Genomic DNA, 144,179 nt, shown 5'->3' with positions numbered 1-144,179 from the left:
CAACAAGGTTATTTAACACTTCCATCCCCTCGTGTAATTACCAGTTGTGTGTGTGTGGTGATAACTTTTAAGATCTACTCTCTTAACTTTCAAGTATGTAATACAATATTATTAATTATAATCACCATTCTGTACATTAAATCTCCAGAACTTATTCATCTTGTAGCTGGGCATTGTACCCTCTGACCAACATCTTCTGTTCCCCACCGCCACCTCCAACCAGCCCCTGGCAACCATCATTCTATTCTCTATTTCTGTGAGTTTGGCTTTTTTAGATTTTGTGTATAGGTAAGAAAATAGAGTATTTGTTTTTCTCTGTCTGACATTGCACTTAGCATAATGCCCTCCAAGTCCATCCATGTTGTCACAAGAGGTAGGATTTCCTTCCTTTTATGGCTGGATAATATTCCATTATATATATATATACACACATACATATGTATATATATACATATATATGTATATATAACACTTAGGTTGTTTCCATGTCTTGGCTATTGTCAACAATGCTGCAATGAACATGGAGGTGCAGATATTTCTTTAAGATAGTGATTTCATTTCCTTTGGATTAATACCCAGAAGTGAGATTTCTGGATCATATGGTAGTTCTATTTTTAATTTTTTGAGGAAGCTCTACACTGTTTTCCATAGTGGCTGCACCAGTTTTCATTCCCATCAAGAGTGCACAGGGGTTCCCTTTTCTCTGCATCTTTACCAACACTTGGTATTTCTTGTCTTTGTGATGATGGCCATCCTAACAGGTGTGAGGTGATATCTTATTGTGGTTTGATTTGCCGTTCCCTGGTGATTAGTGATGTTGAGCACATTTTCATGTGCCTGTTGGCCACCTGTATGTATTCTTTGAAAAAATGTCTGTTCAGGTCCTTTGCCCATCTTTAAAATGGATTGTTTGTGTTTCTGCTATTTAGTTGCATGAGTTCCTTATAAATTTTGGATATTAATCTTTTATCAGATAGATTGTTTGAAAATATTTTCTCCCATTCCATAGGTTGCCTTTTTATTTTGCCTATGGTTTCTCTTGCCGTGCAGAAGATTTTTAGTTTGATGTAGTCCCACTTGTTAGTTTTCCTTCTGTTGTTTGTGCTTTAGGTGTCACATCCAAAAAAACCTTTGCTCAGACCAATGCCGAGGAGCTTTTTCCCTATATTTTCTTCTAATAGTTTTACAGTTTTGGGTCTTACATTTAAGTTTTTAATCCATTTTCAGTTAATTTTTGTGAGTGGTGTAAGATAGGGGCTCAATTTCGTTCTTGTGCATGTGGTTATCCAGTTTTCCCTGCTTGCATGAACAGAGTATAAAAATTTTGCAGGCTTAAAAGTTTAGACCCTTCATGCTGGTCCACCAAGCCTAAGACTCCATCTGGTCCTGTTTGCCCCACTTAACAGATGAGGCTGTTGCCTGATTCTAGCTAGTAGCTCAGCTGAAATTCCTCCACAAGAATATTGTCTCATCACGCAGGGTGTGTGTCAGGCAGAGAGCAAAGATTTCATCAAACTTAGAATAAAAGATTATGCATTACTATAGTGCCTGCTTATTAGTACACATTTGTATGTATAGCAGAATTTGGTGTGGGTCTTGCTTTCAATGCCAGCTACCCATACCCCTTGTTGGGCAGTCATGGTACAGGAGAGCTATAATCCTTTTAACTATGGTAGTCTAGAGATATCCTGCACAAAGAACCTAACAATTATAAGCAGCCAAATTGGCCAGAGTCAGTTTTCCACAGCGTGATTCCTTTGTTTGTTTTTAACAGTGCTAGCCATCCTTTCCCACCACTCCAAGGTGGCTCAATTCAACTGAGCAGCAGGAAGGACAGAATCCAGTGGAAAGAAGCCCAAGTTCTACCAGGATGACCATACTAGTTCTGGCAAATCTGCAGGATGATGCAAGGACAAAAATAAGAAGACCACTTGGCGACTGGGGAGCTGAGAGCGGGATGGGAAGGGGTGTGAGGCACGGGTTAGGATGAGTGAGTCAGGCTGTGACCAGCAGGTGATTGCCAGAGCACACGTTTGTTGTGTGCCAGAACAGAGCATGTCAGCTTAAAGGAGCCATAGGCAGCTGGACACCAGTCGACTATCCATGGCCAAGCTTATTACCTATTGCTTCTCCACTCGTCTCCCCTGGGTCCACTCTGCCTCCTGTGTTTCCCATTTAGCCAATGGCATCACCAACCACTTGAGAATCATCCTGGGCACCTCCAATATCATCTCCCTGATTTTAACCAATCACCAGATCTAAAAACTTTTACCAACTAAATATCCCTTGACTGCATCCCCATCATCTTGGTTCTGGCCCTCATCATGTCTCCGTGGGACTGTTCCTGTAGCCCACACTACAAGAGGTTCCTCACTTCCTGCTTATAGTGCCTTCCTCTCCACTCCTGCCTCTCTCCCGTGCCACAGCTGCCTGTCTACAGTACACACTAAAACACTCTAGATGCTCCCCATTGTCCTTAGTAGACCAATTCCAGAGCATGGTATATTAGAACGGTTTAATCACAAGTGATAGATACTTAAGTAGGACTATTTTGGGTGAGAAGTGGAAATTTATTGGCTTTCATAACTGAATTGTAGAAAATACAAGGGCTGTGCACCAGGAATTTAAATCAGGGGCTCAAATGCCATTGGGACTTTTTTCTTTCTCTGTGTATGATCAGCATTATCTCTTTGCCCTTCTCCATAAGGCTGGACCATGACCCACGGCCACTTGGAGCTCACATCTACCTATTTGCACCACTGGAGTGGGAAAGGCCTCTCTTTTTAAATTCCAATTAAAAAGTTCCCAGGGAAGACCTCCTATTGGTCTGTCTGGGATAATGGGCCCATCCCTGATCTAATGAATATGGCTGGGAGGAAGAAGGAAAACCATGATTACTAGAATATGCTCCTGGTCAGGGGCCAAGAGCATGGCACACCATCAATATTGATGAAAAAGGATGTACTTAGATAATCTATCAAAGTTCTGGCTGTGAAAACATAGCCCAAATAATTCCCTCCCTGGCCAGCTAACCCCTAGTATTGTGTTACAGGATTCAAGCCCTTAGGCTCTGGAGTCAGCGAGATATAGGTTCAAATCCCAGATCTCCCAATTACATTATTTGTGTGGCCTTGGGCAATGTGCATAACCCCAACGAGCCTCAGTTTCCTGATCTGTAAAATGAAGAGGGAAGTATAATGATACCTACGGGAAAATTTAAGGAGACAGGCATTGAGAACACTTAGAACCTAGCCTGGCTCGCAGCGTGAGCTCAGTCAGCTCTTCCTGCCCCCCTAGTAGCCCTGGCATAATCGGGCAGCCTTTGGAAGGCAGCAGGGCCTCAGGCTACTGACTGCTGCCAAAAGAATGAGATCAGGGTTAATCAGAAGAACAGACTGACCTGATTCACAGCACTCCAGTGAAGTGACCCATCTGACGCCCCAGAGGAGACAGTGCCAGGAAGAAGAGAAGCTTGGCACATGATATTCTCCATAAAACAGGGATGAAGGGTCCTTTCAAAGCATGCTGTCTCCTTGCCAGAGGACAACATCTGGGAGGAGGCACTTCTCCAGCTCCCTCGTTATAATGCTGCCAGCCTTGTGGGTCACAACCTAGAATCATCTGCTTATTACATAATAATTAAGAGGCCCCTGTAAAGGGAATCTGGGTATAATTACCTGACTCATTAAGCTGCCCAGTCAAAACTGGGAGGCCATTTACTCTGTTGGCCACACTTTTAGGCAATTTTCACGTTTCTGGAAGCAGCAAGGGAAGCCGCACTTTCATGGGGGTTCAGACTCGAGGTTGCACATTAAAGTATACACATCCCTCCAGAGGGCTCCAGCCAAGCATCCAATTTGAAGGGCAAGTCCTCCCCTTTCCTGTACCACAAGATCTAAATTGGTCTTGGAACAGATAACACAAGGAAAGGCCGAGGGACCAGCTGGGCGAGGAGTCAGCTCATTAGGAGCCTCCATGGAGGTATTGAAATGAGGCAAGTTAAAAGCATACTAGTTTGAATGAGACTTTTCATCAGTGAGGGGAGGTGTTTAGGTAGGAAGCAAATGTAATCATCTTGTGACGGGGCATAATTTGATAATTAATGGGGAAGTTGTGAGTATAATCTTGAGGGAGTCCCAGGAAATAAAGAAATCTGTCTTTATTAAGGAGAACACAGGAGAAAAAGGTATTGGAACGAGGAGAGTTCACCAGCCAGGTCCTGAGAGCAAGTCCTTGTTAGATGCATGACTTTCTGCCCCATCTGTGTTTTGTCTTGCTTTGCGCAGACCCACTGCCTCTCCTAACGGAAACACAAAGAACAGAGAACTTTGCAGGGGGTTATGAAGCAAACACAAGTTTCTTTCTGTTTCTTAGAAGGGCTGACCAGTGCCTCTGCCAGGCTCCTTGGGAATGGCAGGGAAAGAGAAGCTAACCAGCTCCCAGGTGGGACAGCCAGGTTCCAGCTGCCCCAGGGCCTGCCAGGGCTCGGCCATTCCCAGGGCCCTCGGAAGCAAGCTCCTAGCATCTCCCAGGAAGAGGGCCTTGCAGACTCCCAGTTGGCCAGAAAAGGAGTCATAGGGAAAAGTCCTACAAAGACACCAGCAGCACAGTGACTAAGGCAGGGCTCTGGAGCCAGAAAGCTTTCTACTCCGGACACAACCGCGTGTGACCTCAGGCTAGCTACTCATGCTCTGCGCTTCAGTTTCCTCAGGGGTAATGGGGTCCTATCTCATGGGTCCAATATGAGGATTAAAAGAGTCATTCCATATGGGTGATTCACAGCAGTGTCTGACACTCAAAGTCTGCTCAACAAATGTTAGCTAATTATCTAGAACTTCACGGACCAATATGGTGACCACTAGCCGCATGTGGCTATTGAGCGCTAGAAAGGTGGCTAGTCTAGGTTGATAGGTACTGTAGGTATGAAATAGACACCAATTTCAAAGACTTTGTCCAAATATAAAATATCTCATTGATAGTTTTTATCTTGATTATATGTTGAAATGATAGCATTTTGGATATATTGGGTTAAATAAATACATATTATTAAAATTAATTTCACCTGCTCCCTTTAATTTTTTTTTTATTTTGGTAAAAAACATGTAACAAAATTTATCACCTTAACCATTTTTAAGTGTACAGTTTGGTAGTGTTGAGTATATTCACATTGTGTCATACAGATCTCCAGAACATTTTCATCTTGCAAATCTGAAACTGCCCATTAAATACCAACTCCCTTTTTCCTCCTCCCTTCAGCACTTGGCAACCACTATTCTACTTTATATTTCTAAGAATTTGACTACTTTAGATACCTCATATTAAGTGGAATCATACAGTATTGTCCTTTTGTGACTGGCTTATTTCACTTAGCACAATGTCCTCAAATTTCATCCATGTTGTAGCATGTGACAGGATTTTCTTCTTTTCAAGGCTGCATAATATTCCATCCTTTTAACTTTTTTTAAGATGGCTACTAGAAAACTTAAAATTTTATTTATGGCTAGTATTATATTTCTATTGGATGGTGCTAGTCTAGAACCAGCAGTTCTCAACCCCATTAGTCCCAATCTCTCCTTATAACAATTAATTTGCAACACCCTCTTCACTCTCCTGAAATGAAAGTTATAGATAATATAACTCATCTACATGCATAATTAAAAAAAAAATCAATACAGTGACGTAACTATAACGTGAAAGATGAAGGAAAGAAATGTAATCTATAGGAAAAAATGTATTTCAACTTTTGGTTAGACGTGAGTATTTAAAGACAAAATCATCAGATGCTTGAATGCAGGTGCAGAATCACCATTAATGAGACAGCTATTAATGCAGAGCAATAACTCAAATTCTAGGGATTATATTGCCATCAGAAATGTGATTTTATGAAATGGAACAACTCAGTCGAGTTCCAATAAAACAAAGTACAATTTTTTATTTATATGGGTACATTTCTGTGAAACTGAGAATAAATTGAAATGAAGCAAAATCTCTAGGTATATATGGAAACTGTAGTTAGATTCTAGGCTCCGAGACTTATAAATAGATTTTTCACTTAAATGAGTGTCCAAGGAGGTATTTAGAAATCAAGAGGACCCCAGAGTAACTCTTCATTGTGCAGAACTGTCCCTTGTGTTGTAGGACATCGTGTCTTCCTGTACACCCTGTATGCCCATTGAAGGCTGGTGGCATCCCCCACCTCTGGGATAACCGAGGGCATCCCTTCTATTTTCCAACTCTCCGCCATGGAGGCAGCAGAGCCCCCACTGAGAAGTAGTGACGTAGTATTACGGGAAACAGAGTATGGTGGTCCCAGAGGTTCAGTGTTTAGTGGGTTGCTCTGCTTCCTTGCCTGGTGGTCCCATCCACAATCTTCAGTAACTCAACATGAGGCCAGTCCTCCAGTCCAGCGCTGACCACTCTTCAGCACAGAACAGAAGCCTAGACTGCAGTTCTTCCAAAACCTCAAACACAACAGACTCAGCATCTTTCCCTTCAAACTTGCCCCCTTCCTTGACATCTAAGTTCAATGTCACCAATGTTTTCTCAGGACCAGAAACTTCTTTTCCTCCCCTTCCAGCCTCACTCCTGAGGGTGGCATATGGCAGTCACTAAAGCCTTTTCTTTCCTTTCCCATGGTCTTTCTCATATGCCATTTCTAGCTCACTGCCCTGCCCTTTTCTCTCCAGGTTTCTCAGCGGTTCCTCATTATTCTCCCTGACTCTAATCTTCACCCCATCCCCCCAGTCCATCCTAACACTGTATTGGGTTTCTATCCAAGCTTCACTCCTTATTAGCTGCCTATGGACAAGTGAGTTAGCCTCCATGTATCTCCTTCCTCATCTATTGAATGGGACCACAGCACCTGCCTTGTAGTACTGTTATAGGGAATAAACGAGAAGGTACTTGGAAAACATTGAGCACTAGCCCAGAACATAGCAGAAAATAAGCAAATGTTGGTTCCCTAGATCCTATTTTCTCTTCTTCAGCCTTGTTCCTTTTCTCTACGCACCAAGCCAAATATTTGCCCATATCTCATGTCACCCCAGCCAGGCAGTTGTCCCAGAATAGACCATAAGGGGAGCTAAAATGTCATCAGAAATGGAATGCAATGAGGAGATTTGTATTTACTAGAACACAGGAGACCACTTTTGGTGGGCCATAAGATTCCCGAGAGGCATGAGAAGATACAACTGATGGCCACTGGGCAGGCCAGGTAACTGAATGCATGGCTTTGCATTGCTGGGTGGGGTGGATGAGTTTGGGTGGAGTGGAACTGCACAGGTGATAGAGGCTGAGAGCCCTGCCATCCTTGGTCCTGCACATCTTCCACACTCAGTCCTCTGTCTGTATTCCAGATACACATCAAGCAAACATTTTCAACACACCAGTTTGAAGGGGTGTCCAGTTGATGTCAGCCCCACGTGCCTTGTGTTTTCATCCAGGTATGGCCGCATCAATACTCAGGCTGCTGTTCCCAGACCCCAGGGCCCACCTGCTCTGGGAAGCTTTTCCTGCTCTGCCCATCCTTGACCATCCTTCCCTTCTTAGAAGTCCTGGAAGACTCACCAAGCACATGCCTGATAAACTCCTCCCGTGGATTGCTTTGTCTCCCAATGAAGTGATAAACCTTTCAGAGGCAGCAGCAGAGTGTTCTACTCCTTTCCATCCAGCACAGCCCCAGGACACAGCTATGTGAAGAGATGCACAATAAAATGTGATGTGAATGAAGCACAGAGATAAACGTTAGCAAATTAAGAAAGAAATTTTGGAGTGTGGGGGATGAGAGAGGTTATGAGCTCACTCTGTGAGTGAGCATGCTCCCGATCAAAGGGGCAGGGAGCTGGCCCAGCCCTGTGGTTCAGGGGCATCTCTTTCATCAAGGAGTTTCGTTCTTTTCAACACACATGCTGGGAATTTCAGAAAGGTGCATCTTTCCCTGGGCAGATTTTGCCACAAATTATCAGATAAAGATCAAAATTAGGTGTGGTTGTCGCTAACTAAAAAGTTGAAGACCACCTCAGAATGCCTTAAGGAGATGGACTTTAGCTATCTAATAGTGCCTACCAACAGCTGAGGAGGAAATTGTTTTGGCATCAAAATCCAAGCATCCATTTGGAGGCCCCTCTTAAAAAAACTTTAAAAGAAAAAGAGCTCATTCCTCAAGTCGTTTCTTCCAAATATAGAACTTACTTGAAACAAAATGTAACCGTTCTGGGGTTCAGGTTCAGCATTCTTTGCACACACAACTACAGCAGCAGCTTCACTGCTCAGAACAGAGGCTCGTTGAAAAGAAACAGTCTCTAAAGTCTCCTTGCACATCAAATAGTTCTTCAGAGGAAACGCTTTGATGACTTAAGTGTAAATGAGTAAGAAACATACAGATTAGATTTCTCATATGATGCACACGGATTTAAGAATTAAGCAGTAAAACTTTTTGGAAAATATGGTTTGGATTTGGGTTCTGCCTACTCCACAAACACTGATTAAGTTAAGGAATACGGAGTTTCCTTGTGTCGGGGCCTCTGCCCCTTCAGCCTCGGCCCTAGCGATCATTCTCTAAAGAGTCATGTCAGATAGCGAAGGCGAGAGAGGGTTTTTAAATAGGGAATTCAGAGATTACTAATGTTTAAAAACCAAATCGTTTTTGTAACAAATTCTCTTCCCATCAGACTGGTTTTGAGGCATTTGTCAGGAGTATCTCTCTGTTGGCCAATGCGGCTCACTAACCAAAACTGAAAACACTGCTCTCTGGTAACCGGACTCTGTGCCTGGTAATCCCATCTCAAGGAGGCCTCTTCCTGACCTGGGGTAGACGATTTTACCAGTTGTGACCTTGATGTGACATTATGCGTACACCACACGCTGAACCCAGTTGAGAATGTTTTCTTTTAGTCAGCACGTGCTTTCATACAGTGTAGATAAGGGATTAAATGGGGTTAGGGATGTGAAAGCAGTTGACACTGTATGTGGCACATACAGAAGGTACTCATGCGTTGGTTCTGTCTGAAAAATCTGAAAATAGACTCCTATTACTTCCGTGGTCAGAACTACTCATCCCACACAGCCCTGCTAAGGGGTGGGCCTGGCTGTAAGGACGAGGCGGCCCTGCTTCCCTGGCACTGACCCATGCTGGGCAAGCGAGTCTCCATCCAGGGGATTTGCGATGGGGTGACAGAGATTTCTATTGTCAGGGCACCGGGACTGGAAGGAACATGGAGCGAGCCCTTCATTCCCCTTCCGGCCATAGAGAGGAAGGGGATGAAAGCAGAAGCGCAGAGAAAATGGAGAAGGAGGCTGTCTCCTCCTTCTCCAATCCAGCAGCAGGTCCTGTCAGTTCCACCTCCCAAGTATGGGTGTTTTTCTTTTTAACTGCTGTATTGAAGTATAATTTGCATACCATACAATTCACCCATTTAAAGTATACAATCCAGTGGTTTTTAGCACATTCACAAATAAGTGCAACCATCATCATAGTCAATATTAGAACACTTTCATCACCTCAAAAAGAACCCCCACTCCCCTTTGGCTATCATCTCTTTTCCCACTACTTCCTCCCCCTAGCCCTAGGCAATCACTAATCTACTCTCTGTCTCTATAGATTTTCCTATTCTGGACTTGCACATGAATGAGATCATATAATATGTGGCCTTTTGTGACTGGCTACTTTCATTTAGCATAATGTTTTTAAGGTTTATCCACATTGTAGCATGTATCAGTACCTCATTCCTTTTTGTGGCTGAATAATATTCCCCCGTATGGATATAGCACATTGTTTAGCTATTCATCAGTTGATGGGCATTTGGGTTGTTTTCACCTTTTGCCTATTATGAATAATGCTGCTAGGAACATGTATGTACACCAAGAATGCCTTGACTCTGGTCTTCTCTCCACCTCCCCTATCTCCACCTTGCCCTAAGCCACCGTCTGCAAGAATCCCATTCGTTCTCACTTCTCCACACTTCTCCCTCTCCAATCTACTCTCCACCTGACCTCCAGGAGGATCCTTTCTAACGGGAAATCAGATGTCACTCGCTAGTTTAAATTTGTGAACAGATTCCTATTGTATTAGAAAAGAAATCCATTCCATGATCAATAAGGCTCTGTGCAATCTGGTACCTGCCATTACACTCCTGTCCTTTCCATCTGCTATACTCCTCCTCACTCACCTCCCTCTCAGCTCATGACTCTCTTTCACTTCCTTAACACACTGTCCCCTCTGCCTCAAATGTCATGTGGCTATCATCTCAATGTAGCTTCAATGTGGCCTCCTCCAAGCAGCAATCAATGATCATCTGGGGCAAAGTCACATCCCATCCTCACCCCACCTCCATTATATTCTTTCTCACAGTATTTGCTTTTTCCTTCACATAATTCACAGCATTTGAACTTTCTTGTTTAGTTAACTGTTTATTATTCATTGTCCCCAGAGTGAAGTCTGTTTTTCTCACAGTTGTACCCTCACAGCCTACAAGAGCAGTGGCTGCTGTTGACAGAATGGATATGGGTTCTGTAAGGATGAAGAGAGGGACTTTGGTTCTTAACTCCAGTTTCTGGTTCCGGTCTTTCCTGAGGCCTCACCTTGGGTGCTCGGAGACACCCCTGTGTTCTTACAATAAGCTCCTCTCTTCTCTTGAGCTAGTTTGAGTGAGTTCTAGTCCTTGAACTCAATGATCCAGGACTAACAACTTTTTCTGTCAGCTGTTCATTGGTATCCTTTCACAACCATCATTGTAGGGCATGAATCTTCTCTTTTGAGTTGCTTCTTTGTTATTTCCCCAAATCCCCCTCTCTACTCTTCCAAACTCTTAACTTCTGTGCCGCTTTAAAAGCATCTTTGTATTTGCACATCCATTTTCATAGCAGCACTATTCACAATAGCCAAGAAATGGAAGCAGCCCAAGTACCCACAGATGGATGAATGGATAACAAAATGTGATATATGCATACAATGGAACATTATTGAGTCTTAAAAAGGAAAGAAGTCCTACACGCTACAACATAGATGAACCTTGAGGACATTATGGTGAGTGAAATGTCAGTCACAAAAAGACAAATAATGTAGATTTCACTTATATCAGGTATCTAAAGTAGTTAAATTCATAGAAACACAAAGTAGAATGGTGGTTGCCAGGGGCTTGGGGGGAGGGGGAAATGGGGAGTTGTTTTTTAGTGGGTGAAGAGTTTCAGATTTGCAAGATGAAAAAGTTCTAGAGATCTGTTTCAAAACACTGTGAATACACTTAACACTACTAAACTGCACACTTAAAAATGGTAAATGTGTTTTTTACCACAATTATAATTTTTTTTTTTTTAAAAAAAAGCATCTCCATTTCATTGTCCTTTCCTCCCTTCCAGTTTCCCTCCCTCCCTCCTTTCCTGGTCAAGCATCTCTAAGTCTAGGTCATGGCCCATGCTGGGCTAAGCACTAACCAAAGTGCAGGCCCCGTCCAGAGATGCTCACAGGGCCCCCCAGGGCATGCCCGTTGGACACTCCCTGTTCTGTAGAGTACAACAACAGGAGGCAGGGCCATTTCCCAAGTGGCCACAGCTGGAGGCTCACTTGGTGTCCAGCATGGACTGACTGCACACCAGGTTTTCCCCATGACGATGTTTCAGACCAGCTCTGGCCTTGTCATGGATGATTTTCTGGCCAAGGATAAATTGCCCCCACTTCAATGTCTCCATTTTTGCCTATTTCCAGTTGATTCCTCTTTGTTCCCATCATGAATGCTGCAAGAACTAGGGTGATAGACTTAAGTAGGCTTTGGGGCTTGGTAACTAAGAACACTGTTTAGAAGAAAATATTTTGAAATAAGTAGATGCAGGAAAAACCAATTCATTTTTAAGCCTCTTACTACATATTCAGAAAATCTCTATATAAGTATTAAGTAGATTTAAGTTTACTCTGACAGCAACTACAAAAACAATGATACCTGACATTCATTGTACACTTACTATTTTTCTAAGGATATAAAATATCCTATTCAATTTTATCTCATAAGACTATTATTACTATTTCCATTTTACAGATGAGGAAATGGAGGCCCAGAGAGTAATTGGCCAAGGTCATATGGCCAAAAAGTTGAACCAAGATTTGAACACATGACTGTATGAGTCCAAAGTGTGAGTGTGTAGTCATTTGACCACACGAACCTCTCTTAAGAGTCTATCAACATTTAAGTGCCCACTGAGGACAAATCCCTGAACTAGTGATTTGTAATGGAGCCCAAAATAGGAGAGAAAGAACCCATATGTAGGGAATGGCCAAAGAGTAATTTTAAATAAGTACACAAAAATATCTCTTCAATATATATGAGTGGGAGTTGAATATATAGGAGTTGACAACATATGGAAGAGAACAGAAAACAGTCTAGCTGAGTCTTTGAATCACGGGAAAGCAGAGAGCTCTTCTACGGACTCTGTGGAAGTTCCACTGTCAACTTAAAGGCAGCTGAGCCAGTTCCTCAGTTTTCCAGCTTTTGATTATTACAAAGTTTCTACTTTTCACCAGCCAAATCTAACTCCCTTAGGGGAATTCCCTCATTGGTCCAAGTCTTCCCCCTGGATCTACATCAAATAGATCACCTTTCTCATGGCTATGATTGCCCTTCTTCACGTGGAGAAAGGGAAGAGAAGCCTTTGTTGACCACCTACTCTGCTCCAGGACCATCACAATAACTCCACTAAATAGGGATGATGATTTCTTATCTAAGGGCTCTGAAGCTAAGAGATGTTAAGAAACTTATCCAAGGGCATACAACTTAGGAGTACTAGAGCAGAGATTTGAGGACAAACTCACCTCTTTTCTACTATAGGACACTGCCTCCCCAAGTCAGTTATCAACATGCGCCTTATCTACTCTTTTACAGACCCTCTAAATATCCGTGGTTTCTTCAGACTTTCCTCCTCAGAGCACACGTTCTCCAGAACTCTCCTGATGTTGGTCATTCTCTGAACATGCTCTACTTTGTTAATGTCCCTCTCAAAATGCAACATAAAACCAGAATACTGTCGCCATGTGGCCAGACCATCTTGCCAGCCTTGTTTGCCGTGTTGGCACTCTTACCTGCCCAGGATGGCTTCACTGACTTTAAGAAGCACGGCAGACTTATTATACATTCGGCCTGGGCTGAACTTGGTGTAGCTGCAACCCCAGGTCTTTTTCATATGAGCCACTTTCAAGTCAGAGTTCATCTATCCTTTATTTACACTGATTTATTTACACTGATTTATCCTTTATTTACATTGACTCTAACAAGTCTCAGTGGGATTGGATTCCTTTCTTGGTTTTGGGACAGTATTTCAACATGCTGTATAGCATATTGTCTGCCTCCCTAGCTTTAGGTTATCTGAAAATTTAACAGGAGGTCTTCAGTGTCATGATATAATGTTGAACATGCCAGGACCAAAGGCAGAGGTTTGGGACCACCCCATAGGGTGGCTATTAATTGATTGATTAATGCTCTTTAGGAATAGTTGTCTACCCAGCTGTGATTCCAATGAGCTATTTTTAACTCCACATTTCTCCATCTCCTTCACAGTTTACATAATAAAGGACTTTGCAAAACACTTTCTGAAATTTGTCAAAAATGTCCTTTCTCCAAGTGTGTTCTGTGGAACACTTGCTCAGTAGGATAATGTTGAATAGGTTTCTTTGGTGCAGGACTTCTCAGAACCTTTAATGTGTTAACGTGTACTGTGACTCTCCAAGAGGAGCCATAATAGTATATTAGGTTGCTCAAAGTTGAGGCAGGATTTTTTTTAGTTTTTTTTTTTTTTTTCTTAGGTTAGGTGGGATTCATACTCTGAGATTTGCTCATTTGTAGTATTCCCTTGATCTCCCAATCTGGTAATCCTGCAAAAAAAGGACACATTAGCCTAGCATGGCTTGCTCTTAGTGAACCTCTGCTAATGTTCATTGACTTTCTTCTGTAAGGATAGTCACAGACCACCTTTAATAACCTGCTCTCAAATTTCACTGTGGATTAATATCAAACTTGTTGATCTGTAGTTTTCAAAATCTACCTCTTTCCTGCTCTCTCTTGATGACACTTTCTTGTTTCTCAGAGTTTAACCCACAACAGCTCTGAAATTCAGCACCATGATATTTATCTAGCGATGACATTTTTAATACAGTTACGTGCTATCTTGGGCTTCAATTTCCTTCTACCAACACATGTTTTGCCTTTTTCTAGGTTGAATATCACTCTGTTGATGGAGAACATATAAATGAAATCTAAGTTACTCAGCCTCATGATGAAGGTAGATTCCTAACTGACTCTGCCTCAGACTTGCATGCTGTTCCCACTGCTTCCCATCGACTTCCTCACTTCTCTGCTAATTCATACTCATTTCCTTGTAAACTTAGCTGGAGGATCTCTCACTTCATTCAAGTCTTTCCTGACTAACCACATCTCTCTCTCTCTTTATTTCTTTGCCATGCATGTTTTGACTTGTCTTGTTTTCTTTATTATCTATTCATTGAAGAATTCATTCATCCAACAAATATTTTCTGAGTACCTACTGTGCTAGGTGTTGGGTATCTGAGAGTGAACAAGCCAAGAACAGTCTTGGAGTTAATAACTGCCAGGGAAGACAGACATTGAACAGGAACTAAGAGTTACAAAAGGAGATGGATGGGCTATGGAGGTGATAAGCTAGTCTGGGTGTCGATGAAGGTCTTCCTACAGAAGTGTAGGATGTTCTAATGGAGAATGAAAGGATTGGATGAGTTTACTAGGGGAAGAGTAGGGGCAGGAGGTGATGGGAAAGATCATGAGGAATATTCCAGTAATGAAAACTGGCCGGAATGGTTGGAGGACAGAGATGAGGGATAGGGTGGGAAGGAGGGCAAGAGCTTGACTTATGAGCCATGGAAAGAGCAAAGAGAAACCACAGAAGGATCTGCAGCAGGGAAAGACATAATCAGATTGAACTCCTTTTCCAAACAGTGGACAACATTCTTTCGTTTTTCCTTCTTGTCCTATACGTGACTTTCAAAAGCTCCCCCACCTCCTTTTTAAAAATTGTCACTAAGGGGCTGGCCCAGTGGCTCAAGTGGTTAAGTGTGTGCACTCCGCTTCGGCGGGCCTGGGTTCGCAGGCTCGGATCCTGGGCGTGCACCGATGCACGGCTTGACGCGCCATGCTGTGGTGGCTTCCCATATAAAGTAGAGGAAGATGGGCACAGACACTCAGGGCCAGTCTTCCTTGGCAAAAAAAGAGGAGGACCGGCATTGGATGTTAGCTCAGGGCTGATCTTCCTCACTCAAAAAAAAAAAAATTGTCACTAATTCGAAAAGATATAAGGACCCCTATGTTCATTGCAGCATTATTCACAATAGCCAAGAATTGTATGCATGCATATATATATACACACAGTGGAATACTACTCAGTCATACAAAAAAGATGAAATCTTGCCATTTGTGATGACGTGGATGGACATTTAGGGCATTATGCTAAATGAAATAAGTCAGACAGAGAAAGACAATTACCATATGACCTCACTCACCTGTGGTAGATAAACAAACAAACACATAGATACAGAGAACAGATTGGTTGTTACCGGAGGGGAAGGGGTGGGAGGACAGTGAAAAGGATAAAGGGGCACATGTGTATGGTGACGGGTGGCAATTAGACTTTTGGTGGTGAACACAATACAGTCTATACAGAAGTCGAAATATAATGACTTACACTTGAAATTTATATAATGTTATAAACCAATGTGACCTAAATTAAAAAAAAATTGTCCTTGGCACTTTCTGAACACCTCCGATCACCCCAGGCTTTGCTCCCTTCCAATACTCTACTTTTATAGGGGTTTTGCCACTCTTTTATAAGCATCCTTGGCTATGTGCAGTCTATTTTCGTAAATGCCCTTTAAAATTCTGAACTTGTTCATCAGCGATAGAAGGCTTCAGAAAGTGGAGCTGGGTTCTGAAGGGGAGAAGTGTGCAGTGGTGGGGAAGGGAAAAAGAGTTCAGTTGAAAGGACAGGTTCCCTACACGCATGAAGCCTCAGCAGCTGCACAGGCAACACATAGTTCACTGACCTCGGTAACTTGCGGAGGACGCGGCGCACCAGGGCAGGACGCTGGAGCGGGGGTCTGAAGGCAGCCCGAACCCTGGCTCTGGGACAGCCAGCTGACCAAGTTACTTCATTATTCTGGGGCTCAGTGTCTCTTTTTTTTTTTTCCAATTTTTTTATTGTGGTAAAATACACATAAGATAAAATTTGCCTTCTGAACCATTTTAAAATGTACAGTTCAGTGGTTTAAATACATTCATAATGTTGTGCACCATCACCACCATCTATCTGCATAATTCTTTTCATCTTGTAAAACTGAAACTCTGTACCCATTAAACAACAAGTCCCCATTACCCGTCTCCCTCCAGCCCCTGGCAACAACCATTCTGCTTTCTGTCTCTATGATTTTCACTACTCCAAGTACCTCACATAAGTGGAATCACGCAGTACGTGTACTTTGTCACTGGTGTATTTCCCTTAGCATAACGTCCTCAAGGTTCATCCATGTTGTAGCATATAACAGGGTCTCCTTTCTTTTTAAGGCTGAATAATATTCCGTGAGATGTCTAAACCACATTTTGCTTATCCTTTCATCTGTCCATGGACACTTGAGTTGTTTCCATGTTTTAGCTATTGTGCATAATGCTGCTATGAATACCGGTGTACAAATCTCTTTGAGACCTTGCTTTCATTTCTTTTGGGTATATACCTAGAAGTGGAATTGCTGGATCATAAGGCGGCTCTATTTTTAATTTTTTGAGGAATCACTGCACTGGTTTCCACAGCAGCTGCGCCATTTTACATTCTGACCAACGGTGCACAAGGGTTCCAATTTCACCACGTCTTCACCAACACTTATTATTTTGTTTTGGTTGTTTTTGGATAGTAGCCATCCTAATGGGTGTGAGAGGGACCTTGGTGTCCTGACCTCTGAACTGTAGGGGTTCAACCACAGGCTGACCCTGAGCCCCCTCCTCCAAATGTCTCCTTGTTTCCTCCGTCTGCATGTGTGTGTGCTACGATGAGAAGTTTATGTCCTCTGGGCTCTTTGCCATCCAGGCCACAACCTCCTTCTTGAAAGGTTTGCGAGTCAGAAGCTGGACTGCAGAAACAGCACCTGGGAGCAACTCTCTGACTGGAAAGGAGGTGAAAATATGCTATTCCATGTCATTTCCTCAGCCATCTTTTTTTTTCTCAGCTATCTTTTTTTTTTTTTTTTTCGTGAGGAAGATCAGCCCTGAGCTAACATCCACGGTAATCCTCCTCTTTTCTCCGAGGAAGACCGGTTCTGAGCTAACATCTATTGCCAATCCTCCTCCCTTTTTTCCCCCCAAAGCCCCAGTAGATAGTCGTATGTCATAGTCGCACATCCTTCAAGTTTCAGCTATCTTTTAATACAGCCCAGTCTTCTGGCTTCAATCAGCAGAAGGGATCGGTAGGCTGATTACGGGATTGTAATCTTGCAGAAAGGTAGGTCGGCCTCTCCCTGCAGCCAAGTGAGCGATTTCGTTTTTGGCTCAGTTAACCCCAGACAGAAGTCAGATTCACAAAGACACTCGCTCAGAGAAGGCGGATGTTTCACATGGGGGTGGCTTTCTTGAGGAAACACATTCTCACAAAACATGTAAGTGCTTTATTCAGGGGATAAAACATTTTACTCAGTGGTCTGTCATGGCCTGTTTGGAAAGCTTGTGGTGAGCAGATGCGAGAGGGAAGAACATTTGCGTTCAAAAGCAAAAATAGTTCCCCAAACTAAACTGGTCACAGCAGGATAAAGTTAGAAGGATGAAAGATAATTATTTCAGTTTGAGGAGAACCATCAATGGAAGCGCCTTTTCTTTTGGGCTCTTTTCTCATTAAAGCAGTAACCAGGTCTTGCAAGACACAGAAGGAAGAACATCTTCCCCAGACACACAGCAGACTCAGCCTCTGGCAGCCCAGACTGCATGGCTCCAGAAAGAACCCCCACGAACACTGCTGTCACCATCTGACAAGAAGAGGGGCTGTAGGTCTCGTCAGGAAGGAAGCAGCTTATATGGGAGCAGGAACTCCTCTGTAAACTGTCACATCCAATGAAGCAGATCCAGCCAGCTCCTTATGGGGAAAGAACCACAAAACTGGGAAACGGGGGCCACTGCACCAGGACTTTTTAGTTCTGTTTTTGTGACCTGGCAAGGCGTCCCTTGCAATACCCTTTATCAGCAAGCTGTTCCAGGCAGGAGGTGACAGAGCTGCAGAAGGGCCAAAGGTCAGGAAAGGGGATGAGGGCAACCCTCTTTCCTTCTCCGGCCGTGCGTATGGGAATCACCTGGATGGATTAGGTTGGCTTTGACAGTGATGGATGCCGAGGCCCCAAATGAAGACTCATCATGTGGGAGGGAATTGCCTGGCTGGTGAACTCCATGGGGGCAAAAGCTAGGTCTGGAGCAGACTGTGAGGCCTGTACATCCAATAGACCCCCCTCCCTGGCTCAGTCTTCTGCTTTGGGAATGACTTTCAGGCATGGTGCCACCTGGCTGCCCAAGCTGGGACACCACTACTGTGTGATGGGGACTGACAAAAAGTGTCACAGCAGAGTGGACAACTGTTCACTGCCCTGTGGGGCAGAACACCTGAATCATAGTGCTCTAAGTTTGATGCGGCTACTTCAATGCATGGAACAAATCCCAAATGTTCTTAGAGAATTTGGATGGGGTGGAAAAAAGCCTCGGGAGGCAGGGGTGGCTACACTTACGGCTGATAACGGCATCTCGAGGTTCAAGCAATTAATTGGAAGGATCCGAGATGTGGCTTATTTGAACCTTCAGCAGGTGAAGTGAGTTGCACCAGTTCTGGTAGAGGCAGATATACGTGAGGTTAACGAAGCTTACCCTTTCCAGTCCCCCTTCGCCAGCCCTGGCCTTCACCAAGCTTCCAGGAGGTGGCCTAGCAGTGGGGACACATGGCATTTGATTTTATAAAATTTCAAGAGTAAGAGCTTTCTATATTATTTTTCTTAAAAAGGACTTCTAGAATCGTGAACCCCAAATGGAGGGTCCTGCAAAGCTTGGAGTTTTGAGTTATACCCGTGAACCCGCATCCGAGGGAGAAAAACAGAGCTTCTTGGGGTTCTGGCGATATGAAAGCAGGTCCTGGGGTGGAGAGCGGGTACCTCTGGCACCGGTCCCAGCCCTAGTGCTGAGAGTCAAGAAGAGATTCTCAGTCATCACCTTCAAAGGGCAGATGTTCTAAGAAAATAAGGTATTTTCTGATTGACACTCCAAAGGGGCACTATCAATTTCCACTGTGGGTGGGAGTCTAACAGAAAAAAGTAAGCAAGGCAGCCCTCTGAAATGCCAGGCTGTGGGCCCGATGGACGGAGTTAAACGTGCCAGCTGAAGAAGTGAAGGCAGCTCCATCATATGTCATCAGCGAAGTGCAAATTAAAGCAACAATGAGATGCCACTATACACCTATGAGAATGGCCAACATCCAGAACACGGACAACAAATGCTGGTGAGGATATGGAGCAAGAGGAACTCTCATTCACTGCTGGTGGGGATGCAAGATGGTAACAGCCACTTTGGAAGACAATTTGATAATTTCTTACAAAACTAAACATAGTCCTATCATATGATCCAGCAATCAGGCTCCTTGGTATTTACCCAAAGGAATTGGAAACTTATGTCCACACAAAAACTTGCTCAAAAATGTTTATAGCAGCTTTATTCATATTGCCAAAACTTGGAAGCAACCAAAATATGCTTCGGTAGGTGAATGGATAGATAAACTGTGGTACATCCAGACAATGGAATATTATCCAGTGCTAAAAAGAAATGAACTATCAAGCCATGAAAAGACATGGAGGAACCTTAAATGCATATGACTAAGTGAAAGAAGTCAGTCAAAAAAGTCTATATACTGAATGATTCCAACCATATGACATTCCGGAAAAGGCAAAACTATGGAGACAGTAAAAATGTCAGTTGTTGCCTGAAATTCTTGGGGGAGGAATGAATAGGCAGAGCATGGAGAGTTTTCAGGGCAGTGAAATTACTCTGTGTGATACGATAATGGTGGAAACATGCCATTATACATTTGTCCACACCCATAGAATGTACAGCACCAAGAGTGAACCCTAAAGTAAACCATGGACTTTGAGTGATAATGATGTATCAATGCAGGTTCATCAACTGTACAAATCCTAACAAATGCGCCACTCTGGAGGGGATGTCGAAAATGAGGGAGGCTGTGCATGAGTAGGGGCAGAGGGTATAAGGGCACTCTCTGTATCTTCTGCTCAATTTTGCAGTGAACCTAAAACTGCTCTTAAAAAAAAAAAAAAAAGGTCTTTACAAAAAATGAGGGCGGCAGCAGGGCCTAACTGCAGACCCGGCTGCAGGCCAAGGTGCACTCGGGCCAGAGGACCCTGTACAGGATTTCTGTGGAATCAGAGGGAACTGGAACCCACGCACGAAGTGTCCCATCCTGGAAGGGTTAGTCTCCGGCCCCTGTCCTACAACCTCGCTCCTTCATGCGCTCGTTCAAAGAGCATTTACTGAGCACCTGCTGTGGGGTAGGTGTTGGGGATGAACACATCAAGGAGCCTGGGCCCAAAGAGACGCGAGACATAACTGCCATACAAGAGGTGAATCCGGCACACAGGGAAGGAGCACGTCCACGTGCAGCAGGGATCAGGGGAGTTTCACGGAGCACAGAGCATTTGAGTTGAGATTTGAAGGATGAGTGAAGCTTGCCAGGCAGAATGCCAGAGGGAGCCATTCCTGGCGTGTAAAATACACCAAGGAGCCTAGAAGTGTGGTGCACTTGGGGGGCTGTGGGGAACGGCCAGGGGTTCCACAGTGCTAAGGATAAGCAGGGGCGGGGGGATGCGGAGGTGCAGGGAATGAGCAGGGAATGCTGGACACATGGTTGATCGGACCACGCTGATCCCTGAGATGCCGAGGAGTGTGGGTGGATCCTGAACGCCTCTGTCTTCAGGCGTCCAGCCCCCTGCTTCTCTCTATGAGGCCTCTCCAGTCTGTCCCCTCCTCTCCATCCTAAGGCTGCCCTAGTTCAGGTCCTCACTAGCTCCTGCCTAGTTAATTGCAAATGTCCCCTTAATGGTCCCTTGCCTCTAAAGAGGCAGTCAGCATAATAATGACAATAGTGCATATTTATTGAGCACTCACCATAGGCTGAACACTGTTCTACGTGCTTTTAAAAAAATGAATTTATTAAATCTTAACAACCCTGAGGTAGGTATTAACATTCCCATGTTATGGAGGAAACTGAGGCACAGAGACAAAATAACTTGCCCAAAGTCATACAGCTTGTAGGAGGTGGGGGCAAGATTTAAACTCCAGAAGTCTGGTGCCTGAGCCAAAAGTTCTTATGCTCCCACCTCCCAGGCAGAGGGATCAAGATTTGCATTCTGGAATTAGATTATCTGAATCTTTAACTTTTTCAAACTTCTCATTCCCCATCTGTAAAATGGGGGCAACACCAATGAGGATCTTGTGAGGAATAAATCAGATAATCCATGGAAAGCACCAAACATGGTGCCCAGCACACAGCCTAAGTAAGGGCTAGTTTTTAAAATTAGTTATTTTGCCATGAAGGGCAAAAAATATCACTTGCTAGTCACATTAGCATCTTCACAGCAGAAGGGTGATGTCAACACACTAAATATAAAGAAATCTATTTGGAAAACCTAAATATTCTTTTTCCCTCTCTTAGTCTGAGCAGCTGCACATTAAAGAATTTTCTTAAACAAGATGCAACTAACTGTTAGCAACAATTTTGGAAAATCAAAAGCTGGAATATGACAAGTGGGACAGGTTGAGGCAGGGAGTCCAGCCCATGATGTAGACCATTGTTGTTGTCCTCAGGTCATCTCAATTATACCCATTTGGGGTAGATTTCATGACACCGGCCAGCTCTGCAGCAGCGTGCCAGAAGTTGTGCTTATGCCATTGTTCTAAACTGAAAAGGCAATTCTGCTGTTCATAACCATGTTATCTGAAAAACCAGTGATCACACAAGTTAATTTACACACTAACAATCACATTTTGGAGCATTCATTACTCAAGAACTTTGATTCTCTCATTTCCCTTTGTAAGTCTAACTTACAAACCTCAGTCCAAATACAAGGCTGGCTGTATTAGAGTTCTCCAGAGAAACAGAACCAGTTTGACATACGTATGTCTACATACATGAGATTCATTATAGGAATTGGCTCACGTGGCTATGGAGGCCGAGAGGTCCCACAACTTGCTGTCTGTAAGCTGGAGAACCAGGAAAGCGGGTAGTGTAATTCAGCTCAGATCAAAGGCCTGAGCATTGAGGGGTGGTAAGGTGGTGGTGGGGATGGTGGTGTAAGTCCTGGTCTGAGTTTGAAAGCCCAAGAATGGGGAGCAACAATGTCTGAGGGAAGGAGAAGATGGATGTCTCAGCTCAAGAAAAGAGAGAACAAATTTGCCCTTCCTTCATCTTTTTGTTCTGTTGAGGCCCTCAAACCATCAGATGGTACTCACTCTCATTGGTGAGGGCCATCAGCTTTACTCAGCCTACTGATTCAAATGCTCATCTCTTCTGGAGATACTCTCACAGACACATCCAGAAGTAATGTTTTACTAGCTCTCTGGGCATCCCTCAGCCCAGTCAAATTCACACATAAAATTAACCATCATGCTGACGTATACATTTTCTATGGCCATCACTGCTGGGCTTATCTTTGTTTTCTGTTGAAATTATTTAAATGTACATAAACAGAAACTTCTGGCAGAGACACAATATTGAGGAATGGATTTGCAGTTGAGGTCATCTGGGTGGCCAAAATGTACACATTCACTTGGACATTTTTGAGAACCTTCGCCCTCCCCTCCATGCCCTATGTGTGGTCTGGCTAGTCCCACACTCGAGCTGACCCTGACGTTTTGTGAATCAAATGTGATTCACAGAAAATGACAGGAAGACGTGAAGGGCAAGTGTGGGAATGAACAGGTGTTTGTGAGACTATACATGTCTGTGGGTGGACAAGTCTGTGATTTAAGCATCGTATTCTCATGCACACTGCCCCACTGTCCGCATACTTGCTGACACACAAAGGAAAACACAATCCTGTCGGCTAGAACAGATGCTCTGGCTGTCGGTCTGCTCTAACCAGTAGCTTGGGAACTTTGAGTCTCTGGGTGTTTTCTCAGCTTTCACCCATCATTTTGAACTGGGATAAGTTTGGATTTAAGGGGAAAAATGCTGAACCCCAGCACAGCAATCCCAGGCATTGGATTCTGTGGTCTGAGAACGGCAGCAGGAATTCACGTGGTGACCAGCGGCTCCATCCCGCCTCAACAGAGCTCTGAGCTGCTTCTGCCCAGCTGTGAAAACTAAGCCTGGAGCTGACCCGCTGCTGGAATGAAAATTCAAACCCACGCTGCCTTTTGGTCTTCAGGATGACTTTGTGGCTGTCCTTACTGCTTGTGGCGGCAGTAAGAAATCTGCTCCCAGTTAGTGAGCAGAACCTTGACTGATAAGAGAGACAGGAAGAGAATTTCAAAAATCTCACGAGAAAACCTCCTCCTAGAAAGTTAAAATTGGGGGGGCGTGCTAACTGAGAACAGTGGGAGTTGGTTTGGGGTGGAGTGACACCAGATCAGCAGGCTGATGAGTGTGGGGATGTCACAGTCACTGACCGTCCCATCCCTCTGTGAAGAGTGGCATTTCAAAGTATTTGGCCAGTGAGTCATGAGAAAAATGCTATTTTTCATTTTGAAAAAATACTGTATCTCAGTGGGACATTTCACTGTTATCTGTTCTCCCTAGAATTATGGTGGTGTTGGTGGAGGGAAACCCAGCCCCTTAGAAATTAAAGCCATATGCATACCGTATTAAAAAAAAAAGCCAGGCCATTACATTATTGCTGACCATAGGAATTCGGTATTTATAATTTACATTCTTTCCCATACTTCGCTGTTTTTCAGAAGTGAAGACCAGAGGTTTATGGCCCGCCAGATCGTAAATCAGATTCCTGAGGGCAGAGGGAGCTGCTACAGGCAGGAGGAATTGCCTTCTAATAGTTTGCAGAATGCGTCAAAACATAGAGAAAAGAACCTAAATGGAGAGATGGGATCCTGCTTCAAGGGAGCAGGAGACATACCAAAGGCCGACACCAGTTATTCCTTCCACCAAGCACGCAATCAGCCCAAATCACACCGGGGCCAACATCTGGAGAGTGGCTTGGAGGTTTGTCCATCCCTGACAAAGCGAGCACCTGAGAACTGAGTCACATGAGTCTCCTTCAATGGGGAGGGGAGACAAGCGGTGGGCGCCGCCAAGGACTCCTCATCATCTGTTTGCTGATGCTGGCTGGGAGCGAGGGGAGGGGATGCATGGAGGCTCTGGTGTGGTAACGGGGCATAAGATGTGTGCACGAGGTTCGTATCAAGGAGCCTGGAGCAGAAGAGCAAGCATTGGGATCTGGGTTGATCTGACGCCCCCTAATGGCTGTATGCTCTTGGGTCAAGTTCTTATCCTCCTGAAGCCTCAAGATTGGGGAAAATGGGGATTACACCACCAAACTCACAGGCTTCAAAAAGAACACTCCTACACATCGTGCTGGACACACGGGGGTGGGAGTGGGGTCTCAGGGACGTCCTTTCCCCCAGAACTGGAAATGCCGCTGCGGCACTTGGCTCACTAGCAAAGCCAGCTGAGTGCCATTGTGGCTGCTAGGAAGATTCAGGGGAGGGAGGGGGTTCCAAGATCCCCATCCGGAGGTCTTTCGAAGGTCCCCAGTCCTCAGAATGCCTTTGTCTGGAAGATTTGTTAGCAGTGGCCCTAGTGAACTAACTCTTCCCCCTGCCCTTGGTCTGGATTTCATCTACACCAAGAGGAGGTGGAGGATTCTAAACATTTTGAAAGCTGGAGATCTTTCTTAAGCCGTTCCCAGGTTGCACCCGTAAAATACCTAATCAGTCCACGATGCACGCAGTCGGATTGACCAGAACAAGCCAGAACCGCACTTTGTCAGGCGGGTGGGAATAGTAAGGTTTATAGTCCAGATTTTCCAGTATGCCTGCAATTTGACACCGTAATTAAGGCTAGTGTGTGGATACTTCAGACATGAAAATGCAATATTTTGGTTCTTTAGTCTAAAATTTTTCTATTTTTTTTTAAAGGCAAACAAACCTTATTTCCTGTAGTTTGTAAAACCACATGCGTCCCCTTTACTCAGCACGCAGACAGGGACACACCCCACGTAAACACACTGGTATCTGGGGCCCCAGGGAGACTACGTGGAGGGGCAGGAGGCCAGGCAGCTCGGAGAAAACCTTCCTGCCATTGTGGGGCATTATTGGCGCCCACAGTTTGCAGGTCCTTGGAGCATGGTGTTTTTGGAGCATTCTAATAACAAGCAAAAAATAATTAACACCCGGGGCACAAGAGGTTCAAGTGTGAGCCCAGAAAGACTAAGGAGGCTGGGTGGTCGCATCAGCTGTGAAAGCAAACCTCTGGGACAGATTCTACTTCCTGAAAGATGTTTCTGTCCTCACTGGGGTGATGGGAAAGGAATGGATTTGCCTACATCCTTCTCCTTGCTCCAAGAGGACAATAATGCAGGGGGCTTAGGAGTCCCTTTTGCCAGGACTGCAGGCAGGAAGCTTGCCCGTCACCCGCCCCTCCAGCCGGCCAGGTGTGCTGTACACAGAGGTCAGTTTCCGACCAGAGTATCAGGGTTTATAAACCAAGCTTAGCCATATGAGGCCTTGGAGCTACTCGGGCCTGTTGCAAAGCCCTGACAGTGCTAGACTGTGATAACAAATATCTTCTCATAGGACAGGCAGCTTCAAAATCCACCCAACAAATTGCAAGAAAGAGAATATCCAGGTAGACAAAGACGCACATAATTTCCGAAATGGATTAAAGGCAGTTTTTAGGAGACAAGAAAGATTTTTATAATTCAGCATTCCCACAGACTAAAATCACGTCTATTTTTTTCCCCTTCTTTGGTAGACATCAATAAATAATTCCTTTAAATTCACAGAAGATAGTAAAATATTGCATCAAAGATGACACTAAAGTTCAATTTAAAAATTTTGCAAACTTCATCTGTGATAGTTGTTGCATCAGGTTTAGAATAAAATGTGATAAAAGGGAAAGGTTGTAAAAATCTAATTATTATGGACTAGCAACAAGACTGTGCTGCCCATTGGTCTTAGCCATTACTAATGCTAAGGACCCTTGCAAAGAACCAAATCTCAAATACAACCCTTGCAAGGCACACACATACGAAGGAGAGAGATGCATTTGCAATGAAACACTGCTCACCAGAAGTCTTGGCTCTTTATGTCTCGACTTCAATCATATGAATGGGAACTACATTGAGGATTGCAATAGCCTACCTGTGGGATCCCTAGTTTCCGTGACAAAGGAATGCTATAAGTGAAGGCCTGGTTCAACGCTGGTGGGCCCAGGAACTCCACAGCAGTCACTGGGCATAATTCAAAGGGCATGCAAATTAAATCCCCTGTGTTCAGTCTGGTTTCCAATGGTTAAGTTTTTTCTTTTCCACCCTGTGTTTAGCATCCCCTTCAGTGTCCAACCTCCCCCTGTAAGGGCCTGACCAAATGCACTATTATAACAAAGAAAACAACCCAAGGGTCCAATTCTAAAGCGGGAGCCTGGACAAGAAGAGGTATCATGTGGAGATGCTGCAGTGTCTTTGGAGAGAAGACCAATAGGTCCGAACTTGATGTATTTGCTAAAGAATTTTATTCTATTTCTCCTGGGTGAGTTCTTTACTCACGAGCTCACTACAGAAGCAGTCCTAGAGAAAATAAAACTGGCATTTATAGGAGGTCTTTTACCATCAAAATGCTTAAGGGTCAATGACACGTCCTAGCATCGCTGTGGGAGCAGTTTGGGCAAGGCTTCTACAAATGGTGAAGACAGACACAAGAAAAGCAGGGGGAGGCCATGGAAAGACCAAGAATGACAAAGAGGGAAAAATATCGAACACAATGCAATATTACTTAGGAGAAAAACATATCAAACATTCTTCGCACATTACATCCAAACTAATGGTGTCTTTTAAGAGGGCAGTTTGTAAATGGCAAATGTGAGATAATTTGCATTCGAATCATTTCCGATATGAAATGATGATTCTGAAACGTGCATTCTATTTCCATCGATGTGAGGTCCATTTCCATAGAAACGAGTGGAAAAAGTAGGCCAAACCCAGCAGTATGGTTTCTAGGAGGAACAGCAGCTGTGGTTCTGGCCAGTCATGCAAAGCACTGGTTTGAAACCACGGTAGGCAAGAGCTCTTACTGCAAGGGAACAAAGAAAGTTTACACTCCAAGAAAGGCCGTGGAAAGTATCTGAGGCCTTTCCTGGTCGTTTCATACAAAGCCACGGAGGAAAAATTGTCTCATGTGCACTTTGCTTTCTGTGTATCCCACAGGAAAGTCAAAGTCACCACATGCAAAAAACAGGTGCCTCCCTCTCTGCAGCCTTGGAGAAAGGAAACGGGCTTCATCCGTCGGGCTGAGCTATCAATCAGAGGAACGTTAAGTGGCAGGCCCAACACTCCTGGAAAATGAACTTGGAAACACTCAGCGACGAGGCCCAGGCACAAGGATGGAGAGTCGGGGTAGACGATGTATATGTTACCCATGGGCCCTCAGTGCTCAGAAAAGCAAGATGCAGGGAAAAACAAAACAAAGTCACCTACTTTCAAAATAAAATAATCTTTACATTGCACCTATGTTTAAAAAGGCCTCTTTGACAGCCTAAAAAAGTGCAAGTGGGTTTATGAAACAAGCCTCTCTGCCTCTTTCATGGGAAGGATGGGGCTGCCATTGGGACAGCAGGTAAGAGCTCAGAGTGTGGCCATCACGGCCCACTCCCTCAGCCATCACCAGCCAGGCGACTGCTGATGTTCCTCCCCTAGCCACATGGCCGGCTGCCGGCTGCCGGAGCAGGTCTGCGTGAGGCTCTCAACCAAGTGGTCGCCAGAGGCCCAGGGCACAGGATGTGACCCAGCTTGCATGATTCATTTAACCCCTTCACCCCGGAATTCTTTTGCAGAAAAAGAAAAACATGAAACTTCTATGGTTTAAGATTTCCTTAAAGCAGGAAAAGATATTAAAATCTCTGTGCTCTGTGAAATGAGGGAACAAAAGGATTGCTTTCAGCAAGTTTATATCCATCTATAAGCCAATCAGCTGGCTATTGGCCACTTGCTAGAGAAAAAAATCCAACTTGGTTGATGTAACCATGAACATAATAAAAAAAAACAATGACTACCTTGTTCATTTCCTTTGATCACCTGGGAGGTCAGGAAACAGGACATATGTGTAGGTAAGCCCTCCAAAATACACATTTTTTCCTTTTTCTTCTCACGATATAAAACACATACACATTCATATTATCCTAAAGTCACCTGAAAAATACAGATTGCCTACAAGCCGTGGAAAATACCAATAAGATGCAAAGAAATGACCATTTTACAGAGACAGATCTTTGATGGGCTTTATGTGAATTGTTTTATTTAAAACAGGGATCCATCAGAGGTGAACTATCAGGGAAATGTTCTAGAGTATGGCACGATGACAGGTAATACTCACCAGCACCTCACACGGGACTAACAGACAAGGTCAGCAACACACCATGGAGGAACACAGACCCCAGGGAACAGGGACCCGGCAGGGGGAGCGGTGGGTTCTGCCCCTTGAGCAGGCTCACTCCTGTGCACTGTGGATAAGTCTGGACAAACGACATTCGTAATGGAACAAAAAAGGTTCTGGTCTGAAGCCCAGGTCCTATGTAGGGAGCTAACCTTCCCTCGGACTGGTTTATACTCGCCACGTGGCTTAAGGTCCTAAAGGGGGTGAGGGTGCTAAAGGGTAGCAAGAAAGCCCTCCCTTTTTGTCTCTAGAAGGGAGGCGAGCCCTCCCCCGGCTCAATGTCAGCAGTGGCTTGTGAAGGCTTTTACACATCCTAACTCAAAAACAAATGACAACAACAAAATAAAAGGTGGAAAAGGGGTCTGAACTTAAACCAATCACATGGAAAGGCAGATTCCTAAAAATGCGAACTGGAGACCAGTCCACTAACTGTGTGGTTAATGCCCCGCCTGAATGAAGATGTTTAACCTGCATCCACAGTACACACAAGCACAAAGCTGCTCTCAGCAACTGTGAGTACATAGCTACCCTTTCCTTGGAACTCACTGACCTGCTACCGGTGACGTCATGCCAAGTGCTAAAGTTAGAAGAGACCCCGGACTGGCGAAGGACCCCAGGCACTGATCTGCCTGACGTGGCCGGGTGTGTGGGAAACAAGACTTACACTCTCAAATAACAACCCCCAGAGTCTCCTCTCCTCTTCCCATCTGCACTGTGCCTTTTGACCTCCTAGCAGGGAGGTCCAAACGATTCAGTTTCCTTCTCAGTTCTAGGCACTCTCTGGAACATCTTTAATTAACCAGGGTCTTTCATTTCTTTCCAACTCCATTGGTGACTTTTGACTTGGAATGTCGATTCCTTCTTCTGGAAGAATGGCTTTCGTTGTTGCTTGGATGCTTGGGTGGGCTGTCTTCAGGACCTGGCCAAAGGAATCAGAACACGCGGTCACCTTGGGCTGCGGCGCTCCTGGGCTCACTCCTGGGACCCGCGGCTCTCCCTGTCTAGGCCGTCCGAGGCCTGCCCGCCAGGGATCTTCCTCCGATCCTTGCACTCCATCTAGTGGCCTTATTAATACATGAAGGCAAGGCACAGAGACCTCAGCACTGTGCTAGTACAGATGGTGCCTGGGTATGCAAGGGGACAGCCCCACAAAGTCTGGGGGGGTTCGTGAAGAATTTTTACACTCACACTGTGTAGGGTGGATCGTGGTCATGGTGACTGGGACCAGAAATCAGACAACAAGTGATATCAAAGCACAAAGGAGGGACAATTAAAACTTAAACCACATGGGTGTCCATCTGCCCTTCCAGCCAAAGGATGCATTACCTAGGTTTCCACACCATGACCTGTTACACATCAGAGTTTCTAATCTCTAAATTGGAAAGAATTCTTGACTTTATAAAATTAAAGATATTACATGCCCTCTATTATTTGATTTGGAGGCTACCTTTACAATCAAGCCCCTGCTGCTCGTGACAGATAGCCCCAGAACCACACACTTTAGTGTGCCACACGCCCTCAAGTCTCACATTCTACAGGGACAACATCGTTTGTCACACTATATGATTTATTTGGGAGCTCAGAGAAAGACTTCTACATTGGCTAAGTGCCCAGCAATTGGCAGGCATCAGCCAGGTGGAGGGTGGAGCTGGGGGTGGAGGCGGGGGTTGGGGTGGGCATTCCTGGTAGAGGTGTGCAAGGCTGGGGAGGTCAGCCGAACTTCCTGGTAGGGGGTTGGCTCTGTCCTCAGACTGAGCACGCGGCCAGTCCCTGGCCTAACAACTAAGCCAAAAGGTTCTCTGCCCCAGGGCTCAGATCCAGCCCCAGAGGAGATCTCCATCAAAGGCAGCCATTAAAAAAAAGTTCCCAGAGTTTTTGTCTCTGTGAAGTGGCATATGCCTTAGTCCAAGGGACTCTTACCACTCCAAAGATTTTTTTGCTTTTTTCTTTTTTTTTTTTACTATTCTGTCTACCTTTCATTTAAATATACGTCTACCACTGCTTACTTCTTTTAGTCTTTTCAATGGAGAAGTGCCCGAAAGTGCCAAAGATTGATCTATACGGGTATGGTTCTGAATAAGGAGTTCTGGGGAACTGCCCCGCCCACCTCTACCAGCATTCCAAAACAGGCTGCTGATCGACTCAATTCAGGAGAAATCATCTCAAAAAGGGTGACTGGCACCCAGTAGAGAGTATGCTAGCGTTTTCCCCAGGGAGGGCTCTAAAAAGCATGACCCCAAAAGAACTCAGGGGAGCAACTGTGTCAGTAGTGCTTCCCACTCCCTAAGCCCTGTTTGTCCGAGCAATCCTGTGAGCCAAAATCCACGGCCTCAGTGTTCATAACTCTCTCCCTTCAGTCAAGCCTTGCAGTCAGAGAGAACTGACAACGAGTAACTGTCCAGTGGAGCCTCCTAAGTGTCATTACTCCACAAGCCTAATTCTTTTTTTTTTTTTTGTGAGGAGATCAGCCCTGAGCTAACATCTGCCAATCCTCCTCTTGTTTTGCTGAGGAAGACTGGCCCTGGCCTAACATCCGTGCCCATCTTTCTCCACTTTATATGGGACGCCGCCATAGCATGGCTTGCCAAGCAGTACGTCAGTGCGCGCCCGGGATCCGAACCAGCGAACCCCGGGCCGCCGCAGTGGAGCACATGCACTTTACTGCTTGCGCCACTGGGCCGGCCCCCACAAGCCTAATTCTTTAAAATAACTAGCTGGCCCCAAATCTTTCCAAAATTCTCCTTGGAGAGGCCATTGGGAGTGACTACACTACTGAAATCCCTCTTATACTGGTCTGCCTCTCGAATAAAACAGGATTAAATCGATCCACCCTTTTGAAAGGCTTCTCCTCCTGGCACATAATTCTTCTCAACCCTTTTCACTCAAGACAAAAGCCAAGAGGAGGAACATTCCGGTCAGGGTGCTTAGACAGTACAGGGTCATTACATTTTCCTGCCTCAGAAATGGCAGCGCTACACGGAGCCTCTTAGGAAGAAACGTTCCTGGGCAGATCCTGAGAGCACTTTGCATGTTTCATTAATAATTAACAGGCGACATGTGATGAGTAGGTTTGAGACCAACCCTTCAAGGCATACATTTATCAACATTCAGAGGATAAATATTGATTCTTAATCTCCTTACTGGGCCTCAGGAGGGAGAGGACCCAGTCAAGTTTTAAACAATGAGCAAGAAAGAGATACCTTTGGTGCCTTTCCCGTGAGGCCAGGAGATATCTGGACTGTAGGTGCTGTCTTCACACTCTGAGTAGGTCTAGGGAGAGAGGCAGGCTTAGTGATGGGATTTCAAGGACTCTCCGGAGGGTTTGGGGGGGCGGGCAAAAATGTGAGGCTGCTCCATGCCTGCCTCTCTGGGCTTGGCGGTCACCACCAGCAAGTGATAGAACCTCCTCATGCTTATGTTTCTCAGCTATAAAACCAAGGCTATCTCCCAGATGACGCAGAATAAATCTTCTAGAAAGTGCCTTTAGTTTCTTAGACTAAAGGTATGAATAAAAGACAAAAGGTGTTATTTTACTTAAAAAATATTATAGTTGACAAGGCTGGGAATAAAACCCAGCCTTCCAAAAACCGGTCCAGGGCTCTCTCCACAATTTTATTTTAAAACAAACAAATAATTAAGTTTTAAACCCCTTACAAAAGGAGGATAAAAATACTGACCTATTGAACAGAGCAGTCACAAGCATGGAGAGAAACTGACAGGGAATGAATTCTGAACTGGCTCGGTGTCTACAGTGGGGAGACTGAAGCCCAGCTCTTGCGGGGCCGGCTGTGCCAAATGCTCACGTGACTGTGCTCTGGGCTAAAGCTCCAAGCAGGACGTGATTATTCTTAATAAAGACCATCTCTGCCTTTCTTGCAGTACCTTTTCTCGGTGACCATAGTGCTCTGCGTACCAAACCATGCCATACAGACACAGGAAGGTGGTGAAAGCCTGGAAGAGAAAAATGAGCATGAAACCATTTTATAAATGAGGTTGGACAAAAAAATTCCCTTTCCCAGAACTTCAGGGTGTCAATGGGATTCATACAAGACGGCTGGACGTGGCAGTGATGAAGCCCAGGAGATGAGTCTGGGGACCCCCCCTAAGCTTTTGACAAGAGGAGCTGTGATGAGACCACAGGACCACTTGTGACGCTACCATCAGAGCGCAGGACTGTTTTGAGATGAGGGATAAGGGGCACATTTCCTGAACGGCTTTGCAGGTTCTGCTTCAGAGGACACGTAGGATTCTGCCTTGTAGTTCTGATTTTCATGGCCCATCCTCTCCACCCCACCCCATCACTGGAGAGAGTTACAAGGACTCCGTTTGTCAGCTTCTGTGGGGAAGAGGATTTCTGAACGAAAGAGCAGTTTCACTCAGTCTGGGGTCACAGTGGTGCTGGAGGCATTTGGGACGAATGCCCGCTGAGTGGAGGCAGAGCCCAGCAGGACACTGCGCCCTGGGCTGTGCACTGCTCTGCAGCCCCAGTGGTCCCACCCCGACCCCGTCCTGGTCACTTTTGTTTTTCTTGTTTAAGTAGACAGGAAAATACAGAGAAAATAACAACACCTTGTAAGCCCTGGAGTGAAATGAGGAGGGCGTGGCCCACGGGGGACCCAGGGCAGGGATAACCCCTACTTCCACTTCAGCATTCCCCCTGCCCTGTGCCACACCCCAAATTCTACAGGAATTTAAGGGAAGAATACCATCTACAAGAATCCCAAGTCTAAAAATGTGTCAAAAAACTGAGAGTCGGGGTAAAGTTCCTGGCTGCCTAGATGAACACGAAAGGGGAGAGGAGCGTGTGTGTCAGGAGAGTGAGGACGGGAGACTCTGGGCCAGGCCCTTCAGCCAGGCCTTCCCTCCCGAATGTGAGTGAATCAACCAAAACAAAATGACTGCCTGCTCCACCATTAAATTCTTCAGAATTCCTTGCTTCAGGAACCCATTGACGCCAAACCTTCCTCGCTCTCTAACCTCCGTCTCTTCCACTGCATTTCCTGTTGGGGACCTGTCCTCTCGTCCCAACCACGGCAATAGTTGTGAAATCATGGTGGAACCTTCTCTTCTTGAGATCAGAGAGGTGAAGGGCCTTCTCAAAGACAAATAGCTAATGTGTGGCAAAACTGAAGCCAGAACACAGGTCTCCTGATATCCCTTGACGGGTATCGAGTAAATATGGATTTTATGTCTATATGTCTTTATATTTCTATCCACTTATCCCTCGAGAAAGAAATGCATCATGGGAACAGCAATACCAGCAGCATCCGCTCTGCAGGGCCCACAGTCTGGAGGTTGGAGCAAAGACTGCAGGGAAGGCAGGGGCTGTGACCTCTCATCACCGCAGCTTGTAGACTAGCTCTGGCCCAGTTCCTTTAAGTTAACAACATTTACTAAGTGTCTGCTGCATCATCAAGTGTCAAAAAAGAAAGGAGTCGGAGTGTTCCAGCTGGCCTTCTCCTTCACGTCACTCAAGTGGAAACAGCAGCATGGTGGAGAGATGACACGACACACAAGAAAACCCACTAGTTCATCTTATATTAAATCCATGTGCAGACTGGCATACAGATTAGGGATTTAAAGAAAAAGAAGCTCATACCCCCATAAAAAATTAGGCAATGAATGAATATATTAAAATCATAAAATGAAAAGTAATTCTAACCTTTAACATACTCTAGCACTTGCTCAGAGTTCTAACACATACCACCGTTAAATGTACCATTTTCACAGCATGGAAAAGACTAGAGGATTTGCAGTGTGTAAGCCTATGTATGCATTAGGTCCTTTACAAAGAGCAAAACAGGCCATCCTAGGTTTCATAGGGAGGGCAGGGAGGATAGGTCCCACCTCCCCAGACCAGTCAGTGCCTGTGAAGGGGGGTGGGGAGGCTGGCCATAGAGCCGTCACTCCACTAGACCAAGGGAGCAGTGACGGCTGGGCGGGCTGTCATTGCGAACTCTGCCCACCAGAGGGCAGGCACACGGGGCTCTTCCTCCTCCTCCTTCCCCAGCCCAGCGCTGGGATGGCAGCGGGGGGTGGGGGTGGGGGGCTGCTGGAGCTGCGCGGGGGGCTGCTGGAGCTGCTCGGTAGACAGCTGGGCAGACAGCTCTGCAGCCGTCGCGCAAACACTGGCAGGTGGTGAGCGACAGGTGCTTATCAACACAATCGCCACACAAAGGGCCGGCGTGGTTGCCAAATTCACCACTTCACCTGGGTACAAGAGGCCCACTTTACACTTGTCCCGGGAGACAAAGGCTTGTAATTTATGGGTTTGCAATTACACCTGTGGAAATCTAGGCACGTACCCACTTAAAATGTCAAGGCCTGGATTTAAACTAGCAATTGTACAGATTGTGTTTAAAGGAAGGAAAGAGAAAAAGAGAGAGTGGAAAAATACGTGGGATGAGAGCCAAGGCCGTACACAACCACGGGTGTGGCGGCAATGAGGGCGTAAACCCAGCTGGGCGCCACATTACAGTAATGAGCATTCGAATTGACCAGGACGGATCAGACAACTGCTGCTGCAGAAGCTGATGAACCAGCATACGAGATCCTCACTTTGCATTAATCTCGAGTTCTGTGTATGTCTCTTACCAGGCAAGGGGAGTAATTAGGGGTTTTGTTTCTCTGAGTAGTGTGGGAGGCATGGCAGAACTTAACACTCTCTTATTGAATAATGTTTGCCTCACTCCTGAGTTTGAGATCAATCTTGATCTCTAATAAAGGCCATGAATATGAAAAAGTGCCAGGACCTTGTTTCCATTCTTCTTCTCTAACTGGTAAATGTGCAAGGCAGTAGAGACCCCTAATCATGCCAGCCAAGGGCCTCTTGGGGGGCCTCTGGGGTGGCCAGGTCCCCCTCCACGGTGCTTATAACTGATAACACTAATTGGGGGATCCGCTTGTCTTCATAGGCCTGCTCTCCTGTGGCTGTTTCTCAGCCTGGCCTCTAAATGCGGCCGCTCCACAGAATTCCATTCTCAGCCCGCTTCTCTTCCCCACACTACGCCCCCCCGACTCTTACCTAATCCAAAGGCTCCAACCATGCCCTGCACATGGACGGCTCCCAACTCTTCCAACTCCACGTCCGACTAAGTCTTTCCAACGTTACTGCACAGACTAGAATCTCCAATGATACACGACACCTTCACCTCCAAGTTCTAAGGGTCCCTCAAACCCCAAAGCCCCCAACCAAATGCATATCCTTTCAGTGGGCTTCTCTGATGTCCCCCAATCTCTTACTAGCACCAACAGCCACCCCAGTGGCACAAATAAGGAGCCCGAGAGTTGCCCTTAAGTCCCTTCCCGGCTGTCACAAAGGGATGCCGTCCTGCTGAGCTGAGCTCTTATACAGCTCTCAAATCCAGCCCTTTCTCTGCATCTTCAATGCCGCTGCCTTGGTTCAGCCTCAGTCATTTCTCACCTAGGACCTGGGAACACCCTCAGCCTGCACCCCTCCTCCAAGCCCTCTTCCCCTCGCGACTCTCCCAGCCTCCACACTGTTTCTCTGTGAGACGTTGTCTACCCACTGAAAACTCTTCTTTGGGTCTCTAACCACAAACACACACAGTCCTTCCTGGGCAGACATCCTCTATTCTCTCCTCCTCCAACTGGCTCTCCTCACTCTCACTCCCAAAACAGGTCGCCATCCTCCCAAGACGCTGGGCACTGGCACGGCTTTACGTCACTGTACGCGCTTCTCTCTCAGCCCGCCTGTACGTCTCCTGCTCTCTGTCTCTTGAACTCATTCCTTTATTCTCCTTGTGTTTGCCCAGTGTTCCCTACGCATCAGGCACTGTGCTAGAGCCAGGCGGGGGACAAAAGGACAATGAAAACTTATTCTGAAGAAGTGCAAAGTTGAGGAGGCAGATACAAACACCACAGATGACATTACACTGGCGTTAGAACTCATAGAAATAGGTGGTACAAAGTGTGACTGTTCCCCTGAGGAAGGAGTTATCTAGTCTGCCCTGTGGATTGGGCATATTTCATGGAGGGCGTGAATTTAAGTTTGGTCTTGGCATAAGATTCACTAGGTAGAGAGAGCAGGGAAAAGAAAAGCTTTCAGATCAGGCAAAGGCAGCACATGGGTGCAGGCAAGAGAAGTCTGGAAGGGGGACTGGTTGAGGTAACTAAGAGTAGTCTGTGCAGCCCGAGTGTAGAGCACACAGGGTGAGTGTGATGAATGGTCCAGACAATGAAGGTCCCAACACATAAGCAGGATTTCATATTTCAGCTGGTAGGTGTTGTCGGGGGGATCCTTCTTCTTTCTTGATGTTTCTTTCCATGCAGAGGGAGCTTTCCTGGTATAACACTGCTGCTTCTCCTCACCCCTCACTCCTACCCGGGGAGGAGCTGCATCTTAACTGACTGGTGAACCCGAGACAAGGTAGCTGGGCATTTCCTGTCTTTCCTCCCGGACATGGGGAGGCCTGCTTCCTGCGTCTGGAGAGCAAGCATGTCTGATTCTGGGGTTCACTACTCAGAAGCCCCTTGTTGCCATGCATCTAAAGCTGATACTGAAAAATGTAGATTCTTGGTAATAAAGATGCTATTCTGATCTCCATATCCTTCTTCCACCCTGCCTCTCTCTTAATTATTCTGAACTTGGGTGGGGAAAAATGTGTTATTAGGCCCTCTTAAGCCCCCAACAATAAGGAATGATTCTAAGCTGGGGAAAGAGATTCAGATGTGAATTCTGGAAGGTCACATTGGCAGCAGTATAGAGAATGGATCTGAAGGGCAGCCTGCAGAGAAAATGGGCATCTGGACAGCTGCAGAGGCAGTGGGAATGGAGAGGAGGATGGAGTTGGGCTACAAGGTTGAACGAATAGAGCCTGGTGACCTGCTGATTTGAAGAGCGACAGAGGGTAGGAAGCAGCCTCCTGGGTTTTTAGCTGGGGCACCTGAGGGATGGGAGAGCCATTCACTGCAATCCTTCAAAATCCTGCTCACACGTCACCTCCAGGGAGCCTTCACCCCAGCTCGCCTGGTCTCGCTCAAGTGCTCCTTTAGCTCTATGCACACACATCTTTTATAAGATTTATCACATATTAACATCAGGAGTTTGCATTTGTAATTCCCATGTGGACTTAGAGATCCTTGGAGGGGACACCCTTGGAGGAGGAGCAGGAACTCCTTAGCCAGACTATTTGGGTCTGAGCCCTGGCTCTGCCACTTACTACCTGTGTGACCTTGGGCAAGTTAGTGAACCTCCCTGTGCCTTTATTTCTTTATCCATAAAAAAGGGATAATAAAGCACCTCACCTCAAAGTGTCAAGATAAATATGTGATTCATGAGAAGTGCTTAGAACAGTGTCTGGCACATGGTAAGCATCAATAAATCTTATCACCATCTACCTGTGTGGGTCCAGCATCAGACGCAGCTTTGATGAGTGCTCAGCAAATGTTTTGTGAATGAATGACGGACTTAGAAGGGACCATGCTAAGTGAAGGAGAGCTTGATGGGAGCACAAGAAGTGGTTCAGACCTTCAATAAAGTTAATCACACAGACACAAAGGCAAATGCAAAATCCCAACATGAGGCGGCATGTGCTAAGTGTCAAAGCAGTAAAACACAGAGAAAGTCTCTAAAACTTAAAGAGAGACTGGAGGGGTCCTTGTAGACTGGATGACCAGAGAGGGCTTCTTGGACGCAGCCTTGGGAAGACCTTTCTGGCCGCTGATGCCCCAGGGGGAGCTGTGCGCAGGCGGCTGGGGGGCCTGTGGGGGACTGTCGTGAGAAGGGCATCCAGCCAGGTTCCCGGAGTCCTGCCTGCCTCAACCTCTCCGTGGTCACTGTGGCTCTCTGGTACCAGTTGAGGGCTGCACCCACCTCTGCCCACCACAGGAGGTCACACTACAATTCACAGACCCACGGTGCACACACCAGAGAGAAATCTGAGAAGCACATGGATAAAATCTCCAGGCGCATCTGACACACTCCTCTAACAGATCCTCACATCTCATCTCACTGGGACAGAAAAAATACATTCGAGCATTAATTCTGGAGTTTAAGTACGAAGGAGATCATTATTTCCTTTTATTGTTCAAGATGAAACAGCACAGAACAGGCTCGAGGTGCCCTGGCACAGTTAGGAATCCTAAAAAGTAACCCTAAAAATAGACACCGTGAAAGGCAATAAGAAACACTTTAAAAATACAAAGTTTAGTCTTGCCAAAAGAAAAAAAATATTAGATCTGAATCTGATTAAGCCTTTAGATCCACCCACCAATTTACAGAAAATACAGAGGACAAAGAAATCGGTTAAATCCCAGCACAGGATGAGATCAGTAAAATCCAGACTGTGGGAAAATCTACAGGACAAAAGAGCTGGTTTCTTCAATAAATAAATCGCAAAGGAGAGAGAGCTGGAGATAGAGGGAAAACTACAGATTAAAAGAGACTTAAAAGGCAAGCCACAATAGCAATGAGTAGATGTTAATTCAAATAAACTGTCAAAAAGTACAAAATTTAAGAAAAGTATTAACAATTTGACACTGATTAGAGATTTGATAGTATGAAGGAATTATCGTTCATTCTTTTTCAGATGTGATAATGGTTCGGTGGTTGCATTAAATAAAAAACCATTCTTATCTTCTTTTACAGGTACATCCTGAAATATTAAAGGTGGCTGCTTCAAAATAGTTCAAGGTGGAGATAGTGAGCGGGGAATACAGGGAAACAAGACTGGCCGTGGGTTGATAATGGTTGAAACTGGATAATGGATACATGAGGGGTCATCTATTCTTACTTCCAAATATGTTTGAAATTTCCTGTGATTATAAAGAAAGCCGAAGTTAATTTTGTGGACTCAGTAACTGAAAGTGAACAATCTTGAGCTTAAATGTAAAATATGACTTTTCTCCAAAGGAATAATACAATTAAAGAAAGCAGGGCAGTCATAGAATGTTCAAGCTAGGTAAGATCTTACTTCATTTTAGAGATGAGGGAAAAGCCCCAGGACCTGGAGCTGGAGGCCCCGGGCTCTGCCCTTCAGAGAGGAAGCTCGTCCTCCACAGGCCTGCCCTATAAAGTCGGGCCTGGGGGGCAGAAGCTGCATGGTCTACTACCTTCAAAAACACCTCGCATGGCCTACAAACCATAGTCCGTCATTTTGTACGTAAACCCACGTACAGGAATTTGTATGTTACAGGGCACTGTAATTGTCCTTGTCCCTTCGTGGCAGGCCTGAAATTCTTAGCACATGCGGACAAATTCCCATAAGTGAAATAAACGCAGGCCTGGTGCACGTGCTGAAGGCATTTGTCCAGAACCTGCCAGGGTGACCCGCTCTGGACACCGTGTGGTCCTGTGTCTATTCTTGGACTTCGCACAGGTGGCCGAGCTCTGGTCATTACAAGCAGAACATCCTTCTATGAATTCTAAGGAACTGTGTGCACGAGAGAGGTTTTTTTTTTCCTTAAGAGATACCATGGGAGCTTAGCTAATATTTTTGGGTTATAAAGCAATGACTTACCACACAAAGAAGCCAAAGCACAACATAGAGTATTTGGGTCTTAGAGAAGAGATCTTGTCCAAATTTTATGCAGACAATAGCTTCCAGGAAACCAATGACCCTAGTTAGACAGAACAAGAGGTTAATACTAATTCATCTTTTCAGAGCATACATTACCAGAAATATGCATTATTCCATCAAAAAGTTCAACTGGTCACAATACTTCTGCCCCAAACACTGGTAGCAGGTCCCCTAGCAAATGACATTGTTCTAGCCCACTGCACTTTCTTCAGAAATACTATATATATTTTTTAGATTTAATAAAAAGTTTATTGTTACTCCTCTTCTTTTTTTAAGACTTTATTTTTTAAGGTAGTTTTAGGTTCACTGCAAAATTGCGGGGAAGGTACAAAGTTCCCATATGCCCCTGCCCACACATATGCACAGCCTCCCCCACTGTCAACATCCCCGCCAGATGGTACATTTGTTACAACTGATGCACCTACATTGACACATCATTATCAAAGTCCATAGTTTACCTTAGGGTTCACTCTTGGTGATGTACACGCTATGGGTTTGGACAAAGGTATGATGACATGTATCCACCATTACAGCATCATACAGAGTAGTTTCACTGCCCTAAAAACCCTCCGTGTTCCACCCTTTCATCCCTCTACCCCTCCCCAGAAATAATAAAATATTTTTTATTTCTTCTTTCCTCCCAGACCAAAATCTCAACTCACACATTTTAATAGCTGGAGGTACCTGGCATCATCTAACTCAGAGACCATTACCATCGGGGGGGGGACAGTCACCACCTCTGTTGGAACCTCTCAGGGACAGGGAACCTACTACCTTTGGAGGTGGCTTGTTCCGCTGTTCAATCTCTTCAGCTGCTGGGAAGTGTTTCCTTGTCTCAGGCTAGTATCTGCCTCCTTCTCCCCATGGGTCCTAAGTGCCCTCCGCAGTCCTACCGGGTGAGCTTGAGCCTTCCAAGTGAGTCTTTTAATAACTTGAAGGCAGTAGTTAATTCCCTCCCAGCCTTCTAAGAATTTCCAGATTCAATATCCTCCGTTTTGGCTGACAATATAAACCCTTTATCCTTTCTTGATCTGTAAGCAATTTTGCTAAATACAAAATGTTAAAAAAAAAAAAAAAACTTCACGTTTTACTCTTTAGTTAAAACGTCAAAGAACAAAAGCCACGCCTGTGCTCTACATCCTCATTTATGAAGGTAAACTCAGGCCTTTACTACAGTGCAGAGCTGGGAGGTAAGAACAGACGAGGCGACAGTGAAACAGCTGGTCATGTGATCCCAAAGACGGCCTAAGAATACTGATTTCAGACAACTCCACTTCAGCTGTTCCTTGCTCGAGATGGAATCTGGACAATCAGGGATTGGTATAGTTGCACAGACATTCTCTGAAAAGGGGAAAATGGGCCCAGAAGGCCCTGGGTCCCCCTACCCACTGGCAGACACAAAGGACACTGCCATCATCAAATGTATGGGTGGCTCTAAACAACCGAATGCCTGGAATCAGACCCACTCCATCAAAGTAGAAAATCTCCTTAATGTATCTTTAGAGAGTTTGGGGCTATCTTTTCCCCTAGCCCCAACCAAACAAGGTTTAGGAGTGGTTGGCCTCAATCTTTAAAGACCATCTCCACCCCAAAACAAAGTATGGCAGGTGTGAGAAAGCATCATTTTAGCTGAGGTACACAGGGGGCTTTTGAGTGTAAGGCTGAGTTTCATTGTAAGCCTGAAGTTGACTCTGAGCTGACGCTAGATAGCGGCTAAGCTTTGGTTATTTCCAGGCTGCACAGTGAGGGGGAGAGTGCTTGCAAGTGGACATAAAAAGGTATTTGACCTTTGGCTGGGCCTTCTTGAGGAACTACAATGGAAAGCATTAAGCCCAGGAAGTAAGTGTGCCGATCTGCCCTTATGCCACACACAACACTTGGAGTTTACCACGAGAGACTTCTGGATATTCAACTCGATTGAGTCACCTTTCAAAGCATAGTGACCAGCAGGGCTGGCCCCGTGGCTTAGTGGTTGGGTGTGCGCGCTCCACTACTGGCGGCCCGGGTTCAGATCCTGGGCGCACACCGACACACCGCTTGTCCTGCCATGCTGAGGCCACGTCCCACATACAGCAACTAGAAGGATGTGCAACTATGCCATACAACTATCTACTGGGGCTTTGGGGGGGAAAAAAAAAGGAGGAGGATTGGCAATAGATGTTAGCTCAGAGCCGGTCTTCCTCAACAAAAAGAGGAGGATTAGCATGGATGTTAGCTCAGGGCTGATCTTCCTCACACAAAAAAAAAAAAATTAAAAAAAAAAAAAAAAAAAAAAAGGCATAGTGACCAGCAGACTAAAGCTGTGTTTTTCAAACTTTTGTGATCTGAGACCCTTGGCAAGACACACACACACACACACACACACACACACACCACTGAAACAGAAGTTTCACAAAACAACTTGTCTCCTTACTCTGACATTTTTCTATTCTATTTCATTTTAAGAAAATGCTGGTCAGGACCCACTCAATTGACTTCATAATGGCCTGAAGTTTGTTCTCAAGACCAGAGCTTTTCAGTCAGCAACTTTAGGATATGATTCGTTCCTACGTGCTGAGGAACCTTAGCTAAGCCGTTGTCCATGTATGTGGCCTTCCCAGCGAGAAGGCGACCTTGGAGCAAAGATTAGGGGCGGGGGGGGGGAAGAGAGGGGAAGGGACAGAGTTGAGTCACAGAGTAACATGAGTCTGGAGGGCCACCCTAGGGCTTGGCTTTTAGTCTGAGGGAGATGGAAGCCCCTGGAGAGTTTGGAGCAAAGGGTTTCACATGAGTCAATTTACATTTTAATATGATCATTCTGGCGGCTGAAGGTTGAACTGAGAACTGATATAAGGAGGCAAGAGCAGAAGCAGGGAGGCTTCTAAGGCAGGGAGAGGACCAGGGTGGTAGCTGTGGATGTGGGAAGTGGTGGGAACTGGGAGGCAGTAAATCCAACAATCACATGGACTGTTGAGCCACCAGCCACTGCCCCCACCATTATCCTGGGCCCCCTAAGCTGAGGGAGGCCTAATAATAACATCCTTCTGGAAGGTTAACATTACTTTTGGACAAGCTCAAACGGTTGCTCATCTGGTGCTGAGGCAGGGCTTGGCACCGTGGAGCCACTGTATTGAGCCTGTCAGCTGAGACAGCACCGCCTCCTCACCCCGGGGGCTGCCTCTGCAACACCTTCCTGAACTCAGGGCAAACCGAGCTCCCTGATCTTCACCAGGCTGAGCTGGCGGCCCAGCTGCGGTGTGATGAGATTCGCCTGTGGCCACCCTTATCTCGAATTCGCAAGGCTAGAAGGCAAATAAACATTTGGGCGGCCTGACGTGCTTCTGCCTGAGGTGAGGCTGCTCTGCCGACTCAGGCCTTCTCAGCCCCCTTTCTTCAGAGCCTGCTCTTTCCAGACAGGGTAGAAATAAAGATGATGCTAATGTGGAGCCCAGGGTAAGGAGTTCCTCAGTGAATGGAACAAGAAAGTTAGCAGGGTTATTACAGAAACGTGGGGCACGGAAACTCTAGGCTCAGTGTGTCTAAGCTGGGCGTACAAGCCAACCCTGAGAAGCAGAGGAAGTTGTCAGTTTGCCAACAAAACCTGCTTGTGGAGTCTAAGGATGCCACAGCCTGACTGCATCCCACCAATACTGCCCTGTAGCTGCACAAGAATGCACTACTGCACAAGAATGTACTACTGGACACAAATGCACTACTGCACGAGAATGCACTACTGGACGAGAATGCACCACTGCACGAGAATGCACCACTGGACGAGAATCCACCACTGCACGAGAATGCACCACTGCACGAGAATGCAGTACTGGACACGAATGCACTACTGGACAAGAATACACTACTGCATAAGAATGCACTACTGGATGAGAATACACTACTGCAGAAGAATGCACTACTGGACAAGAATGTACCGCTGCACGAGAATGCACCACTGGACAAGAATGCACCACTGCACGAGAATGCACTACTAGACATGTATGCACTACTGCACAAGAATGCACTACTGGACACGAATGCACTACTGCACGAGAATGCACTGCTGGATGAGAATACACCACTGCACGAGAATGCACCACTGCATGAGAATGCACTACTGGACATGAATGCACTACTGGACACGAATGCACTACTGCACAAGAATGCACTACTGGACACGAATGCACTACTGCACAAGAATGCACTACTGGACACGAATGCACTACTGCACAAGAATGCACTACTGCACAAGAATGCTCAGGAGTCGGTGAGCCACTCTTCTGCCAGCCAGGAAGCTGATCCTCCAACAGTGGGAAAGAGATATGCATAATATGACACAACTACTATACAATCACACAGGTAGCCAGGAAGTGTTCTGGAAGTTCAGGAGTGAGGTTCCAGTTCTGATTAGGGTGAGCAAAGGTACCTTTTTGGAGGCAGTGACAGCTGAGCTGGGTCTTACCAGATAGAAAAAAATGTCAACTATGCTCCATGGAACTTTCTGACTTCCCACGAACCCCAGGGGCAGGGTGGGGACATGAGAAGAGGGACAAGAGAGTCCTGGGTGGCACACCCAGAACAGTTCTGCTCACTTGTTTTGCTGTATATTAGGGTTTAGGGCAAGATGCCATTTGAGGAAAGGGATTCAGCTGCTAAAAAAATTTTGTTAGGGCCGGCTCCGTGGCTTAGCGGTTAAGTGCGCGCGCTCTGATGCTGGCGGCCCGGGTTCGGATCCCAGGCACGCCCCAAGGCACCACTTCTCCGACCAACCCGAGGCCAAGTCCCACGTACAGCAACTAGAAGCATGTGAACCTATGACATACAACTATCTACTGGGGCTTTGGGGGGAAAAAAAATGAATAAATAAAATTTAAAAAAAAAAAAAAATTTTGTTAACTCCTGCCAGAGGTTCTAAGCAAAGGAGCAGGGAGTGGCAGAGTAAAGGATGAACGATCCTTAGGAGGATGGGATGAAAGGGAAGATTCTAGAAAAGGGAAACTGGCTTGTAAAGCTACTCTAGTAGTGTGAGCACGGAGGGTAACAGAGACGTGTGAGGAGCGGGAGGGAAGGCGAGGACAGGTGAGAGAGGCTGTGGTCAGAGGTGAACAGGAAGATGGTGGTGAGCCGGGAGCGTGGGAAGGGTCAAAGAGTCGGAGGAGACTGTCCACAGTTATCCTTTCCCCTCAGCACACCCCCTCCTCCTGGAAGGATGCTGTGCTTCACAGCTGTATCCATCCTTAAAAAAAAAAAGAGCCTGGAAGAACAATAGCACGATGACAAGAAGTGGTGGAGGGGAGAGGGAGACAGACTGGGAAGCCAGCAGAGGAAACTGAGGAGAAACAGAAAAGTAGGAGGAAAACCAGGACAGCTGGCGGAGAAGGAAGAGAAGTTTCAAGATGACAGATACCGCGGCGAAGATAGGAGAGATGAGGACAGAGAAAAGACCTGCTGGTTTGGCACTGACCCTGCAGAGAACAATTTAGCGGAGCAGCAGAGGCGGAAGCTCGTAACAGGGGCACTAGTAGGGCTGAGACAACATGTGTCGAGGAAACTAGTGGGACAAGGCCGGTGCTGACAGCCAGGCGGGATCCAGCCCTGGGCACAGTGCACTTACCCAACCCCTGAAGGACCAACCCAAGAACTTTCAGGAAGAGGAAAGTTGGCTCCCGTTAAAGCCAAAGCTTAAATGCCTTCCCTCCCCGGCCAAGTGATCAAACACCTTTTCCTTATAAACCAGGCTAATTCTCTCTGGTTGAGGCACAGAGCTCAATTATCACAAGGCTAGAGTAGGAGAAAGATGAAGATAAAGATGATAGAGAGCACACACCTGGGGAATTGTTCCCCTGGGTCTGGCCCAAATACTCCCACAGACCTGAAGTAACATAAGGTGACTTTCTAAACAGAGAAGCCAACTTTTTCACACACACTGCGTTCTCCCTGGTGGGGTTCCCATTCCCTAGCTGGATGGAGTCCTATCTCTCTCTGCTGGGCACAGCTCGTTTAAGTAGAAAAGGCCTAAAAGCTGAGATCTATGGTACAGCCGTAGGAGACCATACTGTAAGTCGGTATTCAGTTACATCAGCGAGTAATTAACACCAACTCTGTGAGGGTACAGCATTTAGACAGGACAACAGCGCCCTCTCCCGGAGAAGATGTGGAATGGTGGGAAAGAAGCCTAGGGTGGTCCTGTCTGACCTTTCCCCTCCGCCCTCCCTCTTTCCCACAGGCGAAATGCAAACGTCACTACATCGGGCGCTCCTACTCTGTTCCCTGACATCGCCACACCTTGCTAAAGTCAGAAATCCTTCCAAAATTAGTGAAAAGAAAGCTATAAAGCAGCTACTAGTTGTTAGCGGAAAATCAGACATTTAAGCGTTTGCTGTTTTGATAGGAGATGAAAAAAAGACAAAATGAGGGCAAGAGGGAGGCAGTGGGAGAGAAGGGGCAGGAGAAGGGAGGCGGTGGCCTCGGTGGGGCAGCCATCCAGAGGGAAGAGACGGGGGGGGGGGGGGGGGGGGCTCGGGCCTCCTGCTCCCCCTCCGCCCCTGCCGCGCACGCGCGCCGCGGTCTGCCGCCTGTGGTTCAGGAAGACGGACTGGGTATTGCTCAGCATGGCCCAATAGTTCTCAAGATTCATTAATCTTGATATCGCCATTCTGGGAGTTCTCAGTTCTCCACAAAGCATACTCAATAAGCCAAATGATCTCTCCTCTGCATTTTTACCTTATTTTATCACTTTTCAACAAGGTGCCACTTTCGGTAGCAGTGTTTTCTACCACTCTCTGGCCTCGTTTATCTTTGCCATTTCTCCCACCACGGGGATTATATTTTTTGGCTGCCTGATTAGAAAGAAACTTTGCTGTAACACTACCTCTTTCTGGTCCGCATCTCCTTTTCCTCAACAGGTAAACAGATACAGTTCTGTGGAAAATACATCCACCTGTAGTAGAATAGGAACTTGCCAAGGACTTGCAAATGTGAGGAGAAAAATGCATGTGGAGAGAAGATGTCAGCGGTGGAGAGGAGCTCACATGCAGGAAGATCGCCACCTTGGACAGCACTAAAAGGGAAGCCCCACCCCTCCTTTCTATGACTCAGCAATCCTGCCTTCACGCAGCCCTTGCTCAGCATATTAGAAATCTGCTAGATGTGTACATTCTCTCTCCTGCTAGATCATTAAACAGCGGAAATCGAATCCATCTTATCGCCCCTTAAGCTTAAATCACTGTGGGTAGGAAAATCAGCTTACATCACAGAATGTATGAGAAACACTGACAACGGCTCTTTGTATTCCAGGAGGGGAACCTGCCTAAATCTAACTTGAGTAACTCCTCAGAATGTGGAATGAGAGCTGGACACACCCCCCCCCCCCATACACAGAAAAATGTTTGGAAGCAATAACATTGTAATGTTAATCGCAATTATCTGTAAATGGTTGACTTCTTTGGATGATCTTTAGTTTCTTCTTTTCTGAATTGTTTATCAATACGCATGTATCCCTTTTTAATTGGAAAAAAGTTATTCTGTTTAAAAATCTGTTGAAAGTATGAATTTCTACCCTACTACAGGTTTTTGTCAAATTGTCTTTATGCTGTCACACTCAATTCAGAACCTAATTTTAGAAGCTAACTTGAATCTAAGCTACTCAGGGACTGAATCTCATGGACAGATTTGCTGGACGTCTCTGGAACTTTGGTTGCTAAACGGGATGGTAAATTGTTGATGGTGTTTAAGCACACGGACCACTTAACTGAGATACTGAAGACAGTCTCACGTTTAACATTGGGGGTTCAACTAGATAACCTGTGGTCTCTTTCAAATCATTTAAATAACAGTTAATTCAGATACAGCATGTTATCTGTAACAAGACAATAAATTGTGACCATGTGGCTATGTTTAGTTCTCTTTGGAATAATAAAATTATACCTTGGTATATAGCAAGGAGCTGTTTTGATGTGAAAGTCACATGAAGCAGGGTAAGCCTTTCCCAAGACGATGTCCCAAATTTGTCATTAAATTCAGAGGGAATTGCAACAATCCATTTTCTATCTATTTCATAAAACAAGGTGTCTGAGTTCTATGCAGGAAATATCTTTTGATTTCCTAACTTTTTTTTTTTTTGCTGAGGAAGATTCGCCCTGAGCTAACATCTGTGCCATTCTTCCTCTATTTTGTATGTGGGTTGCCGCCACAGCATGGCCGCCAACAAGTGGTGTACATCCGTACCCGGGAACTGAACCTGGGCTGCCGAAGTGGAGTGCACTGAACTTAACCACTAGGCTACATGGCCGGCCCCCTTATTTCCTAATTTTTTTAAAAAAGTAGTTTGTATACCCTCTTTCTATAATTTGCCAATTAACTATTCTAAACTTAAATCAGAAAAGAGAATGTTAAAAATGAAAGACATATAACAACAACAGCAGGCCTTCATAGGAAAATTGTACTGAAAGGAACTTAACACAGGGTCAAGAAATAACCAAAGAAATTTAGAGGCTTCAGCGGTTTTTAAACCTCCACAATGATCAATTACTCACCCAAACACCCAGCACTGTGTTCCCACGCGTTTGCACTGTGTGTCGGTGAGGTAGGCATAGTACTGTCTGAAAGAACAAAGGTGGAATTCATTGAGAGCTTCTGGGAGACTAAGAAGTCAATATAGAATTAAATCACTGTGACAGAGTGAATATAAAAAATGTCCCGCCTTGTTCCACATACTTGAGCTGCCTGGTCTAGTTCTACTCAAGGGAACAGGAAGCCAGTGCCTATTGAAACATTCCTGAAAGAGGTTAAGAGTTCGGGCTGGGTTGGAGGGAGGGGAGCATGGTTTAAAGAGCCCCATTATTGGCAAAGGCAGTTTTGATTCAAGGACCGACTCCCAAAGTCTTGAGACAAAGCAGCCCCAGGTGGCTGCTTTGGTCACTCTTACGGAAGTGATTTCTAAGCATCACCTACACTGTCATTAATTGTCTCCTCTGGCACTCTCCAGGACAAAGGTTGCTGATTGTAACGAGGCAAGAAATACACATATTTTTGGCTCTGAGAAATTGGTATAGGCTGCACCTCACTGTCAGTGAATGCCAGTGACTTTGAATGTTACTGACAAGATCAGAAAAAAGAGGCAATGACACAGAGTTGAAAGGCTGAGAGCAGTATCATCCAATAGAAATATAATATAAGCCACAAACGCAATTCTAAATTTTCCAGTAGCCACATTAAAAAAGTAAAAAGGAACAGATGATATTCATTTTAATAATATACATTATTTAACCCAATAGATTGAAAACATTATAAAGAAGTATTTTATATTGTTTTTGTACTAAGTTTCCAAAATCTGGTGTGTATTTTGCATGTATAGCACATGTCAACGGGGACCAGCCACATTTCCAGCACTCAATGGCCATGTGTGGTGAGTGGCTGTTATAGAACTGTGCACACTTAGACTCTCATAACTACCCCCGAAACTCAACCCATCCATCCCTTCTGAAGTAGCATCAGAACCAGGAGCTCATCATCTTTTTGGGGGTCACAGACCCCCAAAGACCCCCCCCTTTGAGGATTCGATGAAAGCTATGAGAAAGACATAAAAATGCACACAAAATTTTGCATAAACTTCAGGGGATTCACGGATACCTGAAGGTTATCCTCAAACTATCACCTCCTCACCCCAAAGACCCAAGGGAAGAATTCTAGTTATAAAGAACTCAGGTTTACCTCTACCTTCACATTTTCATAACTTAATTTGCTTTCACCAGGTTTTCTAGTATTCATCCCCTTACACTGCACTTTATATTAGCAGATTAAAAGAATGTTCACTCAGATATCTTCTCATAGCAGGTTCGTGTGAGAGTCTAACCGAAAAGGAAGAAAACGGAGATGTGGTGTGTGTGATTTATCCTGAAGCCCATAGCCTTCTCTCCTTTTAGGGCCTGGCATTTGCTAACTAGGGTGGCTGTTAAAACCCCATGGAGCACTTCCATCTTTCCAAGTAGCTTGTCAAAGCATCTCCTTACATAGGAGCTGCCTCAGGTGGGGGAAGAGCACAGAAAGTGGCTGATTTTTAAACAAAAAAGAATCATGTAGAAATCCATAGGGTTTGGCAAGAATTTTAAGGAGCTCTCAAAAAGTCAAAACATTGGGTTGTCAGTCTCTAGTTTTTGTTTTGAAATGTTTAACAATATCAAAATTTCATGATAAATCAGATGTGATTTGCTATTCTGTTTTATAAGAGATTTCTTTCCTCACTTACTGACTTTGTTGATTACTCCTAATTTTATGGAGACACTGCTGCTAATCTTTTTTGAAAATAATTTTGAGCCTCAAATTAAATCAAATTTTAAATGGGAGAGGAAGGCTCCAATTCACCAAGGAAAATCAGCCTTTATGAGAGAACTACTTCAGTAGACCACTGGTCTATAAAGTGTCAAAGGGCTGTCCACTTACCAACTGTTACTTTCCTGTTTGGTTTATAATAAAAACAGAGATGGAATTTGGGGCCTTAACTCCCCAAGGACTCAGCTATATCTTATTTGGTTTGTTCAGTTCAGGATCTGGGGAGATATATTTTTTCTTTTCTTTTTGTAATAATGAATGAGGACCAAAAAAAAAGGTGCTAGCTGGAATGGAAAGTCTATTTGACCAAGGAGAACTCCATTCTTCTTGGCCAGTGAGGCCCTCTGCTTGTGTGGTTCACAAGCACATTAAAAATGATGGATTAAGTTATCCTACCGCTTCTGAAAAGCTACCCTTTTAACTGCTTAGTTTATATTTGTATCAGCTGTGCAGAGATCTTCGGCGTTGCACGGGTCAACGCCAGTACTCAGCATTAGCTGTAAACCCAAATGGCATTTCTAACTAGGAAAAATGAAACAAATCAAAATGTTTCGCTGTGAGGTTCACTAGGCTCAGCCTTTGTGAGGGACAGTCTCTAAGTGACGCCTCACCTCTAGGGCCCTATGTGAATCCAGGGGAATAACGGCATGAATGTCCAAGCTTACCTCAGCAATCTTGGAGGACTACAGGAAGGATATTTTTAAAAGGAAATCAACTTACTTGGTTCTAAAAGAGCTAATAAAATCTCACTCTAAAAATAACATAATTTATGACTTCAGATCCACCACAAAAACTTTTGTATTTTTTGATAATCTCATTTAAAAAAAACCTCAGCATCACTGCTACTCATTTTTTATTTTTTAAATAGGATATTACAGGGGAAAAAAACAATAGCAGTGAAGATTGTAAAGGTTTTTTTTTTTGTGTGTGAGGAAGATCAGCCCTGAGCTAACATCCATGCTAATCCTCCTCTTTTTGCTGAGGAAGACCGGCTCTGAGCTAACATCTATTGCCAATCCTCCTCCTTTTTTTTCCCCAAAGCCCCAGTAGATAGTTGTATGTCATAGTTGCACATCCTTCTAGTTGCTGTATGTGGGATGTGGCCTCACTATAGCCAGAAAAGCGGTGCGTCGGTGCGCGCCCAGGATCCGAACCCAGGCTGCCAGTGGCGGAGCACACGCACTTAACTGCTAAGCCACGGGGCCGGCCCCTGTAAAGGTGTTTGAAGATAATGATGTGGTGCTATTTACTTCATGTTACTGAGGTCTGAGAGCAAAACATTTTCTTCATATTCTGGATATATAATTCTTTAGAATGATATTTTTATGGAATATCTGCTACTTTATGTGACTTCCCTTATGCTAAACAGGAGAATGCAAAGCAGGTTAATATGCTCAAGTAACAGTCAGACTTTGTACAGAATTACCTCACTGTGGGAGCCGTGATGCCACCAATAAAGAGAATTCGACACCAACTTAATGGATGACTGGCTTGGAACACAAAGATATGTTTCAAGAAGAAGGTATTCAACTCAGTCAGCTGAAAAGGCAGGAGGCATTAGTCAACCTGATGCTTCATGCTTAGTCATAATCCTATATTCCTTAAATGGACATTCTACAACTAAAATAATTGGTATGTTCAAAGCATTTTCAGAAAATATATGGGGTCTTCCAAGGGTTGCTATTTAAACTAGGCAAAAGCTGGTACAATATGGGCACTAACCAACTGGGATTTTAGGGGGAGGTGCTGGGGTAGTGGGAGAGGCACATGGGGGCATCAGCTATTTGTCACGTTCCCTGGTTCGTGTGACCAGCACTTGGGTCACGCGTGTGATCTGCTGGGACGGTGGGGAGAAGGAAGCTTTGAGAACAGCAGAAATCATGAGAACAAATATGTGCCATGGAACACCTAGGCAGCCTTATAGAAATTAGGCCAAGTCTAAAAGAAGTCTGACTTAAGAAAGTAAGCTCTTCAGTAACCAAAAGAAGCTTGAGATATGTCACTGAGAGATGACTGTGGACTCATCTAGCACATGCCTGGGACCGAGCAGATCCCCGACCAAAGACAGCTCTTCAGAGTGGGAGTGAAGGGTTAGTTAAGTTCCACCTACGGACAGTGGTACTGTTCCCTGAGGTTAGCATCATCATATGACGAGTCCTTGGCGGCACTGAAGAGACTGTAGCCAGGACGTGCTCGATGCCCAGAGCCTGGCTCCTGCATTTCCCCTCCAGATTAAGCGAGGGGCAGAGACTAGGAGAGGTCACTGCGCTTTGAGAACACATCATATGGACTAGCAGGTTCATTTAAATGACATAAAATGTGTTGTTTTCCCACAGCGCTGACTTCAAGGATATAAAATAAAAAACAGCCCAGTAATTAACACCATATATGGAAAGCTGATCACAGCACAATGCTCACTCCCACGGGAAAGGTGTGCTCTGTGGAATGCTGCCATTCTAGGAGCACACTGCTGTCTCTCTTGGACACATCCAAATTTCTCCTCAGTTCTTGTAATAGAAGAAAACCTACACCTTCCCTGACATTGCCCTGATAAGGTAAAACAACCCCAATCCATTTACATGCTCATTTTTATACATACTGACTTCCCCAAACCATGGTGACTATTTAACTATTCACATACACTCCTGTCTCCATAAACCTCATTTATTGAGATGGGCATTATTATTCTCCATATGTGGACAAGGACTATCTGTCTTAAAAGTGACACATGCTGATTTTTGACTTAAGTTGGGAGTATTTTGTGCACATGTGTTTAAAATATCATTTCTGATGATTCTGAAAGATGCTTCAGGCAAAAGCTAGTCTCCCAAAGTTGTGAAATAATTAACCTGCGGACAGGAGGATCAATAAAAAAGGCTGTCTCTAGAAAACAGAGATGTTTGGTAATCCTTTCCCAAAACCCATGGCTGTCTGAATTACCTCCATCATGTAATGGTCTGCTTAGAACGAGAGCTTCCCTCCACTGCCAACACCCTGTGGAGACCCAGGGATCCCAAGGGCTCCAGGGCCCCACAAGTAGCAGAGGGCTTCTTTATTTAGCTCTCTACAAATTATCCAAAGTGGTAACAGCTGAGACACAATTTTAAAGATCAAATATTGAATTTGGACTGTAAGAAGAAGTCTTGCATTTGCTCCTTTGGTCCTGAAAACGATCCTTCTAAAAAGCAATCCAACGCCTCAGTCACTGGGTGATGGATGCTACCATGAGCTTCTTGCAGGGAATTTTAATCTGATTCTAATCTGTAATTCAAAGATCCATATTTTAACATGTTTTCATGATGAAGCAAGACCTTAGGTGTAATAATATCCCTTTGTTTAACTATCTATATGTCAGCTGCAGAATATTATGTCTTCTAAAACGTCTAGCTGGTAAGCAATGTCAACTAGCATTAACTCTAAATTCCTAGATGGTTTTTATTTTGTTTTTCCTAGTTCTGGGCATCTAAAAAAATACCTGCCAGATGATCATGAAAAGGTATATTCCAGCCACTCTCTGAAATGAAGATTTGGGATCAAACCATCGAACATAGGTCCAGCTAGCAGGGGTGAACTGGAGGACAGCTCTTTTGATTTTTCCAGTGGTGGTGTGGATGTCCCTGTAAGAAGAGAACAGCTCTGGTGAGAATCCAAAGAGACAAGGAAATGGAAGAAGACAAACAAAAAACAAGAAAAAAACTGTGCATTGACTGTTTTACAACCAATGCTCAGAACAAACAGATTCCTTTCTATTTGAACTGTCCCTCCAACAACGGTCTCTCTGTCACAGGTGAAGTGTGGAGAGCAGCACACTGGACGGGGAATTTCAGTGATGACAGGCACGGCGCAGAGGTCAGGTCCCTGCAGTCAGGGGAGGCCTTAACTTGTGAACTGGTGACAAAAGACACTGAGAGGCATTAAAGAAGACACCTGGACCCAGGCTGGGAAGAACGAGAACGCCAGCAAGGACACAATTCCTACCCCTGCTGTCTCCCACGTCAGGGCACTTGAGTAAAACAGAACATGCTCCATATTCTAGAGGTCACCCACATCATTTCTTCACGCTATTTCTTCCTCAGAGAAGTGAGCAGTTGGGGATGACCAACAGTGATTTTTAACCTTTCTTGGTTTTAATCCTAGAAACCACTCAAAGATTTCACACTCCCGTGATGGAAACAAACAGTCCCATGAATTACAAATGAGAATATTTAGGCTCAGAGAGGGCAAGTGGCTGACGCAGGCTCACCTTGTAAGCCTCAGAGCTGGGGGTATATTCTAGCCCTGTGATGCCAGCACAGAAGAGCCAAAATCCAAAGTGAATAGGATTTAATAACTGGCAAAGATTCTTTAATTCAACGAAGATTTACATCAAGGACCTTTATGCCTCAGACACTGTGCTAAGTGCTGAAGACACAAGGAGGAACAAGTCAGGCCCTTTACTCTTGTGGGGGCGGGGGCGGGGAGAGTGGAAGGAAATCAAGTTTGTTCCTTCAGTCACTCACCTCAGTACCCATCAACAAGTGTGTACTGAGAAAAATCTCACAGCAAGAAGATTCGAGGCACAAGGGCAACAAAAAATAGAGACTATCCAGAAATAAACAAGAACGATGAAGGACTCGTATTAAAAAAAAATTGCAAACTTCATGGAAAGAGGTAGAGGAAGATGGGAATAAACAGAGTGCTACAGCGTGATCAAGAGAAGGAACACTTAATATGGTAAACCAGTTAATTCAACTTAATCTGTATTCATTTATACATTTATATAACTTAAAAAACATCAATGGGATTTCTGCATATTAGTTGGGTTTGTGTTTTGGTAACTTGACAAATTGATTCTCAAGTCAAATTCAAGGCATAAATGTATAAAAATAGGGAAACATTATGGCAGAGTTTAAGGAGCCAGCCTGACGTAAATTCAGACTCAACTGCTTGTTAGCTGTGTGTCCTTAGGCAATTTACTAAACCTAAGCCTCGGTCATCATCCCTAAATGAAGAGAATAATAGCGTTCACGCCTAGGATTGCTGCAAGGCTCAAGTGAGATACTGCATATAAAGCCTGCTCAGAGCAATACCTAGCACAGCTACCGCTTCCTTACGTGACACACTACCTGAAATATATTAAAAAGTGTCTTTTCAATTCAGTGGCCAAAAGAATTACAGACAAAAGGACCGGGGAAGATTGGTTAATCAATTGCAAAAACATTGTGAAATCTCCTCGCACCATATACTAAATAAACTTGAGATAGGTTAAATAAGTTACTTATAATAAAAGATTAAACCATTAAAGAACAAGAAGAAAATACAGGTTAACATTCACCTAAACAAAAAGATTAAAAGCTTTAGAAGTTTAAATGAAAAACTTACCACAAACAAAATTAAAAGGGAGATGACAAAATGGAAAATAAAGTCACATTTATGACAAAGTGTTAATACTCAATCTATAAAAAGCACCAATAGGAGGAAAAAATCTAATAGAAACAGACTAGAAATTGAATATCACACAATTTCCTGTGTGATAAAATTGAAAAACGTTTAAAAATAAAATTTAAAGAAACAGTGAAATGGATATATATACATACATATGTATATACATATATACTAATATATACATATATATGTGTATACAGGTGAGAATAGAAATTGGTGTACTCTATTTTTAAGAATTTATTTACAGAAAAAAATCAGAGATGCACACAAAGATACATGTTTAAGAATGTTCACTCTAGCTTTCTTTACAAAATCAAAAACTTTGAAACAGCTTAATAACCATAAGAGGGAACTGGTTAAACATTTTGTGATTTATCCATATGTTGGGATATGAAAAAGCCCTTTAAAATCATGTTTTAGAAGAATATTTAATGATGTGGGAAAATGCTCACATTTTGTTATATAAATAAAGTTTTAAAAACAACTACTAATTCCATTATCGCTACTGCTGTTCTTTTCCTCCTTATCAGTGGCATGGTTGCTGTGACAACCAAATTGAGGAGCAAGTTCAATGAAGCAGGATAAAGAATGACGGAGGTGTGCACTGTCCTCCATGGAGGCACAGAGCGGGGATATGCAACTTAAACTAGAGAGTTAGAGACAACCACCTGAAGAGGCGACAGGTGAGCTGAGTCAGGGAAGAAAAGGCTGTCAGCCTGGCCCATGGGAACACGGGGCAATCCAGGTAGAGAGGAGTATGTGCATGGGCTCAGAACCTCGGGTACCCTGGAGGGCATGGAGAAAGGGACCTCACCTGCCAAGCCCATGGATGTACACTTTGTCCTCAAGACCATGAGAAGCCATCACAGGGGAAGGACATGATGATTCTGATGTTCTCAAGAGGATCATTCATGCACTGGAGTGAGAAGGCTGAGAGGGGCTAACCTGGGGACAGAGGACTAATTAATCCAGCAAAGGGAGTCTGAGTGCAGGCTGAGGCATAAGGAGAAAAACGGGAAGGGGAAGGATTTGAGAAAATCATAAATGATTTAGCATTTTCTGGATGAATGCCTGATATTATTAATTTCAATTACTAACATATAATTTAATCCTTATCATCTAAGATCGTGCTAAAGTTATATGCTACTAAAGTAGTTATATATACGCTGCGAAAAACCATGACTGATGACCAGAAAGACGACGACTCACTTGAAGCTTGCCCAGTGGTAAGTCCTCATCTCTAAAAATCGGCAGACGACCATGCCCAGCCAGATGCCGCCGCCGTTGCACAGGAGGATGTCCAGAATGACTTGATCCCACCAGCACTCGGCAAAATTGGGCAGGAGATGCATGAAAAAAAGCTGGGAAACACAAGAGATGGTGGTCGTAAAAAACTGGGGTACATGCAGAAAGATAAATTTCCTTTTAATAATGCATTCTTTTAGGAAAAGTTGTTGACATTTCAGGTTGTCCTAATGTATTAAAAAACAAAACAAAGTCTGTAATCTGGTTCTTGTTTTTTATATTGTGGATGATTTGCAGATACTACTAATCCAAACAGCTCTTCTTTTTTGGACATAAGGCTTTAAAGAAATGATGGCCCCTCTTGAAAAATACTACCAATGAATTACCTTGGCTAATGGCAACATGACAAGGATCCAGGAGGGGAAAATGAGGCAAGTCTTCATACCTGGCAACAGAGCACTGGCATAATGCTAAGAATAATATAATAATTGAATAATAAATGAATTAGTTCCTCCAATTTCATTTTGCTAATAGTTTTTCAAGAATATTTCTCTTTCAATCATTAAATGAGACATTAGAGCTGAGATATTAGAGCTCTATTAGGAATCCACTTTTCAGCTACAAAACATCCTGGATGCCCTTGTCATTCCTAAACACCACAATCCTATTTGTCTCAAACTGGAAACTAGTTAGTGGGTAAACCTACCTATTTACTTATAAGCAGATCTCCTCATTACCATTTATTTGTCTCACTTGGGATTTTAACTTCATTCTTTAGCTTTATTTCATTTGTTTCTTTTTAAAATTTGTGACATAGAGGCACGCTTTAAGTTAACAAGGAGGTTTTTTTTCAATACAGTTTAAATACAGTTCTGTACCACAGAGGCTGGAGAATGTGTTACTCGACTAGTAAAGGACAGACTATCTTCTTCCTACATGTAAACTATTCACACTGTAGAGTCTAGATAACTGCCCACACCTCCTTCTCACCTCAGTTAGCTCCCAAGTAATGCTGATTGTCCAGCAGAGACCATAACTACGGATCAACAAGGCCTTCATGGCCCAGCCCCAGAAATGTCCAAACGCAAATATATCAAAATGACTGATAATCCTCTCCCAGGTAATAACGTGGCAGTTCACAGCATACTCCTGTTGAAAATAAAAAGGGAATAATTACTGATACTCTAGAAATCAACCCGCTTCCAGGATTCTGACAATAGACAAAAAGAACTGATATAATCTTGACAACTAATACATATCCTGCCCAATAAAAAAAAGTTTTAGTGGCTGGCCTGGTGGTGTAGCGGTTAAGTGCGCGTGCTCCACTTCGGTGGCCAGAGGGTTCGCAGGTTCGGATCCCGGGCGCGCACCGACGCACAGCTTGTCAAGCCATGCTGTGACGGCGTCCCATATAAAGTAGAGGAAGATGGGCACGGATGTTAGCCCAGAGCCAATCTTCCTCAGCAAAAAGAGGAGGATTTGCATTGGATGTTAGCTCAGGGATGATTTTCCTCACAAAAAAAAAAAAATGGTTTTAGTAACTGGAGATTCTTGAGAAAAAATGGACAAGTACTAGAGTTTATAAATCAGAATTGCTTTGCTCTGAATTGCAACAGCTGGGTTCAAATTGAAAGCAAAGTAATTTTACCAAGGCTTAACACAACTGAAAGCTGTAACGCATAGCCCACGTCATCTGACCATAGGGCAAGTGTGTTAAAGCTAATAACAAAAGCATAAACAGAATCCCAATAAATAAGAATAAATAGAATCCCAATAGGTTTGGAAATTTAAAAACACATCTCTAAATATCAAGAAGTAAAGAAGAAATTGTAACAGAAATTTAAAATATATTCAGTCTTAAATGATAATGAAAATACTATATATCAAAATTGATGGGGCGTAGGTAAGCAGAACCTAGAGGGAAATGAAAAGCTTTAAATGCTTACATTAGAAAAGAAGAAAAGCTGAAGCATCAAATTTCAGAAATCAGAAATAAAAAACAGAATTATCCTCCATCCAAAAATGTATCAAATACTACATAATTTAAATATTAAAAAATTCCAGGGGCTGGCCCGGTGGCCTAGTGGTTAAGTTTGGCACACTCCGCTTTGGCCGCCTGGGTTTGGTTCCCAGGTGAGGATCTTCACCACTTGTCGGTGGCCATGCTGTGGCAGCGACCCACGTACAAAATAGAGGAAGACTGGCACAGATGTTAGCTCAGGGCAAATCTTCTTCAGCAAAAATAAAATAAAATAAAATAAAAATCCAAAGCTTTTAAGAATTTTGGTTCCCTCTAGTATTTTGTTTTTAATGTGACATACTTTTACATAATTTTAAATAGATATCTTTATATTTCTGTATTTATTCTGAAAGTAATCATATGACAATATAACAGTTCTCAGGAATCTCTACATTTCATTCTTTCTTCCCCAAATTAATCTGCTAGGAAGAAGTAAGATTTGGAAAACAGCTACCTATTATCAGCCAGCTGAAAGAATTAAGTATAATATTTTCAAAGTCTAGAAATGACACTTTCTAAGGGAGCAGAAGAGCACCTCGGCGCTCTTCTTTCTCTTCTGAAACCCCCCACATCGGATTTCCTAAGCCTTTCTCAGATCCAACGCATTTCAATTTGCAAAGCCAAAAGGACATTTTTTTAATTTTTTGTGAGGAAGATCAGCCCTGAGCTAACATTGGTGCTAATCCTCCTCTTTTTGCTGAGGAAGACCGGCTCTGAGCTAACATCTATTGCCAATCCTCCTCCTTTTTTTTTCCCCCAAAGTCCCAGTAGATAGTTGTATGTCATAGCTGCACATCCTTCTAGTTGCTGTATGTGGGACGCGGCCTCAGCATGGCTGGAGAAGCGGTGCGTCAGTGCACGCCCAGGAACCGAACCCGGGCCGCCAGTAGCGGAGCGCGCGCACTTAACCGCTAAGCCACGGGCTGGCCCCCAAAAGGGCATTTTTAAAAATTGTCTTTTTTCAGAAACATTGTGATGCGATATTAGGATGTATAATTGAGAAATCTAGAGAAAAGAGGAAAAAATTCAATACAGATAAGTCAAGATAAGGCATAAAAAAAGAAAAAAATTTCAATAAGATGAAGATTCTCTTTCTGGGCTCTGGAACAACATGTGCCTGACTCAGGGACTCACAGAGTGACAGAGAGAAATGCCCTTGGGCTGAAGCACTTATATATTAGGTTAAAGAGAGCTGCAAGGCCCCAGCACCCCCAAATTTCTCAATCACTCTATCCTCTTATTTACTCTGGAACACACTGCTTAGGGTTAGATAAGAAGGGGTGAGTTCTCTTTTTAGAAGGCTTCTCTGAAAAAAATCATAGGTTGAAAACAACTTGGAAGGCCATTCCACTCTCTGTGAGAATGTTTCTGTGTTTTAACACATGGAAAGGCACTTTGAAAATCATAGAGTCAAATGTCCCCCGGGTGGGGATGCAGGACCCTGCAGTTTAATGCAGCCGGGGAGCTGCACACGCAGGCACAACCCTGGGAAGCAGAAGAGGCATTAAATGAGGACATCCCAGAGCCAGAACCGGAGAGGGGCAAGAGCGAGGAGTGCGTGCGCGTGAGTGAGCGGCAGGTCAGGACCAATTCTGCCTCCCTCCTAACCTGTCAGAGGGCAGATCTTGGTGGCTCCACACTCTCCCTCAATTGCCCAACACTCAACAAAATACCAAGTTCTATTCATTTTACCTCTCCAAGTGTTTCTTTTCTCCATCTCACCGCCATTATTATTTCTTGCTTAGATGTCTGCACTATAGCTTTTTAAAATTATGAAATGTTTCAGGTATAAAAAAAGAACAGATGACTCTTTAATAAGCACCTGACTACCCACCTCTAGCTTAAGACTGCAAAGAGTTTTAAGTGGTTTGTCTATATTCACTTTTGCTTCCTGTAATCGATTCTCTACAAACAAAATGGTTTTGCAGACCATGAGTCAGACCATTTTGGGGGTGCATGTGTTTGGAGGGGTAGGTGGTTGGGTAAAGCATCCTTCCTGGTGTGGAAGGATCTTCACTACTACATACTCTACGCCTCCTGCCCACGCTCCCCCTCACTCCTCCTGGGGAAGCTGGTGACCTTGCAAGAAGAAAGAACACATGTACTCCAACCTCTTTGGGGTCCTCTCTTTGGAAATTTTTTGCCTACGAAGAGCAGAGGTTCTTATCTGTTCCCTCAACCTTGCAGAAATGTTTGTGGGTTGGGCCTGCCTTGTGGAAAGAAGCTGGTGATTGTCCAAGGGGACAGAGGAGCATAAGCCTGACTCACTCAGGAGAGGGGTGCTGTTAGCAAGGCCACATGGCCCAGGTCTAAAGCCATCTGCTCCACTGAGCTTTTACCAGGAAGAAACTGCTGACATTCTGCACTCTTTTTTCTTTCTCCAAACTCCACTGGAGATGGTGGTATTATTTACTGACCCACTCAAACACCAACCGAGATCATGTAACTCCTCTGCTTAGAAACCTGCCATGACCGTTTATTTCATTTAGAATAAAATCCAAAGTCCTCATCCAAGTCTCCCCAGCCTCAGGAATCGCCCTCCTCTGCCTCTTCATTTCTGCTCTCCTGGAGCTCTTCACTGATCCCAGCTCCCCCGAGTTGGGGCCTCCATACAGGCTGTTCCCTCATCCCTGAATAATGGCCTTGACCCCCTACTCCCACATTGCTTGGCTAACTCCCACTCATTTTTCAGTGGTCAGCTTAAACATCAGCTCTTCACAAAGCCCTCCCTGACTTCCTAGCTAGACTGGGTCCCTTTTATATGTTCTAACAGCACCCATTTCTTTTTCTTTACTGCACTGCACACATTGCACTGCAGACTGATATCATCATGCTTTCTTGATTCTATGACACATCTTTTCACACTGTAGTATTTTGAGAATTGGGATGAATATTTCAATATATTACAATGTTTGGTGCATTTATGATACAAAGTTTCCTTTTTCCTCTCCCAAAAGCCATACTATAATTGATGGTGCATCTCAAAACTGATGCTGACTTCCTGACCCTATGGTCAAGCTTACTGTTACAAAAACAGACAACCAGATGCTATGCTCCTCCTGTGGGATACACAGCACCACCTATGAAGTAGTCCCACCCTAGAAACTGAACTGGAATCTGGAATCCGATCCAGCCTCCACGTCTAACTTCCAGTTTATAGGAAATACAGGGGCACAGAGAGATATGCTAAATGATACCCTGCAAATGCAAGCCGCAAAATCCAGACGTGAGAACTCTATAGAACAAACACTATGGTTTCTTTGACAAATAAATTTCTAGGTAAAAAAAGGTAGACAGGGACTACAGATTAAGAGAGATTTAAGAGCTACACAAAATGCAATGTGTGGACCTTGTCTGGATCCTATTTTGAACAAATCAACTGTAAAATACCTTTATGAGGTGATTGGGGAAATGTGAACACTGACTGCATACTGCTAACTGTTGAGCAACTGAAAATGACATTGTGATTATGTTAAAAAAAACAGTCCATATATTTTAGATAAAATATCTGAGAACCGTTTCAAAATAATGCAAGAGGTAGGGGGTAAAAATGGCACAAGACTGGGCATGTGTCAATAACACTTAAAAAGAATTGTTGAAGTTGTCTTTTTTTTTTTTTAAAGGATAATTTTATTCTACTCTTTTTTTTTTCTCCCCAAAGCCCCAGTAGATAGTTGTACGTCATAGTTGCACATCCTTCTAGCTGCTGTATGTGGGACGCGGCCTCAGCATGGCCAGAGAAGCAGTGCGGTGCGTTGGTGCGTACCTGGGATCTGAACCCAGGGCCGCCAGCAGCGGAAGGCACGCATCCAACCGCTAAGCCACGGGGCCGGCCCCTGAAGTTGTCTTGAGTGCAAGAAAAAGAGCCAACAATGATTTGTTTCACTTGTCTTCTTGTAGACTCTAAGCTCCAAGGGGACAGGGAGCGAGCCTACCCTCTTCCCCACTACCACCAGCACAGGCTCTAGCACACTGGAAAAGCTCCGTGAGCATTTACGACTGAAGACTGCTGCATCAGACAACCGCATTTACAGATCGGGTGTGCTCTGAAAGCTTGTCTGAAGCTTAGAACATATACTGTTGAATAGAATCAATATTCAGAAAAGTAGCAAACTTTTCAGTTACACAAAAAAACTGCCTCTAATAGGATTTCAATGACCCCTGATACCAAGTTATAATATTAATTCTAAGGGGAAAAGGAGTCTGAATTTCAACGTGCGACACCAGGCATGGACCAGAGCCTATCAAGATTAGGAAGAAATGGGGAGAGCAGATGACCCTGGGAACCAGTTGTTTTCCATAAAGGTCCTTCTCCTTACCACAGACTCTATCAAAGGGATGGTATTTCTCTAGAGCCATCAATGAACAAGTCCTCAGAACTGTGAAAGATTACTTTAAGGAAGTATACAAGGGATGGGGCAGAGATGGAGAAGACTAAGGCTGTGCTAGTACCAGCTGGAACTCCAGAAACCAAAAACAGCCTCAGATTGTGCTTTGCATGGCAAGAAAGAATTAGCCAATACTTGAAAATTAGATTTTAAAAGCCAGTTTCAGCTCTTTGGGGCTGTAACTGCAACCTTCGGATGTCTCTGTGAGGTCAAATTCCTAATGAAGCTAGACGTCAAGAGCATTATTAGATCCAACCTTCTCCCACTGGCTGTGAGAACAGGACCGAGATGCACCAGCAAATCCACCCACAAGTCAGTTTACTTCATAATATGACCAATTTTGCTTAAAAACTCCCCGAAAATTGTGGGGGAAAATATCATACCTGGGATATCTTTCTCCTAATCTCCAGCTCATAAGGCTCCTGTGAGCATCAAAGCACGTGTTATTATTCTAACTGTATACCCGAGGCACAGGCCAAAGGAAAAGTAGAGGTTTTGGAGTCAGAGGGATCTTACCAGTTTGTGCTTTGAGCAAGGTACTTATGCATTTCAGGCCTCTTTTTCCCCCTTGGTAAGGTGGGGATATTAACGCCTAGCATGCACGCATGAGGCGTACATAGACTCCATATAAAGCACCCAGCACAGTGCCTGGCAGATAGACAACCCAGTCAGTAACCGCCACCATCCTCCCCACAACTGTCATAATCATCATGGTCATCGTTAGAAGCTGTTAAGTCACCTCGTACCATTCTCTTCCTTACAGCAGGAAACCCCAAAACTGACTTTTCTCCCTGAGACTTGTAAATAATTTTCGGCATTCTTATTATTGCCTTTAGCATGTTCTGTACAAAAGTGACAGATAAAATCTGGAAACAGCACTCCCAGCAGGTCTGACTCATCTCCACTACAGTAGAATGACCACTTCTCAGGCCTCTGATTCAGTCCCTTTGTCTTCTTTCTTGCTGGCTACACAAGGGACCATCTATGGCCCAAATGCCTATTCTCCTTTTCTGAGCATCACTAGGTTTTTCTCCAATCTATACCACACGGTAGGCATTTTAAAAAAAAAAAAAAAAAAGGGAAAGGAGTAGCATTACAGTATAAAATAGCATCTTCACTAAAAGTAAAAGCACAGAGTAATTTTAGCCAAGAATAAAATTATTTTTTTTGGTTTAATAAAAATAATGAAAGAAATAGCCTAAATCATTGCCCTTCAAAGCAAGCAGGGGGAAGGATCACGGCACCAGGACTAGAGTTAGGGAGCAGAGATGCTGAGGGTGACAATGACGAAGCAGAAACGGGCGCCATCACTGAAGACTTGGTGTGTGCCAGGCACCGTGCTAGGCCTCGTAGATAGTGTTACTTCGTTTAGTTCACAATAAACTCCCCAAAATAAGGATTAGTATTCTACTTTATGAAGAAGAGAACAGGCTAACAAGTATGTTGCCCAAAGTCCCACAGCTAACAAGTGACAGAGGCAGAATTTACGTTCAAGGCTGTCTGATGATAATATTCACATTCTTCCTATCGTCCCCTTTTGCTCCGAGAGAGGATTTCACTTCACTGGACTGTATCATTCATGGAACCCACACACCTCACCAACCTGCCCAGAGACCCGGCTTTTAGATATCTACATGGGAAACATGGAGAAGGGACAATTTAGAATGTGAAATCAACCACCTCCTACACCTAAGAGTCCACCAATTTCTCTAAGAGACCACTGGCAAGTACATACCATGACATCTGCTTCCCTTGTGGCGTATCGAAGATTTGGATCTAGCCAGTACATTATGGACTTAACCTGCTCGAAGTTCAGGAAGAGGAGGAACACCAGGAACAGGAAGTACAGCACACTGAGTCCTGAGGAGACAAAAACACCCTCGTGTTTAGGAGACCTCCGGGTGTCAGACACACAACACACGTTAGACCCAATAGCTGATGGCCCAAAGCAGACACTGCAGCCTGTCGCGGCCCCATTACAATCTGGTGTTTCCTGTGATGAGAGTCTGACGCACAGTCCTTAGTCAGATTGAGAGCGGTCAGTAATCCTCTCTGAGAAAATGATGCTTAAGCTGAGAGTTGAAGGACTGGCAGACAAAGCGGGGGTGGGTGGGAGTGAAGGGGTGGATGCAACACTCAGGCAGGGAAAAGGCGCGCAGGCAGGGCCCTGAAAGAGAAATGTGCTGGGGCCGCATGTGGCTGGGGAGCCGGCAGAAGGGGAAGGGAGCGAGGCGGCACTGGAGTGACAGTCAGGACTGGGGGCCACAGCGAGGATTTCAGATCTTGTCCTAAGTGAAAGGAGGAGCACTCGATGAGCTTTAAGTGGGGAGATAAAGTGATCTAGGTAACATGTCACGAAGCTCACTCTGGCCACAGCGTGGAGAGCAAATGAGGTGGGCAAGGCGGTGTGGACAGCCAATCTGGGGCAACTTCAGTAGGGACGGTTGTGAGGTGCGAGAGGAGGCCCAGGGCCACTTATCCGCATTTTCCACCCATGTTAGCGCTTGCAGGCATGATGTTATTGTCACGTCATATCATAATTGGTATCCTAATAATCACCTCATGTCATTTAAGAAAGAAAGTTAATAATCTACTTAAAGAAGGCAAAAGCCTGCAAATACATTTTAGAAAGATTTGATGGTGGTTTAGAACTAACCACCAGGGGCTTTGTCACTTCTCCTGTCGAACCTGCTAGAATTAAAATGTTTGTGTAGGACATCTAGACACTGTGATACAAATGACCTTGGACCACAGCACCCATCCAAACTTGGCTCAGCACTCATCTCCCACAAGCCACTCCAGAAAGAATGTCCGTGACTGGAAGGAAATCCCCCGTGGCGGCTACAACACAGGCCTTCCAGCGGGACCACTCCCGCTCCTCAGGGAGCTCAGGGGAGCTGGAGAGTAGCATGGCCAACCCGGCCCTGCACCCCAGGGCCCAGGGAACACTCATTCTTAGGCACACAGGTATGAGAACCTCGTTAGGTTTGCACTTATACACCTATTTTTACAAATTTTCATTTCAAATGGCCCCCACTACATCTTTTTATTATAATCTTTTCAAAAGAATTATTTTAAGACAGAAAAAAAGTGTCTTTGGAGCAAGGGTTCTTAAACTGGAGTTCATGGTTGGGCTTCATGGTCTATGATGCCCCGGATATAATATGCAGAATTCTGCGTGCACGAGTGTGCGTGCGTGTCTGTGTGTGTGTATTGGGAAAGGGTTATAGTTATCATCAGATTATCAAAGGGCTCCATGATCCAAAAAGATCTCAGGTAAGAAATGACTGCTCATTACCTATAATGCACCACATGAAATAGGGAAAACTCAGATGTAGCCAACTAGCTGAAAATAACGTCACCTCAAGCAGCAGTATGGAGTCCATGTGATGTAAGTATGATGCAACCAGGATTATCTTTTTAAAAGTGTAAGTGAATCATGTCACTTCTCTGCAAAAAAAATCCTCCCGTGACTTCCCACTGCTCTTCGCTCCACGCTCCTTACTGGCCTGGCCCGCCAGCCCTGCAGGGTTCTGTCCGGGCCCAACTTGGACCTCTCTTGTTACTCCCCAGGGCCTGCTACACTCCAGCCACACTGGCCTGGAAGACACCAAGTTTATTCTGGCTGGGGACCATCTTCCAGCCTTTCCTTTGCCTGGCCTCCCTCCCCCATCTTGGCTTAGATCCTTCTTGCAGGTGGGTGTCCACATAAGAGTCCTGCCTTCACGTCTCCTCTCATAAGCAAGAGAAGGCAGCCACTCAGTCATCATCACCTCACAGAGTTTTAATAAACTTCCTAACACTTGGCAACACCTGATATGTTTTGATTATCGATTTGTGTAATAGTTTGCTATATCTGTCCTCCCTCCCCGGGGCTCCTCCCCTGACTACAAGGGGTGCTGGGGGGAACCTCTCATCTGTGTGGCCATGCCCTACAGCCTCAGGGCCAGACAGGCCTGCCACACAGAGGCACTCCGTGAATACCTGCTGAGCGAGTCACAAAGAGTCACCACTAAGGTCACCATGTAGGTCAAAGAGACCTATGATCTCTGAAGGCTGAAAGAAAAATATGCAACCTTGGGCAAAATATCCATTTTTAGGGTCCTTTTGCATAAGATTACATTTTCTGAACCTAAAATAATTTATTTGATGTCTTATTTAGGCAAGATGAAGCCAATACCCAAAGTTTTGAAGATCTGTTTTAAGTCCATTCAGGTGATTTGATTATTTGGCCTAGAAATCAAGTAAAAAGTAACACGTCTGATATTTATATTAGATGCTTGTCACTAAACCTTAGTTCAAATCAGGGCTCTTTGTCTAAAGACTTCTCTCTTTCTCAAGATCTTTCCCATTCATAGCCTTGAGGAGACGGCTGGGTTTTCAGTCCCTCTCGGATGCTGACAAGACAAACGAGCTTATAGGACACACCGGAGTTTGTATTAGCGAACAGCAACATAAAGATGCAGAAAGAAAAACAAGCCGCATTCCCTTATGTCAAATCCTATGTACAGTAAGAGACAACAGCATAAGAAGGGGGCGAGTGGAGTCGAAACAGTCCACATGTACAGGAATTTAAGCTATCACCAGTACTTTTTTTTGTGGCAAAGAATTTTAATAAAAAATTTATATTAGCAACACCAAAAAGTAAAAAGCTATAAAGCTTTACTGTAGAGTGGTAAGTAAAACTGCTATAATGATATACAGAAAAGGAGTTTTTAAAGTACAACATATTTTTAAATCTACTAATGGTTAACTCACCAAAAACCATTCGCCATAAGGCTGGATGAGGTCGAGTAAATGGACCTGCAGATAGATAACATTTTAAGGTTAGAACGCACTGGTTTCAAACAAAGACTAAAACTAAAGAAAGTGCTGCTGATCTCCATAAAGAAAAACAATTAAAAAAAAAAAAACCTCTCATCTTTTTTTTTTTTCCCTACATAATTTGAGGTCAAAGTCTAGACTGAAATGTTTTATCCACACTGTAACAACCCTTTTATCCACATTGTAACAATAATCACCACAATTGTATCAGCACCAATCTCCACAATAGAGGTGTTTTTTTTTTCCCCCCTAATGCTTTATGTTTAGCACTCTGACCATAACTTCCCATGGAAACAATGTTATCACAGTGAGTAGTTTACCAGGCTGGCCTTCAGTGTATGTAATACATATTGACAAGTGAAATCTCTCAGCTAGCAGGAACTGCAGAGATGCGGAGGGAGGGAGGGAGGGAAAGGGAGAGAGAGAGAGAAAGACAGAGACAGGGACAGAAAGGGAGGGGGGGGAGGGAGGGGGGAGAGAGAGAGAGAGAGAGACTGACTCTGACAGTGAAATAGAGAAACACTGCTCCTTGAAAACAAGTGAGGTAGGGAGTGAGACTGAAAACAAACCCTCTGAGCACTGGAACGTGCTAGTGTAGTGGCTTTTGATCACGAACTGTGGTAACAAAATGCCTTTTACATGGCAATCCAGTTCAAATACACAGATGCGGATTCCACGCAGTGAAAACAAAAGTTTCACAGGATGAAACTTACTCTTACTACAAATGATACACCAATAATTTCTCCTCTATTTTATCTCATTAAAAGAAAAGGTAGAAGAAGAAAGCAAACAAGCTAGGCCTTGATCCACTAAATTGATTTACCACCAACTGAAGGGTTGCAACTCACAAATATTGAAGAGTGCTCTAGGGGGCACCTGACCTATTTGGGGCTGCCCGCACCTTCGGAACAGCCTTCCCACACTTGGAGAATTTCCAGCATTATGAATCCCCTATCTCCAGGGGAGATGCCAGAGCTTGCTGTCCAGCCTTCTTTATCGCTAGGGCTCGGTCCTTCACTTGCAACCATGCCAGACTTGACCTCAGGAGCTGGTGACAACAGAGGAAAGTATACAGAGCTCTCCTCTCCCTCTGGCCAGCAGGGACAGTAGTGTTTTAAGTGGCGCTCCTCAGATTGGTGAAGGCCACACTGGTGATCGTGGCAGTGGTAGCTCCGTGAGAGTTCGCTGCAGGTGACAGGGGGACAGACAACAGCCAATGCTCACTGGGGTTTCCTCGTTAGACCAGTTCTGGATGACATGCCAGTTCCTACAAGCTGGGCCTGGGGCCTGGTTTCCGAGCCCTCCTACAATTTCTCAAGTCAGCCAAAATCTTCTATCTATTTTTTAATTGCCAGAGTCAGCTTCTGTTGCTTGTAACCTGTAATCCTGTCTGAAGCAAATATCACATTGTAATTTTTATTCTGGAACTCATTCTAAAATCCATCTCTTCTTAAAAAGATTATATTAAAACATATTTTAACTGCTTTCTTTTGATGAATCAAGTTCATATTAGGAAGATCAGTTACAAGTATCTCCCATCATGCAAAACTATTCAGTTCCTGAGTTTAGATGCTGAGAGTTCAGAAGGTGAGTTAGGTTCATGAGACTCTGCTTTATCCAAATTAATTTGGTATCTGAGTATTGGATGGCAAGTAATGACAGCTCAGAGCATGAGAGATTTATCTAAAAAGTTATCCAAATCTGTTCAATATCTGAGTTTTGATAGTGATAGCTCAGAGAGCAAGGAATACCTGTATTCTTTTTAACAAGTTTTTTTTTTTTAATGTTACCTTGCTGTAGTTTTGTTTTTTTGTTTTTTTGTTTTTTTTTGTGAAGAATATCAGCCCTGAGCTAACATCCATGCTAATCCTCTTTTTGCTGAGGAAGACTGGCTCTGAGCTAACATCTATTGCCAATCCTCCTCCTTTTTATTCCCCAAAGCCCCAGTAGATAGTTGTATGTCATAGTTGCACATACTTCTAGTTGCTGTATGTGGGACACCGCCTCAGCATGGCCGGAGAAGTGGTGCGTCGGTGTGCGCCCGGGATCCGAACAGGGGCCGCCGGTAGCAGAGCGCGCGCACTTAACTGCTAAGCCATGGGACCGGCCCCAATATCTGTATTCTTTTTAATCAGCTGTTTCTTTCTCAGAAAAGCACAGCGAAGCACAGAAACCAGAATCCCCTTCCAGATAACAATGCTGTTAACTTTCTTCAAAAGTTCTTGGACGGCTTTTAGCTAAAGGATTAGCTGATGGCTAAAAGTGTCATCTTTTAAGTAATTTTCTCTTCTAAATCCTCTTCACTGATTTTTGGTTGATGTTTCTTGACTTGTCACCATGAATGAATGTAATTTGTATTATAATGGCTGTCTGTCTTGCAAATATTACTTCATCCATACTATCAAATTAACCTTTCAGACATAACAAGGAACCCAAGCTTTCTCTATGCTTTTCTCTTATAAGGTCCAACTCTAAAATTTTACGACCTATTATTTGGCTTGCAACCAAATTTCATGCCCAATCAACACTTAAAATCATATAAATAGTGTTATCCTCAATAACAATCAAAATTATAATTTATAATAGTCAGCAGTACTTTCCAGAGCACTTACTGTCTGCCAGACTGGGGGATGAGATCCCACACACATTATCTCTCAGTTCTGACGGCTGAGTGATGTGGGTGCTGCCATCAACCCCACTCTACAGATAAGGACACTGAGGCATAAGGAACTCGCCCAGGGCCACATAGCTCCCAGGACTCCACCTCCAGTCTGACAGCACACATGTACCTGCCCATCCACTCTGTCAGGCCTGGGCCAGCTCTGGAGGAGACAGTAGGGGGGAGTTGAGGTTTGCGTCAGGACCGCCTCGGGGAGAGAAGGAAGCTCGCTAGTGGTGTTTAGAGTTGCTGCAACGTGGAACTGATAGCAAAGTCAGGCGAAGCGAGAGGGCAGGGAACTGATGTAAGTTCCTTCACATCAACCAGCAGAATGGCCTCCAGAGCCGTCTTCAACCTCTGAATTCTTCAAGAGAAGCCTCCTGAGAACAGAACCCACCCCTTCTTATCTAACCCCAGCAGTGTGTTCCAGAGTAAATAAGAGGATAGAGTGATTGAGAAATTTGGGGGTGCCGGGGGCCTTGCAGCTCTCCTTAACCTAACAGATAACTGCTTCAGCCCAAGGGCATTTCTCTCTGTCACTCTGTGAGTCCCTGAGACAGGCACATGTTGTTCCAGAGCCCGGAAAGAGAATTTTCATCTTATTGCAGAGCTATTTGTTCTTTTAAAGCCTTATCTTGACTTACTGCTATTGAATTTTTCCCTCTTTTCTCCTGATTTCCTACTTACACATTATAATATCACATCACAATGTTTCTGAAAAAATACAATCTTTTTTTTTTTTTGCTGAGGAAGATTCGCCCTGAGCTAACATCTGTGCCAATCTTCCTCTATTTTGTATGTGGGTCGCTGCCACAGCATGGCCACCGATGAGTGGTGTAGGTCCGTGCCAGTGAACTGAACCTGGGCCGCCAAAGCGGAGTGTGTGGAACTTAACCACTAGGCCTCGGGGCCGGCCCCCCAAAAATGCAATTTTTAAAAATATCCTTTCAGCTTTGCAAATAGAAGTGCATCAAATCTGAGAAAGGCTTATTAGCAAATCCGATGTGGTGGGTTTCAGAAGGGAAAGAGGAGTACCAAGATGCTCTGCCCTGAACCAGGTAGGTGGGAACCACTGGTGTCTTTTGCCTACAAAAGACGAGTTAACACACTGGAATGTAAGGTAACCCTTTTAGTAGCTAACTTCAAAACCCAATCCAGGTTTTCTTTCAGCCATCAAATCTGCCAACTTCTTTCTGAGAAGAAACTCTGAATGTTTCAAAGTAGTATTTTAAGAAGTGCATTCTAGTAGCATTGCTCACTAAGAGTACCATCTTCACCATCAAAGGCAGTAATATCGCTAAAAATGTTATTACATTTCTTAAACAATTGAGAATGAGGCTGGCTATAGTCAAGTGTCCCTTGATTGGGGATACATTCTAAGAGATGCATCATTAGATGATTTCGTGGTTGTGCGAACATCAGTGTACTCACACAAACCTAGATGGCACAGCCTACGACACACCTAGGCTACATGGTACTAATCTCACGGACCACGTGGTCTGTCATTGACCGAAACGTCATTATGTGGCACATGACTGTACATAAACCTCAATATTCATGCTCACTAGATCACCCACACCTGGCTACTCCAATCAAGTCACCTCTTTGAAAGCCATGCTTTGCACAGCTGTCATCTGCTCAGACTCGTTAGTTCTATCTATAGTCTCCCATGAACACTGACTTTATCTCAAAGCGTTACCCATAGATCTTATTTCCCAACGAACTATTTTCTCAGTGTTCTTGTAAAATGAGGATTCCTTCCCTTCCTCTGACTACTGCTATGGTAAGGAGACTATTAGGAGTGCTGCATCTCATGCTGTATTTCTTATGTATACTCTATTTCTGATCTGACAGAAGCTGCCTGGAAAAGTCTGGATCCAGTTCAGTTACTCTCCTCCTTGATTATGCATCACTCCTAGAGTGATGAGGGAGAAACAGCGCCGTTTTTGTTTTGGATTGTAGTTTTCTTACAAGGCACATTTGAAAACTACCTGTTTTATCTTCTTTGTCCGTCCCTACATCTAGAATACATAATTTTCAATCAGATATTAAGAGCAAATATAATTTCAAAAGAAACAAAAACCAAACATCTTCACCATAAGAAGAGCTAGCATTTAAAAAACTACCTCGGAAATTAGAAAATAAGATCATTACTCGACTTGGCAGCTACAGTTATACCTAAGAAAAACTAAGTTTAAGGGACCAAAGCTGAGGGAGGCATGACTCTTTTAAACAAAAACTAGGAGTTACATTTCTGTCCTCCGGCCCTTAGTGTGCTTCATTCTCTTGATTATTATTTTATTTTAGCTTCACTGAGCTACAAATTGACAAAACTGTAAGGTATTTGATTACTATTATTTTAAATTTTAAATGTCTCTAGGAAAAACTTAGAAAAGTTTAATAAAATTATCTATAAGCAAATCTGAAACCTAAGAATTTTTTTTTTTACAAGAAAAAGTAGTGGAGGGCCGGCCCCGTGGCTTAGCAGTTAAGTGCGTGCGCTCTGCTGCTGGCGGCCCCGGTTCGGATCCTGGGCACGCACCGACGCACCGCTTCTCTGGCCATGCTGAGGCCGTGTCCCACATACAGCAACTAGAAGGATGTGCAACTACGACATACAACTATCTACTGGGGCTTTGGGGGAAAAAAATAAATAAATAAAATTAAAAAAAAGAAAAAAGAAAAAGTAGTGGAGAGGGCACAGAGAATGGGGGGAGACAAGAACTTTTTTTTTTTTAATTTAGAAGACAATGAACCTTCTAGATCACCTTCAAACCTCAAGGATATGTGATAAGCACTATCTTAACTCAGAGAAGTCAAATGAAGATGAAGGACAAAAAGAAGGATAAACTCAGGAAAATCAAGAAATACTAGTATTTTGCTCACCTCAAAATACCTTAAAGAAGTGCTAAGTGGTGTTTCTCTAGCAGATAAGTAAAGGAAAAGAGACGACTAATTCTGTGAACTTTTTTCCTGGCAGATTCATTACTTAATTCAACATATACTTATTGAGAGACCACTGTGGGCCAAGCACTGGGGGTAGTTAAGGCCCGAGAGGTTTGGGTAGGGTGGAGTTGAAGGGGGAGGAACAGTTCAAGGAAGCCCTCAGACGCCGGAAAAGCACACCAGAAGGGCCCGTGTTGAAAGAAATCTCACAGCCAACTGGAGACTCAAACAGGTTTCTAAATTTCATTCCAGTGATACAGTTATAATTACACTCCAATGATACAGTTGTATAATTAAAATTACACTTACACTTGAGTGTCAGTTGCTATAATGAGATGGGAGTAGTACTAAAAAAATTTTTTTTGTCCTAGAAGAAAATATAGGCAGTAAACTCTTTGACATCAGTCTTAGCAGCCTCTTTTTGAATACCATGTCTACTGCGGCATGGGAAACAAAAGAAACAATAAACAAATGGGATTACATCAGACTAAACAACCTCTGCAAGGAAAAGGAAACCAGGAACAAAATGAAAAGACACCCTACCAACTGGGAGAAAATATTTGCAAAGTATATATCCAACAAGGGGTTAATCTCCAAAATATATAAAGAACTCATACAACTCAACAACAAAAAAACAAAAAACCCAATCAAAAAACGGGCAAAAGATAAGTAAAGACATTTTTCCAAAGAAGATATACAGATGGCCAACAGGCACATGAAAAGATGTTCAACATCACTAATCATTAGGGAAACGCAAATCAAAACTACAGTGAGATACCACCTTACACCTAGTCAGAATGGCTATAATGACCAAGACAAAAAATAACAAATGTTGGAGAGGATGTGGAGAAAAGGGAACCCTCATTCACTGCTGGTAGGAATGCAAACTGGTGCAGCCACTATGGAAAACAGTATGGAGATTTCTCAAAAAATAAAAAACAGAAATACCATACGACCCAGCTATCCCACTACTGGGTATTTATCCAAAGAACTTGAAATCAACAATTCAAAGAGACTTACCCACCCCTATGTTCACTGCAGCATTATTCACTGTAGCCAAGACGTGGAAGCAACCCAAGTGTCCATCAACTGATGAATGGATAAAGAAGATGTGGTATATATACACAATGGAATACTACTCAGCCATAAAAAAAGACAAAATTGTCCCATTTGCAACAACATGGATGGATCTTGAGGGTATTATGTTAAGCAAAATAAGCCAGACAGAGAAAGACAAACACTGTATGATTTCACTCATATGTGGAAGATAAACAAACACATGGATAAAGAGAACAGGTTAGTGGTTACCAGAGGGGAAGGGGGTTGGGGGGGCGGGCAAAAGGGGTAAACGGGCACACATATGGTGACAGATAAAAATTAGACTATTGGTGGTGAGCACGATGCAGTCTATACAGAAACTGATAGATAACAATGTACACCAGAAATTTCACAATGTTATAAACCCTTATGACTTCAATAAAAAAATTTTTTAAAAATTTTTTCTTAAGGGAACCGAAAGAGAATGGGAGAGGAGAAGATGGCAGGAGAGAAGTATGAAGTGGTTAACAGACCCTTTCCTTCCCCAGTCTCACCTCAGGCTCTCTCCCTCCATATCTGTTCATAGGACTGAGGAAGGACCTCTAAAACCTAACCCTGTTACTCAACCCGTTCATTGTTAAATGAAATTTTGCTTGAATGTCCACTCCTCTTCCATATAACTCAGGGGTAATTCTAAGCCATTGGAGGCAATCCTATTCTTCTTTTATTCTTCCAGCCAATGAAGATCCACTGAAGGTCTACTCTGTGCCTACTCCTCTAGGCACTGTAAATCCTGTTCTCAGGTCTTGTTGGAGAAGAGATGTATGGCCCAATCCTGGACAAAGAGAACTGAGAGCAAGTGTGCTGGAGGGTTTCCAGAAAACGTTTCTTGACTCTTAAAAAGATACACTGGAAGAAATGATCTTTTCTTCTGCTGGACATTGTCCATGACCATATGTCCAGCACTGTAGTAAGCGACCTCAAGATCATTAGGGCAGTGAGGCACAGGCTGGGACCAACATGCTGAAGATGGCGGAGCAGAAGGAGGTAAAGAAACTGGGTCTTCACCTGTCTCTAAGCTGCTGAATTAGCCACCCCCGGAACCAGTCTATCTCAGAACTTCTTGTAATATAAGAAAGTAAACAATTTCCTGGGCCAGCCCCGTGGCTGAGCGGTTAAGTGCTCGCGCTCCACTGCTGGCGGCCCGGGTTCGGATCCCGGGTGTGCACTGACGCACTACTTCTCTGCATGGCCGCGTCCCACATACAGCAACTAGAAGGATATGCAACTATGACATACAACTATCTACTGGGGCTTTGGGGGAAAAATAAATAAATAAAATAAATTATTAAAAAAAAAACCAAACAATTTGCTTATTCTTCAAGCTATTGTAAATAGATTTCCTATTACTTGTGGCCAAAAGTATTCTGTTACAAAACCCTATGGAGAAAGTCAAGGGCTTTCTTTGTTATTTAGACTCTCTATAGAAAGAATCACAGGGCCCTCTTCCCACAGAGTTGACCAATTCTACCACATAGATAGCAGACATGAACTCACACACACGAGACACACAGACACAATCAAGTTTAGACCTGTACTCAAACATGCAGGGCAGCCTTTACTAGGTCAAGGATAAATGCATTTGAAGTTGCCAAAGCAGAACCATTCTGGGAATGCCATCCACTGAAGGCACTGCCCCAAAACTGCCTTTCAAGGAGAAGACAAATTTGGGGCTCTGTGTTGCTCATTCATTTTCATTCCCTAATCTGAGGATATGTGCCGAGGCGGGGAGGAGAGGAAATAAGGGGACAAGGCTGGAGCAAGACGAGGCACGCACAGTCCACTCAGAGAAGCAGCCACCCAGCGCTGCGGCTCCTGGAAAGGCCCGAGGTCTAAAAGCCGGCTCTGGGCGGGGACAGACACACGGCTTGGGAGCACCCTTTCCCAGTGGCTCTGCCAGCTCCCCCATCATCTCTATGGCATCTCCCAAAGCCACTCCTAATTTAAAAATATTCAATAATAACACTCTTTAATGTGGAAAACCTGTAGTTTTACTGATCTTATGTAAAGTGTAAGTAAATGGACCTTTAGAAAACAAGGTGGGGCCGGCCCCGTGGCTTAGCGGTTGAGTGCGTGCGCTCCGCTGCTGGCGGCCCGGGGTTCTAATCCCGGGCGCGCACCAACGCACGGCTTCTCCAGCCAGGCTGAGGCCGCGTCCCACATACAGCAACTAGAGGGATGTGCAACTATGACATACAACTATCTACTGGGGCTTTGGGGGGAAAAATAAATAAATTAAATAAATTAAAAAAAAAAGAAAACAAGGTGGACACAACGTGTTTGTTTTGTACCCACAGCTTCAAGAGGATATCTCCAAGTACTCACTTCCCCAATGTCCTAATTCTTCTTGCGTAGGACATCGAAGCCATTGTCCTTGCCTGTATCTATCTGAAACCTTGTTTTTGGCAAGTCCTGCCTACAGATGAGCAGTGTGTGTGCACACACACACAGGTGGCAGGGAAGGATAAGGCAGGACGAGAGTAGAAAAAGGAGAATATAGGAAGGTTCAGATCAATCTGCTAGCTCCTGCTGATCACGGACGACATTTGGGCAGCAGAGGAGCAGGCGCACAACCACCACCGGCCTTCTGCAGGATCTGAAGCACACTAGGTACAGGCCAACCAAGACCCTAAGGTTGTGCTCCTGGGAAAAAGAAAAGCCAAGACTGAGAGAGAAGAAGAGAAGAAGAAGGAGACAGAAACATATGGGAAGACAGGGATAAAACACCTCACAGTGGACCTAATATGAGAAATGACCAAAGCACCGCCCGGGAGCCAGGGCCCTAACACAGGCTGACATCAGAGAGCCAGGGGACCTCTGGTGGATGACGGACGACCATGGCTCAGCTTTCTCAGCTGTAAACCAAGCAGACTAAACTAGAGCAGCCCTCCGGATCCTTCCCCCTTTGTACGCATCACCAAGTCCACACAGCCAGGATCAGAGAAGCAGAAAGCAAACTTAACTTTTATCTTTCCAAAAGGAAAACAACAGCACAGTCCCACCAGGAGAGGCTGAGCAGGTTAAGTGGACTTGGAAGATTAGAGGACATCATTAGAATACAGAGGAAAAACCAGCAGAAGTCACAGAAAATGTTACATACAGTGAATTTAATCCCCCAACCTTCAGGGCCTTTGGTACCCTAAGAGAAACATCTGCTAGTGAAGTCTCAACACCCAGCTCCTGCCAAAGCTTCACTGAAGGGATGGCTGTAAAATCATGGCTATTGAGAGACTAATCTTTGAGAATCCTCAGGCTTCCAAAATGGCTTCTGGACTCAGAAATAGCAAATTAAAAAAAACAAAAAACAAAAAAAAAAGCAAAAAAGACACCTACAAAGCCGTGAAGAAGTAGCCCTTGAGAACTAGGCAACAAATTAACACACAGCCAAGGAAAGCTGGAGACTTGAAGAACAGACCTAATACTTTTGGACTGATGTTTCCTGAGCACATACTCTGCTCTCATTGATTAAAAAACACCCCAAACAAATAAACAACAAAACAAAAACAAGGCAGAACAGGATCGAGAGATATGAAAGAAAAAGGAATCTCTGGGTAGATAGTGTCAGAATTGAGTTGAACTGTAGGACACCAGCTGCTGTCTGAGAATTGCTTGTTAGTGGGGGACCCTGCCACCCCCAAAACACACACACGTTGGAATTGGTATTACCACGGTACATTTCCAGGTAGCAATTAGTAACATTCATAACGAGCCTCTTAGATTACACATTACATTTACTGAATAGATGAGAGAACAGAGAAAAACACATCTTAAAGCACGATATTTAAAACCTGAGCAGGGCCCATGGAGGATAACTCATAAGACTGAAACAGTTTCAAAATATCTTAAGTATAAAAGAAATAGGATATAAAAAGTGAGTATTTAGAAATGGTTACAGAGAACGAATAGAGAATATTCTAGGGAGAAAGTACTGAAGGAGAATAAGAAAAAATAAAGCAACTTGTAGGGGACAATTCAGAGGAAGGGATGAATCTTAAGTAGGACAGAACACCAAACCAGTTTCTAAACAAAGGTTTTACCTCACTCTATAATTACAATGGGAGGTAAAGTTCACAGTAATAATTGTTCTCTTTACCTGATGATAAAAACTCAAACCCCAAATACATAATCAGCAAGGTTACTGTGATAAAAGATCACCTAGGACAACAAATTATTTAAGTAACACTCACGACAGCATTGACCCTGTCCTTAGCAAAAAGGAGTAACTGAGTAATAATTGTATTTTATGACTCAGCTGATAACAACAAAAATAGCAACAACAAGAACAACAGCTGACATTTATTGAGAACTTACAATTTGTCAGTCACTATTCAGAGAATTTAACACGTATTTATTTAGTTAACCCTTACAACAGTACCTACCTGTTACCTCCATTTTATAGCGAGAAAGGGAAGCACTCAGGAAGACGTGAGGGGACCTCCCCAGGGCCACTGAGCTAGGAAGCGGCAGAATGGGCAACCTGCCTCCAGAGCCTGTGCCCCTAACCACCACACAAAACTCAAATTATTTTTTTATTCCACCTTCTAATTTCATCTTCTAGATGACATGCATCTCAAAAACACCTAAAGGGCACAATGCACAGGAGAAATGTGATAAAGCATTACATCACTTACCATTGGGGAAAGCTAACACACTGATGATAAGAAAGAAGAAAATAACAGAGAGGATACCCCTCCAGATGTTGTCTTCTGGGACAGAGTCATCCCTGCAAACAGAAAGAGAACATTGAGCATTCAATGTATTTTCAGATCCAAACAGTCAACCTAGAAGGAGTGAGAGTTCCATGTTCTAAAAACTGGGGGACTGCTAACTTTATTTTGCTAAGCAAAGTCATTACACACACTACTTACTATTCACTTTCATTTCCTAAAATAATACAATCTCATACAAAGTCCAGTTCTTACAAGAAAGGCCATTGGCAACCTTACACACCAACACACATTTTACTCAGACAAGCATTTGAGAATCACTGTTCTTTTTTTTTTTTTAATTTTTATTTATTTATTTATTTTCCCCCCAAAGCCCCAGTAGATAGTTGTATGTCATAGCTGCACATCCTTCTAGTTGCTGTATGTGGGACACGGCCTCAGCATGGCCAGAGAAGCGGTGCGTCGGTGTGAGCCTGGGATCCGAACCCGGGCCACCAGCAGCGGAGCGCGCTCACTTAACCGCTAAGCCACGGGGTCGGCCTGAGAATTACTATTCTTTTTTAAACAAATACCCAAGATGTCAAAGGGTAAGGTTTATGTTGGAGAAATGCCTTCTGGTTTTAGGAATAACTAAAGATGACCTTCATGATATAGACTGTGGTAAAGAAATTTTTCAAGCATCAGAAAGAAAGCATAAGATTATAAAGAAGAAGGGCGTAATGCAATGAGATTATATAATCAATTCTTAAAAATGGGCAGCTGGCTATCTAAGGGATGAATGATGGGTGATAAGAAAGATTAATAAAACATGTTAAAAGCAAAATCAAGAGAAAACAAAAGACAAAATTTAAAATCACACCAGAAGCAAAAGAATTGTAAAGAAAGCAGATGAGCTTCCTCCCTCTTGTGCCTGGTCATTTCTAATTTATTACTGCATTTATCTCCTCCATAACCAAAACATAACCGAAATAATTCCACCTGTTGGTTTACATGTTACCTATCTTCCCTGTAGAAAGTCAAGTCCTGAGGCGGGGAATTATTCACTCATTGCATCCTCAGAGCCTGGCACGTAGTAGGCACTCAACAGATACCTGTGGACTGATTATTGATTAGGGAGAAAATTTATTGTGTAAAACCAAGTAAAATTTCCTAAATGGAAATTTTATTAACATTGATGGTGGAGAAGAATTAGGTTTTGACAGTTTACAAAAAAAAAGAAGAGTCTAGTAACATATCCAGGGCTCGAGAGAAGCAAACAAAAGAGGGAAAACAGAAACATAAGACTAAGATTTTCTGAATTATTGATAATTATTGAGAAGCTTGGAGAGGGAAGTTTGGTGTTTCAGTTTAAAAAGATGCAGGATGAGCAAACAGAAAATAAGAGACGGAACAGAATGGAAGGAGGTATTTTAGAGATAATGAGACTATTAGCAATAAACTTAAAAGTGATTAAAAAAAGTTCAGTTTACCTGGGAAAGGACTGCAGTGAAAGAGCTTTCAAAAGACAAATATTAAATTAAGGTTAAACATTACTGAAGGAAAATAAAGAGGTCAAAAAAATCTTAGAAGAAAACTAAGTCTGCATAGAAAAAAAAATCTAGAGCACCAGAATACAGGAAGAGGTGCGGAATGAAGCAATAACGAATTCCCTAGTTAAGGACTAGGTCCTGGGGTGGTGTTGGTTTAAAAACAGAAGTTAATTTAGATATCAACTTCTGTCTAGGCTGCGAAGTTTCTGCACCCAATTAAATAATTTCCATACTTATGACAGGATTGAGCATAAGGTTCTGAAATAAGAGATCATACAGATCCTAAACGTTTCTTAGATCATCATATGGACAAACAGCATTAACACCAAGGATGGACAAACAATGCTTGCCTGTTAACTTTCTAAATCTGATTACAAAACCAAACGACAAAATCAGACAGACTTCCTCTTGCAGCAAAGTGCAATCTTATTTTAATGGACACCCTAACAATTTCACATCTGCCCAGAAGTTATGAACACGGCCCTAAAAATGCCAGCCTGATCATTACTAGGAAACTTGCGATGCCTTTTGGCCTAGGCAGGGAAGCCCCATATCCAATTTCCAGGAACACCAGCTTTTGCTGAAGAATGGCTACACACAGGGAGGGGTGGCACACAATGTCCTCACTCAGGCCAACATCACACTACTGATATTGGTAATGATGATGACAATAATAATAGCCCCTGTTTATCAAGTATCTACTGTGTGCCAGGCACTGAACAGGCAGTTTATAAACATTATCTTTAATTGTCACAACCCATTTGCAAAATGGGGTATTCTCAACCACATTTTACAAATGAGGTACAAAGGCTCAGAAAGGTTATGTAACTTGCCCAAGGCTGCGTAGGTATGAAGTTGCAGGGTCGGCATTCAAAACCAGGCCTGCTACCCTCTGAAGATGATGATCCAATTTCCCCTATGCCGAACTGCCTCATGAAAAAATTATCTGTCATCCTAAATCAATTGGACTCATGTTGGTGCACAGGGATGGTATAAGAGAATTTGACAGGGCACACAATTTCTAAGTTACAAAATAAAAGCAAGACTGAAATGAATAACTGTTGCCTGGGAAAAGAGATGATTCCATAACTCATACCTTATACCGAAATATATTCTGGATGATTCAAAGAATTAAAAGTTAAAAAAAAAAATTCTAGAAGAAATGATGGGAGAAAACCAAAAATATAACACAACAATCTTAGAGTGGGGAAGACCTTTCTAACGTATGACACAAAACCCAGAAGTCATAAAAGAAAAAAATGATAAATCTGCACAGCAAAGAAATCAGTAACAAAATCAAAGGAAAAGTGATAAACTCTGAAAAACTATTTGCAGTTCATATCAAGGCAAAGGGTACGTTCCCTAACATACAAAGTACTCTCCCCCCATCCCCCACCCCCGCCAAAAGTAAATTAACTGAAAGAACAACAAATGGACAAAGAAAAACAAATAGAAAAATGGGCAAAGGATATGAAGAGACGGTTCACAGAATGGGAAATCCAATGGTTCTCAGGCAAGTGAAAAGATGCTCAACCTTGCTCGTGGTAAGAGATGGACAAATTAACACTGAGAGACCATTTTTTTATCTGCCTTATGGACAAACGTAAAAATTGAATGACTGAGCTGGTGAGGATATGAAGAAATAGATAAACAGACACCCTCACATACTGCTGGTGGTAGTATAAATTTAAACCACTTTTATGGAAGGCAAGTTGACAACATATTAAATTTACAAATGCATATACCTTGTGACAGTAATTCCATGTATAGGAATTTATCCCATAGATATAACCCCCCCTTATACAAAAAAGGCATGTCCAAGGTTGTTCACTGTGGCATTATACGTATTAGGAAAAGACTGGAAACAAGCTAAATGTCCATTGAAAGGGGACTGATTAAATAAATTATGGTCCTGTCTCACCCCATAAAAAGAGTAAAGAAGGTTTTTATGAGTTAACTGATACAGAATCATTTAACAGCTGTCATGAAGTAAATAAAACAAGTTGTACATCAGTAGGTAGAGTAAGCAACTATTTGTGCAAAAAAGGGGACGTGTGTGTGTGTATGTAACTTGTAACTTGTGGTTATAGCAGCATAGCATGTCTCTGAAAACCCACCCAAGAAATGGTAACGCTGGTTTGTTCCAAGGAGGAGAAAAGAGGGGTGGGAAGGAGACTCTTCTCCACAAACCCTTTGATATATCTTGGATTTCAAGCAATGTAGATATGTTATTCTTCTCAAAAAAAGTTAACTAAAATTTTAATTAAATAAATGGCTACAGTAAACCAGCCAATCAGTCTCTATTTAAAATTACCTACTAGTCAAAATGCTTGAAAACATACATCAACATTAAATTTATAAGAACTTGAGATCAGTAATAAATAAGGACATAAAACCAATGAAATTACAATTTTGTAAATTTTGAGCAATTTTCTTAGAAAGACAGAATCAAATGGATGGCCTAGTTTCAGGAGAAAAAAACAAAGGCCTATTAAACCTGAATAAAATAGCAGTGGGTCTGACAAGTTGGCAGTTTTATATTTGTCTAATTAGAAAAAAAAATGTATCACAGGTGGACAGCAAGGTGGTTAGATAAACTGAAAATGTCAGTACAGGAAGATCAGACTTCTGTGATCAAAGACCGGAGGGCAGGCAGGTGAGCTTAAGAAGGCATTTGAGCCATATCAGACTAGTGGCCCAGCGTCACGGTCTGAGTCGCGAGAGCGGAGAGGGTGTACCCACGGCACCTAGAACAGTCCCTGACAAGAGGTGGGTGCCCAGAAAGAACAGAACGCGTGACTGAGGCTGCCCAATGCCCCTCCTGACGCCCCTCCCCCTCCTCATGGCAACCGGACCACAGAGGGCCATCTCTAAGGCCTGGTGTGAGTCTGCCCTCTCTAAACTCCCAACAATCCAGAGACTTGACCGTCTGCTGGGGTATACAGAAATTTCCCATATTTAATCATGAAAAGCAACGTGGCTGCAAAGGCCACCAGACCATACTACTGACTCTAGAGACCCCAAGTTAGGGGACAAGAACTAGTCTCTGGATGTCCACTGTATCTGTGCCTCACTTAGAACATGAGCTGCTCTGCCTGCTAGCTCTCTTAATCTTCATGACACCCTAAAAGGCAGAAATGATCATACTCTGCATTTTACTGATGGGGCCTGGCTCCAAAGTCCAAGTTCTCTCCCCTCGAGGAGGCCGTCTGGTGCGGTGACTAGGAATCAGGCTTGGGGCTGGACTGCCTGGGCCGGAATTCTGGCAACACTTATCACTCATGTGACCTTGGGCAGATGACTTAACCTCTCTGTGTCCTGGTCTCCTCCCCAGTACATCAAGGATAATAACAGTTCTACCTGACTGGGTTGTTGTGCACATAAAATAACGTAACACATGTAAAGAATTTAGACTGGTGCCCAGCACAGAGGAAGTGATTAGTTCACAATGTTGAAACGGTCTTCATTTACGTCCACTCATTCCTTCATTTGCCTAACGCCTGTCACCAGGGTAGCTACCATGCTGGGGGCTGAGAAGACAAAGATGAGCAGACGTGGTCCTTGTTCTTGAGAAAATCACGATGAAATGGACAATGAGACATAAAACTAAATTATCTTAGTAAAGCTTTGGCCTGAGAGAAAAGTTTTTTATTTGCTGGCACTGTCTCTAACTAACTTGACAAACCAAAAAAAAAAAAAAAAAAAGGCACTACTCAATTGCTCACATATGACTGGCCCCTGTTCATAGGGTTGTTACTGTCTCCTAACGGCTCTGTGAGGGGGCAATACGGTTCCCGCTTCCCAGGGAAGATCATAACTTGTGGTCAAGGCTGCTGATCACTATCTTGACTTTTCCTGGCCTCAGGATTCTTGCTCAACTAAGACATAACTGCAGCAACAAAAAATAAAAACGGGCTTCAAGCTTTCAATTGCGATGCTGTGACAGTGCCCTGACTTCTTTCCTAGGTCGACTGCACCTCCTATTAACAAACATCTCAGTCTCTGGTGCTCTGAACTTTCCAGAGAACTTTCACAGCTGGCATTTTATCTAACTGCTCCACAGTTCTGTGGGGGGGTGGGGGTTGGTATTATCTTTACTTAAAGGATGAGGAAAATAAAGCTCTTGCTTTATCTTGCCAGCAGTTCCACACAAATAGAGGCAGAGTGGAAGTAGGTGCCAAGGCTTCTGGAATGCTGGCTCTAGGTCAAGACTGCTACATTTACCAATATGATACAAATAGACAAGCTTAGGGAGGCAAAGTCCCTTTCCCTCTCTGCTAAATTTAGGAGGTGCTCCAGAAGCGTGCTGGGGGTAGCCCTGACCACGTACAGTGAAAACACCGAATGGACAGGTTACAATAAAATTGTAACTTAAGCTCCAGAGGGCACAGGTGCCATCTCATTCCTCTCAGGTACCCCCAGTGCCAGCACAATACAGGCATTCTCAGCATAGCGGCGTGCCAGAAAGAGCGAGATGCTATGGCTGAGGGGGCTGAGTGACTCGGGTGACATGAGGGGCAATCAAGGACTGAGCCCGCAGGGTCCACTGACAGTGCCTTTCCTGTCCTGGTGCCAAGTGACCAATCAAATATTCAAACACCTCAACTCCTTCTGTCAAACACTGTTCCAACCAGTATAGTGACCCAGCCAGAAAAGAGAGAATGTCCTAAAAGCAGAAAAACTATAAGGAAAGCCCTGAGTTAAAAAAAAAAAAAAAGTTTGCACTCAGAAAAAGGTTTGGACTCAGATTCTGTGTCAGTTTAATGCCTGACTAGAGGCAGTGGGCAGGGACACTTCAGACTGAAACAAACTCCATTCTCTTACATACCATCTTTAGAGAAGGCTGTCTCCCTGGGGCCAGACAGACGAGAACGTCCAGCCTTTATCATTGACTCCTAAGGCTGCTAAGTTGATTGTCCCCCTTCCCCCTCCCATCTTCTCCTTCCCTTCCCTTCCCTTTAACATGAGTCCCTGAAATTGAGACACACAGGTAGGGTCACGTTTATGAGGCTAGTCACTGTTAAGGATCCTCTCTCCCAATGGAAAACTTAGTCCCGGGTTACAAGGTGGACCAATGTTAACTAGCTTTGGTATTATCTTTGAAGACTACATTCATTTCATTTTATAGAAAATTACAATCCTTGGCAAGAATTATAGCTATCAACTAAGGAGAAGAGGAGTGATATTTTTTAAAAGTTCCTATTGGATAAACGATTTCTTGTACTTGATTCATTTAGCATTTACTAGATGCATACCCTGGGATGATTGAGATATCTAGCCTCAAGAAACCGACACAGAAACAAATATTACACTATAACAGACACAATAATAAAAGGTGTTTTGGAAGTATATACACATTTCTTCCTCTGTGGTTCCTGGAACAATCAAGAAAGGTGTCCAGGAGGGGGACCATCTGGGTGGATTCTGAAGGACGCCATGGGCTCCTGGGTGGGCAGGAGGCCCTGGGAAGTGCTCTCCAGTCTGACAGGGAGCTACCAGCCTGGCATTGGGTGTGGGGCTGGGAGCTGTCTGGGCCCACTGCATGTACTGTGTACAGGTGGAGACAAGAGTAAGCCTGGAGAAGCAGACCTAGTCTAGAATGGAAGCCCTTGGGGTCCAGCTAGCACTTTCCTACAGCTGATGGGAATCCAGTGAAAGACTGTAAGCAGGGGACAGATGGGATCATGATTTTGTCTTTAAAAGGCCATGAGGGCAGCAGTGTGGAGGATGAACTGGGGGGAGATGGAGTCAAGGCCTGGGAACATGCTATCCCAAAGGGCTGGGGATTTGCTGAGCTAAGGCCCGGGCATGGGAAGAGGAGAATAGCTCCGAAAGCTACAAAGGCCCAATTAGACCTGGTGAAGATATAAACTAGGTTTGCAGGGAGTGGGGCTGGATAGAACATGGACTGTTGAATTGTTGAACTGAATTAAAGGGTTGATGGGGCTGAGGGCTCAGGAAGTGGTCCCAGCTGACTGGACGAGTCCTGGTTTCTGGATTCGTGAGACTGAAAAACTGCTAACTTCTCTACAGAAATCTGGGGCTATAGGGATTATATCACAAGATAAATTGTATTACCATTGGTAACAGAATTATATCTAAACTGCCAAACACCAGGCAGCAATTTCTAGGCATGTAATCTCTCTGAGGTAAAGCATCATCTAAAGTAAATAAATATCTGAAGTCACCCAGGTACCTACTTACTACAGAAGACCCCAAAGAAATACATGGCACATCTGCCCCTTCAATAAGTTTATAATCTTATTAGGGAGATAAAACACCAGAAATAAGTATAAGAGAGGATACAGAAAGATATTTATTTAAGTCCAATAAAAAATGATTTAAATAGGAAGTGGAGAAGACAAATGTTAAGATCACTGTTAACTGGACATCTTTAGAGGCACCACCTAACATGGTGTTCACCTCTGGAGTTGGTTTAACCCCAGTACACAGCCACTATGGACGATCATTTAATATAGCCAGTGTCAGGGAACAAGGACATCCAGGCCTTCTGTTATTGGGAAAGAAAGAACATGATGTAGATAAAGGAAACATGACCGAGACGACTGAATCAGCACTATCAGGAAACGTTTTCTAATGGGATTTATATGGTCTAAAGGGAAAGAACAGGGAAGGTTGGGAGGTACCCATGGGGGAAATGACACAGAAGGCACAACCGTGGCTCAATGATGTGATGATGAACTGGAACTCCAAAGTCACCAGGGGAATTGAAGTAAAAACCATTATTAACAAGTAGATAACAATAGATAAATCAAAAATCTGTCCATTTCCCTGCCTTCGTCTATCTCCTTAGTGCCACATGAAGGAGAAACCTAGCACAGACAAGTTGATAATCACTTAGGGACAGCAAGCTGCAGGAGGCCAGTCTCTTATAGGTAAGTGACAAAGTGTGTTGGACCAGTGCTACTGGAGAGGCTGAGTCCACTGTTTTATTGCCAGGTGCCTCTTAAGGAGAGGGTTGGCTCCTATGAATGTGATTTAGTAGGTTCTGGTGTTTTCAAATCTACAGCTTGAGTTTTTAAAACTAAGGCCATTCAATATTTCCAAGTTTACCAACCTCTGAAAGCAGAGTAAGTATGAGGCCCCTCAGTAATTATTGTACTTTGAGCTTAAAATAAAGCTTCTCCTTGCCCCACTTTGGCTGAACAAACTTATAAGACACAGGCCAAAGCAATTAATTTACAAAATGCTTATTGTAAAATGTGGCAAAATGAGATTTTTCAAATCTTGGAGAAAATGATTCGATAGCATCTGGCTTTATTTTTAACGACAGCAAAAGGCCAGGAGATTTAAATGCTATGATTTAACATTGAGTTGGCCTAGTTGCTATTTAACAAAAGAACCATTTGACAAATCCCAACTTGTCCCAGACTGCTGTGCAATGTACCTAATCCTCCACAATCCTAAATTCTTGCTGTGTCTTTGCAGCATGTGACATGACCCAGGTACTATTTCTCACGTACTGGTAATATGACACCCCCAAGGTATTCTATCTCCTGTTCTCTTAGACTACTAGTCTTTGAAAAACAAACTTTAAGATACATTTTTAAAGTTTTACTGAAAGAATTGCACTGCACAGTCACCCAACTAAAATCCTGCTATAAGTATAAGGTGCTGGAGATAATCATTACAAAAGAGCACAGAATGAATAATTTTCATTTAAGAAGTCATTACTCTCAATCTTTATGGAGGAAGATAGAGCTATCACTGTAGTACCTCACTTTAAAGGGTCACAAATCATTACGAAAAATGAGTATGATATAGTAAATACTAACTGTATTAGTGATGATTGTGATTTTATATAAGGTGAAGCTTGTTATTAATTAGTTCTTCGATATGTGATTTCTGTCTCTTTATGAAATTAGTGGAAGAAATAAAATTATTATCATTTTTGGAAAAGGCCATAGTCTGAAGTTTAGATTATGCCTTTCTATTACTTTTGACAAGCTGTTAAAATTCAAATTCGTTACTTATACTTTCACTGCTGCAATTTGTCAACTGCTTTGGCAGAATATACTGTAAAAGGGAAATTCCAAAAGAACGTAACTTTCTGTATAAGAAAAGAGGAAGAGAGATCTATTCTGAAAGGGCCTGAAATAATAGTAAAGACAAAAGATTAAAACATACTGCTCATTCTTGCTTCTCATTATTTAAAATATCATAATTACTTTTCTAATTTCAAAAGAAACTTCTACACTAATTCCACTATTACCAACCCACACATGAGATGAAGTTAAACTAAAGTTAAGATGAAACAGGCATGTATGTTATCCAAGCAAAGCAATGTCCATTTTTCCAAAGTCTTTGCTATTTCTCAATTATAGAGCACACTACATCCTCATTTAATGCCAAACATAATTTAGAAGGCATTAGTATACAACGAAATGATGTAATAATAACAGCCAATGTTTACTGAGCACTTACCATTTGTCATGCACTAAGCTAAACACAGATTATCTAAAAAAATTAACTGAACCCTCATGACAGACAATCCTATGAGGTATTACTAGATATTTTCATCTTACATACAGATAAAGAAACTGAGGCTTAGCAAAATTAAGTGGCCACACAGCTATTAAGTGGTAAAATCAGATGACATGATGAAGTATTTGAGGATAACCATAATTAGGGACAAGACTGATTTCTCTCCAAAGCCAGAAATACGTTCTTGGTTGGATACTGTGGAAGGGTCTTATCCCACTGCACAGCATCAGCAGAAGACTTTACAACAATAGTAGCGGTATCCCTCAATCATTAAGAGTAAGTAATTGTTATCTATGCTATTTAGCTTTAGGGAGATTCATGCAAATAGATAAACACTTACAAAATAAGAACCAAGAGTCAAATGAATTATGGAGGTAAGGAACAAACAAGTGTGGTGGGAGGATATTATTAGTTTTATGAAAATCTGAAAACTGCAATGATTCCCAAGGGAGGCACCAGTGGCACTCATGTGTGTGTGTGTGTGTGTGTGTGTGTGTGTGTGTGTGTGAATGTGTGTGTATGTAGATAACAATTCATTCTTTGTTGTACAATGCTGTCCTATGCGTTGAAATACATTTAGCATCCTTAACTCCCACCCACTAAACGCCAGAAGTTCCCCCAATGCCTGTGACCACTGAATATACTCCTCTACATTTGCTGCTGACCTGGCTGAGAACCATTGATAGCTGGATAAAAATATTGGGAGAGAAGTAACTGACATTTATTGTGCAACGGGCACCAGGTACTCTGCTAAGTGCATTCACACATATTCATTTAATCTTCATAACTCTATATGAGGTAAGTACATATTTTATCCCAATTTTACAGGTGTGGATCCTGAGACTCTGAGAAAGGTTAAGTAACTTAACCAAGGACACACAGCTAGTTTTGAAACAACAGTCTGGCTCCAAAACTACACTTCTCTGGGTTGGTCTTTTAGGCCATAACGGTGTGGAAGGCATTCCTTTCCTTTCTTTAAAGAGGTTCATTCAGAAAATATAAACCCTTGTAAGTAGGAACCATGGTGCATGTCTTGTTATGAACCAGGGATGAACTCATTCACTGGGTTGGGGATGAGAGGCCACGATGAGTTCAGTGAGGTAGAGTTACATGATGTGGGGGTCAAGAGTCGGGCTGGGTGGCTCCTATGGTAAGTATATACATATTAGAGGTGCTTTGAGCATGTGTTTGTATGTGTGTGTGTGAATGTTTTCAGGGGGATTAGGAGAGTTGTGTTATACTGTGAGATTTATGTGTTTTATTTGTGGAACACTTCCACAGCGTTTACTATGCACCAGGCCCCATTACAACTGCCTGACAATCTCTCATTTCAGCGTGTACATTAGGTGATGAACAGGACAGGGTGTGCACCATCTGACGTGTGGCGGGCTGTGTCTGAAACGTACAGCAATGTGCACAAAAGATGATGGGTGCTGGCTGTGCTGGAAGGCGAAAGGTCCACTGTGACCTGTGTGTCTAGAGCGGCAGTTAGTGTTGCGGTATAGATGGTCGTGTTTGAGGCTGGGGGAAGGGTTATGCCAGATGATTGTGTGTACCACACAAGAGGTGCTGCATGGGAAAGACCGTGTGGTGCACCTCCCATGTGCATTTTGCGCGTGGCAAGTAGCGCTGAATACCGGAGGAGTCCCACGGGAAGGGGTGTGGGTTGTGTCCTGGGCCTGTGTATGGTGCGTGGAGACGCTGTGGACTGGGGTGTTTTCTGTGTGTGGTGGTATGTGCTGAAAGCGGTGCATACGAGATGATTCATGCGGTGTGCTGGGCAGAGACGGGGGCTGGAGAGGAGGGGGCCGTGTCGTGATGTGTGTGGGGAGCGATGCTGAGTTCGGGGGGCAGGGGTCGTGCTGGGTGACCCGCGAGCGCTCCTGATGTGGCCCGAGGCGCTGTATGGGAGAGGTGGTATCGAGGGGGTTAGGGGTGGAGGGTGGGGGCGAGCGCCAGTCCAGAGGAGCTGTAGGGGAGGAAGCTGGGTGTGCTAGGAGACACCGGGCCGCTGGAGGAGCTGTGTGGGCAGCGGGTCTGCGAGCGTATGCTTGGAGCAGCCAGCCCGCTTCCTCCCCACAGAGCCACACCGGGCCACGCTCCCCGCCACCGCCTCTCGCCCGCCCCTTCCCTTCGCCCAAGGGCGCGCCCCCCGCGCGGCCCGGCCCACACACCTGGTGAAGGCAAAATACATGAGGCTGACGATGGTGAAGCTGAGCAGGGTGATGGTGTGCGGCCGGTAGAAGAAGTCGATGGTGATGTCCTCCACTTGCTGCTCGTTGATCATCCGGAAATGCATCTTGTAGTTCACATCATCTTTGCTCAGGGTCCTGCTCCCCACGCAGGACGCCATGGCCCGCCTCCCCGTCCTGCGGCGGCAGCGGTGGTCCCGGCCCGTGGAGGCTGGGACCGCAGGGATGACGAGCCGCAGCGAGCAGGCGGCCGGACAGCGGGGCCGGCTCTGGAGCGGAGCAAAGGCTGGGCGCCCAGGGCAGGACCGGCGCGGGAGGGCGGGGTCGCAGCGCCGCCAACGCGGCCTTGGGCGGGGGGCGCCGCCGGCCGTGTCCCCGCTGGCGTCCTGGGAGAGGAATCTGTATGGCCGCACGGTGTCTTTAGATTCCCAGGGGACGAGGCCGGACGGGAGGGGCGAGCAGGAGAAGGGGAGCCGTGGCCCCCGGCCCGATGTGTCCCCGCACGCCGCCTGCTCCCCCCCCGCGCAGCCTCGCAGATGGTCTCGCCCGCTCCGGCCGCAGCCCACGTGGGCGAGGGAGCGCCGCGGCGCGGGGTCGGCGGGCGGACGAGCGGGCGTGCGGCGCGGCCGGAGGGGACGCGCGGCCAGGCCAGCCCGGCGGCCACCGCGAGAGACGACCCCCGGCACAGGCCTCGCCACAGGTAAGGCGGGAGCCGCCGCAGCGCGAGGGGCGCGCTCGCGACGGGGCTTCGGGTCCGCACCCACCCGCGTCTAGGCCGCGGCCCGGGGCTTCATGGGCTTTCGGACTCGGCGGCTCAATCGGGGGTGATTAGTTTAGGTTTTTTTTCCCTGACTGATGAGACGAGAACGCGACCCTGCTGGTTTCTTAGTGCGCTTTGTGGAGGACGCGGAAGGAAGGCCGGCGTGTCAGCTGTCTTCCTGCGGATGTTCGGTGTGGGGAACTGAAACGGAATAGTTAAAATGGCCGTGGGAGGGCGGCAACCAGTAGATGAAACGCCCCTTATTACGAAGCCGTCCTCCCACCCCCTTTTCATCTCCTGCTGTCGTTTATCAGCTTTACAGAGGTAGAAATCTTGAACCCTCGAAAAACAGTATTTCGATGTTGATTCCTATTCCTAGCGAAGTACTAGGCACACAGTTGAGAACTAGTATATGATGTTTTAATGGACTTAGAATTCTTTCAGGGTTTTTTCTTTTATCTTCCTGATGAAAGAGTCGTGTTAGAAGGTATCACCGTGTAGGGCTTTTATACACATCTGTACAGGCCTTACCCGCTTTTGAATACTATGTAGGCAAATGAGTTAACCGTTGTTGCAATGGATCCCTTTCCGTCCTACAAACTTGGGAGCAGAGCGACGCGCTGGACACGGGGAGGGTGGATCCAGAGATGAGACCCAGCCCTGCTCTCGTGAACGAACAGTTAATCAATTGTTAAGAGGTATACACAGCAATGAAATGGTGATGTGGAGAAGATAGTGCGCTTGTAAATAAAAATAGAAGGATAAACATTGATTGTATGTATAAAAATCTTTTGATGAGTATGGATTGAATTCAAAAGTTAATCTGCCTGATGTGTGAGGAATATTAATTTGAGCCTGGAAAGGCTTCAGAGTGAATTTGTGATTTCAGGAGTTTGCTTTGAAGTAGGACAAAATGCATAGACAAACTTAGAAGTCAAAACATTTTAGAGCTGATAGGGACCTTAAGAGTTACCTAATTGTACCCCTAACCTTTAAAAAAAATTGGTATTTAAGGAAGAGTTATTTAACCCCCATCATGGGCCAGTCATTGTGCTAGACCCCCACGAGAAATTTAGTCTTGTGGCTTCTAATTTAGTGCCCTATGACTTTGCTGTGCAGAGAATGAATGTTGTGGGTTTGAGGGAAAACTTGACAGATTTGGAGGCTCATTTCCTACCAAAATTTAACAAAAATCACCTATCCCACAAAGCTATTGTGAACACTTATTTCCTTTCTAAATTCAGTTCAGAGTGACAATGAGACTTTCACTTTTATAAATCTCTTTCAGGAGACTCCCCAAACTACAAACCTCCACGAGGTTAGACCCTAAAGAATTTGGCCTAATTCAGAGCATAAAACAAGCTGAATTCCAGTATGTAGAAAAACCAAGCAAAAAATTATATGCAACAATTAATTCAGCAGAATTCATTTATATTTGATTGTGTAATGTATAATAATAATAAAGGCTAACATTTGTTGAGCATTTTCCATATGCTGGACTCCATGCTGTGTTTTATGTGGATTATCTTATTGAAAGTAAAATTATATGCATCAGATTTACTTTTCTATTTAAGCTGGCTAAATGTAAAATTCCTTCATAGTCCTGGAGTTTAAAGTAGCAACAGCCTTTCCTAATAAAAATCTTTTTTTTTATTTTTATTATTTTTTTTGATGAGGAAGGTTGGCCCTGGGCTAACATCTGTTGCCAGTCCTCCTGTTTTTGCTGAGGAAGATTGAGCCTGAGCTAACATTGGTGCCCATCTTCCTCTATTTTTCATGTGGGATGCTGCCACAGCATGGCTTGATGAGTGGTGTGTAGGTCCACACCTGGGATCCGAACCTGTGAACCCTGGGCCGCTGAACCGGAGGGCACATACTCAACCACTAAGCAACTGGGCCGGCCCCTAAAAATCTTTTTAAAAACAATTGCTTTTTTAGTCATAATATACATGAATTCATTGCTGGGTGCTTATGAATTTCTTTCACTTTGTTTTCCTTGCTACTTTTGACCTTTTTTTGTTTTTGAAGGCTTTTCTTTTCTTTTTTTCCTACAGTCAAACAGAATTTGACAAAACTGGTTTTGTTCAACTCTCCCTTTTTCTCCCCCTCCCCAAAGCCCCAGTATGTAGTTGTATATTCTAGTTGTAAGTCCGTCTAGTTCTTCTGTGTGAGCTGCCGCCGCCAGCCACAGCATGGCTGCTGACAGGTGGGTGGTGTGGTTCCTCGACCGAGAACTGAACCTGGGCTGCCAAAGCTGATGGAACAGAATTTTAACCACTAGGCCGTCAGGGCTGGCTCTCAATTCCCTTTTGAGGAACAGCTTTAACTGTGAAATAATCAATAGTGTTCAGCCCTGAAGATAAAGCAAGAAACAATCTTCTAGATAGCAATTATAATATTTTGATGATTCAAGACAAAATAGATGTCTTCCTGTTTTTTATTTTGTGACTAATGTATACACATAAGATGCATTTGAATAATTCAGTGTTATTTTGATTAGAAGTCTACTTCTTAAACATCCTTCAAACCAAATTTCAAGAATGCTAAATTACCTTATTTTCTTTCAGTTATTAAATTAACAGATTATTGGGTTCAGCTGTAATTTGAACATTTACAGATTTTTGTTTTAAATGTTTTTCTTACACCAGTGATTTTGCTTTTTGTTTTTAAATTGTAAAACATATCTTTATTTTTCTAGTTCAGAAGTTCCTGTCTTTTGGTTTGTAACTGCGACTGCCTTGTTTTTGGCTTTTCCTTTGCTTATGAAACATCTGACTACTTTAGTCATATAAATTTATTGAACACCGTTTAATTAGAAAAAAATTTTCTAGTTTATCTTTTTGTTGTTTGATTACTGTTTTAAACATTTAACTAAAGTAAGTTTTTCGTTCTTGACAGTTATATTTCTCTTTTGTAGGCTACTTTAAGAAAAATGGCCTTATCAGCCCAACAGATACCCAGATGGTTCAAATCAATTAAATTGACCAGCCTCGTTACTACTACACAACTGGGACAGCGTTTTCAGGGACCGGGGAAGACATTGTTGCATGGCGTTTCTGCTCGGCCTCGGAGGTCCTCTGACAATTGCTTTCTCCAATGGGGATTTAAGACTTACAGGACTTCCTCCTTATGGAGTAGTTCCCAGTCTACCAACTGCAGCAGGCAGGGGAATAATTCTGCCCAAAGCACTCTGCTTCCTTCCGTGAGTGAGCAGAAGACACAAAGGATACCCAACTTTGATTCTGAGCTGTCTCTAGAAGGTAATTCTGAACTTTCAAAAAAGTCCCCTTTGCCTCACTTTGGTAGTTTGAGCAAGCTACCTGTTTACGTTCTGTTAGCCCATTTGAAGGCACACTTTGTACCAGGCAAGAAAAAGAACAATGTCAGTTCTATTCATTTACTTCTACTGTATCTTTATTTTACTGACTAAGAAAACAAGTAGGTTAGTATATATAAGATTATTTTATACCTATATGTATAATGTTTGCTTTCTAAATACTTTATTATTTAGATTCTTTAAAAAATTTTTTTTCTGGTGGTAATTAGATTTATTAGGGTATAATTTATGTCAAGTAAAAATCTTCCTTTTTTTGATATACAGTTCTGTGAATTTTGATGTAGGCATTTAGTTGTGTAACAACCACCGTAGTCAACAAATAGAACGGTTATATTACCCCCAAAAACTCCCTTGTGTCACTTTTTAGTCAGTCCTCTCCCTTCTGTGCTTCCTATTCTAGGAATATTCCTATGCAAGGATTATTTCACTGCAAATGAGATAATATTAGGTTAAGTAGAATATGAAAGGAAGAAAGCTGGAGGGGTTGGGGAGGCAGGGAGGAGAGGCTGGCTATAAGAAATGAGAAAGGGTAGTGATTAGAGGCAAAAAATAGAACAGAAAATCACAATCCTGATTAAGGTAGGTTGCAGTTAACGGTGTCTTCCATACTGTGTTTGACTAGAAAAGAAAAAACAAAAAAACAAAACCTCAGAATCAAGGCTGTACTAGAGAGGGTTACTTAGCAAAGGACTACAGGAGGTAGAAACAGAATCATAGACGTCCTATTAGAGGCATATTTGAGAATTACTTGGAGGAGAGGGGATTGGATCAAAACAAAGATGTTTCAGGAAGTGGTGACTTTAACTCATACAACTCAGGCTGGTAGAATATTGTACTTTTGGCCAAGTTAACAAGCTGTGGTAGACTTGATCTGTTTCTGAAAATGTACTTGAAGGTCAGTTGGTCTTTAGCATTCTTACCCACTGATTAAAAGTGAAGGAAAGGAAAGGAATTTTGTATAGGACTCTTCCTTATGAAATAGAAATTGACCAACAAATTTCTTATCTTGGAGGAACAGTAGTTGATCTCTCTAAATACTCTTTTTTTTTTTTTTAATTTTATTTTATTTTATTTTTTTTGTGAGGAAGATCAGCCCTGAGCTAACATCCGTGCTAATCCTCCTCTTTTGGCTGAGGAAGACTGGCCCTGAGCTAACATCTATTGCCAATCCTCCTCCTCTTTTTTTTTGCCCCAAAGCCCCAGTAGATAGTTGTATGTGATAGTTGCACATCCTTCTAGTTGCTGTATGTGGGACGCGGCCTCAGCATGGCCAGAGAAGCAGTGCATCGGTGCCCACCCGGGATCCGAACCCGGGACGTCAGCAGCAGAGCGCGCACACTTAACCGCTAAGCCACGGGGCCGGCCCTCTAAATACTCTTAACCTTACCTCTTAGAAGGTAGAAAATGTTTGCATCTCTTAGACATTTAATTCTGAAATGATCCCAAGATTTAAAAAGAAGCAAACTAGGGAAAAGGTTGTCTTTGTAAAAATAGCTTTAAGTGTGCAGAATGGAAAGCTAACTTGCTTCTCTCTTTCCACATGGCTGGCTTCAAAGGACTGGACGAGATGCCTCCATTGTCTCCATTGCAGCCAGTTTCCGAGGAGGAGGCTATCCAGATAATTGCAGACCCTCCATTGCCCCCAGTTTCATTCACTCTTCGAGACTATGTGGATCATTCTGAGACTCTGCAGAAGTTAGTGCTTCTAGGTAAGTGAGTAACCTACAAGTACTTCTTGAGTATACGCTTCACGTACTTTTTTGCCTTTTTAGGTTAGCATTTTTAATCTTTATCAAAGTAGTACATATACATGAATACTAGACAAATAGTGTAAAAAAGGCTTCTAAAAAACCATACTCCCTGCTTCTTTCTTCCTGACTGCATCCCATTCCCCAGAGGTATCTACTTTATTAGCTCTGTTTGTATTAAACTCTTAAATGTTGATGTAACTGTTTATAGTGCTTTTGCTTGGTTCGTTAGTTTTAGACATTAGTTGATCTCTTGTATGGACACACTTTTCCCCTATTCTCTTCAATTCTCCCAATATAGTTATATTAACAATTTTTAGGTAAATTATTAGTCAGCGATTACATTATGACTAAATATTGCTCCCTGCTCTCCAGGAGGTGTACCATGATTGTTTTCCTTCCTGTACAGCATTTTCCCAGAGTTAATAATTGCCTTGTTTTTTATTTGATTATTATTTTTTGTTCCTAGAGCTAAATTTTCTCACACCTTGCAATGGCTTCTCAGGACAGTTTTTCCTACAGTCAACCCTATTAGATGATATATTAGTTCCATTTCCCTGCTACCTCCTGGCCTTCCTCCTGGAGACCACTGTCCTCCTGATTTGGGTGGTTTCTCTAGGTCTGCTCCATAATTATCTTAGGTTGTTGACTGGTAGGATGCACTTGGATCTGGACAGTTAAAGGCAGCCAAGGGATTACACTGCAAACATTTATTTAGTCCTCTTATTTTCAGTCTAGCAACTTATTGCAGCCTTCTGCTTTTCCCATTATCTCTGGGTCTGGCACTTCTCTGACTTGATTTTCCCAGATAATGAACTTCCTTTCTCCTGGGGGATTGAGAGGAACAGAATAGGTAAGGGATAATCGCTCAAATCCATGGGCTTTCTCATTCTCCACTCACTGCCTTAGTTTAGGTCCTCATTTTTCACTGAAAAGTTAGGAACTTTCATCAGTCTTCTTATCAGCATTGCCCTGATCCTTTCTGTAATGTTGTGCTGTTTCTAAAATGCAAATCTGACTAGGTCAGTGACCTACTTGAGATCCTTCACAGCTGTCCCATGGCATCAGAGTTCTTCATGGTCTGGCCCCGGCTTACCTTTTTAGCTTCACTACTTGCTGCTTCCCTCCTTTGGTTGGCCAGCTCAGACAACTGGAGAACTTAACTCAAGTTCAAGTAACTTCTAAAATGTCTTCTGACCCTCCAAACAGAGTGACCCTCCTCAGGGTTCTCACATCACCTCCTGCTGAGTTCGATCCTAGCACTAATAACACTACTATAATTGTTTACTTATCTGTCCCTGGGCAAGTTACCCAAAAATGTAGGGAATGGCCTTCGTTCTCAGAAGGCTTCAAGTCTTCAGAAGCATCCACATACACATGTACAGGAATAAATGGAGTGCAAGGATGAAAGATAATAGGTCCCACATGAGAGATACACAGAGTGTTCTGTGGGCTCAATGGAGGGAGAGACAACATCTGCTGTAAGCAGGAGAGCCAGCTACCATCGTTTTGGAACAGCTTTCCTCGCCTTGTGATAATTGCTATGGTGAGACAAGATAAACATAAGACGTGGTCTCTACCTTTTTTTTTTCTTTTTTTGTGAGGAAGATTGGCCCTGAGCTAACATCCGTGCCCATCTTCCTCTACTTTATATGGGTCGCCGCCACAGCATGGCTCGATGAGCGGTGCGTAGGTCTGCGCCTGGGATTTGAACCTGCACCCCCTGGGCCGCTGAAGCGGAGCATGTGAACTTAACTGCTGTGCCACCAGGCTGGCCGATGGTCCCTACCTTTAAATAATTTATGGTGTACTTAGAGCTTTGGAATATGTTTCAGCCGTTCCTTCATCTGCATGCTGGTCTTAGAAGTGACTTAAATGACAGTGCCTTAGAGGAACCATGATTGCACTGTCGGACAGTATTTTTGAGGACTCAGATATCCTGGTTCTTCTCTGTTTTCTGCCTTTCTATGCCTGTTCTACATCCCAGGACGCTAACCTCTGTGCAGCAGGGCTCCTTTGCTAGCTGGCTTCTCGGGCCGCTTCAGCCAGTGGAGGCACCTGCAGGAGGAGAGGGAGGGTGGGTGGGAGTATTTCTTCCCTGTTCCCTTCCTGCTCTGGGTCGTGTAACTTTAGGCCTTGCTCCAGGACAACTGCTCCTGCTGAGCAGCCTTTTCTCTCTAGCTTCCGGCTCCCTCTGAGTTCGGGTAATGCTTTTTCTTCTCTTGTCTCTTGAGCACTGGGGGTGCCCTTCTTTGTTCCCTTAACTCTGCTCACACCACTGTATAGAGTCCCTTCATTAAAGTCCTTTTCATTTGAATCTTCTGGGACAGTTTCTGTTGCCTGCCAGATCCTGATTGATATGCTAAATATGTGTAACCATAACTGAATACGGTGGTAATATTTGTAGTTACTGGACTGCTGGGATAAAGCCAACTTAGACTGTGGTCACCTGGAAGTTAGAGTCGTGCATTATTCATTTTTTATGTCCCCAGAGCCTTCCCGAAGTGCCTGGTCCATAGTAGGCATTCAGTGACTATTTTTTCAAGTTAATGAAATCGTGAGTAAGCCGAAGTGATTTGTGCTGACAGCAGTGTGCTCTCCTGATGAGATTCTGCCCTCCTATTGCTGCTAAAAAGCAGCTTTTCAGGATTTCTGTTTCAGCACAGTCAGGGTGTGACAGCTCATGCTGAGCAAGGCACTTCAGCACATGTAAGCTGTAATATTTCGTTAAATTTGAAGTCTGAACCCTTTATGTTATTTTTAAAACATCCCTTCCCCCATTTATCATAGATTTTTGGAACTAGTTTCTATCTTATTTATTTATCTATCTATCCAATCGTTGATTTATTGTTCTATTAATATTTTTTAAATTTCAAAAGAATTACATCTAGTTGTTAAAAGTGCAAATATTACGAGAGAAAGAACTTTTACCTTCTCTACATCTCCAGTGTCACTTTCCAGTAACCACTTTACCAGTTCGTTGAGAAACTTTCCAGATCTTTTTCTGTACAAATATATATCATACAGAAAGCCATACATACGTTTTATATTTTTATATAGTCAAAAATATTATTTAAATTCTATGTTTTCTTCTAGTAGTTTTAGAGTTAGTGCCCATTTAGATTCTTAATCAGTCAATTTTTGTATCAGATATACAAGGAATTCTTAATTTTTTTCCAAATTTATAGCTAGTGGCCCCATTATATTTTAATGAATAGTCCATCTTTCGCCCATTGATTTGATATGCTAAATTTTTAGTTCATCCTGGATCTGGTTCCAGTCTTTATTCTTCGTGCATGCACATGGGTGTGTAATCCCTTTTTCTGTTTGTGACCATCTTGTGTAATACCTGTTTAATAGCAAGAAATTTGGGTTTAGAATTATATTTAGATCTAATAATATATGGAATTATAATTTATTTTTCTGGTTGTGGACACCATTAAAAAATGTTTTTATTTCATTGCTTTTATATTTAAGACCATAAAGTTGCATCTAGAAATCAGTTTGAGAGTTATTTTTAACCAGAAGAATATTTTTGAGAATATAAAATTTAAGTCTAAACTTACGGTTTTACATTATCTTCAAATCTTTATTCTAAATAAGGAATAGGCCTTTCCTATTCTTGTTTATTTTTTTAATCAGATAAAAGGAAAAGATGAGAGAATTAAATGCTCAGTTTTAATGAGAATTTTGAATTACAGGTTACTTTGATTCCCTGCCTAGTTAATGTTGACATCTAATTATATCTATAACCAAAGAATAGTTAAAAATAACAACTTGCTCTGTCTCCCTTCTTTCTCTCTCTCCCGTCCCTTGTCTCATTTACTTAAATTACCTAAGATTATAAGGCTATGTGAACGTTAAAGATTGTGTCCTTTCTGCTTGGTTGTGTACTTGAGGGCCGCATGTGTTCCCCCTTCTCATGCAGCCATGTCTTGAGCTCCTTCAAGGTACCTGTCTCTGTGCTAAAGACCTGGAGATTACAGGGAGTAATGAGTAAGACATAGGGTCATTTTTATTCCCCCTATGGAGAGGATCAGAAGCATATTTTTTAAATAATGCTTATAACCAAGAAAATGATAAACTTCAAAGAAAGTAACAATTTATTCATAGTGTTTGTTACCCTGCAGAATTACCAGGTAAACAATTACTGTGGAGATCATTAGGGGCTCATAAGCATTCTTCAAACAATATTCAAGAAACCATAGATAAAGATGCTGATCCTAGGTCAATAGGACTTAGTGTATTTCTTTTGGGTAGAAATTTAGCTCGAAATGCAGTTTTCCTCTATACGTGCTGTGAAACAAATACTACATTTTCACTTTAATTTATTTTTATTTCTTCAACCAATTTAGTTTAAAAATATTTAGAAGTTTCTATTGGCCAATCTCAGGTCTCCTTTGGATGGGTTGTTGATCTCCATCAGTGATTTCTTGTGTTTCTGTGTATGAAGTTTAATGACTAAGCTAAGCAGTTATGTTCAGTGTTTGTAATTTATTACAGGAGTGGATTTGGCCAAGATAGAAAAACATCCAGATGCAGCCAACCTCCTCTTGAGACTGGAATTTGAAAAAGACATTAAGCAAATACTCCTGTTTCTTAAAGATTTGGGTATAGAGGATAACCAACTGGGAACATTCCTGACTAAAAACTATGCTATTTTCTCTGAAGACCTTGAAAATCTTAAGACCAGGTAGGGCTTTTAGAATGATTCTCACGTAACCCAAGAATCGGTTATGAAGGAAACATGTGTGTAAGCTATTTCTCAGGTCTCAGCTGCACAAGGATCTACTGAGATAATGAACATGAATGTTATTGTTTTGTTACGAACCTTTGATCAAAATCATCTAAAACTGTTCTTTTATTCAACTACCCACTTATTATTTTTATGTTTTCAACTTAGTGCTGAGTCAGTACTTAACTATTTCTCTTCAGAAACTATAATAAATTTTTTTAAAAATCCATTAAAAAAGGGCGAAATTATCTGAGAGTGCACTTAAAGTTATGAAAGCCTGAACTTTTATGATTTTTTCTGGCCAGTTTTCGATGATGACATTTGACATTCTCTTGGCAAATTATTGTATAATTTGCTTAATCATTTCCGTAAGTTGGCTATTTTGGTTGTTCCTTTTTCTCTTCTTTATTTTTTATTTATTTATTTTCTTTATAATTTTATTTATTTATTTTTTCCCCCAAAGCCCCAGTAGATAGTTGTATGTCATAGCTGCACATCCTTCTAGTTGCTGTATGTGGGACGCGGCCTCAGCATGGCCGGAGAAGCGGTGCGTTGGTGCGCGCCTGGGATCCGAACCCGGGCCGCCAGCAGCGGAGCGTGCGCACTTAACCGCTAAGCCACGGGGCCGGCCCCTTTTTTCTCTTCTTTAAATAGCACTTCCATAAACATCTTTGTACTTCAAAGAATTTAGTGAATCTGTGAGAATCGGTACAGTGAGATAGTATTGATCTGTGAGATAAGAATCCTGCTAGACATTGGGAACACCACAGAGACCAAGACAGAGTCCCTGTCCCTAAGTTCACATTTTGAATTCATCATCACCTCCACCTCTTACCTAAATCACTTCTTCCCTGTGTTTCCAGATTCACTGAATGGGACCACTGTTCATTCTGTTGCCCAAGTGAGAAATATTGGCATTAACTTGGGCTTTTCTTCTTTTAGCATCCACATCTAATGAATCACCAAGGCCTATCAGTTCTATTTTTCTCTCTCTCAAATCAGTCAATGCATTTCTCTTAATCTTCACTTTGAATACTTTACCTTGGGTCACCATCATTTCACATGAAGATTACTGCATTAGCAGTAATCAAAGTAACAGAATATTAACAGTCTCCTAACTGGTCGGCCTCTAGTCTTCTCCCCCGAGACTGTTCTCACACTGGCGTTGAGCCTCGCTACATTTCGGAGAGCTTTGCAGTTCCTTGAACCATCAGAGTCTAATGCCTTAAATCTGAATTAGGAGAAAACAAAACAAAAAACCACCTTCCTTACATTGAACAATTTGAGCCCTTATTATATATGCAAGGCACTGAGCTAGACTTGAACCATGTAAGATAGACACGCTCTCTCCCTTCATGGGACTTACTGTTTGTTCTAATATAGACAAGCTATTAGAATCAGGAAAGAGAAAGAAAGATTCTAGTAGACTCAACCTGACATATCCAGCTCTGCTCCTCCTTAGTCAGGAACACTAATTCCCTCCCATTCAAACACCAACTTGACCTAGTTGCTCAAGATTTATTCCAAGGAAGCATGCATACCAAGAGGTGGAGATCACTGGGGGCCATTTCAGAGGCTGCCTATTGCACCATTATTAATAATATCCCCGTTTTACACGGGAGGCACAGAGAGCTTAAGTAATTTGCCCAAGATTACACAGCTAGTGTTAAGTGGCAGAGCTGGGATTCAAACCCAGTTAGTCTAACTCAAAAAGTCCTGGCTCAGAGTCCACCATATCACCTCCCTACCTTTAATTCTATGAAGCAAACTTAAGCTTAAAAGGAGCTTAAGATACTTGTTCAAGATCACACATGCTCCTGACAACTAAGGAATATTCTCATATAGATAGTGTAGACTAACGGTTCTTAAACCTGGCTGACTGTTAAATTAAACTGTGGAGCATTTTTTAAAATTACTTGGACTTGTTTAATAGGTAATTTATCCACATGTACTCAAAAGGATATACAGCAAAAAATAAGCTTCTAGTGGAAGAGACAAGGGTATGATGATCTTTATTTAATTGAACTTAGCCTCTGGCTCTGCTATGTACAACAGTCTTATTTTCTAGAATTTCTGTAACAATATTGATTTCATATACTTGTTTTCTTTTTAATGAAGAAAATTTTAAATGTATAAAAAAGTTATTTGATTCATTGTAAGAATTTTCATATAAATAATCTGCATTTAAATTATTTAAATATTTTTTTGGTTGGGTCTTATATGTTAATGTTTTATTAGAAAAATTATCACAAGGTAGACAACAGTTTTGATAATGTTTTAATCAGATATCGATTCTTGCTGCCGCCAAAAAAAAGGAAAAAAAAAAAAGTAATCCTTTTTCCTGCCTGCTTATTCCTGTCCCTCCTTGGCCTTCCAAGACCCATCTATGGAGGCAGCTACTATTATCACGTTTTTGTGCAACCTGCTAAGAATGTCCTATCACACACAAGCGTATATGTATATGTATGTACACACATAGACATAAACACACATACACAGAATTGGTAGCATTTATACATACTATTCTGTACCCTACTTTCTTTCTTTAACTATATCTATTAGTTAGATTCTTTTTTATTGGTGCCTCCTTTTCTTTTTTCTTTTTTTTTTATTTTTGCTGAGGAAGATTGGCTCTGGGCTAACATCCATGCCTATCCTCCTCTACTTTATATGGGATGCTGCCACAGCATGGCTTGACAAGCGGTGCGTCGGTGCGCACCTGGGATCTGATCCTGCAAACCCCAGGCCTCAGAAGCAGAGCGTGCACACTTAACCGCTACGTCACCGAGCCGGCCCCATGGTGCCTCCTTTTCTTTTTAACCTAGAATAGTTCATACTATGGATCTATCTAGTCCCCTATTAGTAAACATGGTGGTTGTTTCCAGTCTTTACCATCATAATGAGACTGCAGTGACTCTTCTTAAATATACTACATCATTTCACGCATGTTGGCGTATATCTGTAGGACAGTTTTCTAGAAGTGGAATTGCTAGGTCAAAGGGTATGTGCATTGTAATTTTAATAGACATTGGCAAATTGTCCTTTGTATAAGTTGTTTTCCAGTTTACACTCCCACCAATTGTGTACAGAGGTGCCAATTTCCCTATTATCCTCACTAATACAGTGTTATCACATTTTATGATTTTGGTTCATTTTCTAGATAAAACTAATGCCTCGTTGTGGAAATGATGTTTGGAGCGTCAAATGTTTGGAGGATCTTTTCATAGCTCAAATTTCTATTTACATTTCCTTTTCTATAAATTATGTATGTCCTTTGCTATTTTTAATTGGGCCCTCTTTTTGGTAAGCATTCTTTTACATATTAACAAAATTAGTTCTTTCTCAGTGACACGGTGTCAATATTTTTCCCAGGTTGTCGCTTGTCTTTGACTTTGATGGCCTTGCATTTTAAATTTTTGTGGAGTTCAATTTACCAGTCTTTTCTCTCATGGCCTCTAAGGGACTGCTTTAAAGGAGTAACAGTCATTTGAGTATAAAGTGTAGGTTCTGATGTGTGGTAGAGACTATCCTGAGCGTCAGAGGCAGGGATGCCTGAGGTCAGATCTCAGCTCTGTGCTTAGTTAGCTGGTGGTCTAAGACAAGTTATTGAACTTCTCTGAATCTGTGTTTCTTCAAATGTAATGTGGAAAATTTACCTGACTCACAGGTTTGTGTTTGTTTTTTGTTTTTTTCTGGTGAGAATTAAGCAAGATCATGTCCTGGTTTATTTTAGGCATTTAATAAAACTGCCTTTTGCTATGTTTATAGATTTGTAAAAATCAGTAATTTTATTTTATAGTCAAACTTCTATAATTTACTACCTTATTTTGGTTCCTAGAAACTTAGCAGGAAATTTCTTAGTTGTTAATAAAATACATCTTGAAAGACTGTAGTAAGAATTATTTATTGAAAATACATACTCAGTAAATGTACTAAAATTAAAAATTCCTCTTTCAGTTTCAACCATGCTTGAGGATCTTTCTTTGTAAAAAGAGTTCTGAATCTCTTATTTTCTTAATTTGTGTGTTTTCTGTTCTTAGCAAAAAAAAATTTTTAAACAGAAGTATTTCATTTTTTTCTACCAAGTAATAAGTCAGATTCACTGAGAACAGAATCTGTCTGTTAGTGGATTTCAGCATTATTTTCCATTTCCAAGTATAAGTGGAAAGCTTTCTAGAGTTGGATGGATGCTTGTTTTGTTTTAACCATATTTGGGCCATTATTATAGAATGTTTTAACTTGTCTTTTGTTTTTGGTGTAGGATCCTTTTTAAAAACCGTTGTTACTTGGGAAAGTAGCGTGACACTAGTAAATGTTTATCATATGTATGTGTATTTTGTTTGTTTCTCTAGAGTGGCTTATCTACAATCAAAAAATTTCGGTAAAGCAGATATTGCACAGATGGTCAGAAATGCACCATTTTTGCTGAGTTTTTCAGTGGAAAGATTGGATAACAGATTGGGATTTTTTCAGAAAGAACTTGAACTTAGTGTGAAGAAGGTAAAGAAAGGGGAGAATTGTATGTTTCCATGTCAGCTACATTTAGTAACTGTTAAAGCTCATGTTTCTAACAGATGCCTGGCCCATATGAATTCTATAAATGTGTGGTATTTTATGAACAAGAATGAATTACCTGCTACGTTAAACATATAGCTGTATCATTGTATAATATTCCAGCAAATTGGTTCCTTAAGTTTTGTTTTCAGTATTTATTTTTCCCTCAAACAGTATTATTTATATATTCCCATGGTTCCTAGCATTTCTCTGACCAGGTCATACTTGAAATTTTAGTTTTGTATTCCTAGTAATGCCTTGGTTTTCCAAACTACTTGAATATGCATAAATAGTAATGATAGCTTGTTTTATAACTCTAGACTAGAGATTTGGTAGTTCGTCTCCCAAGGCTGCTCACTGGAAGTCTGGAGCCCGTGAAAGAAAATATGAAGGTAGGATGACGTCAAGCTTTTGAGAAATCAGCTGCTTTCTTTAAGTGTTTAAGTCCTCTGAAGAGGATACATTTTGCTACTGTCATCTTAAAGAAAACTAGATTGTAAAGAAGTTATTTCTAAAATGATGGACATAGGAAATGATATAATAAATAACTAGCAAGCAGTTTATTTTAGTTAATAATATTTTCACATGTGGACTAGGTGTTACATGAGTAAATTACCTTGCAGACATTGATACCGATAATCCTAGAGTAATAGAGTAGGTATCTGGATGGTATCTGGAAACTGCTTCTGTCGCCCAGTATGAGAGTCTGTGTCTGTGTCACTTAGTGGGGAGATGAGTTTTGGAGGCTGGATCCAAAAGACTTCTGTGAAGAGAGTAGTGACCAGCACATTGCTCTCCTTAGAACCTGGGCCAACTGCCAGCTCTAATTCTGTCACAGAACATACTAGACACTCGTTACTGTCCTACCTGCAGGAGAATAGTATAGAGCCAATGGCAGCTGACTAGTCAGCATACAAAGCTGTAGTAGTATTTTTTTTTTTTAATTTATTTATTTAGTGTGTTTGTGTGTGAGGAAGATCAGCCCTGAGCTAACATCCATGGCAATCCTCCTCTTTTTGCTGAGGAAGAGTGGCCCTGAGCTAACATCCATGCCCATCTTCCTCCACTTTATATGGGACGCTGCCACAGCATGGCCTGACAAGCGGTGTGTCACTGCGCACCCGGGATCTGAACCCGGGCCGCCAGCAGCGGAGTGCACTCACTTAACCACTATGCCACGGGTCTGGCCCCTGTAGTAGTATTTGAAATTATTATATAAGGCCTATTTTCTGAGGTGCTTAAAGTGTTTCGTATTCAGTTGTTAAAGACATTTTTAGTGAGCCCCTGCCCCCACACTCTGCTGGGGAGATAGTCCCTGCTTTCATGGAGCTTACAATCTAGTTAGGGGGCAGCATGCAGAGTGATAGGAGCAGTGGATTAATGGGGGAGCATAGGATACTATGACTGCACACAGAGGACCTAACCCACATTTGAGTGTTTAGTTTTATCATCTCAGTCTGGAATTTTGACATGTAGTTTTTCCAGATAAAACGTATATGAGTGTGCTTGGGAGCAGAGGCTTAAAAAGCACTTTGAAAATCTTACTTCTGGTCTGTGTGGTATAGGGCCCATACAGATAACCTGACCCCGCCTACTGTGTCCACCTTTATTCTGTCTCACAATTACGACAGCATCTTTTGGTGATCTTCATGATGGTCACCATGCTGTGAGTATCTTATTCTCAGGAGAGGGGTTTGAAATTCAGGTTGCCGCGGAAGCAGGAAGCTATGATCCCTTAAGGGCATTGGCATAGCTGACTCTAGATTTTAATGTCCTTAGTTTAAATTTTAAAAGAATCAAGGTGTCCTCTGGCATATATCAAAATAACTATTCCTATTCATGATTCATAACAATTCTACTTTCTTTTAGGTTTATCGTCTTGAACTAGGTTTTAAACATAATGAAATTCAACATATGATCACCAAAATCCCAAAGATGTTAACTGCAAATAAAAGGAAACTTACCGAGACTTTCGACTATGTGCACAATGTGATGAACATTCCCCACCACATCATTGTCAGGTTCCCACAGGTAAGGAGTGCATAGCTGTCTGTAGGAGCCGGCATTGCCTTCACCCAGAGCTGCTCTCTAGGGGCGTAGTGCTGTTCACTTGTGAAAGTTCCTTGCTATTTGTGAAGGAATTGGACCAAATGCGATCTAGTTCTGAGAGCTGTATTAAGGTCATATTTATTTTGCCCATCTTTTTATCAAGACACATCTAGCAAACAGAGTAGAGGGATCACTGGTGAAAAGTTTACAACTTATAGGGCACACATGTATGTCTCTGGAGGAGAAATGAGTGATGAATCTCTTTCCCTATAGTTTTTTCCTATTCCTTGTTATGCCCATTGGAATCTTTTTTTTTTTAAATAATTTTATTTATTTATTTTTTTTCCCCCCAAAGCCCCAGTAGATAGTTGTATGTCATAGCTGCACGTCCTTTTAGTTGCTGTATGTGGGACGCGGCCTCAGCATGGCTGGAGAAGCAGTGCGTCAGTGCGCCCCCGGGATCCGAACCGATAAGCCATGGGGCTGGGCCTGCCCATTGGAATCTAACGTATTCTCTCTTGTGTTTTTCTCCATTTAAATTTGAAATAGATCACTTCCTTTAAAGGTCATTTGAATTTTGCATATACTTCTTATCCACAGTCTATCTAAATCCATGAGTTAAGCCATATTGTAGTACTCTCCTACCAAAGCATAACACAGCTCCAGTTTGCCATCATGCCAAAGCCATAATTATATTTTCTAAGCTAATTAGACTTTCCTGTTCTTTACTTAGTGAGAGACATTATCTGCTTGTTCACAAGAATGTTAACTCTTTGAAAGCAGAGATCTTGTCTCATTTATCCACTGCTGAAATCGCAGTGCCTGGAACTATACCAGGCAATTAGTAGGCACTAGGTAGATATGTGCTGAACAAATGATTGAATTTCATCCAAGTGATCCATCTTTCCTGTTTGCCGTGTGAATAGACACTCAGTAAGTATTCATTGGATAAATGGAAGAGTGAATTTCATTAAAGTGATCCCTCTACTCCATTTACTTATATGTGTTCTTGATATAAAAATGGGCAAGGGCCGGCCCCGTGGCTTAGCAGTTAACTGCACGTGCTCTGCTGCTGGCGGCCCGGGTTCGGATCCCGGGCGTGCACCGAGGAACTGCTTCTCCAGGCATGCTGAGGCCGTGTCCCACATACAGCAACTAGAAGGATGTGCAGCTATCACATACAACTATCTACTGGGGCTTTGGGGTAAAAAAATAAATAAATAAATAAAATTATTAAAAAAAAAAATGGGCAAAAGAGGGGCTGGCCCCGTGGCTTAGCGGTTAAGTGCATGCGCTCCGCTACTGGCCCGGGTTCAGATCCCGGGCGCTCACCAATGCACCGCTTGTCCAGCCATGCTGAGGCGGCGTCCCACATACAGCTACTAGAACAATGTGCAACTATGACTTACAACTAGCTACCAGGGCTTTGGGGGGGGTGGGGAGGAGGAGGATTGGCAATAGATGTTAGCTCAGAGCCTGTCTTCCTCAGCAAAAAGAGGAGGATTGGCATGGATGTTAGCTCAGCGCTGATCTTCCTCACAAAAAAAAAAAAAAATGGGCAAAAGAAATATGACTTCAGTATAATTCTCAGAACTGGACGGCGTTTGGCACAATTCCTTCACAAATAGTAATGTTTATTTACCTGTCCTACTTCACTGGGAATGGGCCCTTTACAGAGGATTTTTCTGTTTCATCAAATACATATAGATTATAAATGTTAGAAGCCTGCAGTGGTGCAAATTTCACTTATGGAACAATTGTAAAGTAAGTAATCTTCAACTAAAAAGCATAACAATTAGTTTTCCCCTGGGTTGGTAGATAATTCAGTGACAGTAGAGCATGATACGAGAATCTGATTTGGGGATACAAAAATCAATCAGACATGGTCTTTCTTCTTGTGGAACTTGTAATCTGGTGTGGAAGTCAGGTTGTAAAAATGTAATTGCTTTACATAATATTAGAGTCTTAACCAGATGTCTTATAGAGCATTTAATTTAGAAGAGGTAGGAAAATCATAGAAATAATAACAGCTATTGAGTGCTTACTGTGTGCCAGCGCTGTCTTTACTTCCTTACTTATATTAATTCCTTTAATCCTCACAACAACTATATGAAGTAGGTAGTGTTATCTCTAATTTACAAGTGAAGAGAGTAAGCATAAAGAGATTGAGTACCTTAGCCTAGGTTACCCATGTAACAAGGGGCAGAGCCAGGGTCAGAACTCTGGCAGTCGAGCTAAAAACCCAAGCTCTCAACTAGGATATACTGCCACTCTAAGAAGTGACATTTGAGTTGTCAGTAGGATGAGTGGAGTCTCAAAGATGGATAGAAACTTTCCAAGTAGAGGAAACTATAAACTTGACCAGATGCATCAAAATCACTTGTTTAAAAACACAGATTTTAGGCACCCAAAGCTCTAGCTTCTAGGAAGCCCGTTGTAGAACTGCAGTTTCTATATTGGGATTCTCAGACTCCTAGGGGTCTGGGTAGTATTGCTAGGGGGCGGGAAACATCTCATTTATGGAAAAATACATTGACAGTAGGGCTGCGAGGAAACTCTTATCTATAGACTTTAAATTTTTGCCTGGTGTTTGAAAAACTCAGGAACGTAAAACTCATTTTCTCATGTAAATAACAGTTCTGGTTGGCACGTTTTATGATTAATTAAAAATAGGGAAACAATTATAACTTAATAACTGGCTAATTTAGTCATCAAAGCAGCAATCCTGGGAGGTAAAAGATAACAAAAGCAGTTAGGGTGATGAACTAGTTAAGGAAAGGGGTTTTATTCAGGATCCCCTTAAACCTTGTTCGTCCTCTCCCACTGTGGGTGTCTGTGGAGGCAGAGCTGGAGTCCAACCTAGGACAAGAGGGGATCAGTAATTCTCAGGCCATGGTTTTTTCTTTTTATCCCTGAGAATTTAATGAATCATTGACAGGATGAAATTTTTCTGACAATGGCAAAGTGGCCCCTGGTGGTCAACAACCAAGAAATAAAATGAAAAGAAAACTCAATCTGAGCTGTGGCTTTTGGACTTGAAAGATCACACAAATCTCTAATAATAAAGTCACTTCGAACCATTGGAGAAGTAATATAATATCTGGTCATAAGCTGTATAAATGCTTCTAAGTGTTATTATATTTAGGAAATTAATAATAGTTGGGGAGCTTCTGAGTCATTTGTCGTCTTCTCTATAGGTTGTATGATAATTCTGTAAGCCAAGAATCACTGCATAGGAGTCATACTTCCAAAGAAATACATCTAAAAGCTTCTTACATTTTTATGAGAAATAATAATGTGGTAATGGGAATTTAGTTACCAAAATGAAGACAGAACAGCATGTAATTTGTTTTTGCAGAGAGAGAAAAAGATGTTTTGTTCCCAAAGCAAGCCAGTCCCTTGTTGAGTTACCACATTGTAGTTTTTTTGATCACGGTTTTCAAAGAACTTGAGTTTTCAACAATTGTTTTTCATAATGTCCTCTCCAAATGATCTCTTATTATTTTGTTTCCACTTGACCATAAGGAAAGACTCCTGGAGGTTGTGTGTCATGTCAAGTGTTCCCAGTGTATCTGAAATACAGCCAAGAGAAGAACCTGAGACATAATACTAATGTGGTTCATTTGGGCCTTGCCAGGGAGCCTCACAGATGTCTCTTCAGATCCAGGGTTCTATTTCAAGTGTGGCCAGATCCGCCAGTTCTCCTTTCTGTCTTGTGGCTGGCTGTAGGGACTTAGCCTGCTTCCTTTTTAAAGTTGCTGCCACTCCCTCTACTCGTTGGGAATTTTAACCCTGAGATGGGCAAAACATACTTGCCCTAGTTGCTGCCGTAGAGGCCAGGTTCATTTCATTTTGATACTAGTCAGAGAGAGGCAGCAGCAGGAATTAAAAAAATATATAGGAAAGCTTCACAGATTATGAAATCTTATAAATATTTTGATGCCATAGACCTTGATCTTGAACTTTGGTTCTCAAACTTGGCAGGCATCAGAATCACCTGGAGGACTTGTGAGCCTCATTCTCAAAGTTTCTGATTAAGGACGTTTGGGGCAAGGCCTGAAGATTTGCTTTTTTCACAGCCTCTCCCCTCTCTCTCCGGATTAATCAATGTTCTTTGCCTACAATGTAGTCCTTAATTATTTTATAATTGTTCTGTTAGTTTTGAGTCCATTTTTAATCATAATTTCTTAGCAGAAGCCATAGGATTTAAACCCTGTGGCATTTATCATAGTTACTGAGCATGTGGTCAATACTTTGTAATTGTTAGCCTATTAACATTTTTACCAAAATAAACATTTTAATTATCTTTCAGTGCATAATGTTTTTTTTAAACTTTTTTTTTTCTTTTCTAGGTATTTAATACAAGGTTGTTTAAAGTCAAAGAAAGACATTTGTTTCTTACCTATTTAGGAAGAGCACAGTATGATCCAGCAAAACCTAACTACATCTCTTTGGACAAACTGGTATCTATGCCTGATGAAATATTTTGTGAAAAGATTGCCAAAGCCTCAGTACGGGACTTTGAAAAATTCTTAAAAACTCTTTAGTTTTTGATGAATGTTAAAATGTAATAATGTAAAGTGAATGTAAATATGAATAAATTTTTAAATAAATGCCTCAAGCCTCAATTGATATTGGAAACAATTTCTTCATATTGTAAACTTGGGTACACTTCTGGTAGATCTTTCTTACAAGTTCCTAGTGACTTAATTCTTTGACTCAACCATTTCCTTCCTTCTCGGGAAGGAGAGAACTAAAATTACAGCAAGCTTAGAGAAGGAGAGCTGGTTTACTATAGACTGGCATGTTGTCATTCTGGTGAAGATGAGAAGCATAGAGGGTTTTCCTCTTATATTCACAGGTATTTTAAAGTGGTTTCATTACAAGGCAGCTTTATTTTCTTTGAAATGTTTTGAGTTTCTGGAGCATGCTATATTATTCATATAATATCTACTACTCACTTGGATAATGCTACAAAGCACATTTCATTTTGAATTATCTATACTGTTATCTTCCTGAGCACCGATATTCAAAGTTGCCCACAGTTGGCTACTGAGAATCAGGAAACGGAAAAAGAGAAAGTAGTTTGAAGGTAAGGAGAGGGCAATGAGACACAGTAAAAGGCCATAACAAACCTTTGACTTATTGCCAAAGATTTATAGCATGAATTGATACTTTTTTTTTTCCATTTACCATCTAGACATGTAATCCTGGGCAAATGATTTAACCTCTGAGTCTGATTCTTTATTTGTAAAATGAAGCATCATGACTTCAGTTACCTGCCTCAGGATCCCAAGATTGAGTAGGCTGTTAACACTGGGGGCCCCCCAAGGAACCACACCTGGTATTTGCACTCCTGTGTAGTCTCCTCCCACATCGACTCTGGGCCAGTGCGATTTGGTCCATGGGATGTTATCAAGCAGAGGCTTGATAAGCACTTGCACATGGAGGCTTGTCCTCTTGGAACCCTGAGCCACAGTGTAAAGAGGTCTGGTGACTACTGGAGAAACAAGGTGGAAAGAGGTTTCTAGCCAACGAGCTGTTCCAGCCATGCCAACAGTACCAGACGTGAGTGAAGAGGCGTTGCAGCCACAGCAGATACCACGTGGAGCACAACTACCCAGCTGAGTTCAGAATTGGGGGAAAGAATAAGGTATTTTAAACCACTAGCTTTGGGGTAGTTTGTTGTGCACCAGAGTGTTGTGGTGTGCTGGATGTCCTGAAACCTTGTGAGAAACTAAATTTGTAATTGGTCAGGGCCAAGTATAGTCGCCTTCCTGTTAAGTGTTTATTCATTCGCTCAACAGATATTTGAGTTCCTAGAATACAGTAGTGAGTGTGGCAGAGAGATGTGCCTTCATGAAGTTCTCCAATGGATGAGATCAATAAACAGGAAACAAGAAGGTACAGCCAGGAGACAAAGCCCAGAACCGTTCTGCCTAGTCTTTCTATGGCTCAGAACCTCATTTTGCCTTTATTAACAACCCATTCATCTCAGAATAGGCTAGCTGTGCTGCTGTAATGAACAGTCCTAAAGCCTCAAATGATTTAAAAACCACAGAAGTTTTTATCTCATACATGTCCAACTTGGGACCAAAAAGGCTCTGTTCCACATTATCTTTAGTGATAGAGGTTAATGGAGTCTTCACTGTGTCTGGAGTATAGCCAGTCTATGGAAGGGGACAGGGATGAGAATTGCTCTTAAAAACTCACATTTTTCTTGGCCAAAGTATCACATGGCCATGCCTAGCTTTAAGGGGGCAGAGAAGTGCAATCCTACCATGTGCCAGGAGGGAAACCAAAAATAATTTTTGAATCAACACTAATGACTACCAGCAAACATCCAGGCTCTCTAGACTTAATGCCTGCAAGGAGCTGGACTTTGTGACAGTCCTGGGTATCTAATGCCTTGACATGGTCTTCCTTCGCTTGCCGCCTTCACCCTGTAACCAGCAAGCTGAAACTTAAAAGGTGAGGAGGAAGGGAGAGGAGCTGATTGAGCACATCCTGTAAGGCAGTGTGCCAATGGACAAATGTCTTGCATCTTGTCACGTCTTGCAGACTTCACTTTGGCTAGTGTAGCCTGGAGCAACCATTCATCAGTCTTGAGTGCTGCATACAGGACTGAATAATATGAGAAATGATGGTGGCACAGAGAAGAAAAAGGGAGAAGGCAACAGGATTTTAGAAGTGGAATGTGACTAAGACCATTAAATCTAACGTTTTGAATTTACAATGAGATGGAGTACTATATTGTCCCAGGTCTCATCTTAAGACTGAAGAAAACAGAAGTAGATATTGGTAGGTAGTTGCTACGGACTGAACTGTGTTCCCCCAAAATTCATATGTTGAAACTAACCTCAGTGTGATGGCATTTGGAGATGGGGCCTTTGGGAGATAATTAGGTTTAGATGAGGTCATAAGGGTGGGGCCCTCAGAATGGAAGACACAAAGAGTTTGGTCTGTCCCTGCCATGTAAGGGCACAACCAGAAGACAGCCCTCTACAAGCCACAGGAAAAGAGCTCTCACCGGAAACTGACCATGCTGGCACCTTGATCTTGGACTTCTAGCCTCCAGAAGCGTGAGAAACTAAATTTCTGTGTTTTAAGCTACCCAGTCTATGGTATTTTGTTATGGCAGCCTGAGCTGAGCGAGACAGTAGAGGCAGTAGAACTTCAACAGTAACTACATGAGCATCAGTCATAGGAACTCCCCCAATCGTTCTCTGCCTCTAGATTTTTAGGCCTTAGACTTCACTTAAAAGTGTACTTGCTTTTATCTTAAAATTGCATGCAAATTCTGCTATACATCTTAGATTTAATATTAAAAAATTTTTTTCTTAACTAACCTTCCACTAAAATGGCTTGATGTAGATCTTCAACGGTAGAAACCGAAGGCCAGAGAGGATTAGCGTCTCCTGGATTAGAAGTGTAGCATATGGCCCAAGCATTAAGGAATCTTAAAAGTTTTATCACGAGTCTCCGATTCTGGAAGATGAATCTCCATTTTTCCTAGCCCTTGGACGACTTATCCAACCTTTCTGAGCCTCAGTCTCCTCCTCTCTACAATGGGAATAATCATAGCACTTACTTTATAGATTTAAATGAGAGGGAATTACATGCGAATACGCCTAGTGCGTTGCTTGGCACAGGGGCGCGATTTATACCGCTCAAGCTCTCATAGCGCGTCAGTAACAGAACCCAGGCTAAAGCTCCGGTGTCCTAAATCCTTGCCTAGTGTTCTTCCCACCCTAACGCATAAATGCTACTATGAACCGGGCGCCCAAAACACCCCGGATACTGCGTTTGCACGACCCAGTCACAGAGATGCGCAGAACAGGCGCCGCAAGTCGGCCGCCAGATCTGCGCCTGCGCGGGCGTGCTCTCTCGTCTCGCGACGCGACGTGGGGCGCCTGCGCACTGGGCCCAGCGAGTCCTCTAGGACTTACCCAGTAGGCACCACTTCGGTCCGGGTCAAAATGGCGAGTAGGCCTGCTGGTAAGTCACTGGTGTCCTACCTGGCGGGCATCGCGGCCCTCAACCTTTTATTCCGGCAGGAACTTGCTCGTCTTCCTCTGCTCCAAGTGGCCGGGTTTGCGGCGTAAGGTGGCGGCTCCGGTCCAGCGTGAGGACGCCTTTCCCGCACCCCGGTGCTGTCCCCAGGCCGGGCTCGCCGAGAGGGTTGGGATGTGGACCTGCTGGTGGGGAAGGTGCCCGCGGCGCCTCCGTGCTCGGCACTCCTTCCCCTCGGCCTCAGAAACAAGGGCACGAGGAGAGAATTAGTGGATGACTTCCAAGCAAAATGAACTTGAGTGTTTCCTGTGAGCCAAGCGCTGTCATTTGGCTCGATAAATTCTCCTGCCTGCGCGACGAGGGAGGTATTAGTTCCTTTTTACGCTAAGATATCTGAGGCAAGGTGACCGGAAGACATAGGATTGGGAACTTCATTCCCTCCCTCGCGCTTCTCAAACTGGGAATTAGAGGCCGCTGAGCGAGGATTCCAGCGAAGTTTCAGCTTAACCTTGACCTAAGTGGAACGTCAGCTTGATCTGTAGATTTGGAGAAATTTGTACTTATTGTAGGCACTAGAACAAACATTTATTATGGAATAGAATACAGAAATTACCGAAATATTTATAACAGAACGTTAACATCAAGTAGGGGTTTCCCTGGTTTGTTTTTTTTTTTTTTTTTTTTTGCCAATCTCTGCCCTTGGGCGGTATAAATTGAGTAGCTTTTAAAAAATATTGGTCCCTTTTTCCCCGCCCCCGCAAGTGTGAAGCTATTTAGGAAACATCAGATTGCCAGAAAAATTCATTAACCTAAATGACAGCTTTTTGGGGTGGGAGAGACTTTTAAGAACTCATTATTTCATTAATTTGACAGAGATTGAAGGCGCTCTGCTGCTGTGGTATGTTTGGGAACTAGATAGACCTGGCCTCAACCCCGTCACTAGCTGGCTCACATCTTGGGTAGGATTACTTCTGGAAGCCTTATTCCTCTTCTGCAATGACAGGCGTGTTGTAAATAAATGGGGCTAATGTGCGCAAAGCAGATAGGATAGTGCCTGCACACAACAAGTGTTCAAGGAATATTTATCATCACCATCACTGGTAAATATGTTTACAAATAATTTGTCTTCTGCAAGTTTGTAGATTGTTAACTTTTTGGTACTTATTTGTCTAGAAGCAATGTTATACATGGTGTTTAATTTCCAAGGAGATTTACCAAAGCTGTGTAAACTGTGATGTACTAAGGAGTAGGGGGCAAGGAGGAGTTGGAATAAAAGGAGAGTTTCCTTTCCTGCCTTGATGAGGGGCTAGCCCTTGACAAAATTTTAAAAGCGAATTTAAACTTGCTCTTCCTCCACTTCTGTACCACATCTCTCCTGTAAACATCAGGCACTATCATGTTGCCCTTAGTCCCTCCTACAAGGCTCAGTCCTGTTCTCCAAGGAGTTTTAGCATTACCTGTTTCTCCTCATCAACTTTCAAATGTCCTCTCTCTCGATGGAAAGTTAGCTGCGTGGAAGGAGGAAAATGGGCTTCTTTTACTAATTCATATTAATATTAAATGACAAACTAATAGTATCAAAACCCTCCCAGAAATACATATATTTTTTGAAAGGTTAACCAAGTGAAATAAAGGTAATGTAGAGTAAAAATTTTGGAGGCATATCCTGAAATCTCCCCTTTTTATGCAGCTCTAACTCCCTTGAAAAGAAAAGTTTACAGTTATTTCCTGTAATCTGTTTCTGAAACTGTAAATGATGGAGAAGTTCCGAGTTCCTTTTCCTTCCCCCACCTCTTCACTTCTGATAGCAGCAGGGGGACCTGATAGCAGCAGGGGGACGTAAAGGGATGGGACGCTTGACTTTGAGAGGCTAGAGAGGCAGTAATTGTACCTATGGATGTTTTGTACGTTACGTGTTTCAGTTTACCCTTTATTCTCATGACTTGCTGCCCAATTTGTTACCTGCAATCACTTTTGCTCATAAATTAAATAAACAGTTTTTATCTACAGTATATACAGTATACGCTTTTAGAAGGAAATCCCTTCCTGTGTTTGCATTCTCTAACAAGGTAACTATAGGAGTACTGGTTGCTTGCATACAGTATAAGTGAATTGTAGCAACTAACAGTGTGACAATATCAGTTGCAGCATCAAGCCGGTGGCTGGAGGGTATTCGAAAATGGTATTACAATGCTGCTGGGTTCAATAAACTTGGTGAGTATCTGTGCTTTCTTCTTCTGTTCTCTTTTTTTGCTTTGTCTGAGTGTAGTGCTTTTGCAAGAGTTATTATGGTTCCAAAAAATACCTTACCTAATTGTACCTGTGTACATTAGAAGATTTTAAAATTAGATTGTATTTTATTGTTATGTTAAATCAAATCCATTTTCTTTTTTTTATTTTAGAAGGGACGGGTAGAATCATCTCAAATGTTTGAGGTGGAAATGATTTATGTTCGTGAAATATGGTAGCAGGACATTTTCCTTATTACACGCTCCCTCTCCCACTTAGCATTAAAATTTAAGTTATATGAACTTCGAAATTAGAGATTTTTCAAATGTTGAAATTGTCTGACGTCTTTACAGTCATCTGATGCCTGAGTTTTTTTAGGACTTTATAATTTGCCATAACCTTCATCTTTTGTTATTAAAGCTTGATGGAAGTGTCCTTAGATGTAACTGCTTCCTTAGTACACTGTCATTTTAAGATTCTTTAATACCTTGATCTCAGATTTAAAGTATAAGAAAGTAGAGATGTGGTTTATTGATGTGTGTTTAAAAATGAGGTAGACATTTTAGGTATTTTTAAAATTGTTTTAGATAAAATGTGAATTTTGTTGCAGTAGATTTTAATAGGCTTATATATTGTTTCCACGCTACCATTTAAGAAATAACCCATTAAATAATGCATTCTTATGTATGAATTGCATTGTTGCCGTCATACCTAACTCTTGATATTTCACCCAAGTCTTAAGTTTTAAGCCATAAAGATATTTTACTCATTTAAAAAAAAATTCCTGATTTTTGAGATGCATATTGTATCTGTCTTGTTTTCTATCATAGGGTTAATGCGAGATGATACAATACATGAGAATGACGACGTAAAAGAAGCCATAAGAAGGCTTCCTGAGAACCTTTATAATGACCGGGTGTTTCGCATTAAGAGAGCACTGGACCTGACTATGAGGCAGCAGATCTTGCCTAAAGAGCAGTGGACAAAATATGAGGAGGTAGAACAGCTTTTATTTCTCTGACAGTGTTGGCCCTTAAGGATTGAGTATTAGAAACAGAGAAACAGGGCCGGCCCCGTGGCTTAGCGGTTGAGTGCGCGTGCTCTGCTGCTGGGGGCCTGGGTTCGGATCCCGGGCGCTCACAGACGCACCGCTTCTCCGGCCATGCTGAGGCCGCGTCCCACATACAGCAACTAGAAGGATGTGCAGCTATGACATACAACTGTCTACTGGGGCTTTGGGGGGGGGTGGAAATAAATAAATAAAATCTTAAAAAAAAAAAAAAGCTAGGCTATTTAAAAAAAAAGAAAGAAACAGAGAAACACGTTCATTTGTGTAGTGCTTTAGAGTTCTTAAAGTTGTGTCAAATAAACATCCTTATGACAATCCGGCGAGGTTAATAGAGCAAGTGTTAGCTCCGTTTTAGAGATAAAGACATTGAGACTTAAAGGTGAAGTGACTGTTCTGAAATCACTAAGCAGGTCTCTAATAGATCAGGGCTGCGACCCAGGTCTCTGCCTCCCAGGCCATTGTTGTTCTCCCTCTACCCTCTGCTTCCTGCTCACATGAGAAAACGGTGTTCATGTGATCATTCTGTTGAGTGGCCCTGTAGCTCCTGGGAAGGACTCTGAAGCAAACCGTCACCCCTTGAACTGCATTGAATCTAGGCAAATGCTTGTAGACTCTCATTTCTTTTTCTTCTCTGACAGATTTTCCTCTCTTAACCTATCAGCAACTTATTATGATATCTTTGTGGGTTTTTACATTTTAGAAAAGCAGACAGTTCTTAGTCTGCTTGAGAATATATTAAGTTGGAAATTAATTTTGTTGGATTTCTTTTTTGTTTAAGACCTACTGAGTGTTTGAGATATATCAGTATGTGATGGTGGCGTATAATATCTTTCTTTCTTTTGTTCTTTAGGACAAATTCTACCTTGAGCCATATCTGAAAGAGGTTATTCGGGAAAGAAAAGAGAGAGAAGAATGGGCAAAAAAATAATCATGTAGTTGAAATCTGTGGTGCAGCTGTCCTCAAAGTATTTTTATGAAGTTGGTTAAACCTGAGATGTACAATTTAGAACTATTTGGGCTGCAAGTGTATTAATTTAAATAAATGTCTATTGTAATTATTGTTGGAGTTTTTGAATTCTAAACCTTATTCTGAATAACTACTAAATTTACTTATCTGTTCAATTGTTTCCAGACTTCTAAGGTATTCTTTATTTAGTATTTGCCTCCTGGAGCTCAGAGAAGCCACTTTCATCAGTTTCCTCACTGGTTGGCTAACTTCTCGATTTACTGAAGGATATAACATTCTTCCAAGTGGAATAGTCACCTTTATATGGCCTTTGTAGATGAGCAAGATACTCAGTGGCGCCACAGTACCTAACTTGCAGGGATGGAATGGAGCGAGAAACAAGTGCCAGTGACTTTGTTTTACCTGAAGCAAACAGCACACAGGTTTGAGCAAACAGCGTGCAGGTTTGAGCAAACAGCAGACTAGCTTGCAGACTTTACAAGTTACTGAATGAAAAAAAGAGGATTCACCCCCTAGTTTGCCAGGACTGGGAAACAGCCCTCTTCAACCATCGCTCTCCAAGTATAACTGATTTTGCATCTTTTTAAAAAAATATATATGCAGTCCCAATTTGTGTCTGTATAAGTCATATGTGCTCCTGTGCTAATATTATGTATTAGAAAACAAAAAGTAGACATTAGAAAAGTAGGCAAAAATATAAAGACAGGTTATACTTTCTCCCTATATCCCAGTGACTTTTCCACTTTGGAAGTGAATGTTATAAAGTATATTGTAAGGGTTGGATACTAATAATAGTTAAAAGTTTTAAGGTTATAGGCTAATCTTTTTATTAGAACCATTCGATAATGTCATCATTTCCCCCCCTAAACTCGAAAGTGTTTTCTTTCGTGCCAGTGAGCATGGAACTGTAGCGAGCAGGGAAGGCACTGTGTGGAACCCGCAGCCTATGCAGTGTTCCACTGCTGTGTGCTGGGAACGTCTGATTCTGATCTTGTCTTGAAGAACAAAACAGCAGTGGGAAAAACAAGTTTTGTGTTGTATTTAAAATTCCTAAAACAATCAAAAGTGTGTATATTTGGTTTATGTTTTTTTCCACAAAATGTGTAATGATGTTTGACATTTTTGTTTTGACTTCTACAACATGAACATAAAGATCGTCTTTAAAATTTTTGCTAAAATATTAGAAGCCCTCATTACATTCTCTAAGAACTCTCTTCTCTCTGATATTCAGATGATTTTCTGAAACACCTATCCCGAAATCATTCTTGTCGATTTTCTTTGTCTGGTCCAAGTCGCCTAGATCCTCATTTGATAATGGTTTTTGTCATGGTAAAAGCAGTTCTCCTTTAACCTGCTTATTTTGTAAGATTTGTGATTTGACTTTGCCATCAACTCGAATTACATTGTTGGAACAGTATCCCAAATCACAGAGAAACATGCTAGTGTTAAGGGATGTTTTAGTGAGGGGCTTTGCCTAAGGGTAAGTTGATTAGTAAATAGTTTTCTGTTAAGATACTTCCTTGTCACGCCTAACTACATAACTAAGATAAATTGTCAGCCAACCAGGGACTGCGCAGTGTCTCGGTATTCCAGTTTCTTTCTCAGACCTTTTCAGATAAATTTGAATCTCATACATTGCAGATGGGCATTATATTCATATAACCCGTTTGGAAAACATTTCGGCACTATATATCAACAACTTGTAAATCCATTAGCAGCCACCATTTATTGAGTAATTGTTTTAAGATTATTTAATATTAGGCACTGTGCATGTTACAATCATTGATCTCACAGCAATGCAGTGAGATAGGTACTATTACCACTTCTTTATAAATGAAGAAACTAAGGCTTACAGAGGTCAAGCAGCTTGTCCAAGGTCATGCATGCACAGAAATAGTTTATGACTCCAGACCTAAGCCAGGAGCCATGATACGATGCTGCTTTATGAAAGAGATGTTGGAGCGCAATGTAAGTTCTCAATAATAGGGCATGGTTAAGTAAGCTATGGTAAATGGAAAAAGTACACTTATGAAGATAATTTTAAAACTACGAAACTTCTTGTGACATTCAAGTTAAGTGAAAAAAGAAAACTGCAGATAGGTAAAACAAAACTCCCAACTCTTCATTAAAGAGACTGAGGGAACACTAAGGTGGCAGCAGTGGTTGTCTTTTAGTGAGTGAGGGTGCTCTTGGATTCTTTTTCCTTTTCTCTGATAGTCAATTTTTTATAATGGAGTCAATCACTATTATGGTAGAAAGGCAATAGATATTTATGTTGTCTGTCCAAAAGCCATCTGATGCCTTCCCTTCCATGAGCCCCTTGCCCCAGGGCTCTTGTGTGTGAAAGGGTAACTAGCAATAAGATCCAACAATTTTCCTGAAACATTTTCAGGCTGAATAAGGAAGACTGAGCTAAAGAGCAGTGGGCAAGCTGTGAGCTTGTATTTCCCCATTGCCAGTGTATCCCGAGCACAGCAAGGACTGAGAACCACCCAGGGGAGATCAAGACTCTCTAGAGGTTTTTAAGAAAAAGATCAGGTCACAGTTGGAGGAGGTTTCAGTGTAGTCCTACTTGGCAGACAGAGGTTGAGAAGAACCCCTCTTTTTCAAACCATTTACATGTTCAGAAAATTTCCTTGATTAGGACTCTCCAGAGCTCTTTTAATTCTAAGTTCAAGAGCACTTTTGCAGAAGTCTGGTCTCATTCAACCAGACATCTGACGTGCACCTTTACAAGGAGACCAGAACTGAGGCATCCCAAAGCAGAGCGCTGCCAGGGTGTGTGAGGAGAAAGATGGGGTGGAGGAGGCTGGGGCACTGACCCTAGGAACCATGCTTGTGGACGCTGTTCACATGTAAAGCAAGCCTAAGGGCCCCACTGAGAGATCGGGGACACACAGCTGACCAAGGTTGAGGTGTAACAGGAAGAGACACTTCTGGGCCAGCTCAAGGTAGAAAGTGTGGCAGCTTCTGACTTGGTGAGAGTTCTTCCTTATGCCCACACTGCATGCCTATTCTGCGCCGCCTCATTACCTTCTAATAGATGGAAAAAAGTACGCAGAAGTTCTTTGAAAACCATAGAACACTATATCAGTGTTTTCACTGTTAACTATAATTATTGATATTGTTCAGCTTGTTATGAAGAATAAGGAAGTAGAACTAGTGTTTAACCCATTGAGAGAATAGGTGAAGGAGTGAGAATTTTGTTAATCTATCAGTGAAATCCTTTCATCTGAAGAGAGAGCCTTTTTATTACCAAAAGCTGTATTGTTTGAAAAATGACCATGGGAGTATCTGAAACGCAGAGGCTTGTCATCCTATAGACAGAATAGTGGGGTGATTCAGAGCTGATTTTCCGTTGGACTGCCCGATCTGAATCCATTCACTTATTATATAACTTCAGGAATATGGTTTAACCTCTCTGTGCCTCAGTTTCCTCAACTCTAAAATGGGGCTAATGATAGAACCCACTTACAGGGTTGTTGGAAAATTAACTGACTTCGGTATACGGCAAGCACCTAGAACAGTTCCTGGCCCAGAGTGAGCACTATAAGGGTTAGCTTCTTTATGTGAACAAAAAGGAGAATAAATATTTTGGGAAAATGCTGAGTACCATCAAGTCTGAGTGCTGAGTAGTTGAGGTCCACGTCCTCTGCTCCTTCCTTTCATCTCCCATGTGGCGCTTTCACTTCTGGTGAAAATCTACTCCCCTTGGATGTCTGAGCTCCCTGGGTGAATACCTACTACCGAGGTGAAGACAGTGGAATGGGATCTGTGAGACAGCATGATTGGGATGGAGCCCAGCTGAGACTACTCTCTCCTTGTTTTGCTTTTTGGATTGGCAGTGTTTCTTGAACTTCCAACATTTAGCATCCTGCTAGTTTGCTTTGTACAGTGTAAAACGTTTGATATCTTTTATTGTTCAAAGTTTGAGGTTGAGTTCGGTTTTGAGTATACGGTTTCCTAGACTTTGAAGAAAGAAAGATTTGTTTACTCTGAAGTGCTCTACTTTCTATTTTTCTATACTTTGCAATGCCATCCAAAAAATGGACGACTGGCTTATGTTCACTGTTGGAGTGCATCACTCAACCTTCACGTTGTCAAAGTGTAGGAAGCAGAGTGAGGGATGTGGGGCCTCAGACCCCAAATGCTGACTCTGGTCCTAATCCCAAACTGCACAGAGACGTTTGATAATGTTCCCAAATTGAGTTCTCGTGACCTAAATACTTACGTGATGAATGGTGCCAAAATGTTAGTGAAGGAATCTTCATTAGCAGCATCATTGCCTATTTTTAAATTCTAGAATTTTAATAAAATCCAAAGTGTAGGGGCCAGCCCAATGGTGGAATGGTTAGATTCATGCACTCTGCCTCAGCGGCCCGGGGTTTGTGGGTTCGGATCCTGGGCGTGGACATAAGCACCGCTTATCAAGCCATGCTGTGGCAGGCGTCCCACATATAAAGTAGAGGAGGATGGGCACAGTATGTTAGCCCAGGGCCAATCTTCCTCAGCAAAAAGAGGAGGACTGGCAATGGATGTTAGCTCAGGGCTAATCTTCCTCACCAAAAAAAAAAAAAACTGTAGATTTTTGGAGATGATTTCATGTAGATGTTTACCTTAAAGATTCCCTTTTAAAGCAGTAACTCTGCACTACTTCTGACTTGCTAAAATATTCATTACTAATAAAACTGGGCCAAAGCCTAAAGTTCCTATAGCTGTAATAATCCTTCTGTATTCACAAACAGAATGGTATTTTGTTAATACAGACAACCAGTCTGTGGCTTTGAAAATAACCAAAGTACTTAGAATTAAAAAATTAGATGCACATAAAAACTTTGCTAACCAAATCCTTGACAGCCTGGTGGGTGAAGTTCAAATGGGTTTACATTGTATGGGTGAAATGAATTTTAGGAACTACAGTATCAGAGATGAATACAGTTAAAGGTTGGATGAAACACATAACTCTTGAGAAAATACTGTAGGGCAAGGGTCTCTTTAGTAGAATAAGGTACTAAATCTTGCCACTAGGTGGCGATGCACTACAACTTTACAACTTAAAGGTACACCACACCAGCACTGTTGAAGATTTATCCATTCTGTACCCCCACCGACTCCTCCCCTTCATTTTTCAGGATGACAACACCTTAGAGGTTTATGGCCATCAGGAGAATTTACTACTAAGCTATATACTGATGTAATGAAATCTAATATATGCTGTGCAATGAATTATGAGATGTTATTTAGTTTCAAGATTTTATTACTTCAATCAGTTATGACCATATTTCCTTTTATATGATTGCTCACTCTTTAAACATACCAGATGACTGTATAAGGAACACCTAATAAAGTCTATAGATGTTAAAATATAAATGTTTTAATTTATTTGCCATAATTTGTTTAAATTCTGGTTATACTGGTGTTCATATTAAAAGCCATAACATGTTAGAACCTGAGATCTCAGATCACATGGTGCCTCTGAATTATATTTTGCTAAGAAATTTTATTGTATATATTATATTAGCACTTGAGCAGGGAAGAAGAACTGAATCATTACAAGGTAGTTAAGTTTTAGCTTAGATTCCAGAAAGCCTGTTAGTATTTGAGGGGCTTATATATTATGACAAACTATTTAAATTGTTATTCTGAATTCTGACTGTCTCTCTTCTACATTGAAAGAATGTATTATTTGTTTAACTTTGTATTTTAATACATTTGCCTATATTTGCATAAATTCCAAAAATGTAATTTCAAAATAAATCCCTGTGAATCTTCTGGTAACATTATTCAATTGAATCATTGTTCTGTTGGTATTCTAACTATTTTAAAGAAAATTTTATACATATATATATGAAAATTGTACTTACAAGCCAAACCAAAAGAAAAAAAGATAATTATTTGTTTTACAAAAGAGTCAGCTTATAATTACTTTCTTATGCATGCATTTAAAATGTGGTTTGCCACTAAACTGGAAACTCAGATCTGATGCCAGCAATTTAGGCAAGTCATTAGCCTTTATAGATCGGCGTCCTCAGCTAGAAAATGAGGGTTTGACTACAAAGTCTGTAAGACTCATTTCAGCACCCAAACATGCTAGATCTGTGATTTAATTTATGTACTTTATTGTTAGGACGAATTAATGTTGATGGAGTGTCAACTTTGTACCAGACACTGTTCATACGTTGTCTCTTTTAATTCTCCCTGCAACCTTCTAGCGTAGATCTTATTACACCCATTGTATGGAAGAAGAGAGTGGGCTTAAAAAGGTCATTTTACCCTTGTTCATTATATACTTTAAAAAATTTTTTTTGGTGTGAGCTTTTTATGTTCCATGCTAGGCAGAAGCTAGGTGTAGGACAGGGTTTCTCAACATCAGCACTATTGACATTTTGGGCTGGATAATTCTTTGTTGTGGAGACTTTCCTGTACATTGTAGGATGTTTGGTTTCCTCAGTGGTGACAACCAAAAAATGTCTCCAGACATTGCCAAATGTCCCCTGGGGGACAGAATTGCCCTCAATTGAAAACCACCAGTGTAGGGGACACAAAGAAACCAGATGCTGGAGACAGATATGTAAACAGATATACAAATATGTAAATAGATATGTAAATAAATGTGTAAATTATCTGTACAAAAATATGCACCACATGGAGAAGAGAAAGTAACTCAACCTGGAGGGTGATCAAAGAAGAGCCTCTGACAGCTTAGCTGATTCCAGAAGAGTAGGCAAAGCCAGCCAGGCCAACAAAATGGTGAAGGGCTTCCAAGCAGAGGGAAATAAACAGGAAGTGCTCAGGGGCACAGGGAAGTGCAGAGCGGACGCCTGGGGAAGAACAGGCAGTTTCCCATTGGTGGAGTGGCAAATGTCGCAGAGATGTGAGAGAGGAGACTTGGAAGGTATATGCCACATGGAGATGCTTGGATTTTGTGAGCAGAAAGGTGTTGGATAGATTCTGGGAAGCGAAAATTCCCAGAATTTTCAAGTTGGGTTAAGGGGGATGAATTTTAAAGTTTCTCAATACTGAACTGCCATTGTGCTTTTCAAAACTTTGTAATAACTTATACTCCTCTATGCAATTCGTGAGGGCCCTTTTCATTGCACCACTGCCTGCACTGAGAGCTCTTGTTAAAAACAATCTTTGTGAATTTGGTTGGAGAAAGAGTTTCTTGTTTAAATTTGCATTTCTTCGATTTAATAGGTAAACGTTTCTCTTGAAGCTGTTATCAAGTTGTTTTCACTCCTTAATCTTGTTCGTGTCCTTTGCCTATGCATCTATTTTTATTTTCACAGCTTTTTCCTTATTTGTTTAGTTTTCTTCTTAGGTCCTTCCTCCCCCAAATTTGAGTCAGTTCTCATATGTTTGTATGAGACCTTTATATATTTAGACAGTACTCCTTTTACTTAAATTTGCTGAAATGATATTTTATTTTTTCATTGTTTGAATTTTGTTGTGGTTATTTTTTGATGTCTTTTCAACTTTGTTCATGGTGGGTTTTGTCAAATGGAAGTTTCTAATTTTTGTGTAGTACAATCTATCAGTCTTCTCTGTGGTTTTGCCTGTAAGGTTATGCTTTGGGAAGTCCTCCCTTTGCTCCAAGGTTATATAAACATCCAGCGAGGTTTTCATGCAGTACTTTTAGCTATAAGAAGTAAAAACATAAATCTTTTATCCTTGTGGAATTGGGTATATGATGTGAGCAGAGTATATTTTTGAGAGATACTAGAAGGTCCAATTGGCAAAGCTGGATGATCAATTACATGTGCAGGGGGTGGAGGTGGGAGGTAGAGAAGGAGGTGTGGAGGGGACCCACTAAGGGGGGTGCGGGCTGGTAATCAGCCCCTTCTGCAGGCTTTTCGTTCTCTAAGATTGTTTGCTGTGCTGGATGTTCCAGATCCACTGCTCTGCACCCCAGGAGGCTGATCTGTATGGACTACATCAATAGACACCTTGGCTTCTGGCTTGGGCTTGGCCAGTGGGAAGTCACCTGCAAGAGAGGGCAGACAAGAGAGTCTAGGATATTTCTTCCCCCAGCCCACCCTTGCTGGGCTGCGGGCGGGCAGTCCCTCTCAGGATTACTACAGCTTTCTCCGTCCTCACACCCATCCCTTGTTGGTTCCTCTTACCCCTGCTTGCCCTTGGTTAGTAGTCCCTTCACTGGATGTCCTTGGTTGCAGGAACCTGACTGGAAACCAAGGACCCCAACTCAGACAGAGCTGGGCTCCCCCCAAGAGTAATTGAGTTTTCCCATGGGAGCACCAAATGCTACCACTTGGAACAGGCCCGTCCATGGGAAACCTTATAAGCTTGGTTCTTTGAGGTTGGCCAACTCACGGCCCAGAGTCAGCCTCCAAGAGACCACACAAGTTCCTGTCGAAAGGAATGGCCTTCCAAAGTCTGTCTCCTACCACCTCCACCTCTCTGCCTCTACGTCTGATGAATCTGCTTCCAATCAGAGATGTACTCTTCTACACAATTTAATTCAGGGAGATGCCAGTGCTAAAAAGACGCTGGATGACAGAAAACAGAAGGTTCGCCCATCCTGACACAGCGCTGCACTGTCTTTCTGGGCAAGCTCTTTCCTCCTATTTAACTCCCTCTTCCCCAAACACACTCTGAAAAATGCTGCCTCTAACCTTTGTCCCTCCTGTTCCCTATCACCTGGGATGCCGCTCACAACCCTCCCCATTCCCTCTGCTTGCACAAGTTCTAACTTTACCTTAAGACACAAGTTAAATTCTACCTACTTGAAGTGCTCTCTGATCCCTAGACACTTGCCGTTTGTATTTTCTTTGAATTTCTGAAGCACTTACTGCTTCAGTTAGTCTTTTGTTACTTAACAATAGCTAACACTATTTACCGAGTGTTTACTGTGTGCCGTTTGTAGTCTTGTTATTCCTTAAAAGTCTCTTTAAGGTGGGTACGATTATCTGCTTTTCATATAGGCTCAGAGATGTTAGGTAACCAGTAGAAGATCCCAGTTAGCAAGTGAGCAAACTGAAATTTAAATTCCATCCACCCTGAAATTGCTAGGCTGTCTTTTCAATGTATGCCATCTCATACTTCCATCTTTACGTTTGCAAATTCAATTTCATTTTGTACTCATCTTTTGCTTATATATATATGTATACATAGACATATATGTATATATATATACTTAACTCTATCAATTAAATGAAATCTTTAGTTGTAACAGTAGTGTAATCATACTTTCTCTGAGGAGGTGACATTTGAATTACACCCTGAATGTTAGAGAGGAGCCACCATGTGAAGCCACACTGGTCCTCAAGCTGGGCTGTGCAGAGAATCACCCGGGAAGCTTCAAGACAAAGAAGCAACCTCAGAGAATAGCGAGTGCCGAGGCACTGTGCTGGCAGTGAGCTGGAGCAGCGAGGAGAAGCTGATGGAGAAGGCCATCATGCTGAACCTGAATGGAGGAGGGGAGACTGCAAACCCTGGAGTCAGGAACACAGGCACAGCCACCCCGGGGTGGGCATTTTAGACCTGGGAAGGAGTTTGAACTTTATGTAAATGCAACTGGAAGCCCTGGAGGGTTTTAAGCAGAGCAGTGAACTATGATTTTAAAGCAAGTAGTATGTATAAAACTACTTCATTCTTTTTGAGGAAAGTACAGCCCTCCAGATTATGGATGTCCCATAATTTGTTCAACCACTCTCCTGTTGATTGACATTTGGGTTGCTTCCAGTGGAATGCTATTACAAATAGAGCCGCACTGAATATCCTTGTGCACTTGTGCTTTTGCATTTATGTAGGATGGAGTCCAAAGGCTTAAAAAATTTAGACAGGGAACATCGTTGGTGGGGAGGGGAGAAAATCATTTAAAACTCCCTGTCATGCAAGGGAGAGAGATCTGTTAAGCCCAAGTGTCTCAAATGTGTGTTCCACACCAGCCTGGATAAAGCCAGGTTTAGCAGACCATCAAGATTTTGCAACCAGCCACTGGAGTGTCCTACAATAACACTGAAGTGTGAGAAACACGGACACACCCAGCGTTACTGAAACGCACATTTCATTTCCCCTTAGGTTTTAATAATATCATAAATTGATTACATTTGCTCTACTTTCAGTTCTATCCAAGCAATTTAGCTAACATATTGTGTGTTTAATATTTTATGTTCACATAAAAGTCAGATTTTTAAAATCCTGTCATAAATCAGAACAGAATTCTCCTTTTTGATAGATAAGTATACTATTTTTATAATTCCCATTGTCTAAAGAAAAGGAGCCTAATGTGACTATTTCTCCATCTATTTGAAAGTTTTTTTATTTCAGAAGGTATTTCCACTTTTTTTGCATGTTTGTGTACAAATAAATTTTAATATGTTCATTTAACTAATATTTATGCATACATTGTGTGAGGTGCTGGGGTCTAAAGATGAATTACACTCAGACCTTGTCCTCAGTGAGTCTGCAGTCTGGGGGGGGGGAAACAGCCCATTAAGTAGAGTCACCACTCCAGGTGAGCAGGGCTTCTTCCTGGAAAGCAGAGGATGCTGTGGGTGCACGGAGGATGGGACTCAAGCAACACTGGGTGAGGCCTGGAGGCGGATGACATTCAGCTGGTGATAAGCAACTGGAATGGATTGTGGCTAACTTAAGCAGACTTTTGTATTGGAAGAATATCATGGAATTAATGGAAAGTGTATTAGTTTCCTATTGCTGCTGTAATAAATCACCACAGACTTAGCTTAAAACAACACAAATTTATTGTTTCACAGTTCTAGGGGTCAGAAGTCCATAATAAGTCTCATGGAGCTAAAATCAAGGTGTCATCAGGGCTGGTTCCTTTTGGAGGCTCTGGGGGAGATTCTGTTCCTTCACGCTTCCAGCTTCTAGAGGCTGCCAGCATTGCCTGGCTCACAGCCACGTTACTTCAATCTCTGCTGCTATCAGCACAGGGCTTCTCCTATCTTTGACCATCCTGCCTCCCTCTGATGAGAACCCTTGTGGTTACACTGGGCCCACTCGGATAATCTGGGATAATCTCCCCATCTCAAGATTATTAACTGAGTCACGTCTGCGAAGTCCCATTTGCCATGTAAGGTAACATGTTCACAGGTGCCAAGGATTGAGACGAGGACATCTTTGGGGAGGGAGGCTGTTATTCAGCCTACCACAGAAGGCAAGAGAGAAGCCTCCAGAAAGGGATGGATGGACTTAAGTACACACAGCAGAGGTGTGCCCCAGGACCAGGCTGAACCACTGCACTGGCCACTGCCGCTGTTGGACCCTGCTGCCACTCTAAGTAACTTCTCAGCTACCCCTCTGCCTGTGTTGTTCCCACAAGACAAAAATCTTGAGTCGGAACATCCAGTTGGTGGAGTCTGGCTCAGGTGCCCAGGCTGACGGCCAGGAGAAGGTGTATTGCTCCTCAAGCTCTGGGAACAGGAGGCAGTGGTTGGCCTTCCACCAGAACTCACACTGTGGAGGATTCCCTCCCACGACCTGCCAGGAGTGTGTTCAGAGGCTGGGCACTATCACGTGGACACACTAACACATCTACAGGAAGGATCTGATCATCAGGGGGTCATCCTGGAAGAGGAGATGCCTGGCCTGGATGCCTGAAGAAGGTGATTAGAGGAACTTGGGCAAGGTCTTCTGTCGTTCCTCAGGTAGCTCATTTAAGGACACTTAGGCCCTTTATCAGGCTGTCTTTTTCCAAAAGAACTTTACTAATAAAAGGAACCTGAAAAGAAATCAAAGACACACAATATGTTTTAAAAGCATAAAAACAAAAAACTAGAGTCAATCACACTTTAATAACCTCCTGGTGGGTGTGCAGATTGACAAGATCTTTCTCAAAAGCAATAGATGCCAAGAATCTTTAAAAGATTCATTTGACCCAGTAATTCTACATCGCAGCATGGGAAAAAAGGAAATAGACAAAAACGCAGAGATTTATGTACACGGATGTTTATTCCAACACCGGTTATAGTAGCAAACATGGATAATATTACTGTCCAGCAATGAGGGGATGGCAGTTGGAATAATATTCACCCTTTAAAAGGGATATTCTCAAAGTGTACTTAAGAATATGGAGATATTAAGGATATATTTTGCTGACATAAAAACAAGCAGTTTCAAAACAAAACATATAATATTATATTAACGTTATAAAAGCCATTAATATGCTTGGGAAAAAAGGACAACAGTAATTTTCCATAAATTTTCAGAGGTTTAGACCATGGACCCTCTGAAACCTACCCAGGAGTTCTAGATTTAGACTCCCTGTACTAAAAAGGATATCTCCTGCTAATGGGTTTAGAGATTTTTGCCTTTTTATGTGTACTTTTTCATGTTTTCCAAATTTTCAATGAATTGTTTTTATAATCTGAACATGTTTTTCTTCTTTTAAAATTAATGGCATTTGGGCCAGACCTGTGGCTTAGCGGTTGAGTGTGCGGGCTGCGCTGCTGGCGGCCCAGGTTCGGATCCTGGGCGTGCACCGACGTACTGCTTCTCCGGCCATGCTGAGGCCGCGTCCCACATACAGCAACTGGAAGGATGTGCAGCTATGACATGCGACTGTCTACTGGGGCTTTGGGGGAAAAAATAAATGAATAAATAAAATTAAAAAAAATAAAATAAAATTAATGGCATTGGAAAAATTAAGTTGTGATATTAGGAGAAAATCAAGAAGGAAAAATATGTATGCAGCACAGATTTTCTTAACCAGGGGTGCATATCAGAACCAGCCAGCCCTGGGGGTCTAGTGATTAAGATTTGGCGCTCTCGCCTTGGTAGCCTGGGTTTGTTTCCCGGTCAGGGAACCACACCACCCATCTGTTGGTTGTCATACTGTGGAGGCTGCCTGTTGCTACGATGCTGAAAGCTGTGCCGCCAGTGTTTCAAATACCAGCAGGGTCACTCGTGGTGGACAGGTTTCAGCAGAGCTTCCAGACTAAGACACACTAGGAAGAAGGACCTGGCCACCCACTTCTGAAAAAATTGGCCATGAAAACCCTATGAATAGCACAGAGCATTGTCTGATAGAGCACGGGAAGGTGAGAGGACCGGGCAGGGCTCCGCACTGCTGTGTACGGGGTCGCTAGAAGTTGGAATTGACTTGAGGGCACTAACAACAACAATGTTAGAATCTTAGAACCACCTGGGGTGCTTTCCTGCCCAGATTCAGTATGCAAAAAAAAAAAAAAAAAAATTACCTGAATCATCTGGGCCTCCCTGGGTAAGGATCACTAATTCCTTCCAAACATGTATGTATTTCCCATATGAAAAAACAAACGTGAAATATTTGATGATTCTTCAGTCCTTTCTTTTCATTTCTTCACTTCTCTTTTACATCTTAATAGCACATGTCTTAACCAGAAAGCACAATTCTTTCTACCTTATATCTTGGAAATCTCTCGCTCTTTAATATGTCTTGTGTTATTGTTATCATCTATAAAGTAGTTTGGATTGAACTTGCTGGCAGAGCACTCCAGTATAGTAAGCCATTGCTGCTTTGCCACCATTTAAATGATGTTCAATACCCAATTATCAAAAAAGTTGTTTTCGTAGTCCCTCCTGGGAAGTCTGGTAGCAGTTTGTCAACAGCGAAAAGCATAAGATCGCAATTGCCCTCCAGAGCAGGAGTCAAATCTTAATGCCCTTAACTGGAAAATTGCAAGACTCGGTTACTTAACTTGGTGAGCAAAACGCGGTGTAAAAGCAACACAGTCAGATGCCTTTTCTCAGGGGAAGAGCTTCCTACTGGAAATTGATTGAGAAGGCAAAGAACATGCTGAATCATGGGCTGGAATTTGTCTCTGGGGTTAGAGAGAGTGCCTGTGTCTTTACCTTACTCAGATATTTACAGCACAAGTGGCTGAGCCAAAAGAAGGAACAGTCATTTTTAGGCAATGGCTCATTTTTCTTTTTTCTCCCCAAACTGCTTTTCCTTCCAACCCATGTTGCAAGTTTTGTATAAGATTTTGTTAGTTAACAAACTTGAGTATTAAAACCTAAAATCATAGCTTAACTCACTGACCTATATTTTAATCTGTTAACTGTTGAGACTGTTATCTGAAGATCAGGAAAATGTCAGAAAACTGATTTGCCGATGAACAACTGTTTCAAATTATTACTTGGTTGACCTAAAAACCAAAATATCAACATCAGACTTTCACACTTCAACTTGGAACTTGGTCTTGAGGCTTGACTGAATTTATAACCTCCACTCCATAGCTCCATCATTCCTAGGAGAAAAAGGTCTATGGACGTTAGTTCAGAGATTTAAGATAGGGGTTTGAGAGTAGAGGGATTGATGAAGATAAACACCAAGATAAATACCTGAAGAGACTCCTTCGTTGGAGAAACAAATCTGTTTTTTAATTGTAAATGTTGATTACCTGAGTTAAACAAAAATGAAGATTTGGTACTTTTAGTTTTCTCTCTGATAGTTTGGAAAATCTTTAAGTTAATCTTGACCCAATATTATCTTTACTCTGGAAACTTTACTTCCTTTCAACTGTGAAAATATTGGAAATAACTACAAATTGTAGCCATCTCTGCTGTGAGTCAACAGAGGTAGCTTAGTCTAGTCAGAATCTAGAGATGCTGTGTGATGTTTGGACACCCTGGAAGTTTCAGAAGAAGATAAAGACAGACCTTAACTACATGGAGGAAGGGGATAGTCTGAGTAGCTGAATTCAACGATTCTAGCTGAGTTCTTCTATGTTCCAGGCAATAGGACACTGGGCATATGGTGGTGAAAAACAAAACAGGTAAGCTGTCTGCCCTAGTGACACAGTGACATTAAATAAGCCATTTGGGAACAATGGGGGAATTAGTTAAACTTTCTCTACACATAAGTGTTGTGTGCTTAGTGAGGCCAAGCACTCTGTGAGCTCGGTCCAGACCTGCGCAGTTTCTTTTTGTCTGTGTGTGTGCGTGCGCACGTAATTTTTTACGGTGCTGGTAAAGCCTTATAGAATGGCATCTGCTACGGACTGAATGTTTGTGTCACCCCCAAATTCGTGTATTGAAGCCCTAATTCCCAATGTGATGGTATTTGGGGATGGGTCTTTGGAAGGTAATTAGGTCAAGACAGTGGAGCCGTCATGATAGGATTAGTGTCTTTGAGAGAAGAGACATGAGAGAGCTTGCTTCCTCTCTCTCTCCACCATGTGACAATGTGAGAAGGCAGCTGTCCACAAACCAGGAAGTGGTTCCTCACCAGACACCAACCTGCTGGCGCCTTGATCTTGGACTTCCCAGCCCCCCGAAGAGACATGAGAGAGCTTGCTTCCTCTCTCTCTCCACCATGTGACAATGTGAGAAGGCAGCTGTCCACAAACCAGGAAGTGGTTCCTCACCAGACACCAACCTGCTGGCGCCTTGATCTTGGACTTCCCAGCCCCCCGAACTGTGAGAAATAAATACCTGTTGTTTAAGCCACACAGTCTATGGTATTCTGTTATAGTAGCCTGAATTAAGACAACATCTAATAGATCTTTTGGTTGTGTTATGATCATCGAGCTGTTTTATTTTCTAGTCCCCACCTGAACCCAAGCTACATATCCTTGGTAGGCCACTGGATGGAGATATATATTTCTCAATTCTGGAGGCTGGGAAGTCCAAGATCAAGGCAGCAGCAGGTTGGTATCTGGTGAGGGCCTACTCCCCGGTCTATCAATGGCTGTCTTCTTGTATCTTCACATGCTGGAGAGCAGAGAGAGAGGAAGCAAGCTATCTCATGTCTCTTCCTACAAGAGCACTAATCCCATTAGACGCACACAATGTTCAGCATGGGCACCTCAATCTCATCCACACTGGAGAGCAGTTTGCTGGCTCTGCCTTCTCTTCCATCAGAGTGAGCGTTCAGCACCAACACTGCGAAGCTAAGGCACTTCTCAGGCCTCTCCGATGGGCTGGTTGGCATGCTGGCACGTAGGGCCATGTGCTGGGCTCTGCACAGTGAGGCCTGGATTCTGGGCAGCACCTGGTCCGAGGAGTCAGTGCTGCTGCTGCCCTCTCCTTGTGTGGTTCTCTTTGCTCTTCCCAGTAGCCCTCACTTGCTGCCCTTCACCGACGGGAATAAGTGTGGGGGAGAAGTGTTGCCCAGGCCACTCGGCCATTGGTCACCCACCTTCACTTAAGGGACAGGCTGAGTCTGTGTGGCGGTGGCTAAGAACATGGGCTCTGAAGTCAGACTGCCTGGGTTCAAATCCCAGCTCTGCCATTTACCAGCTGTGTGACCTTAAACCAGTTACTCAGCCTCTCTGTGCCTCTGTCTCCTCATCTATAAAAAATGGGGATGATGATAATATTACCCATTTCATAAGACTGTACGATTAAGGAAGCACAGAGAACAGTGCATGACACTTAGTGAGCACCTCAGACATGTTGCCCGTGATGATTTCACAGGCTATAACATGGAACTAAAATTTCACCTTGGCCTTCATATTTCCAGCACTACAACAGAATCTTCTTCACATTTAGACTCTTGTTTTGAAGCGAGGGGAGCTGACAATGGCAGGAGGGGAAAAGGGTTTATTTTACTGACCTGGAGAAAAGCAGCTACAGGGGCACATGACCTGGAGGGCAAAGCCAGGAAAGTGGATCTGGGTCCCAAGAGGTCAGTATCAGCTCTTCCAGCTGACCAGCTGCTCTGCAGACTATCCGGCCCCTGCCCCCTCCCATTTCCCCTACTGTCTTGCCTATGACTAGCTGAAGATAAGAGAAATGGGGAGAAGGGGCAAGGGTCAAGTTTTGGTGCTTATTAACCGCTAAATAATAGACGTTGGCCTATCTGTGACTGCACGTGTTCATCCTATCGGAACGTCCACCCTGCCTTCTCCGCCCACCTAGCCACTGGTACTGAATCCTTAACAAAGGACTGCTTGTATGTTGGGTTTTAAGGCGGAAAAGTCCTAGATTTGTACATTCGTAAAGAAAAAGTTATCTGGCCCGCACCTTTGCCTCCCGTTGTCGATGGCAGATCAGCAGCTTCCAGAGTTTCCAACCACAGAGAGCTGAGCTTCCCAGCTCGAGCTTTCCAAGTAAGGTGAGACCGCCCTCAGAGTTTTGTATTTATCATTGGAGTTTGCCAAACAAGCCAGCTTAACGAAAAACACGGAATTGAAACCGTCTTCACAGGGCCAAAACCTGAACAGTAATAAGAACAGAAACTTGGCGTTTGGGTCTCCATTTGTTTCTGAAATCCTTCTCTTGTCCTCCCCCTGCCGTCCCCGAGGAGTGTTGAAACAGTTGAATAAAGATTTCATTCAAAGGGAACTGATTGGCTCTGCCACAAAAGGGGTGGAAGATGCGTCATTGGGCGTCAGCAGCCACACTGAGGGGAGGAAGGTGGTATTGCTGGCACCTTTTATGTCAGGAGATCAGCTTTCTCTTTTGGCTGAAAGTGTTTTGTTATTAGAGTTTGTTTAAAACTGGAATCCTTAGAGTCCCTCCCTGAATAGCATCATCAGCATCTTTCTAAGCAGCAAAGATGTTTCTTTCCCTGCCTCAGATCTGGCCTTAAAAAACCAGACCATGCCCGTTGGCTTGTTTCGGTCTTCGAGATAAGAGAGTTTTCAGACTTTTTAAAGTCTTAGAAATTTTACCTTAAAGATAATGAGAAACTTGATTAAGAGAAATGTTTTAAAGATATAAGCCAAATGTTAATAAACACAAAGAACAACTCTTTGTAGACAATAATCTATGTTAAAGCGGACCTTAAGAATAACTTAATAAAATATTAGGATGGTTAGTTTGGAGATGGAGGTTAAGGGACTGTAATAAAATTTGGTTCAACCCAACAAACCTTTATTGCAATTATGTTGTTATGCTCTTACCTAGCAACGACAACTTCATCAGGTCAAGAGCAGAAAGGTAACAGGGAGTTGAGGGGATGATGGAGAGAGAGAGGAAACAGGTTTGACTTTGGAGTTGTAAATTTTAGCAGGTGCTGGGATGGTGATGTCTTTAATTGAAAAAGAAGGAATAGATTTGGGAATAGAAGATGGTATTAATATATTGGACGTTTTGAGTTTATGTGGCTGCATGACGTCCCCCACCCAACCATAGACTCCATGATGACAGAAAGACTTCCCATGTATTTTTGTGTCTAGAACACTTATTACCCAATAAATGTCTGATAAATGGTTAAATTAGTGAATTAATGGCACCATGTGGAAATGTCCACCATACAGGTGGGAAAGTAAATCTACTGCTCCAGAGAAGAGCAAGATCTAACGATCCTAGGAAAATCCACAGACAGATGATAATTGAAGCCCTGGGAGCAGATACATTGGAGAGCGAGTGTGAGTGAGAAGAGAAGGGTACTGACAACAGATTGGGGGGATTGCTTGTGTTTCCCTAGTGTCAGCCCCATGAGTGTCCCCAAGCCTTCCAGACCACTAGGGCCCCTGTTGGCCTTTCACAATTGCCAGACTGGTTTGAATAGAAGTGTGAGGATTAAAGTACATGAGAAGTATATGGTCTCTCCCACAAAATATCTCCATCAGGAGGTATGTTACTGGTGAACAAGCAAGGCTCAGAGGAATTATGCCACACATATCTATTAGCAGGTGCGGCAAAAGACATTCATCCAACCTTTTCTTTTAAGCTTGGTGAAGTCCTAGATCTCCAACAATACTTTGCATGTAATGCTCTCTCAAGGCAGATATGGCAATGGTGGTGGGGTCAGCTTCTCTTCTAGGCTAATGGCGTGAATCCTCTTTGCAGTCAGGGCACTCAGGACCAACTGGATCCCTAAGCCTAGGGGGCCATGTGGCCTAAAGTCAAGGCTTGATATTATGTGCTGCCTTGACATTTTGTAAAATCAAGAGGGCCTCGAATTGCCTAACCACAAGTTCCCCTCCCCACTGTGCTCCTGTGGATAAGGTCCTCTAGTCAAACATACCTCCTTATCATGGGGACCAAGAACAGATCCTGCTTATCTCTGAGTAATGAGTTTCAGTTCCCTTCCAGCCCATAGAATTATTCAAACAAGCCAATTACATTCTCCCAAGGGAGCCAGGGGCCACTTCCCCCTCTTGATACTACATACGTAGCCTGCCTCCCAGAGTCCCTGGTTGTTCACTCTGTCCCTGAGTGCACCTCCTGTGTGGCCCTGCGTGGCATTCAGTGTCCTCCTCCCCCAGGCTGTGAGTACATGTGACCTCCCATCTTACCTGTCTAGTGTCGAGTGTCACATGTTTGGTCATCTCCATAAGCCTAGGGTAGGAATCCCTCCCTGAACAATGGGGTGGATAGGAGGTGATTAAAACAGGCCCTTCCAAAGGCATTCGGCTCCTGGATTCACAGATCTCATATTTTGTTTACGCAAGGTGTCTGTACAGCATTTCTAGCCAATCCCCATATCTTTAGCACCACTCATTTCCCCAGTAAAACATTTCTATAACATTCTTTTTTTGTGTGTGTGAGAAAGATTAGCCTTGAGCTAACATCTGATGCCAATCCTCCTCTTTTTGCTAAGAAAGATTGCCCCTGGGCTAACATCTGTGCCCATCTTCCTCTACTTTATATGGGATGCCGCCACAGCGTGGCTTGACAAGCAGTGCATCAGTGCGCGCCCGGGATCTGAACCTGCAAACTCCGGGCTGCCGAAGCAGAGCGTGCGCATTTAACCGCTAAGCCACTGGGCTGGCCCCCCTCTATAACATTTTTAATGCTAGTTTACAAACCTGATGGTGGCACTGAAGCTTTTGTAGTAGCTGTTTCTAGAGTGTGGATGCCTAATAGGGTCTTCCGAATGCTAACTATATCTCTGATAGAGAACTCCTAGGGTGTAGATTACATGTATATCACTGTCTCCTCTGGGGTATTCTAAATTACATTACAGACAGTGTGAATGATTGCTTCCTTTGATGTTGAACTTCTTTTTCATATAAGGTGGGTATCTATTATACCTTTGTCTAGATCTCTTGGCGAGTGGGCTTACCTATCTCCTAGTCAGCTGCTCTCTCTGAATTTACAGTCTCTTGTGTGTGCTCTCCCTTTCTCAAACCCTTACCCCTTTAGGATACTCCCTTGGTTCCCTTACTCCCCAAATGACCACTGACTGTGAGTAGCAGACTTGACTGAAGGCACAGGGCAAGGAGAGGCCATTCACCTAAACTGAATACAAGCAGGGTTGCCAGATTTAGCAAATAAAAATATGACTCTCAATTAAATTTGAATTTCAGATAAACAATGAGTAATTTTTTAGTATAAGTAAGTCTCAAATATTGCATGGTAACCTGTATTTTATCTAGCAACCCTAAATAGACATCTCCGTCCTTACTCCAACAACCAGAAATTCCCCCCTGACTTCCTTTGCCCCTTTGCTGACCAAAGAGCATCATAGTTGTCAGAGGTATGGTGTGGAGTGACAGCCAAAGGTGTGTTGAACGGTGTGCATGGTAAGTGAAGGTGATGAAGATGGAAAAGAAGTCACAGGCCGGGGCTTTGTGACTTTTGCAAAAGCAATGCCAACAGATGTTGGGAGGAGAATGATGGTATTAAGTGACTGAAACAAGACGAGAAGAGACTCTTTTGAAGTTTGGCAGTGAAGTGAAGGATAGAGGATACGAACTTGAGGGGGATAGGAAACTTCAGATTTTTTTTTAATTGGATAGATTTATATGTATTTGTGGGCTGAAGAGAAAAAAGCCACTAGAGATAGAAAGATTAAAGATGTCAGAAAGAAATGAACTATGGATCAAGGATTTAAGAATAGGAGGGCCCTTTCTTTATTTTGTCAGCTGCCTGATGGAGAAGTGTTATGGGCTGAATTGTGTGCCCCCAAATTCATATGTTAAAGTCCTAATCCTCGGTACCTCAGAATGTGACTGTATTTGGAGAGAGGGTCTTTAAAGAGGTGATTAAGGTAGAATGAGATCATATGGGTGGACCCTAATCCAGTGTGACTGGAGTCTGTATAAGAAAAGGAGATCAGGGCACAGACATGCACAGCAGGAAGACCACGTGAGGACACAAGGAGAAGACGGCCATCTACAAGCCAAGGACAGAGGCCTCAGAAGAAACCAATTCTGCCAACACCTTGACTTCAGACTTCTAGCCTCCAGAATGGTGAGAAAACAAATTTCTCTTGTTTAAGCCCCCCGTCTGTGGCGCTTTGTTATGGCGGCCCTAGCAAACGAACACAAACGGTATTTGTAGTCATCGTGCACACAGGCTTTGGGGTCAGACAGTGTGGGTTTGAATCCTGGCTGGGCTTCTTTCTGGTTGTGTGATCTTGGGTGACTTACTAAACCTCAGTTTCCTCCTCCGCAAAATGAGAATAACAGTTTGGACCTTGTGTTGTTGTGAGGATTAAAATAAGATAATGCATATGAGACCCTTAGCACAGTGTCTAGCAAGTAGTTAAGTTCTCAATACCTCTATTGCTTCAACAAATATCTACTGAAAGACTATGTGCCAGGGACTGTGCAAGGCACCAGGGATGTATCAGTGAATTAGACAGACAAAACCCCCTGCCCTCAGGGAGCTTTCTTTCAGGTGGGAAAAGACAGAAAATGCACAATTATGTAAAATCTATAATAAGTTAGATGAAATGGTAATATCTATAATATAAGTGCAAAGGAGAAAAAGTGAAGCAGGGAAGGGGTAAATAAAATACTAGGGAGTATGAAATTTTAGATAAGGTGACCAGAGAAAACCTCATTGAGAACTTGAAGTTCAGTGAGGGAGCCAGCATTCTAGCAGAGGAAACAGTAAGTGCAAAGGCCCTGTGGCAGGAATGAGCTTGGTCTACATAAGGCACAGCAAGGATGCCAGTGAGTATGGAGAGAGGAGAACGAGGGTAAAAGGAGTAGGAGATGAGGCCACAGAGGTGACAAGGGTAGATCATGTAGGGCCCTTTAGTGATTGAATGGTGGTCCCCCAAAATATATGTCTATACTCTAATACCTGGAACCTGTGAATATTCTCTTATATGGCAAAAGAGTGAATATTACTTTATATGGCAAAAATATGATTAAGGATCTTGAGAAGTAGAGCTTATCCTGGATTATCCAGGTGGGCCCTAAATGTAATCATGTGAATCCTTATAAGATAGAGGCACAGAAAAGAAGGTGATGGGAAGACAGAACACAGAGAGATATGCCACAAGCCAAGGAATGCTGGCAGGCACCAGAAGCTGGAAGAGTCAAGAAATGCATTCTCCTCTAGAGCTTCCTGAGGGAGTAGACCCCTGCCAGCACCTTAATTTCAGACTTCTGGCCTCCAGAACTGCGAGAGAATAAATCTCTGTTGTTTTAAACCACTAATGTTGTGGTAATTTGTTACAGAAGCCCTAGGAAAGTAATACAGGCCCTAGAGGTCATATTAAGGAATTTGATTTATCTTCTGCATCATATGGGGGACCACTGGAGGATGTTGAGTAATAGAACAACATGATCTTTCATTTAAAAAAAATCACTTCGTGGGGGCCAGCCCAGTGGCGTAGTGGTTAAGTTTGCGTGCTCTACTTCGGTGGCCTGGGGCTCACAGGTTCAGATCCCGGGTGCAGACTTACATAGTGCTCATCAAGCCATGCTGTGGCAGTGTCCCACATACAAAATAGAGGAAAATTGGCACAGATGTTAGCTCAGGGACAATCTTCCTCACCAAAAAAAAAAAAAAAAATCACTTTAGGGACTATGTTGGGGTGTGGGGCACAAAGGGCAGAAACAGGGGTACCAGTTAGGAGACAATTGCTG

At 42.9% G+C, this 144,179-nt stretch overlaps 3 protein-coding genes across 3 annotated transcripts; 2 read left to right on the top strand and 1 right to left on the bottom strand.

Moving 5' to 3' along the window:
- Nucleotides 1-28,522: 28,522 nt before the first annotated feature.
- PTDSS1 (phosphatidylserine synthase 1) lies at nucleotides 28,523-92,289 on the bottom strand. Its single transcript, XM_058564668.1, has 13 exons — nucleotides 92,016-92,289; nucleotides 79,772-79,863; nucleotides 68,372-68,416; nucleotides 65,349-65,473; nucleotides 58,196-58,354; nucleotides 57,170-57,321; nucleotides 54,012-54,153; nucleotides 51,963-52,075; nucleotides 48,742-48,807; nucleotides 40,175-40,274; nucleotides 32,577-32,645; nucleotides 31,895-31,964; nucleotides 28,523-29,613 (listed from the first exon to the last, which is right to left on the bottom strand). The coding sequence occupies exons 1-13, from the start codon at nucleotides 92,192-92,194 to the stop codon at nucleotides 29,504-29,506; spliced, it is 1,422 nt and encodes a 473-aa protein (XP_058420651.1). The 5' UTR covers nucleotides 92,195-92,289; the 3' UTR covers nucleotides 28,523-29,503.
- A 348-nt stretch (nucleotides 92,290-92,637) lies between these two features.
- On the top strand, nucleotides 92,638-113,844 carry MTERF3 (mitochondrial transcription termination factor 3). Its single transcript, XM_058564667.1, has 8 exons — nucleotides 92,638-92,733; nucleotides 95,711-96,053; nucleotides 97,687-97,839; nucleotides 102,382-102,571; nucleotides 106,966-107,113; nucleotides 107,488-107,559; nucleotides 109,037-109,198; nucleotides 113,569-113,844. Exons 2-8 carry the CDS (start codon nucleotides 95,726-95,728, stop codon nucleotides 113,761-113,763), a joined length of 1,248 nt encoding a protein of 415 aa, XP_058420650.1. The 5' UTR covers nucleotides 92,638-92,733; nucleotides 95,711-95,725; the 3' UTR covers nucleotides 113,764-113,844.
- A 3,280-nt stretch (nucleotides 113,845-117,124) lies between these two features.
- Nucleotides 117,125-121,586, top strand: LOC131419496 (cytochrome b-c1 complex subunit 7). Its single transcript, XM_058564670.1, has 4 exons — nucleotides 117,125-117,214; nucleotides 119,372-119,443; nucleotides 120,289-120,455; nucleotides 121,378-121,586. Exons 1-4 carry the CDS (start codon nucleotides 117,196-117,198, stop codon nucleotides 121,453-121,455), a joined length of 336 nt encoding a protein of 111 aa, XP_058420653.1. The 5' UTR covers nucleotides 117,125-117,195; the 3' UTR covers nucleotides 121,456-121,586.
- The last annotated feature ends 22,593 nt before the right edge of the window (nucleotides 121,587-144,179 follow it).

The sequence above is a fragment of the Diceros bicornis genome, chromosome 21 (genome assembly GCF_020826845.1).
Source record: "Diceros bicornis minor isolate mBicDic1 chromosome 21, mDicBic1.mat.cur, whole genome shotgun sequence".
Taxonomy (NCBI): Eukaryota; Metazoa; Chordata; class Mammalia; order Perissodactyla; family Rhinocerotidae; genus Diceros; species Diceros bicornis.
The sequence above is the reverse complement of the archived record's forward strand: the minus strand, read 5'-3'. Positions and strand labels throughout refer to the sequence as shown.

Coding starts and splice junctions, on each gene's coding strand:
- MTERF3 (XM_058564667.1), top strand. CDS start 95,726: ATGGCCTTATCAGCCCAACAGATACCCAGATGGTTCAAATCAATTAAA. Junction 97,840..102,381: donor GCAGAAGTTAGTGCTTCTAG/GTAAGTGAGTAA, acceptor AATTTATTACAG/GAGTGGATTTGGCCAAGATA. Junction 109,199..113,568: donor TCATTGTCAGGTTCCCACAG/GTAAGGAGTGCA, acceptor TTTCTTTTCTAG/GTATTTAATACAAGGTTGTT.
- PTDSS1 (XM_058564668.1), bottom strand. CDS start 92,194: ATGGCGTCCTGCGTGGGGAGCAGGACCCTGAGCAAAGATGATGTGAAC. Junction 68,417..79,771: donor TGTGTTAGCTTTCCCCAATG/GTAAGTGATGTA, acceptor ATCTATCTGCAG/GTCCATTTACTCGACCTCAT. Junction 65,474..68,371: donor CTTATGGCGAATGGTTTTTG/GTGAGTTAACCA, acceptor TTGTCTCCTCAG/GACTCAGTGTGCTGTACTTC.
- LOC131419496 (XM_058564670.1), top strand. Junction 119,444..120,288: donor TGCTGGGTTCAATAAACTTG/GTGAGTATCTGT, acceptor TTTCTATCATAG/GGTTAATGCGAGATGATACA. Junction 120,456..121,377: donor AGTGGACAAAATATGAGGAG/GTAGAACAGCTT, acceptor TTTGTTCTTTAG/GACAAATTCTACCTTGAGCC.